At 44.3% G+C, this 144,179-nt stretch overlaps 2 protein-coding genes across 6 annotated transcripts in view; one reads left to right on the top strand and one right to left on the bottom strand.

Annotated features, from left to right (window-relative positions):
• The window catches only part of LOC114697777 (DNA repair protein RAD51 homolog 2), a 513,000-nt gene extending 459,247 nt beyond the window's left edge, over positions 1-53,753 (bottom strand). For 2 of the 3 annotated variants that reach the window (XM_037210676.1, XM_037210677.1), the window contains exons 1-3: positions 53,614-53,746; positions 42,361-42,480; positions 39,954-40,137 (exon numbers count right to left, since the gene is read on the bottom strand). In XM_037210676.1, coding sequence (XP_037066571.1) covers positions 39,954-40,137; positions 42,361-42,480; positions 53,614-53,708 — 399 coding nt within the window. In that variant the 5' untranslated portion in view covers positions 53,709-53,746. Of the gene's footprint in view, positions 1-39,953; positions 40,138-42,360; positions 42,481-53,613 lie in introns of all 3 variants that reach the window. The other variant, XM_028876125.2, reaches the window with a different exon arrangement.
• Positions 53,754-72,253: 18,500 nt separating this feature from the next.
• On the top strand, positions 72,254-138,131 carry Zfyve26 (zinc finger FYVE-type containing 26). Of its 3 annotated transcripts, none has more exons than XM_037210674.1 (42): positions 72,254-72,338; positions 72,817-73,093; positions 74,805-74,883; positions 78,840-78,929; positions 81,319-81,841; positions 82,374-82,504; positions 83,070-83,234; positions 83,369-83,457; positions 84,280-84,440; positions 85,041-85,247; positions 86,612-87,226; positions 87,425-87,511; positions 88,460-88,531; positions 88,900-89,051; positions 92,644-92,845; positions 93,855-94,118; positions 95,519-95,638; positions 95,749-95,913; positions 96,720-96,938; positions 97,948-98,050; positions 100,395-101,140; positions 102,978-103,174; positions 104,138-104,242; positions 105,769-105,891; positions 106,247-106,423; positions 108,209-108,455; positions 109,299-109,397; positions 112,164-112,327; positions 114,891-115,027; positions 116,904-116,935; positions 117,793-117,929; positions 119,625-119,845; positions 123,085-123,232; positions 123,473-123,682; positions 124,970-125,188; positions 128,747-128,944; positions 129,988-130,187; positions 131,045-131,186; positions 131,909-131,968; positions 132,765-132,947; positions 133,479-133,523; positions 136,173-138,131. In XM_037210674.1, the coding sequence occupies exons 2-42, from the start codon at positions 72,900-72,902 to the stop codon at positions 136,374-136,376; spliced, it is 7,632 nt and encodes a 2,543-aa protein (XP_037066569.1). In that variant the 5' UTR covers positions 72,254-72,338; positions 72,817-72,899; the 3' UTR covers positions 136,377-138,131. The 3 variants fall into 3 exon arrangements, with proteins under 3 accessions (XP_037066569.1, XP_037066570.1, XP_037066568.1); XM_037210675.1 differs by having other exon boundaries at positions 84,277-84,440; positions 85,047-85,247; XM_037210673.1 differs by having other exon boundaries at positions 84,277-84,440.
• Positions 138,132-144,179: the final 6,048 nt, after the last annotated feature.

Genomic DNA, 144,179 nt, shown 5'->3' with positions numbered 1-144,179 from the left:
AAATAGTCTGTGGAAGAGATGTGATGCGTGGGGCTGGGGCTGGGACTCAGTGGTAACATGCTCTTGACATGCATAATGTGCTGGCTTTAATCCCATGATTATATTGAGTCTATAAGATAATGAAGTGGGTATGTTAAGACGGCTCTATAATTTACATATTTAAATGAGTCATTTATGAACTGTTTCAATTAAGAACTTATTCTACTACTATTACACAAATACCCTTGCAATATTTCATGGTAATTTCCTTCGGAACAAGTCCTGGAAGTAAATAATTCACTTTATTACTTTATATTTCATTTACATTTTAAATCTATTATTAAATTTGATCTTACTCAGATTCTAAATGACAGTTGACTCTTTGAAAATAAAAAAAAATAGTCTACAAACTACAGAAGACAGTTAAAAGGATACATGAAGGGCTTAGACCCTCCCATCAAAAGAACAAGCATATAGAAAGTAAGTATAAAATATGCCCTGGTTGTTTTAAGGGGAAATAACATCCACTCGTATATATTACTTCTGGCCTCCAAAAAGATGCTCAGCTGCCATATTTTTCCATCACTGTAGCTTCTAACTATCACCACAGCAGCTTTCATTTCCTATGGAGATGTTCTTTGTCCTAGTCTTCAAGTTCTGGAGACTCCAGTCTTCCTTGGGAAGGGGGGAGGCTCTGAAACTTCACTGATGTACTCCTTATATTCACATAACCTCCACTTCAAGTTCAGCGCGTCTGCCCACATTGCCCAACCCATCCACTATTTCCAATACTACAAAGCAGCTTCCCAGAAAGCCCTATTAGGATCAAGCAGAACAATTTGGTGTCATCAGCAGATTTCACCATTTCCTCTGGGACTCGTGAAATAACACTCTAACCAAGCATGATCCTGGTGTCAACCCTTGCAGTTCCTACCATGAACCTCTCTCCCTTCAAATGAAGCCAGGCCATTCTCTTCCACCTAGTGATTCTCACCACAGAACTACAATGTGTTTATTTGCTAACATTTACATTTTGATGGCTATTTCTGAACTGAAAGTTGCAAAATGCATTACAAAAGTAAAGGGGGGAAATCCCCAGAGAAAGACCCCAAAGGTAGCACAAAGCAACAGCCCCCAGATGAGCCGTCTACCCAGTCACTCAGACTGCCTCTCAGACTTGTCTGCTTCTCAAACTTGAACACAATTTTGACCTTTCCTCTCCAATTAGTTATTTTTTTTATAGTTAGATGAGAGACCGCTAGTAAACACGCTTGAAAAATCTGTATGAATTATAACCAGCAGGTCCAATTACTTTAATTAGATTTTCTTCTCCTTACTGCATCAAAAGAAGGAAAAGCAAACAGCCCTGACATTGAAAGTAAAAGCCCAAACTGTGTTCCACCCAAACGTCTGTCCTACGGACAACACAGAAGAACAACACTGTTCTCTTTTATCCCAGTGCAAATTCATGGGGGGCTTTCTTCTCCTTCCCCAGAGTGCTTCTGCAGTCGCATTTCAGACGAGACATGGAAGTGAAAGAAAACTAGGCTGAGGCCAAAAAAGCAACACTGTCCTTCTGCAGGCTCACTTACTGTAAACACCCCTCCTCGCCTTTTCCATTCTAGCAGACCCCCACCCAGAAGAAGGTGGTACTGTACTACATCATATTGACCCCATCTCAAAGAACAACTTCTTGTGTGAGCTCATGAAAGGATAAAGTCGGCAGACACCACCATCACCCTCAGCCCTCACACATAGCCTGAGACAGTCTCTGGACCATGGTAGTTCCGGGATGCATGAACTGAGAGGCAGGATGGAATGAGTACTGGAGAGACCCAAAAGGTCTCCTAAGATGCAGTAGACTAGCAGACAGAGCAGCGGTGAGCAGAATTCCCTTGGCCTATCTTGCCCCATATAAAACCAAGTCCAAATCTTCTCCTGAAAGAGCCAAATTTGTCAAAGACTTGCAGACTTCATGTCTGGCAGCACACACACTGCATGGGAGGTGTCAGGTAACTTACAATCCCAGCCATCTTCTACTCAGACCACCAGTGAACCACACAACTGAAAAGTTCACCACCTCAAAACTCAAACTCTGCTGGGATCAGAAGGGTGCTCTCAAGGGGCGGCACTCAGATCTCATTATAACTCCATGTTATTTTAATACTGTTCCTTGGATTTTGCCCCACACACAATTCCCAAGTCCCAGAAAGACCATGAACAGTGTCCAGATGTATAAATGCAAAAATACTTTCCTCCTACTTGTGGACTCCAAGATAAACACCACAAGAAGCACGTGTGACTAAAGTCGGAGCTCGTTCCAAATTAAATACTGCATCATGTGCACAGTGTATGGCTTAAAAAACAAAACCCCACGAATATCCTACACGGTTCATGGGCCAGGCTTGGGCAAGCACATGACCACACTGAAGAAGGAAACATGAATCGGCGAGCAGGGGGTAAAGGGTGAGAACAGCCTCTGTCGGGACCTTTCCCAGAAAACTGTTGCTATTTTCAGGGAACATTTGTATAATATGGGACACAGATGAAAGAGGAAACAGTGTTGTTCTGTTTGGTTGCCCACCCCACCCCCCATGGATGACCCTTAATTCCAAAACTGCCTTTCAGTGGGGAAACCCTGCAAAGATTTCAAAAGCCCTAAGTAAGCAAAGCAGAAACATCATTAAATACAGATACGCATGCCCTCACTGAGGTAATGAATACTTAGATGTCTGGCCAGTGAGCCCAGACAGAACGCTGTGGACCTGGAAGCTGGGTCTGAGGACAGTGCATGGAAACTTGGGGGCAGAGACACAGGAGACAGACCACGTGAGAGATTTCTACATTACTGGTGTGTTTCCAGGATTAAAGGGAGAGCAACGACTTTCCTTTCCTTTGTCTCTCTCCACTTCCCACACTTAAGTTTCTGTTCAAACCTCTCCTCAGTAGACTGTACCTTTGCTTCAACAAAGTTACAGTAAAAAAGAAAAAAGTGAACGGCTCTGTAAAGGGGGAGACAGGAGACGACAGTTTGGCTAAGCCTGTGTCTTCAACATTTTCTCCTGCAACTTAACATGAGCAAAAGCTCTGGAAAAACTCAGACCGGAAAATGTCTAACTACCGAAATATCATGACTTTAAAAAAAAAAAAAAACTAAACATTTGATGAATTCAAAAGAACACACACACAGACACACAGACACACAGACACACAGACACACACACACACACACACACACACGCACGCACGCACGCACGCACGCACGCACGCACGCACGCACGCACGCGCACACACACACTGTGTGGGTTATGAAGCACAGCTATTAGAATACACGCCTATGAACCCGCCCACCAGTCTGAAAGGCTAAGAATGTCACTCAGTGGCAGGATATTTGCCTACCATGCCCAGGACCCTGGGTTCAGTCCTCGGCAATGAGAAAGGAGGACAGGAGCTGGGGGAAATTTCCAATCTGGTAATCTGCTATAGACTAAATTTTTACATCCCTCCCAAAAATGATCTTCTGAAGCCCTAATCCCTGATGTGATGGTGTGAGAGTCCATGAAGCTTTTGACAGGGGCCCGGTTAGGCCAGGCCTTGAAGCTGGAAGCATAAGCACAGGGAAGAAGGCGGCCTCCGCCCAGCACCTGACCTCACGGGACTCGGGTCTCACTCTCCGGGAACGGCATACTCCGAGGGAAGGCTGCTTCCTCCGCCCAGTCCACGGTGCTGCCGTGGCTCTAGCTGACAAGTCACAACGCAGCGGCAAAGCCATCTTCCCACAGGGCGGCCTCTCCACGATCATCGCTATTCTGAACTATGCATCTATGTCATTATTGCCTCTTATAAAAAAATGGTTTGGGGCCACAGCTTTTGGGGTTTCTTTTAAGGAATTTAGTATTCCTCTTACACTGTCAGTCTTGGGTCTGCTACAGTGCAGACACGCACATGGGCGCCTCCCTTTCTAAAGCTTATATCCCAGGGCAATGTGACACACAGCACATGTTGGGTACAGCTATGCGCCTAAAATAGGTCTGCTGCCACCCCTCCCCTGCTCCCCTTTGTGTCTATTTCACACTGGAAAGGGGATTTTAAGAGACAGCATGTGCAGCGCCTTTCTCCCAGCATGGTTAAGTACTGGCCTACACTGTCTCTCATCGTCTAAGGCCCGAGGACAAGGGATCACGGCTGACTTGGCTCTGAGTTCACAATAACTGGCTGAGTATGAAGTCAGCGTCTCTCAGCTCATCTCAGCCCAAGTGCCTTACAGGCTTCACAGGCAGAGCTGATCAACAACAAATACTGGTCCTTTGATGACTGCTTTCTCTTATCTAGCACGCCTCTTCCTACCCCCAGATCCTTGTTTACTGGTTACCTCCCCAGACTGTAATCAATACAGTGCTCATCTCATCACCTCAGCACCCATTGATAAAAAGCAGATGATTTCCTTAGTCACACACGGCTGACCTTTAGTCTGGGCAAGCACACAATCTCACGTGACTGTTTCATTTCATAGGCTCTGAACTATTCTTAATCATAGGTACCAATAGGACATGTGGTCCAAAAGGAAGCAAATCAATAAAAAGGCCTCCTTCTGAAGAACAGCATCCTCTATAAAGCAGACGATACACAGACTGGAGGAGACGTCCCTGCAACTTGGCAGCTGAGAGGTCCCTAGTCGTTTTAGCATCTTTACATTCTGTACTCGGCAGTCTCTTGGGGGCTGTGTTCTGAAGGCAGCCTACACCCTCAATTAGGTCAGCCTTATGCAACGTTCTCATGTTACGAACTTCTCAAAGGAGCAAGAGTGGCAGTTCACGCCATTTCAGACTCTAAATAAGGCTGCATGAGCCCCTCCCGAAGATCGTCGTCAGGGTAAGACCTTCTCTGACTCACCCTTTATTGTGCTCAAAGCACAAGACTGTCTAAGGCACTTTCTGGGTGTGGAGAGGAGTCAGCGCGGAAAGCGGCTGAAGGTTTAAACAAGTCATAAGACTCCAGTCAAAGGATATCTACCTCTCTTCTTCCCTCCCTCCCTCCCTCCCTGTTTTTTATCTTATTTGATTTTGAGGCAGGGGCTTGTGATGTAGCCCAGGCCGGTCTTGAATTCACAGTCTTCCTGCCTCAGCCTCTGGAGTGGCTGAGATTACAGGCACGCCGCCATATCTGCTGAAAGACTGCAAATATGTACATTGTAAAGAACACACAACAGGCTACTTCACAAAACCTGCATCTGTTCACATACACAACTGAAAAGCCAGAGTCAGAAGTTCACACTGACCACCTTGATGGGCAATTCAAGGGGAAAGCCGTGAGGAGAAAGAACAACTTTTTCTAAGGTCTGTTAACAATCAAACCGCTCAGGCAAAAGAGAGAAAACCACTCATCACGCCTCTAACTAGCTGCTCATGATCGATCCTTATCCACATCGTCACTGGGTTTGACGTCAGGCTGAAGGTCGGGGACGAGGACTCAGAACCACCGCCTGAAGTACTGGGGGAGAACGGCCAGGGGGGGACAAGGTACCCATCTCAGCAATCCACACTCCCCAAGGCCATCCAGCTCTCAATTACCAGTGGGGGACATCGGCACTCAGACCACGCCAGGGACACAGTCCACTTTTCCCACCTACCCCAGTCCACTGAAGTACGAACCACCGTCCGTTACTCTTCCGTACCTAACGGGAGAGGAGGACAGCAGCGGCCGTGTCCTGACCGCCTGTGAGGGAACACCTCGGAGGACGCTGGCCATCACTCCTGCTGGAACCAGGGCGCCCTTCAGAGTGGCTTTACTTCAGAGAGACATTTCTGACAGGACCTCTTGCTGTAACACAAAAGGAGAACAGAGCCGTTCTCTTCTTACTGCCCTAACCTCTGCATTTGGGATAGAGTGTGAGGTGCTAGAGGTGGCTATGCCTCACTAAGCAGTTTCCATTCCCTGTCTCCGTCTCATTGTTGCGCATCCTGCACAAGGGCACAGTGTCTCGGTAAAGGCAGCTGTTACCTCTCTGTACGACCTACTAATAGAACACTACGCTTCTAAAGCAAACACTTACTGTATCTACAGAAGACAGTGCTGCCTCAAATAATACTATCAAGAAAGAAGGCGGGGTTCAGTGAGAGTGGGTGAGATGAGAGGAGATGGGGTGAGTATGATCAAATTACACTATAAATGTAGGAAACTGTCCAAGAATTGCTTTTTAAAAATTTTAAAGAAAGTAGCTCTGGTGAGATGACTCGGTAGGACGGGGGCTGCTGCCGAGAACGGTGACCTGAGTTCAGTCCCAGCCGCCCATACAGTAAGGAGAGAATCCACTACGAAAAAGTGGTGCTCTGAGCTCCACTGCGCACATGGCATGCGTGAGTACATGCATGCATGTGTGTGCATGCTCGGGTGCACACACACTCAAAATAAATATCAATGTAAAAATACTTCCGTCAATAAAAAGCAAAATGACAGATAGGAGAAAGACAATTATTTTATAAGGGACTTGTATCTAATATATACTGTGCTCTTACTCAATAATAGAGATAACCCAATTATAAATGAACAAAATTTTAAAACATATTCTCAAAAAAAAAAAAAAAGATGTATAGACGGCCAGTAAGGACATGACTGCCAGTGTAACCAGGCACTAGGAAATGCAAAGAAAAATCCCAAGGAGATGACTACCTCATCCCCCCAATGAGATATGGCTGCTATTTTTTGGGAAGTAGTAAGTGCTAATGAAAATGTACAGCGATGGGACACTGATTCAGTCCTGGCAGTACTGTAAAGCCACTTTGGAAAATGGTTTGGCAGATCCTCAAATGTTGAATCCAGCCATTCTACTTCTGAGTATATAATCAAGAGAAATGAAACCACGTGATCGTGCAAAAAATTGAACATGGATGTTTATAACTCTGTAAGTCATAATATCCAAAATAACAAATGTCAATCAACTGATGAGTAGATAAATAAAATGAAGTCTGTTCATACAATGGCATATTGTTGTATAAAGAAAAAGAATAAAGTATTGATAGCATGCTACAATATAGACAAATTTTAAGTCAACGCGATGTTTAATGAAAGAAACTAGTCACAAGAGAGATGTTGTCTGAGTCCATTTTTTGTGAAATTTTCAGAATAGACAAATCTATAGAGACAAAAACTTGTGTGCAAAGGCTGAGGGGTAGGTAGAAACGGAGAGTAACTGCTGCTGAGTCCAGGGCCTCTTTTGGCGGTGACAGAAACTCGGGGAGTCGAGAGTAGTGGCAACTGCACAGTCTGAGATTACCCTTAACGATGGGATGGCACACCCAGAGAGGCAATACAGCACGTGAATTATATCTCAATAGACGACTCTAGGGGCGGGGACTTAGTTCCTGCCAAGCATGAATGAGGCCCTGGTTCCAATCCTCAGCACCGCATAAACTGGGCAGGTGGGGCAGAAATTGTAGCCCCAGCACTTGGGAGGGAGAGGTGGGAGGATCAGTACAGTGAGTTCAAGGCCAGCCTGGAATGGGAAAGAAACTAGAAAAATCACCACTAGCTATTTTTAAACTTTCTGTTCTATAAAGATTCCGAAATTTGTTCTTTAGAAAATAGCATGCATTAAAGGTCTGAACTGGTGTTCGTTTCTGTATTCTTGACTATAAAAACACTGGCACTCAATGAATGGGTATTTGGAGTTGTGGTTTGGTTTGGTTCAGACAGGGTTTCTGTTTGGAGCCTAAGCTGGTCTTGCACTTGCCACAGTCTTCCTGCCTCAGCCTCCTGAGGTGAGGATGAACAAATCCAATCCACAGACACTGGACTCCGATATAGTTGAGCTCAGCTACAGGGAAACTGCCCTCTGCTATCTTTTGCTTATCTTGTCTTTGTAATGAAGGCTTTAGCAGGCCTCATGAGTGTCATCAGCCCCTAGTTCAGAAACAAGAAAACCACACCTAGACTGTGTATCCATGAGGAAAGAACAGAACCCATATTAAAATGGAAACGAGATGTATTTATAGAATGGACACTGTACTCTGTCTTCTGGGTATCTCTAAAAATGAACTGCCTTAGACTTCAAGGCAACTGCCTATACATGAGCAGATATGTGGGATGTTAAAGGCAGGTTTTTCTGGCATGTCTCAAAACTGCCTTTCCGAAAGGATCCTATGAGAGCTATCTTACACCGGGGATACTGTAACTAGTCAGTTTCGCTTATTAACTCAACCAAAATGTATTGAGCACATACAGTCTTACAAACATGGTTATATAAATAATTCAAGTTACTAGTGGGCATTAGTGTAAAATAATTCACTGCTACAGAGAAACACAGAATGCCTTTTAGACACACATGCATGCACTACCTCCTTAGTAAGGGCTGGGCATCTGACTACATGCTCTAGAGTCTAAAACAATACCTGTCCTCCAAAAGCCAATATCCCACACATGTCAACAAGATTGCTTTTTAATATCATGGTTGTTTTTTTTTCTGGTAAGAGAATGGAATGGAGAATATGAAGCAACCCAAAACAAAGGAGTTTTCTCTTCTATATTATTTAACATAATCGATGAGAAAGGTCATCAACATTTTAAGTTCAGCTTTTTAAAACCCCTTAACCTGTAAAGTCTGAGAGGCTGAGAACAGCATCCTGTCCACCATGGTATCCTGTAAAGTCTGAGAGGCTGGGAACAGCATCCTGTCCACCACGGTATCTCAATAGAAACCCTGACTCTCACTACACAGGTGTCTAAGGTGCATCGATAAACTAAGAGCCAAGCCAGCTGCAGGCCACAGGTGGTACTGATACCACACTCCTGAGGGCGCTACTCCATGCCTTTACTTCCTGCACAACTGTTGGCTATTTTCTCTTCTTTTGCCCTCATACTGCTTTCCTCTCTTACTTGAAATCTTTCTTAGGTTTCAGGAACTGCCACCAGCTCTTGTCACTGGTGATAGCTTCGCTACTGAGCAGGTCACAATGTCTCAGTAGTAGCAGGGATGGAAGGCATAACATTTTCTAGTTAAAAAGCGCCCCCTAGTGGTGTAGCCCCTTCTATCCCTAAGGTGCAGGAACCTGAAAGCTGCTGCAGCAAGAATGGATTCCTGTCGGATTTTCCTTCTTACCAGTGGTTACTTTCTTCTCATCAACAGCCCAAGGATAGAGAGACCTTTTACTTAATAGAAACTTAAACCCTATGAAACAAAAACCTAAGCATGCTTTCCTCTACCTGCAGTAATGTCCCCTGCACTTGATCACAGTTCAAGAAGAGGCGAGGTTGCCGCTGTCCCCCTGCCTCAGCACAGTGACTAGGGCCCACGGGTGAGACAAGAAGCGGTGGGAGGATCCGACCAGCCAGGCTCCGATGCCTCCCACCGAGTCCGCTGTGAAGTTTTGGGCTCAGTGGGGGCATTCACCCGATTGGGAGGAAGCTGGGGAAGCTCACGGGGTGGTCCTGGCACTGTGAAGGAAATGGGCACTGCACGGACAGTGGGACAGATTCAGAGGTGAAGATGTCTACGGGAAGGAGCGGCCCGGTTCCAAGATGGCTGCTGCGGAGCCGCGGGGTGTGGAAGCACGGTAACACCCAGCGCAGTGTCTAGAAAGACTGCAAACGGCGGACAACTGACTGCTAGAAAAACCCAACGTCCAAAGCCCGACACAGCTCTGCCGAGTTCTGTCTGACGAGAGGCCCAGAGCCATTGGAGGACAGAGGGGGAGCTCAGTTTCAACGCTCCCACGTGGAGAAAAAAGTCCATTAAAAGGATGGGGGGGGTTGTCTAACACTCCTGTGACTTGGACATATCATTCGTTCTGTATCCTTTCTGACGCAGGAGAGGGGAGGGGAGAGGAGAAAAAGGATACCCAGGAGATGGAACTCATCCTGAGAGGCCCAAACTCCACCAGAGAGCCTTGTGGGAAGCCAAGGTTACTGTGCTCTGTATGAGTTCTCACTGATGCAAACCGTCGTGTATTTCAGCCAGTCTATTGAAAAGGCTTTGGCCACTTCCCCTATTCTTACTCAAACATCTAAATTACATATTCTCTTTAAATAAGAGCTAGAGAGGAAAAACGCTCCAGGCTCCAAAAGGAAATGTTCCTTAATATATTTTTCTTTTCCATATTGGCAAGCTTAGAAAGTAGGATAAAGAGTTTTTACATGCTGTAACTTTAGACAAATACTAACAAGAAGAACCAAACTCCTGTGGTACAAGTATGCAATCGGATACATGTTTTCTGTGTTATGTAAGAATGACACATTGCCCCCTGAGTCAAGAGGAAGGCCTTTTATGTGTCTTGGTAGGCAAGACAGAGCTGCAGGCACCAGGGCCCTCTGCTTGCTTTCCCTCACACTCACCCTTTCTTGACGTCACTTCCCTCCAGCAAGGATGACTGAAGCCCATAAAGCTAGAATAAGCAGTCCTGAAACAGTCAGCTACTGCCAAAGTCGGTGGAAAACAGGCAGAAAGGAATCCGCCCCCCCCCCCCAATCCTTCTGGACCTTTCCTTTCTCAGAAATACCACAATTTACCCATGTGCTAACTCAACTCAAGCCTACCCAATAAGCTTACCCAGATACTTCGGTAAACAGCTGCTCCTGACTGTCTGATACCTAATCTCCCTTCTGGGAATCAGACCCCATTTGGAAGTCTAACACCCCCAAACAACTCACAGACATGTGTTATTGGAGGGATGGCATCCCTGAAAATAAGAGGAGAGTGTCAAGTCCCCACTGACACAGCAGATACATGACACACACTAGTCTCCAACAAATCATCAGAAATTACAAAAGCGGGAAAGTCTAAAACACAGATTTGGGGTTTGCCCCTTTTTTCTAAGATAAAGCTCCAGAAACCCTTGGACTCTTCACAGTGATGAAAAAACCCTTAGTTTGATAAGAGGACTAATGGCTGGGAGCCCCAGATAGCTTCAAGATGGGAACTAAAGTATGCTAACTAACAGGAATGGGACTCACGCCTCTACCTCCAGAGAGGAGAAAGGGCCTGAAAGTTAGTGATTCCCCGTGGCCAGTGACATCATCAATCTGCCTACATAATGAAGTCTTCATCTAAAGAGATGGGTGCTGGGAGCCTCTGGCCAGCTCAACACTGGAGGCACTTGGAGGGCAGGGTACATGTCTGAAAATGACCAGAAAGTTCCAAGAATGTTAATTTGGTGATTATGAAGAGGCAAATTCACAACACTGAATCTGTAAACAATGAGGATCAACTATATATGCACACTTGCAGAAAACATGAGTATGACTCAAACCCAGCACAATAAAATACAGATGCATTTGATTACATATAAATAAGAAACCCGGAGCCAGTGAGATGTTTCTGTGGGTAAGGCCTCTGCCACCCAATGATGCAAGCCTAACCAACAAGTTCAATCCCCAGGACCCAGACAAAGGTGGAAGGCAAAAGCTGACTCAACAAGTTATCCTCTGACCTCCACATGTGTGCCATGGCATGCCTCCTCCCCTGTCCCTGCAATATCACACACAAAGTAATAAATCATTTTTTAAAGAAAGAGTTAAACAAAAAAAACCTTATGCATAGGGGAAAACTGGCAAAGAACAGGGAAACTGTTTACAAAACATCATAGATTAAAACAAAAAAAACACTGGCCGGGCGGTGGTGGCGCACGCCTTTAATCCCAGCACTCGGGAGGCAGAGCCAGGCGGATCTCTGTGAGTTCGAGGCCAGCCTGGGCTACCAAGTGAGCTCCAGGAAAGGCACAAAGCTACACAGAGAAACCCTGTCTCGAAAAACCAAAAAAAAAAAAAAAGAAAAAAAAAAAAAACAAAAAAACACTAGGGCTGGAGAGATGGCTCAGGGGTCAGGAGTATATATTGCTCCAGGGCAGGGCCTGAACTTGCTGCCTAGAAGCCACATCTGGCAATTCGCAACTGCCTGGATCTCCAGCTCCACAGGAACCAAGGCCTCTGGCCTCCAGGGGCACCAGCACCCCCATGTACATACCCACACAGGTGCATAAAACTGAAAATAAACCTTTCCAAAGGTACACCACAAGCAAAAATTAGAGGAAAGAACATTTAAAATCCAAAGGAAAATGTTGGAAAACGTTAGCAGTTTACACAAAAAGCACAGACCGGTCTTTGTAAGGGAAGCATGGCCGAGCGCAGAGTGCAAGCACCCAACTGGCCCTCCATGGGTGGAGAGAAGGTTCCGACTGTAGATACAGGAGAACAGCAGAGAAATGCCAGCGACCTCTGGAGAATTCCAAAGCAGTCTCGGCTACCTCTAGGGGCTCAGGGCAGAGAGGGGAGCAGACTGGTCAAGGTCAGGGCTATCTTGCAGGAGCAGGGGTATGTGTGGGAATCATCCCAACTTTAGAAGCATCTTAATGAGAGAAAGAAAATCTATTCTGTAAAAACTTGGGAAATCTAATATTACTACAGGAATTCTTATTTTAAACAAAGCACACTATTTTTCCTCTCAAAGATCTAAGTGAAATGTTATTTATTTGCTGAGACTCAAGAAAACTGAGTAGTCTTCAAATGTGTGCTTATGCTCTTAAATGTTACCATTGCCGCGTGTGCTATGAAGCTATAATGTTTACATCAGAATGATAAAAAAGAGTAAAACTCAGGAGACAGAGGCAGGGGAATAGGAGTTTAAAGGCCAGACTTGAATACAAGCCAAGTGTGGGGGCCATCTTGGGATCCATTAAACCCTGTCTCAAAAAACAAAAAAATTAAAAAGGGGGGGGGAGGGGGGATAGGGAGACCTAATGAAAGAATTTGGATCTAAAGGGGAGGAGGATGGGGCTGTGGCCATGGCTTGGTGGACAAAAGTGCTTACCTGAGGACCATACCTCGTATGTTTAAATCCATACCTCATATACCACACACTACACCACACACACCACATACCACAGCACACACACTACACACATGCATGACACATCACACCACACACCACATATACCACACACTACACACATATACCTTATACTCCCCAAACAATACTCAAACTACATACACCACAGCACACACACTACACACATATACCACACACCACACATACACCCCCACATACACCACACACTACACAATGCACCACATACTCCTCAAACACCACACACAGACCACATACACATACCACACACACACACACCACACACAGGCACACAACCACAAAGAAGAAAAAAGAAAAGGTGGTACTAAGAAAATTATGGTTTGCAAAGTACGTCCCTAAGCTTTTAGCAAGAACTTATATGGTTGTATGGTTGTAAACATTTAAATGTTTTATATTTGCTTATGTTTATTCGTGTGTGTGTGTGTGTGTGTGTGTGTGTGTGTGTGTGTGTGTGTGTGTGTATACAGGCATGAGCACACACGTGCGGATCACAGGACAACTTTCAGATGCTAGTTCTCTCCTCCCGCTGTGTGGGTTCCAGGGATCAAATCCAGGCTGCCCGGTTTGGAGGCAAGTGCCTTTAAAAGCTGAGCCATCTCACAAGCCCATGTTGTGCATATTTACTAGAAAATACTTAGCTGGCCCCTCAGTCATCTGTTGAGTGTTATTATTCTTTCAGTGATATGCTTTCCATTGAGCACTTACATGTTTTAATAAGATTTTATCAGATTCCATGAGGTAATTTTAAAATGCTTTTAAATATGAACTATTTAGCATATACATTAAAAAGTGAGGACAGGAAATTTCTATATGTGATAAACAGAATTCAAACTGGCTCATTTAATTGATTATGAGAGAGCAGATTTAGTGGGGGAGATATCTATGAGCTGGGGAAGTTATTTGCAGTTAAGCAAATAAATCAAAGTACAGAATAGCTACATACTGTAGGATTCCTCTTATAGAAAAGAGTTGTAAACGACAAATCGACAGAGACTGACTGGTGGAGCTGGGGGTGGAGAATGACTACTAAGGGGTACCAGGAGGAGTCCTGTTCAGAGTCAGGGCAACATTCTAGAATGAAACTGTGCTAGTGTTTGCACAAAAGTGAATGCTACAGTGTATGAACTATATAGCTCAACACAATTTTTAAAAGAGCATCCTTAGTATGCTGACTTTATAAGAAATAAGAGCAAGAATATAGAAAAGATGACCCAGAAACTTATGTAAGGGGGTGGACAGACAGACATGATGGACAGGCAGGACATGATATGCAGGTGAATGGAACAGATGGAACTAAGAGAAGGAGGGTATATGGCGCCCGAATGCACCCTGTTGCACAATTCTGACTTTTAGATTACATTAACATAAACACATAAAAGTGGGAGGCCAATCCTAACATGGGATGCTAATAGCACTACATTTCCAATGTATGACGGTTGCTCTGGGGAGAGGCAACCCAAGCAACTTTTAACCGTAGTCTTTGAAATACATTCCCTGGGGTCAAAGTTGTTTGTTTTTTAACTCCAAATAAATTGCACAATCTAAACAGTGGATTCTTCCCCCAGAGGAATAAATTCGCAATTCTGAAACTATTTTCTGTATAGTCTAAAATTGAAAAAATAAGTAAATACACTTTGAGCAGTGCGAGTGTGTCTCTTGGTCCCAGGGAAGGGAGTTACAGACATGGGGGCGGAGAGAACTAAATGGGCCGCGATACTAGATCAGAACTGGATGTGTCAGCACGAGGTCAGGACTATATAGGGAGATGTGGAAATGGGTAAAGATACAGACAGACAGGTGCAAAGGAATACATGGACACACACACAACACTGTCCCTGTCCCATCTCCATAGACGACCTAGAATCAGTGAGCTCAAGCACAGCTTTGGGCTCCTGAACATTACTGTCTCCTAAAAGGAACAAGGAGGCTCTAAGAACAGAGTTAAAAAAATATATATTTATTGCATTTATTTGAAACCAAATTGCTTTTAGATTTCAGCATTTTTTTTTTAAATTTGGGGATCTCTACAGATTATAATGAGATGTCTTGGGGATAAAACCCAATTCTAATATGAAATTCACTTGTTTCATTTACAACTTATAGCTGGAGGAAAATTTTATAAAATATTCCCAGTGTGGCCATTTCTAATGTCACTCCTCATGACATATTAGGCCAAAACTAGGATGTGTATCATAACCAACCTTGCCTTCAATACTCATCCATTGATGGTTTTTTTTCCCTAAATCACTACTTTTTTAGCATGTGAAAACTGATGGTCTGAAAACCTTCTATAGGTCTTCTAAATTTATCAGCTGGAATTTTCTGTAAATTCCTTACTACTTGATTTCCCTGAAATAATATAAGCTTTCCAGTTAATATTATAATCTGAGTAGATGCTTAATTTATTACTTGAATTTGCCATTCTTTCAGTAACTAATGACAGATTGTGTTTGGGGGGGGTTGTTTGTTTGTTTGGTGGCTTCTAACAAGTTAAATGTTTCAACTAGTTCTGTCCATTTTGCAGTTGTCTCTTGGTTTGAGACTCAAACTTCCTGATCTTGGCAGAAAAGAGTCAATCAATGCCTTCGAAGTTCAGTTTTAGTCATAATGAATCTGAAGTGTCTATGAGAGATCCGAGAAGACATACCTCAGGTAGGGTCAGAAACTGCAAAGAGACCCAAAAGAAGAAAACCAATAGAAATAAAATTCGTATTCCTAGGAAATCCTAACCATCTTATAGATAGATGTGCCTAGGAGAGCTTTTTGGTATAAATAAAATTGTGAAATCATCAAATTCATTGCTCATCTGGTCCACCTGTGCCTCGTTTTGTTTTTCCCATCCTTCTGTTTACAGTTGCCAGCTAGGACACAGCAGACGGCTACTGCACAAAATTCCTACCCTCAGTGAACTTGGTAAGCAGCATCCTAACTTTCCCTCCTCCGTGCCAGAGGTCAAAGGCAGATCAGGATAAAAATATCACAGAATGAAATTAATATTTTAAACTAGAAATAAAAAATTATATCCAGCTAGAGTAATTAGCATTGTGTCAAGATTTGGTATTTAATAAGAAGAATGCCATGGAATTAGAGGACAGAAATGGTATGTGATAGAGAGTCAAAATGGGGTGGGCGAGGGGCTAAGAAGAGCTGAAGAAAGGGAGAATGCAGAGTGATCTGGGTGGGAATGACAAAGTTAGACTATCTGTAAGACAAGCACTATCAGTCAGGCATTGTGGTAAATGCCTGTGGTCCTAGCACTCAGGAGCCTGAGACAAGAGAATCACAAGTTTGAGACCATCTCAAACCAAAACAAAGTACTCTGCATACTACCAGAGGAGAAAGGTAAGCACTAACCCAGATACAAACCCTTTTATTGACAATGATGACTTGCCACTAAGATATGCAGGTGCAATGTTGGCACAAAGCTTGTGGAAGTAACCAACCATCTCATAGGATTTCAAGCCCACTCCATGAGATGGAATCCATACCCAACACTGTTTAGGTGGCCGAGAACCTAAGACCAGATAGGTCAGGGACATATCTACTATTCTGCTAATGTGTGTGTGTGTGTGTGTGTGTGTGTGTGTGTGTGTATGTATGTATGTATGTATGTATATAAATAAAATAAGTAAGCCGGGCGGTGGTGGCACACACCTTTAATCCCAGCACTCGGGAGGCAGAGGCAGGTGGATCTCTGTTAGTTCAAGGCCAGCTTATGCTACAGAGCGAGTTCTAGGAAAGGCGCAAAGCTACACAGAGAAACCCTGTCTCAAAAAAACCAAAAGAATAAAATAAAATAAAATGACTTCTAATGACTTTCTGCTATCCTCATAGATCAGTATCTTGCTTGGCAACATCAGGAAATTTCCTCCTGTAGCAGATGGGAAGAAAAATAGAGATCTACAAGGAACGATGTATAGAGAGTGAGAACTGTAGATGATTTTTTCCTCTGTCCCGCCTGGTCCTGTAACTGCTCAGACCCAAGTAAACACACAGAGGCTTATATTAATTAAAACTTCTCAGCCATTAGCTCAGGCGTCCTACTGACTAGCTCTTACACTTAAACTCAGCTCATTTTTGTTAATCTACATGTCGCAATGTTTTCCATGGCTTTACCTGTGTGCCATTACATGCTGCTCCCTGGACATTGGGTTGTCTCCTTGACTCAGCCTTCCTCTTCCCAGAATTCTCCTTGTCTGTTTATCTCGCCTATACTTCCTGCCTGGATACTGGCCAATCAGCTTTTTATTTATCAACCAATCAGAATAACACATTTACAGCATACAGAACATCCTACAGCAGAGAACCTTGGAACACTTAGTCCAAAATGGGATGTCTCCATCAAATCCCTCCCCTCGGGGCTCAGGAGACCTACAGAAGAGGAGGCAGAAAAGTGTGTAAGAGCCAGAGGATGAAAGACACCAAGGAAACAAGATCTTCTAAACACAGGACCAATGCACATATGAACTGTGGCAGCATGCAAAGGCCTGCATGGGTCTAAGCCAGATGGTGTCCCAGTGCTGAGAGGGTTTTCCCAATCAAAAGCCCCCACCACCAATTCAGAAGCTATCTCCAATTAATAACCATTCACAAAGGAAAAATTAGTTTTCTTCAACAGTGTCTCACTGGGTATACAAATTATTCTTAAGGACAGATCCCATGTGTTGTGGAATACTAGTTAAAGATGTGTTACATTCTTTTATGCTGTGAAATATTTGTTTAATAATGAAAAGATGTGTTGCATTTTCTATGTTGCATTTGTTTAACTCTGTGAAGCTGTGCTACTGTGCCTGCCTATAACACCTGATTGGTCTAATAAAGAGCTGAATGGCCAATAGAAAGGCAGGAGAAAGGATAGGCAGGGCTGGCAGGCAGAAAGGATAAATAGAAGGAGAGACCAAGAAGGATGAAGAGCAAGAGAAAAGAGGATGCCAGGGGCCATCCACCCAGCCACACAGGTAGACATGGCCTAAGAAGGAAAGAAAGACATACAGAAATAGAAATAAGTAAAAGCCCAGAGGCAAAAGGTAGAGGAAATAATAATCAAGTAAAGCTGGCTAGAAATAAGCCAAGCTAAGGCCAGGCATTCATAAGTAAGAATAAATCTCCATGTGTGATTATTTGGGAGCTGGGTAGTGGGCCCCAAAAGAGTAAAAAAAAAAAAAAAAAAAACAACTACACCTATGCCCAGGAGTAGATGGCCAACACAAAATAAACTCCATGGCATTTTAGGGATTCCTTGTATCATAATGTTTTGTCTACTCATCATTTTTTTCCTTACAGGCTTTTTGCATGTATATTATGGTTTCCTGGGTTGGTTTTTAATGGGATTTCTGTGTGTATGAATGTGTCTCTGCATCAGTATGTGTTTCTTGTGCTTTTCCTTTGGCTTTTTGTCTGTTAGTTCATTTGCTTCATTTAGGTTTGTTTGTTTTTATTTCATCTTATTTCAATTTTATCTTATTATTTTTTAGATGCCTGTTTGTATTCTAATGAGAAAGAGAAAAAAGGGTGTGGATTTGGGTACATAGGGAGTTGTGAATGAGTTGGGGGAGGGGAAGCAGCTGTAATCAGAACATATTATATGAAAAGAATCTATTTCCAATAAAAAAATACAAGGGGCTGGAGAGGTGGCTCATCAGACAAAGAGCACTTACTGTTCTGACAGACATTCTGAGTTCTCAGTGCCCATGTAAGCAGATCAAAACCACCTGAAACTCCAGCTCCAAGGCATCCAAAGTCTTTTTCTGGCCTCCGTGGGCACCTGTACTCATGTGTACATGTGTACACACACACACACACACACACACACACACACACACACACACACACAAACATATTTATTAAAAAAAAAAAAACATAAGGCTGGAGAACTAGTTCACTTCTGTACAGGAGAGGCTATGGAGGGGAGGCAAGAAGAATTTAGAGCTACCTGGCCAGCCAGCCCAAAATACTCAGCAAGCTCCCAAGGAAACACTGTCTCAAGAACAAGGAAAGGTAATAGAGAAATGGCTCAGCTGCTAAGAGCACTGACCTCTCTTCCAGAGGACCTGAGTTCAATTCCCAGCACCTACATGGTAGCTAACCATCTGTAACTCCAGTTCCAAGGGATCTGATGCCTCTTTTTTGGCCCCTGGGGTCACTGCATGCATATGGGACAAAGACATGCATGTAGAAAAAAACACTCACACATGTATAATAAAAATAAATAAACCTTTTAAAAGAGAAAAACAAAGTGAATGCCTCCTAAGGAACAGCACCTAAAGCTGACCTCTTCCATGTGTGCACATAGACATACAAACATGTAACAGAGGATCACTATAAGAAAGTACTTTTCCACAATGCGGGTATGCTTTCCATGCTGTCCAGCATTACCCACAGGTGATGAGCTCCTGAAATGTGGCCACTGAGAACAGAATTGTCAGTTTTATTTAATGTATTTAATTTTAGGTGACAAGCTTCCTATGGCTAAGGACTATTTTAGACACTGTAGTGTTCGAATACAGATACAGTGAGGATAAGGATTTGTCTCTGCTGAATGAAAACATGAATGAACAAATGTGTTACGGAATGAGCGCTCAAATGAATATTATAAAGGGTGTACTTAGGCCAATATAAGATGCAATTTGCTGACTAGAAAGATGGCTCAGCAGTTAAGCCAGGGGACCCGGGTTCGATTCCTAGAATCCACATGGTGGCTCACATCTGTCCAGTTCCAGGGGATCTGATGCCCTCCTCAGGTGCCAGGCACGCTCATGGTGCACAGACATACATACATGCAGACAAAATACTCATGTACATAATAAAAATTAATGAAATATTTTTTTTTAAAAAAAGGAAATCTGGAGAAAGTATGTTAGGATCACATTACAGAAGGCCTTAAAAGCAACTTAAAAGTTGGAGCTTTATCTGATAAACACTAAAAATTGTCTTCATCCACCAAGACTGCTTCATACTTATAAAAATTACTAAGGTTCCCAAAGAACTTTCAGACATCTAGGCTACATACACACTGATATTTACCATATTTGAAATAAAGCAAATTCCAATTAAGTAGCTATGTACTTTTTTAAAGGCAGAGAGCCCTATATATTCCAGCCTGGTCTCAGACTTCCTGTACAGCTTCAAATGTCCTTGACTTTCAGATCTTCTTATCTCCACCTCCCAAGTGCTAGAATCATAAGCATGTGAACTATGCCCACCTGAAATCTTTATTATTTATACGATAATGCATTGTTTAATTATTCTAATTAAAGCCTCACTGCACGTTAATTTAATTAATACATCTAATAGATTTTTTTACCTTTATTAATGGGTATGTTTATCTCTGTCTGTGTATGAACATGTGCATGCAGGTGCCTTGGAGACCAGAAGGTATCAGATCCCTGGAACTGGACTTATAAGTCACATGACGTAGGTTGGGAACTTCCTCTGGAAGAACAGTCAACACTCTTCACCACTGAGCCATTTCTTCAGGCCCCAAAATACATTTTTAAAAGAAATGCCTGCAAATCACAATAGAAAACAACTATGCTCCCATGTTTACATCTGCAATCTGTTGCACTACCTTGCTTTGGCTGGTGTCTCGGAAGACAATACGGCTTTACCTACATAGTTGGAAAAAGAAGTGTTTTAATGGCTTTTTCATATAACTACAGAAATGTTTACTTGAAAACACAGCAACCCTCAACAAGTGCCAACTTTTAAAAGTGGTTGCCCTACCAACTCTGCAGAGAAATGAACTTATTTTAAAATCTATTGTTCTACACCTTGTACTCCAAAGAGATCTTTAACCAATGTTTTATAATCCACACACCAATCATGTGACAGATGTTATGAAGATCTTCCTAATGTTCACGTGTCAACCATTATCAGTCTCATCAGAAATGTTTTTCAGTGTTTTACAAATTACCACTTTTGTTTCAAAATTTAGATTTTATTATTAGCAATGAAAACTTCATTTTGGTTCTTTTTTTTAAAAAAATATCTCCAGACATCAAAATCTAAATAACCAGATTGCTTTTTTTTTTTTTCCAAATAAAAGCAGTGTTTCAAGAAAATAAGCATTAATACACAACCCGGACAGCAGCAAAGGCGTTCCTGACGATAATCAGACTTCAGAAGGCCCACATGCCCTGCAGCCCTGAGGAGCCAATGAGCTGGGCCGTGTAGTTCTAGGTTCCTGACAGGCTCTTCTGAGCTACTTCACTTTCCAGGCCTCCATTTGATCATGTCTAAGATGGCTGTAAAGCTTCATTTTCACAGCCTCTGCCGTAAAACCCAGCACACGGGAAAACTAGCACATTACAAGAATAAAATCAATCGCCATAGTCACACATTCTTTAAAAGTACTGCCTTCAGAGAAGCCTCAGTGACTTCTCACTGCAAAACATAACACAGACGGTTTGCCATCTACTAGTTACAGAATAACAGTCTAATCTCTGAAGAATTCCATGTATCCTACCTGATACTCTCAAGATCTCCAGACAGATATACAAGAAAAGCTGTAAAGGCGTTTTGCTTTTTTGAAATACGGCATCTATGTAAAGAGCAGAAGAAAAACTAAATACAATTTCTAGATTGCAGGTAGATTTCAAGCCTCCCTGCTCTTGGTCTTAATGGACACAGTCCCAGCAGGAATAAACCTCTGCAGCTGAAATGCACATGTCAGCAGTTTCCACGAGTTGGTCCCTGGAGATGTATGATTCTAGAATAGAAATGCAGTTCAGAACCCTGTCTAGCTGAAATAGGAACAGAGCTGGGAGACTGTGGAAAGGAGGAATCCTTAGGGAGGTAAAATGTGATTCTCCAAGCTGACTTGCAGCCAGCAGAGCTAAGCTCATAGCCCCTAACTTGCCAAAAACAACATTAAAATCCTTTTGACCACAGTTGTAAGGACTACAGTTTTATGTTTCAACCAAAAATAACTATTAAAAAGTTTTAAAGCTATATGTCATTCAAAGTAAGATGAAAGTATGTTTATACAATGATCCAATAATTGATGTTTCTATTAGAGTAGGAAATAGTGCCCTACCCTGCTTCTATGTGGTATGATGGGAAAGGTGGAGCCCCCTCAGAGGAAGAGAGTCTAGAATATTATAAGAGGATGTGTGATGGCTAGGTTTTTTTTTTTTTTTTCTTTTCTTTTTTAAGGTAGAGTCTCTCTGTGTAGCCTTGGCTGTCCTGGAACTTGCTATGTAGACCAGGCAAGCCTTGAACTCACAAATGCCTGTCTCCAAATGCTAGAATTAAAGGCTAGTGCCACTGTGCCCAGCTAGTTTTTAACCGTTGACTTTCTACAACCTAAAATCACCTGAGAGCCTCACCTGGAGAATATTCAAAGTTGGGTTGGCCAGTGGCATGTCTATGTTGAATTGTCTTGATTGTTGATTGATGTAAGAGGACCCAGCCTGAATGCTGAACTGGGTAAGAGTAAAGAGAGCTAGTTGAGCATAGGCAAGCCAGGAGGCAGGAAGGATATGTTTATCCTCTTTGTTCTTGACTGTGGATGTGATGTGACTAGCTGCTTGAGTTCCTTGCCTTGGCTTCCCTCCAAGGATGGATTATAACCTAGAATATAAGCCAAGTAAACCCTCTACTCCCTTGTGTTGCTTTTGGTCAGAGTATTTTATCACAGCAACAGAAATGAAAATAGAACAGGATGTTTCCAAGCTGCCAGTAAATAAAAGCCCAAGCTGAGGGGGCTTAAACAATGCCTCTGACGCTTTTATGCACATGGAATCAGCCAGAAACTCGGATTTAGTAGGACAAAGGGAGGGACTGAAATTCTAACAAGCCCTCAGAGGATGCTGTTGATAGTCTATGGACAGTAATTTCAATCCCAAGAACTTAGAGCACAAGAAAATACACAGGTTAACAAACATATGGGGGCTGGAGAGATGGCTCAGTGGTGAAGAGCACTGACCTCTCTCAGAGGGCCAGAGTTCAGATCCCGGCACCCACAACAGGCAGCTCACAAATGCCTGTAATTCCATCTCTAAAAGATCCAGTGTCCCCTTCAGCCCCCTATGGGCACCCGCATACACACATGTGCATACACACATACAAAAATTAAATATTTTAAACTTTCCTTTAAAAAACATAAATGCTAACCAGAAATAAGACTTTTCACTAATGTCATCATGGACTTAGTGGTCATATACCCTTGGACATGTCCTGGGAAAGAGAGTAGTATCCAACAGAATATCCCCAGAAGCTTAAAAGATTTTCTAACGGGGCCAGAGAGATGGCTCAGAGGTTAAGAACACTGGCTGCTCTCTCAGAGGTCCTGAGTTCAATTCCCAGCATTCACAGGGTGGCTCACAACCATCAATTATGAGATCTGGTGTCCTCTTCTGGTGTACAGGCATACATGCAGGCAGAACACTGTTCACATAATAAATAAACAAATAAAATCTTTTTAAAAAATAAGATAAATAAATATTTTTTAAAAGATTTTCTGACATCCCACTCGCCAGGATTGGATCATATGCTCATATGTGAAGTGCTGGTGGGTAAGAGAGTCAAAGTGATCTTTGGACAATCAGCCCACCATGAGGATGGGATCAGCTTTCCTGACACACGTGCACAGAAGGGAAGGGACCAAGAGGAGAAAAGTCCTGAGAGCACTAACAAGGAGAAAAGAACAGATGATTCACAGGCTAGAAACAGCAGCCAATGACACAGACTGTTTCGTCTCCCTTCCCTCATCCAGCAACGTTATCTTTTAGTTCTGAACTCACTGCATCAGCTTTCCCTACTCTTGAAATCCATTTCATTAGAACACCTTTAAGACGTGTACTGAACTCTCTAAGAAGTCTTTCATTCCTCCATCTATTCAAACTCATGCTACAGTATGCCGGAGCTGCATCTGAAGTGACAGATGCCTGACTACCACCTAAGTGAGTCCCTGGGATTCATCCACAGCAGTGCAAATAATGCCAACATGTATAGTACAACTGATAAAGTCATTTCAAAATACTCTGCCAGTACAAAATAGCAGAGAAAGCTGTATCTGTAGTCCTGTCTGCTTAGGAAGCTTATTTCAAAATATTTAAAACTATAACACAATAACGATAGCAAGAGCAACAAGATTATAGCTATCTAACAATAAAGGAAGAAATAAATGCCTGTTTTCAGAAGCACAAATAAATGATCAATAATATATGAGGTAGTCTTAAATCTATTGATTTTCCCACAGAAGCAAAATGGTCTCCTAAAATTGATTTGATGGTATGGGAAATTACAGCTCGGTAAGGCTGCTTTTTTTCAGACACAACATACGATTCCAGCATTTGGGAAGCACAGAAAAGAGGAACTCAAGATCAAAGCCATATCAAACTACAGAGTGGGCAGAAGGTCAACCTAAACTGCATAACATTATCCTGTCTCAAAAGGCAAGGGGGGATGTAGCTTAGAGACAGAACACTTATCTAGCATAAACAAGGCCATGAGTTCAATTCCCAGCACCACAAAATAAACAAAGATAGTTTTTAAAATTATTTTCCTCCAAGAATTGTATGGAGAACATCTTATAAAGAAAAAAAATACTTTAGACACGTATGCCGTCAATGCCAAATATCATCTGTTTGATTGAAACAGTTTCGGATAAACTACATCAGAGACCCCTTTGAAAGAAATACCAAATACATGACTGTGGGAATGAGTTTGCAACTCTGTCAGGGGAATGTTTGCCTAATTTACACCAAGTCCAGGATTTTTCTCCAGAACCACATAAGCCGCGATGGAGCACCCCTGCAATCCCAAAACTCAAGAAATGGAGGCAAGGCAGAGAGATGGAAAGAGGAAAAATGAATGAGTCATGCTCAAGAACGCTGCTCTACAGCACAGAGGCTCGGAGTGGAGCTTCTCAGTAAAAGGCAATTCTGTTCACTCACACAACATAAAGGCAAACATCCCAGGCATGATTAGCCCGCTGACCAGACACACTTCAAGAACTAGTAATTATAATGTAAAGGAGTGCAAGCAGATTGGGCTCACCATTCCCCGAGGATTCAGCACTACCATGGGAAAGGGAGAATTCTTATTTCAAAGAATGACACACAGTATACATTACTGTACAAGACTTTCTTCAGATGTGGGTCTATGCTTTTTGACCTGAATTTAACTGAAAACTAGTCCAGATCACTGCCCAAACATGGTACATAATCTAATGAGATGAAAATTTACAGATTATCAACCTTGACCATAAATGTTGAAAAGCTAGCGATGACAGAGAGTCAATCAGGACATTCGCTTTCTAATTGTTTTTAACGTACGATACACATCACCTCCCTGCAACATGGTGCTTCTTTAAATATCTCTAAGTAAAGCAGACCCTGAAACTTTAGTCAAACACGCAGCAACCATCGTTTCTGAAAGGGTTGTCACACAGTGTCTTTTAATGTTATATTCATATTCATAAAAGCAAAATGTCTACTGTGAATAACTTGGCCTACAATTTAAAAATGGGCCGAAGGCTGGAATGGTCGAGGGAAAAATAATTTTCTAAACATCATACTTATTGGTTGACCTGAGGTTTTACAAAAGAGGTACTTCTAAGCATAAACCTTAAACCAACGCATGCCAAACTGGTAATAGAGAAACCATATTATGCAAATGACCTCTTAAATGCAATGTGTGCATGGTTAACTCTCCATCAGCCCCATTTTTACTGCATACACACATTCCAAGGAATGAATGTAACACATTTAGTCAGGCTTTGCTGACAGACACTTCCATTCAAGTTTGTATCCATAAAACTGCAAAAGCATCCTCACTTATTACAAAGGAAGAATACATTACAGAGAGGTCCATTTTCACAGCCTAAAGTAAACTGTGCCATGCTGCCCTCCAGGAGGACAAGTGAGAGGTCACATACTCTCTAGCAGTCTCCACCTCTCAAACAATAACCGACACTGGATATTATCATCTTCTCCAGTCTTCAACATCTATAGACTCTGCCTCTCGCGCCCCTGTCACTTGTTACTCTAGTTGGAGTCCCTGTCTCTCACATCTGGGTTATTGTAGCAAACTTCTGGTTCTCCGGTGCTGGACCCTCCCACCTATCCTCTGGAGGAGCAGCAGCTCTCGGCCGCTTTAGCTCCACCTTCTACGTCCTTCAAAACTCACTGAGGAGTCTGCGGAGCTGTCGGTGTCTGTATCTACCAATATTTACGGTGTTAAAGCAAAAATACATCAAGATACAGGCAATGTGTTTTGAACAGGACTCCAAGAGTTCTGGAAATCATAACAGGAACTCACAATCAGGACTGCATTGAATCAAAAGACTCCTGCACAGGAAAAGAAACAACAGGATGAAGAAACAGCCTATGCAAAGTAAGAAAATCTTGGCCAGCTATTTAACAAGAGATTAAGACCCACAAAATATTAATTAAAAAAAAACTCAGAAATTACAGGTTAGACATCGGGGAAATGCAAATCAAAACTAGAGTGAAATTCCATTCAGAATGGGTGTCTGTAGCAGGCCTTCTTTTAGACCACCAGCCGGCTCCCAAATCATGACACAGAGACTTAATATTAGTTTGGAATGCTCAGCCTAGCTTAGCTCTTTTCTGGCTAGCTCTTTTCACTCTAGTTTCTCTTTAGCTACATTTTCCTTGGGGATTTTACCTTTCTTTGTGTCTGTCTGTCTTTCACTGCTTCTTGTGTCTGGCTGGCATGCCCCCCTCACTCGTTCTCTCCTCCCTCCCCCTCCCCCCTCTCTCCTAGTTTTCTCCTATTTATTCTCTCTGCCTGCCAGCCCCACCTATCCCCCTCCTGCCCAGCTACTGGCCATTCAGTTTATTAGACCAATCAGGTGCCTTAGGCAGGCAAGGGGAAACAGCAACACATCTTTACATAATTAAACAAATACAGCATAAACATATGCAACACATCTTCACATCATTAACAAAGGCAGCAAGAACAAACATCACACACCTTTACACAGTTAAAATAATATTCTGCAGTATAAACAAATGTAACACATCTTTGCCTAGTTAAAGTAATATTCCACAATAGGTATATCATTGAGAAAACAAAGAACAGCCAGGCAGTGGTGGCGCACACCTTTAATCACAGCACTTGGGAGGCAGAGGTAGGCAGATCTCCAGGTTCCAGGCCAGCTTGTTCTACAGAGTGAGTTCTAGAAAAGTCAGGGCTACACAGAGAAACCCTGTCTCAAAAAACTAAATATTAAAAAAAAAGAAGAAGAAAGGAAGGGGAAAAAAGAACAACAAAGATTGTACTGGATGAATGTTACTGTTTGGCTCACTTTATCCTTTTTATTCAGTCTGAGACCTCAGCGCATGGAAAGGTGTCATCTATATTTACTCAATCTAGAAACTTCCACAGACATGCCCAGTCATCTGTCTCCTGCCAACAGCCATTATTAACCATCAAGCAGGTTATTTCAATACAAAATGTCTTCAGTGGTGTGTAGCAGGAATCTTAAAAGTTCTTATTAATAAAATCAAACCCGAGGCCAGTTATTGGGGTCAATGCTGATAGATCAGCGAGACAGAACAAGCCACAGCTATCTCACCTTGCCAATTCCTCAGCTGGTCTTGTCTCCTCAGACTGGAAGCTTCTGTGTCCTCATCCCAATGGCTCTCAGCTGAACTGCTGCTCGAAAGCCTGAAGCTTAACCAGCCAAAATGCTTAACCAGGCCAAAATGCTTCTAGTTTCTGGTCCTCACGGCTTATATACCTTTCTGCTTTCTACCATCACTCCCTAGGATTAAAGGCTTGCTTCCTGGGATTAAAAGGCGTGAGTCACCATGCCTGGCTGTTTCCAATGTGGCCTTGAACTCACAGAGATCCAGAGGGATTTCTATCTCTGGAATGCTAGGATTAAAGGTGTGTGCAATCACTGCCTAACTAGTGACTTTTCTGTTCTCTGACCCCAGATAAGTTTATTAAGGTACACAATATTTTGGGGAACACAATATCACCACAGTGGTGTATGTTCTTAAAAATGCCAAGTTATAAAGGGAAATATTTGGACTACACTTAACTTTTAGGTCCTGGAAGGTGTGAGTTTCTGGATCCAGCACATTGTGGTGGCCAAGAAGGCCCTCGGCAGTTGCTAGAGACATGCTTTTGGAATTCCCAACCTCCTGAACCACAAGCTGAAAAAAAATCTTTATTCATTATGAACTACTTAGTCTGTGGCATTCAGTTATAGCAACAGAAAGCACATTGAAACAAAAGATTTTATCATCTGGAATGGCAATATTTCAAAATTTCTCTAAAACAATGTTGGTATAGTTAAAAAATCAAATATACTTTGAAGATTCCATGGTATACAGACAAATATCAGCTAACTCCAGAGTTAAAAGTTCTCCAAACGCTGACTGGAAATCCTGCCCAAAGCTGGCTTACACAAGCACTTGCCAGACATTTACAGAGATAAACACTGTTTCAGGCTAATTAACAACTGAAGAGTACTCTATAAACACAAATGCTAAATATTTATGTTTAAATAACCACACTGAGTTATTACTAGATGGCAATCTTATTCTTAGTAAAAAGAGAACTTCATTATAGCCCTCAAAAATGACACTAGGAACTACTACTTTTGATCATTCATAACCATTAGAAGTTGTTTTTAAAGAAATATTAATACTATTCACATAATATTTCAAAACTCTGAATAAAATGCATTAAATACATTCTCTAAGTTTAGGAAACTATAATCCATCAATCAAATAACTAAAGCTGAAAATAATCCATACAAATCTATTACTATAAAAAAATTAATAACCAAGGCAGAGTATAGTTTTAAAGAAAAAAAGTTGCTCCAAGTGGTTGCAACCATGGTGGTTCCTGAATCTAATCCTAGACCTCAGGAGGCAGGGGCAGGAAGACTGCCAGAATTCTGAAGACAGTTTGATGTACATGGTGAGTTCTAGGCCAGCCAGGGCTCAATAACAGACAGACAGACAGAAAGAGTTGGAGAGATGGCACAGCAGTTAAAGCGCTCATTGCTCTTACAAAGGACCTGAGTTCAGTTCCCAGAACCACATGGGGCAGCTCACAATCCCTGTGACCCCAGCTCCGAGGACCTAACACCCTCTTCTGGCCTACACAGGTACCTGTACATACCTGATGTGCATAAATCAATGAAAGAACACTCATATACACATAATATTTTTATTCTTTTAAAACAACTATATATAAACATGTCTTCTTGCAAAATTATATATGAAGTAATTTATAAATTGTAAAAAAATAAATTTAGTAATCTAGCAACATATTAAGTTCTTATTCATTTATTAATATTATTACTAATAATATTAGGCTTTGCAATAGAGGAATTTAATCCCTTCCTACATAACAGGACACCAAGTATCAGAAGAGAGAACTGATCATAGAGCAGGATCATACAGCCAGTTGTAACACATTTGTTACTGAAATGCTTATCTTTTAACCGAAAATTCTGGGTCTCTTCTACTGCATCATGCTGTTGCTATGAAATCCTTAACCATCAAAATGTGGTTCCCAAAGACTGGAAGAGGAACTTGGAAAGAAAGTTGTTCTGTTGGACAAAGATCTGTTACTTCCAAAACCACCAAGCAGTCCATCCCATGTTACCAGACATTCCAGTAGACTAAGCTAAAGATCATAAAGAGTAACAAAGGCAAATAATTATAATATGGTCTAAGAAATGAACTAACTTTCATGGCTTTAACTAGAAGAATAAAAAAACTTCATACGATAATAATTTCTTTAAAACAATATGCTTTTGGCTGGAGAGATAACTCCGTCCATATTTAGCCCAGCCTAATCAACAAGCTGCAGGCCAGTGAAAGAGCCTGCCTCAGAAAATAAGGTGGGTGGTTCCTGAGGATCAACACTGAAGGATGAACACACACACACTCTCTCTCTCTCTCTCTCTCTCTCTCTCTCTCTCTCTCTCTCTCTCTCTCTCTCTCTCTTTCTCTCCCTCTCCCTCTCTCTCACTCACACACACAAACACACACAACTCACACTCGTGCACAAACACACACACATGCGCATGCACACTCACATTGGTGCACCAACTCTCTGTCTCTCTCTGTGTCTCTCTATCTCTGTCTATCACACACATACACACACACACACAATACCATATTTTTATCCCTATACTATGGATATCACTTATCCAGCTCAAGTCATAACTACTCCTTCCTCACATACACAGTATTTATGTACAGGAAAAAGTCTTTGAGTCATGATGACTATAAAAATTACCTTATGTTTTAAGTCCCTAGAAGCTTTAAGATAAATTCCTAAGTAGGCCATTTCATTGGCTACAAACCATAAAAGTGAAACATCTTCTGCATACTAACAGCATATACTGGGTTTTCATGAAACCTCAAAACAGGATGTTAGGAGGCCATCTAGATCTCAGGTGTTCTCCAAGAGAGGCGTAAAGTCAAAGAATTTAGAAGTTATTTTAAGGTAACACATTTATCACAAGATTTAAGTTAGTACAAACATTTGCCATTTCTGTTTTAAGAATACCAAAACCCAATATAACATTTCCCAATAGACAGTGAAGCAACATTAAGAGAATCAAAATGAAAACAAGGAAATGTGAAATTGATAAGGTTATCTCTATCACTATCAAAGAAAAGCAGAGAGCAGGAGACAGGAATATAGCTCAGTAGTGAGATAATAATTTAGCACATACAGTATCCTGGGCTCAACTCCCAGCACCAGAAGTAAATAAATAAGTAAGTTAAGGATGGGGAGATGGCTTGGCAGATAAAAGCTGTTGTTGTGCAACATGATGCCCTGAGTTCAAATCCCTAGAACCCACATAAAACCAGGGTGTGGTCATACACTTGCCAGTAACCCCACTACATAGCAAGAGAGGGAATAGGAGAATTGCTGGGGCTTACTGGCCAGCCAACCTAGCTACAGGGTTAGTTAGCGACTGTCTCAAGGGAGTAAGGTAGAGAATGATAAAACAAGACAGCTCACATCCTCCTCTGAGCTCTGTGCACACATACCGCTGTGTGAACCATTATATACACACGGATGCATACACTGTACACTCACACATACACAACACAAATTTTAATAACAGAAGGCACAGGGGGGTAAATAAACTGTTCAAACAGGAACTATGTAACTTTTCATATGCTCTATTTTAAAGTGTCTAAGTAGTACTAGAAGAAAAACTTTTTTTATTTTTATTTTCTATACATTGGTGTTTTGCCTGCATGTATGTCTGTGTGAAGGTGCCAGATCTCCTGGAACTGGAGGTACAGACAGTTGTGAGCTGCCATGTGGGTGCTGGGAACTGAACTTGGGTCTTCTGGAAAAGCAGCCAGTGCTCTTAACCACTGAGCTATCTCTCCAGCCCCAGTAAGAAAGGTTTTAAATCACAGCTGTTATGTGTTTTCACTAAACTGTTTCCATAATTATTACACTCAATACATTTGTTAGTTCCAAAATTTCCCCCCACTATTTGCTGTGTATGTATATAAAAACAGAAGATTAACCAATTTTCAAGTATACAAGACAATGTTGTTAACTCAAACAATGTGTTATGTACGCACATCCAAGACTAACTCATTCTAATATCTGGAAGTTTGCACCTTTGACCAATACTTCCCTGTCGTCCAGTCCCCCTAGCCCTGACAATCACCTTTCTGTTTTTAGGAGTTGGACTATTTTAGATTCCACAAGTAAATGGGATCACGTAGTATGTATTCTACACTTGGCTAATTTAGCATAGCATCCTCCACATTCACCCATGTTATCACTAACTGTAGATTTTTTTTAAGGTTGAGTAATATTCCATCATGTGTATATACCAAATTTTCTTATCCGTTCACCTATGAATGAACATTTAGACTGCTTCCATGGCTTGGCTTTGGGGAAATGATGTTACAATGAACCTGGGAGCACAGATATTGCTTTGAGATCCTGATATTGCTGAGATGGCCTTAAACTCACAATCTTCCTGCTTTTAGCCGCCGAAGTGCTGGGATTACAGGCATGAGCCACCACACTGGGCTATGTCCGTCCTCTGAGGAAGATCTACTCAGTCCTAAAGCCAGTTTGTAATCAGTTTGTTTTTGCTGTTGCCCAGGCTTTGCTATTGAGTTGGAGGATTTCTTTATACATGGTGGATATTAGCTCTTTGTCAGATGCATGATTTCTAAATACTTCCCCATTCCATAGTCTGTTTCTCAGGTCATTGATGGCTATTTCATTTGCTGGGCAGAAGCTTTGAAGTCTGATACAGTCCCATTTTACTGTGTTTTGTTGCCCATGGTTTAGGAGTGAGGCATTATTGTAGCACTCTGTACAGAACACTGATGCTGAATTCTTACAGTTTTTGATATAAAATTGTAGCTAACGGCATCTCACAGGACTTTGAGCAGCTCAGAGCATTAGAGGAACAGAGTTTTCCAATCATCAGCCAACCTCTATGTTCAGTTGTAAAAAAGAAGTATGGAGACACCAAGCCCTAGTTTCCAGGTGATTTTGCACACTTTAGAAGCATTACTAGAGTGCTGTCCTTTCAAACAGCATAGGAATTAAATAAGCATTTAATTAAATATGCACTTCAGAAATTGTATAATTAAAAAATAAACTATCCTACAAATATGTATTGGATACCTACTTAACATGAGACACTTTTCAAGAGAGGTAGCTATGGCAAGTGTATAGTCCTGTTTTCAGGGGCTCAGACACAACCACACAAAAAGTTAATGACACTGTTAGGCATATACATCCTTTAAGTTTCAAAGAGAAGTTCACAATGTTTGTACTGCAATGGAAAGTGGAACTAGTTAGAAAGCAGAGGTAGACCAGCAGTCTACATGCACAGAAAAAGGCAAGACAGGAAGAATGTGCTGGAGCCAGAAAGAAGGGTCTTCCTGAGTGCCTTATCAGGAATGCAATCCATCAACAAATGTTCTGACCCAGTTATGAAGGATATACCGGACCAAAGGCGTGAAAGTTCTTGGTCCTTATTGTGCTTACAGTCTGGTACTTGAATTATACATAATACCACACAATGCTTCTGAGCAGAGGATGTGGTCAGAGATAGACTTGGAGAAAGTTACACTGCACTGATGTGTATCACACCATTATCTAAGCAGGAAACTCAGAAACAAACCAACTAGATACTGAATAAAAACCCATGCTACCAGTGGCAAATGACATGTACTCAATTATATAATGCAGTCTAGAGTAAGTCACCTCATTTCACTGTATCCCTGTTCTCACTGGAAAACTAAAGGTCGCCACTCAGCCACAGCTTAAGATCTTCCCCTGGAAAACACACAGCACACGGGGACTGGGTGATGCGTGCAGGGCAACCTTAGGACTGCAATTTACTCTCATTGTTGCCCTCTTCCTCAGTTTACCAAGTGCCGACCTCCAAAAGAGCACTCCTTTTCTGAATAAGGGAGAGACAGTACGGGTCAGGGTTAGTCTCGAGAAAGGCTTTCACAGGAAACTGAAGGTCCCCACTCTCCCGTTATTTTCTGTGTAATCTGTAGCCCCAATGACAGAATGGAGGTGCCACGCTTCTTACATATCAGTTAGAAACAGAAAAAGAGCAGTCAACAAGATCCTCATTCTATTCTCCGTTATACCAAAGAGAGCTATTTGTCTCTGCAGGTGACTTGTTTACAGAAGACTTAAGACAAAGACTATGTTTGTCTTCGTGACCTCACTGTGCCTCACACAGAGCTCTGGACACAATTACTAAGGATGAAATTAAAAAGGAAAAGAAGAAGAAAGTATGAAATATAAAGAAGTAGGAGATACGGGGTACAAGAGGTTTTGGGCAGTATTATATATTAGTATCTATCAACAAAACAGAGGAAGGGAACAATGAAAACTACAGCACAATTTGTCCTTATCATTTTAATACTGTACAAATATTAGGATAGAAAGTATACAAAGCATCTGAAATGAGGTAATTGCTAAAATTAATAATTAATGGCTGCCTTTCACAGAATGACCAAGTATTGGGTGAAGAACATTACAGACATCTCATTTAATCCCCACACCTTTACAAGTCAGATAGTTTTCCTGTTTGAAAAATGGGTATACTAAGAGTTAGAGCCAGCATACACACTTACTCAAGGTCTTAATATAAGCAAGAGTAGACTATCACTCAAACTAACATCTAAATCCAAAACTGTTGTGGGATAATCTTTTTGTATGCTCTAGAGATGTGTCTCTGCCTTCTGATTGGTCTAATAAAGAGTGGAATGGCAAATAGATAGGCAGGAGAGGATATGCAGGACTTCTGGGGAGAGAGAGAACTGTGGGAAGAAGAGAGGTGGAGAGACACCCGTGACCCTCTGAAGAAGTCAAACATAATGGTACAGAAGAGAGGTAACTGGGCCATGTGTTAGAACGTAGATTAATAAAGACGGGTTAATTTAAGTTATAAGAGCTAGTTGGGGGAAAGCCTAAGGTAAAGGCCAAGCTTTCAGAATAAATAAGTCTCCATGTCATTATCTGTGAGCTGGCAGCCCAAAGAAAAGTCAGACTACAAACAGCCAGTGCTATATTCTACCAGAACCCAGGGAGGTAGGACTGAGGTGGGGGAAGCAGGCAGACACTGAATTTATTATGGAAATGGAGCCAGGAGGATTTGCTGAAAGATAAAAAGGGTGTTAAAAATAAGGAGGTATCAGATAGTATCTATAGAAGCAGATGGTCAAAGGGAGGAGAGCCAGTACCTCAAATGCACGTCCCCTTCTCCAGACACAGCTAGTACAGTGTTTTTATGAGTTTGCAGGCCAGCTAAGGCAAAGAAAACCACCCACTTTACCTCCTTTTTAAAAACTGCCTATTTTGCAATCATTTTAGATGTACCATAAAGTTGCAAAGAGAATACAGAGTTCTCTTCTCCCAGCTCCTCCTACCATCTCACTCACTCACTTAGTACATCTCAGTACATCATCAAAGCTAGTGAATTAAGCTTGTTGGAACACTTTTAGCTACATCTTGCCCGTCTTAAACAGTTACCATTAAGCTATCATAACATCGCTTTGGATCCCATCAATAGATAAAATTAAAATTTTATAAAAATATCAATATACAATAATAAAAAGTTTTAAAAACATAAGCTCAGAGAAGATGTTACAGCTAAGGCTCCTTCTCTCTCCCCATCCTTTCTTTTCCCTTCCCTTGGCTATGACTTTTGAGAGACAGAGGGGTGGAATCAGCAAAGAAAAGCGAGACAAAGTGCAGGGAAACCAGGTAGAAGCTCCCAGTGTCCCCTCCCAGTGGCGCCACAGGATGTGCTTAACTGTCTCAACAACAGTGACGCAGGGCAACACGTGCAAAGTGGTTTTAATCAGGAAAGTTGGCTCAACCCTTAGTGTCCAGCATTTTTATTAGGGGTCAATCAGGAGGTATGCAGCACCCACTTAAATGACCTCAGCTAATTAGACTCCAGTCTCCAGAACAAAATCAATGCTTACTACAAACCACATTGCTTGCATAAACTGGTACCTGTGACCTCAACCCTCACACACACAAAAATACTTACTAGGTAGAATATCCCCAGGGCTTGAAGCTCATCTCCCAGGGCCCAGCCAAGGGCCAGGCCCCACGGGAAGACTTTTTTCTGGAAATGAGCTAGATTTGAGCAACCTGAGACAGTTGAGTTAGCCCTTCCTTCGCTGTGAGTGTATTCTTGGGCTACCTGGCTCATCCCACCACCGCATGGGGTGCCACCCTTCAGACCACCAATGCTACCTCGCCAATCACCTACTCATTAACCTGTACGCTGTTTCTAGCTTCTGACTTTAGCTGACAATAAAACCAAAGTTTCCCACATCAGGAAGAGCTACACAAAGGAAAGTGAAGATTTCCATGACTCCATTAGCTGATGGAGTAAAGGCTAATTACTACACAGTGAGTTTAAGGCCATGGACAGCAAATGGAAGGCTGAAATAGCATGGTCTTCAGTGTGAGCAAACAGAAGGTTCACAGAGCCCTCCTCATCTCCAAGTCCGAGGTGTTTGTTCTCAGTGACTCCTATGAACAGTCAGATTGAACCCCAAAGGCCTGATTTCCAGAAAAGTCACACAAAAAAGACACACGGTGTGAACTCTGACTCCAGTGTTTTAACACATCAGGGATTTATGATTTCTACCTCATAGAGCAATTTCATGAGACTCTCGAAAAATGTAAGCTCCAAACATTCATAAAAAGACTAAACAGCAAAATTGGGCATATAAATCTATGCCACAAGTCAGAAACACAATATGAGAATTTTGTAATTAACAAAAATCTTAATTATTTAATGAACTGCCCACTAATTTAATTTTTTAACATTTATTAGTTGTCAATGATAAGGTATGATCTTCAAGATTAAACCTACCTTGCATGATGAAACAGCTGAAGGTAAAAGAAAAGACCAATTCTGGCTCATATAAAGTTGGGTCAGATTAATTTGAGGGAAAAAAATCTATGCCTTTTTCAAATAATAAAATATTCAATCTCATTGTATTTTCTTCACTTAAAACAAAAAGTTTCTTCTTGTTGATGATCCTAAATCTAGATGCCTTTAAATAGCAAAATAAGAAATACACATATTTTCATTCATTTTTCTAAAGTTTTAAGCATAAAAACAGATATTATTATTTCAAAAGAAGCCTTGACAAGCAATAAGTTTGAGCTAGGCATATTCCCAAAAGCACAGAACCAAGAGCACAGAGGGCAACCATAGAAAACATGGCCACAGTCATGTCTTACAATAATCTGAATTTTAACACCTACAGGTGAAGAAAAAGCCACTCCTCCTAAAACAGAAAGGTGGGCTACTGTGAATGGTCTAATCATTACCTTTCACAAGAATGTCCTATTACCCTAACCTACGCAACCTACGCAACTCACGACGTGACATTACTGCTTTGCAGATGGTGGACAGAAGTAGCAGCGGACAGGTGGTACAACTACAGTCTCCACTGACTTTAGAAGGCAGCATCTAAATCCTTTCCTCATGTTATTTCCACAAAGCATCTATAAACACTTTCGGAATCTACTACTTCTTCCACTACCATCATGAACATGCTTTAAAAACGATGCTCCCCACAGCAGCATGCCTCTCAGTTCCCCAAAGCTTCAGAGAGAAAAATTCCACCAGACTTCTGTAACTGTGCTTCTCAAACCACAGTCTTCATGTATTCAAGTCTATAAAATTCTCTTGAGAATGTTTAATTTTATAACTCGAATCCTCCATAACATAATAATATGTGTGTTTCCAATAAAGTGGTGTCACTTAGAACCTCTTTGATGGTCGATGACTAGTGCAGACAAGAGCCATAACAGGATTAAAATATAAACACATGCATGTCCACATGAGGACCAAATGATGTCACCCTTCACAAACAAAAGGTTCTCTAGGAGCTAAAAAAATTGAGTCATCACATTAACTCATGGATGTTAAAATCAAAAGAAGCTATAACATAGGTTAATATATGCATATTATAAACATATAAACCTTTCAAGTTATCATCTATAACATTAGCATAATTATTTGTACAGCATTTTATTGATTACAAATGCAGCAGAGCTGATGATTTACTTCGTCAGTATCATTTGTTATGAAGTATTATTCATATTTCATCATATTCCTGTGGTAATAACACTCCAGTCAGCAACGGGGGTTCGAGAGAATGTCTGCGAGAGTAGGGTGCATGGCTTGAGTACGAGGAAACACCCATTCACCCAGCATTTGCTGTTGCCCTCAAAGGGGTGCAGAGGCCAACATGGGAGCAGTCAAAGGTTCTTGACCTTGACCATGAACAGCAAGCAGGCTGTAGAAGTCCTTCACAGTTGAGCGTCCAGCGTCTCCCCACTCAAAGGCCGACACTACAGGCACCCCAAGCAAATGAGGGTCCCCAGAAGGCAGTGGACAGTGCCACTGGGGCGCCACACGACTTAATTTAATCAGGGACCACAGAAACAAACAAACACAAAAACAGCCTCATGCTTTGTGGAAGAAAAATATCTAAACACTGAAATCGTTAATATTATGAAAAAGTTGCAAAATATAAAATAAATTTTAAAAGGAAAGGAAAGGAAACTTTGAACCTTTTGTACTGAGCAAATGTCAGGTCTAGCAAACAATGCTAGTCCTGGATTACTTGATTTTTAAAAAAAAAATGGTAAAATATAAAAACAAATTAATGTTTTATAGACTATAAAGAAGAATTTTCGGCAAAGTACAAAAATGTAAAGCATCCCTTTCTTTGAGCTTGTAATTCTTTAATATGGAATAACTCAGGCTGTCCATTCTGTTTTAAGTAACAGAACAGATAACTGAGCACAGAAACACAATTTGAATTATAAAATTCTTGCTCTAATAAAAATTCCTTAAATGGTGAAAAAGGGGGAGTCAGTGCCTTGAAGCAACACAAGAAAATACAAGAAACCATTAGATTTCTACGTTTCCTCCCCTCCACCCGCCCCTTTTTTTTGACAAGAGTCTCACTGTACAGCCTTGGCCGGCCTGGAATTCACTATGTAGGCAAGGCTGGCCTTGAACTCACAAGAGATCTGCCTGCCTCTGCCTTCTAGGATTAAAGGCATGCGCACCTCCTAACTCCATAGGATACTGGTTGTGCTTAGAGCAGCATCAGATCTGGAGTCCTGGGCCTAGGGAGAAGGATCTAGATTAGGGACTGACAAATAACGATCATACATCAGATCACAAGCATGTTCATGTTCTTTCAGAGTGCGGACACTGAGGAACTGCTGTTTCTGAGAGCTCTGCTAAAACAAAGAAAAGTAGTCCTTTTTCTTACTCAGAAAGGTGAATTATCTTAGTAAATTGCAAAGCATTCAGGCTATAATTGCTATTCAAAAAAAGAAAAGCAAGTTTTAAAGAGTGAATTTTTACATTTTACACGGGCTTAGGTCAAGCAATACTAAATTAATAAAATAAGTATGCAACTAATCTTAAATTTCCATTCAATTAAGTATCTCTTTGAAATATTCTTTATTTTTTTCTAGTCTACTTAAATAGCAACAACAGAAATGCAAATATATCATTTTAAGCAGCTGCAAATTTTTAAAAGAAAACACTTCTCAAGATAAACTTTGCAGTGGCTGATTTTAACCTAAATTATGAGTTTTAGAGGCATTAAAATATGTAGAATGTACATGTATGACATCTACTCCCTGACTTCCTGCTTGGCTTTGCATACAAAAGGCTGCATGGTGGCTCACATAATTTGTAATGTATTATTTTTGATACAAAGACCCAAAGTTTTAATCTCCCCCAAACAAATGACAATTACAAAGTCTCAAGCACATTTTAATCTCAGGTTAAAGAGTTGCCTTGTCTGGATGGGACGTGGCTGAAACTGAAAAGCCCTGCAGTGTGTGGACCCAACACCTGCAACCCCAGCACTAAGGGAAGGCAGGAAGGTCTGGGGAGGACAGCCAGGGATGGACAGCAAGACTGTCTAGAAAAAACAAAGGAAAGCCTAACAGTGCTCAGTGTTCCTGAGGCTGGGAAGCAGTTCAGCCCTCCCACATGCAGCAGCCGAGTGGGGTGGAACTTACTCTGCACTTGTGTACTGTCAACTGTGCACCACAAACCCAGACAACTCCCCCGCAGACGTCCTGATCACAATGCCCACAACAGAAAGCCATTCCAACAGCTCTTTCAAGGTTTTCTTTCCAGTCATGGCTGACCTCTGCCCACCAGAAGCAAACCAAAACAGCGCTAAACACAGTAACATCTGACCAAACCTACACGATGGAACTGACAAAATCTACGGGGTATCCTGCCACTGCAAAGAGAGTTCACAGAAACAGACCCGGGCAACTCTGGGAGCTGCACTGCTTAACAGTGACCTCAGCATGACAGATGTGATCCGAAGCATCCAGAATGAGGACACAATGAGAAGGAATGAAGAAAGTGGTCATGGAAACTGTCCAAAACACTTCAATGTGACCCAGCGTCACGTTATAAAAAGGGGAAATAATCTCAGCAGACAGAGTCACTTACGAAACCAGTTATCTGCTAGAGCAATCAAACTTGAAAAGGTCACCTGCTTGCTAGTCCTCTCTAAGTTTATTACTCGACCCTGTGAGGTCATGACCTTCAGAAAAAGAAGGAAAAGCGAACACTTACCGGGAGTGAAAATTCCTCAGCCAGGTACTTCAGTAAGGATGCTTCTTTGGCCAAGTACTTGTTCCTTTCCTGGATGTTGCCCTGAAGCTTCGAATCGAACTCCTTTCTGACCACAGAAGCAATGGAGTCAACAATCACAAGCTTAACTCCTTTGGAAATAATCTCCTCCTCCAAAGACTCAAGCCTAAGAAAGTAGAATTTATAAAATAGTGAACAAATTTAAGACATGATTTATTTACTGGTCTTTCTTTTTAGAAGGAAGATGGAAGAACACTGTACTAGGGTTTGAAAGAAAAGCTAACCACAGGATGGGCAAGCTATGAAACCTGGCAGCTTCTGGGAAGAGGGAGCTAGGGCAGAAGAGAGAACGTCATGCCCTTTGAGTCAGGGTCAGCGATGGAGGTCTACAGCATCTGTGAGGGCAAGGGAGGGTCAGAGAGAACACTAAGAACAAGCATGACTGGGTGTTTGTTGGTTGGTACCCAGGAAAGAGACAGAAAGTGGGGAAAGGGAAAGCCATGCTCTTGGATTAGAACTCAGAAAAGCAAGCAGGCTGAACATGGAAGATCTGTAAGCAACTGCCAAGACATCATTTTTACAGAGTCAACGGGCTGGAGAGATGGCTCAATGGTTAAGAATACTTGTTACAGAGGACCAGGTTTGGCTGCCAGCACCCACATGGTGGTTCCAGGGGAGTCCTACCCCCTCTTCCAAGGGCATCAGGCATGCAAAGGGTGTACATACAAACATGTAGGCAAATATGCATATATATAAAATATAAAATAAATAAATCTAAAACAACAACACTAAAACATTAAAAAGGTTAATGAGCTTTAAAACGATAAGGCAGGCCTGGTGACACAGATCTGTAGTCCTCACTACTCAAGAAGCTGAAGAAAGAAGTTTGCAAGTTCAAGGCTAAACTGGGCTACAGTGGGAGTACAAAGCCAAACTGGGTAATGTAAGCATGATCCTGTCTCAAAATAAAAAATTTAAAAAGGGCTGAGATGCAGCTCTTTGGTAAAGCACTTGCCTGATACACACTGGGCCCTAAGTTCAATCCTAGTAACTAGCGCGCGCGCGCGCACGCGCGCGCGCGCACACACACACACACACACACACGGTGGTATTGTGTTCCCCAAAATATTGTGCACCCTAATAAACTTATCTGGGGTCAGAGAACAGAGAGCCACTAGATACAGAGGCTAGAAAATGGTGGCACTCACGCCTTTAATCCTAGCATTCCAGAGGCAGAAATCCCTCTGGATCTCCGTGAGTTCAAGGCCACATTTGAAACAACCAGGCATGGTGACTCAAGCCTTTAATCCCAAGAAGTGAGCCTTTAACCCCAGGGAGTGGTGGCAGATAGCAGAAAGATATATAAGGCATGAAGACCAGAAACTAGAAGCATTTGGCTGGTTAAGCTTTTAGGCTTTTGAGCAGCAGTTCAGCTGAGATCCATTTGGATGAGGACTCAGAGGCTTCCAGTCTGAGGAAACAGGATCAGCTGAGGAACTGGCAAGGTGAGGAAGCTGTGGCTTGTTCTGCTTCTCTGATCTTCCAGCATTCACCCCAATAACTGATCTTAGGTTTGTTTTTATTAATAAGACTCTTTAAGATTCATGCTACACACACACACACACACACACACACACACACACACACCCCTAAGTTATAGTGGTGACATAAAATGCAGCACTCCTCTCATATTGCATTCTTATGGAAACAGAGAGAGTGTTTTCATGTTGTCCTACAATTCTATAAAAGCTGTAATTTTAAAGTAAAACTACTTGTCGTGGCCAGTCTCCAAAATGGCCTCCTCTCCTCTTGTTCCCATTTCCTGGCCTGTCACATCTCTGTGTGAATATACCCTCCCTGTGCGTACATGCCCTCCTACACGGTACAAGAGTTGGGCTGTGTGACCAAAGCTTTGACAACACAGTGGTACTCTTGTTCCAGACAGTAGGCACAAAGACCACAACTCCCACATGTAAGAAAGCAGGCCTTCCAACGTCCCAGGAGTGAGGCTGGAAACAGGTGCCAGGCCTGCTGAGCCATGAGACGGCTCCAGTCCTGGACAACTGCAGGGCAGGACACCCAGCTCAGCCACTCCCAGGTGCCCAGCCCCCAGAAAACACATATTTGTTATTTTAAGCTGCTACATTTTGAGGTAATTTGCTAACAAAACAACACATAATTAATAAACCACTTAGATTCTAAAATATTCATTTAAATGTTTTTTTTCCATTTTAAAGAAACATTTCAAAAAACTACAACAAATAAAGAGTACAGAATAAGTATTTCCTTAATTCTATTATATAAGAATTCTTTACTTAGAAGCTGAAAATATGAAGAAGAAAAAAACCTTCAAAGCATTACTAAAACATCAAAATCTGAAACTGCCTACCTCTGTAGAACTCCCTCACAGGTAAGTTCCCGGTGAAGACGGACTTTACTGCTCATCAGAAGCAGTTTTTCTTCAGTGTTAAAATAGAGTGGAAAACGGGATTCTGCGATCTCTACCAGTCTATGGAGGAAAAGGAAAAGAATGCAAGAGAAAACGGTGAATACTGAAGCCACACTGCTAAGTCTCCATTCTACACGAGAAATCCCTAAGCCTTTCCACCCGTCAGGTGTAGGCCAAAGGCTGCAAACTCAGGCTGGAATGCACGTGACCTCTGCACGCATCAGCAGAGGTCAGCTGTCAACAGAAGCTGACAAGGCCTCTGGGTCTCCCCAAACTTCCAACAAGCAACACGTCTCCAAGATTTCATTTTCGGGAAATAATATGTTTACAGGAACATTTTTGTCTAGCAGCTAAATTAACATATTTGAAATTAGAAAAAGCTTTCAGGGGTTGGGGATTTAGCTCAGTGGTAGAGCGCTTGCCTAGCAAGCACAAGGCCCTGGGTTCGGTCCTCAGCTCCAGAAAAAAAAAAGAAAAGAAAAAGAAAAAGCTTTCAGTTGCTTGAATGAACAAAGTCTATTTCAATAAATATAGTATATTATCTTAATGATAACTTTTATCTAAGTTGGCATGTCTCATTCCAGAAAAACATGTTTTCTCAATTAAAATTTAGTGCTATCTAGCAGTTCCTTGGAAAACAGAAAATTATTATTTAAACAAGTACATGTTATTCAGTTACTTCTCAGTAAACAAAAAGTTATTTTTTAAATACTGAATTCAGACCCCAGGGCTAAATATAATGTGGGGCAGGTCAAGTGAAGAGTGATAAATCAAAACAGAAATGATATCATGAGGCACATGAGGAATAAAAGCATTACTAGAAATTACAAATGTATAGGATTTAAAAGTCAAAAACAAAACTCTGGTTATAACTGTATCCCAGTTAAAATGACATTTGTCAGCCCTTCTTAGTCACCCAGGGGACCTGGAACAGAAACCGTAAACACTGGGCCATCCCATACTCAACGTTCAAGTCAGAAACACAGAAGTACAAAAGATCAGGGTCCAAACAGTTACAGGGTTCTGAGAAGAGGCTGAGAACTTCAAGTAGATAAACAAAACAAATCCCTTAAATATGCTACAATCAGAAGCAAGGGTGGGGGACCTAAAACAGGAAAAAGAAGAGAAAAATAAAGACCATCAATAACCTTTTAAGTGTATTTTCAGTAAACCGAAAGGAAAAATATACAATTTGGTTCAATAAGACAAGATTCCAAATGCTTCAAGAGAAAAACTACTGTTTAAAGAGGTTTTCAAGGGAGGAGTGCTTGGCAGAGGCAGAGGGGCGCAAGGAAGAAGGACAGGAAGTAAGGAAGGCAGAGAAACGATATGGCATTGGGCAAGTCGGGAAGGTTTGTTAGAAACATGTAGTAATTATCATTATTATTATTGTTATTGTTATTATTATTCAACTATGCAGTAAGCTCAGCACTCAGTGTGTGGACAGGAGTTACAGTTGTTCACATTTGCCATGCTGAATAACTATACTGAAGAGTCAGCAACATACCAATCAATGTTACAACTTCCTATAGGTTTCCCCAAATAATTTTTATTTTAGGAAACTTTTTAAAAAATAAAAATCAAAGCTAAATATAAATTAAGTTTTCTGCATGCCTGGTATTAATCCCACTAATCTCCCAGTGTCTGTGACAATCTTCACAAGACCTTATTTTTCAGGGGAGGCAAAAGAAAAATCTCTTTTCCTCCAACATAGACACGGAAAGTTTGGAAACAGTGCCACCTACTGGTGATCTTTTAATAACCGCATTCCTTTGAAAAGATTCATTTCTAATTCATTCAGTAAGTCAGGCTTCATGGTGCACGCTTTAATCCCAGCACTCGGGAGGTAGGGACAGGAGGATCTCTGTGAGTATGAGGCCAGCCTGGGCTACAGAGTAACTTCCATGACAGCCAGGACTACACACAGAAACCCTGTCTCAAAAAACCAAAAACTAATAAGAGAAAATACAATTCATTCATTCAAGATTGACTGAGGACCTACACCCTGTGCCAGGCACTACTGTAAAGTACTGAGCATATGGCATTACAACGTCTCAAAAGAGGAAATGAGGAACACAGGGAGAAAGGAAGAAGCTACATTCTCGGTGTGCTGGCTAGATTTATGTCAACTTGACACAAACTACAGTCATCTGAGAGGAGGGAACCTCGACTGAGAAAATGCCTCCAAATGACCGGGCTGTGGGCAAGCCTGCAGAGCATTTTCTTCATTAGTGATTGATAGGGGAGGGCCCAGCCTATTGTGAGTGGGGCCATCCCTGGACTAGAGGTCCTGGGTTCCATAAGAAAGCAGGCTGAGCAGCCATGAGGAGCAAGCCAGTAAGCAGCACCCCTCCATGGCCTCTGCATCAGCTCCTGCCTCCAGGTTCCTACCCTGTTTGAGTTCCTGTCCTGACTTCCTTTGATGATGACCAGCGTTGCAGAAGTGTCAGCCCATTAACCCTTTCCTCCCCAGCTTGCTTTTTGGTCATGTGTTTCATCTAACTAAGACACTCCGGAAGGAGAGAAAAGCAAATAAACAGGTCGGTGGCCAGCTACAGCGCTCTAAAGAGCACTGGAGTAAAATGAGGAAACAGAAGGTGAAAACAAGTGGCATTTCGTGCAGAGCTGTGCAGACATTTGAACAAAGATTAGAGAGGAGTAAGTGAAGCATGCACTGTCTGGAAGAACAGAGCTGCTGCAGATATGACCCCCTGCAGCACCGGCAGAGGAAGAGGTAAAGCAGTTGGAACACAGGAGCAGGGAAGGTTAAAAGAAAGCCAGAGAAGCAGCTAGAGACCAAGGTCCCCTCAGATCCTCAGATCTATGGTCATCTGTTTGGAGTTTATTAAGAAAAACGAAAAGTCTAGGAGCAGAACTGACATCATCAGGTTTACTTTTTTAACGGTCTGTTACGTTAACCATTCAGCCACCACATCCCAGTAGGTTTCTTCAAAAATTTTAAAAATACAAATAAAAAAAATAAAAAGACTGGTCTGGGGGAGTGGCTTAGTGCTAGAAAGCACTTGCTGCTCTCTCAGAAGATGAAATTCATTTCCCAATGCCCAGATGGTGGCTCAAAACCATCCTTAACTCCAGATCTGGGCTGGGGGCTGCCACCCTCTTCTGACCCCCACTGCATCAGGTACACACGTTGCTCCTACATGCATGCAGGCAAAACATTGATACACGTAAGATACAAAATAATAAATAAATCTCTCTTTGTTTTTAAGTGTGCTCTAGAGTCTGGGAGATGGCTCAGCAGGCAGGAATGCTTCTGTAGAAGCATGAGGCCCTGAGTTCAAATCCCCGCTATGGAGGCAGAGACTGGAGGATGGCTGAGGCTTGAGGGCTGCTAGCCTACCTCCAAGTTCAGGGAGAAACCCTGTCTCAAGGGAATCAGGGAAAGAATGGTACATCAGGACACCAACATCCTCCTCTGTCCTCCATAATCAGGCACAAGCACACACTCCTATACACACACACACACACACACACAAACACACACACAGAGTTTGCTCTAGATGTCAGAAGGAGAAAAGGCTATAGAAAGGGTAGGGGGAAAACAAAATAAACAAGTATTTCAGTCCACACAAGAAATGATGGTGACCTGACCTAGGGAAATAATACCTCAGATAATTAGAGTACCTGGATTGAAAGCATAATTCAAAGGGGGAGCAGGAAGAACTCGATTGATTGGATGAATATCTAGAAGAATGGGGATTCAGTCAGGAGTTTAGCTATTGGTGTTCTTCCTGTGTTCTATTTTTTTAGGGGGGAATCCAGAATTCATCTTCAGATATATCAAGTTATCCACATATGTAAACATAACTATAACATGCTATTAGGTCACGTGGCAAATATATATGAATCTGGGGTTGAGGGAAAGCTCAGAACATGAACCCATGACCCTTGTGCCAATCAAGAATCCTGTTAAAATCATGAGATTGGATACCAGGGACTGAGGACAGACAGAGGAGGAACAAGATCCCAAACCTGAGTTCTAGGGTTCCCCAAGGCTCAGAAGTTGAACACTGAGGAGGACGCAGCAACACACTAAAGAGGTAGTCCAAAGACAGGGATTGAATCAAGAGAGCCTGACCGCTTCTGAGAAGCCACCCAAAGGAACAACTGCTCAAGAGGAGAGAAATCAACAGGGCTACATGTGTACAAGACTACACACATGCTGGTTCCATGACGAACTAAAAAGTCCTACTTTCTAGTGATGTCACAGCCGACATGCTATCCATGGACAACACATTTTTCATGGGTTTATAGTAATATTGGTATAGACAGACTCACTATGTTATCAGCCATGCAAAAGCACAGTATGTACAATTATGCATAGTATCCAACACTTGGTAATGACAATGGACAGCTACGATTCTGGTTGTGTTTACCCCGCTAGCAATCATTACTATAGCATTTTTAAGTTCTGTAAAACACAGTGCAGCAGCTTCACATTATTTCTGCTCACCATGTCTCTTGACTGTATACAGAGGCCATATCATGACAAGCACACACTATGTACTGTACAGTGTACGGACACTGTAACAGAATCACAGGATGAATTGTCCAGTCATAGAGTTCTCAGACCATACCACCACCATTAAGCAACGCATGGCTGTGTTTTAAATACCACTGAGTTAAAGTTTTGAAAATCAATTTCACTCTAGGACTAGGAGATAAAGCCAGGATGGAATGAATTCAAAACAAAATAACAGGGAGATTTTTACTTCTGTGCACAAAAGATTAACTGGCTTGGGAATGGCCCTGATAGCCTCAACAACTGGAAAAGCAGACAAAATATCTGAAATCACAGTTTCACACACTGAACAATAGTTCAAAACTGACGCTCATGAGAAAGGAAACTAATAAAGGAACCTGAAGTGTGTCCCGGGCTCACACCAGAGGCACTTTCCATTCTACAAAACAAAAAAGGGAAGCCAAAGCAAGGCTGGTGGGACCTGAGTGAAGATGAGATCAGAGTTTGGGAAAGCCAAGCTGGTAAGACTCAAGGGCAGAAAAGAGGAGGTGTGAGGTCTGGCGGGGACTTGTGGATCGGTACACTCCAGAACTAATACACATAATGGATGGAAGGAAACTACTCAGGAGGGACCAGGAGACAACACAGAGACTAAACACTCCCCAGAACCCACACACAATGAGAACAGTGCAAGTTCCCACGTCAACAAGGAGTGCAGAGATCTCATTATAACCTAGGCAACCGGCGGAGCCCTCACAGGGCTTCACGGTACTGAGGCTCAATCATTCTCAAAGACCACTTGGGATCTGCTGGAACAAATGTGAAGGGCCAGCTTTAAAATAATCAAAATAATCTTAACTGTATATTAAAACAGAAACCTAACACTTTAAAGCTGTATATTTAAGTCCAGCATCTAACATAATATGTCTAACAACCAATTTAGCAATTATTAAGAAAGGGGCTGGAGAGGTGGCTCAGCAGTTAAGAGCACTGGCTGCTCTTCCCAAGGACTCGGTTTCAACCCAGCACCCACATGCGGGCTCACATTCATACACATAAAATACAAAATAACAAATCTCTTTTTTTAAGTCTGCTCTAGAGTTGAACCAAAGGACTCGGTTTCAACCCAGCACCCACATGAAAGCTCACAGCTTTCTGTAACTCCAGTTCCAGGGGATCCAATGCCCTCTTCTGGCCTCTGTGGGCACCAAGGACTGTTGCACAGATGTACACATGCAGGCAAGCATTTATACACAGAAAATTTTTAAATGTTTAATTACTAGGCATGTAAATCACTAACAAAAGACCAGAAATTCTACAGATGATGGCATTATTAAAGCCCTCAGAAACAGCTATTTGCAATCTCATAAATTTATTTAAATAAGTAAACAGAGGTTGTCAAACACTATGTACTGTTGACCCAAACCAGAAAAATAACCTGGTTTTGTTAATAAAGTCTTATTAGAACACCTATTTGTTCACTTCCTATTACAGCTGCTTTTGCACTATAACAGCAGAACTGAAGAGCTACAGCTTAAGACTAAGAGCTAGAGTGGCTCAAGGCCTTGATCCCAGCACTATAAAGGAAGGAGGAGACAACCTGAGCTATACAGCAAGACTGGGTCAAAAACAAAGAGAAGAGCTAGGACAGTAACTCAGTTGGTAAAGTGTTCGCACTGCAAGCGTGGGGTCCTGGGTTCAATCCTCAGAACTCATATGAAAAAGCCAGGAGTGATAGCACAGGCTTATAATCTCAGAGGTGGGGAGGCAGGGACAGGCAGGTCCATGGGGCTCCCTAGAGAGCCAGACTAGGCCAGTAAGAGACCTTATCTCAATGAAAAAAAAAAAAATGGGGGTGGTTCAGTGGTTAAGAGCACTTGCTGTTCTTCCAGAGGACCCAAGTTCTATTCCCAGCACCCACATGGCAGCTCACAGCCATCTGTAACTCTAGTTCCAGGGGATCCAGTGCTCTCTTCCGACCTCCTCGGGCACCAGGCACACAAGTGACAGACATACATACAGGCAAACACCCATAAGATAATTTTTTTAAAGGGGGTAGATAGCACCTAAGGAATGGTACCCAAGGTTATTTGTCATCTGGGGTCCACATGCAGATAAACACACACACACACACACACACACACACAAAAAAAAAAAAAAAACTAGCACAGGTACTCACATACAACTGCATGCACATACTCTTGACAGAATCAAGAACTAAAATAAATAACTAATAAATAACAAAATCAAAACAGCTATAACGGATGCCTACTGAGATAATACTGTTTCTGAGATACATCTCAAACAAGAACGTTCAAACCACTAATGAACCACGCTTAAGGCAAAGCATGTGTGACCTTCGGCTTTCACCTCATCAACCCTCCTCAGCCATGAACTTGAATAATGCACCAGCAACCACCCCACAATCCCACATACAAAATGAATTCCTTAAGATAAGAGAAATAAGCAAACCAACTCTTTCCTTTTACTTAGTTTTTAAACTGAGTTCATCTTTGGCCCTGGTTATAAATTACATCCTTTGAGCAATGTAACTCCACAAGCCACAAACCATACATACAGCTATTGTTAAGACACTTGGGGGTTTCTCCTCTCCCTCTCACGTCTAAAGAATGCAGTACCTCCTTGCCCTAATGAATCCCAACCCTGCTACCTGCTGACTCTGGGTGAAAGTCTTTCTGCAGCTTGAGTCAAATTCCAGCCACCGCCAGTGAAGGTCCCTCGAGGAGAACTCGTCAGGCTAAAGTCAGCTGCATTCTCAGCACTGCTACCAGTTCCGTCTTTTCCCACTCGTCGTCAATAAACATAACAGAATGCTTATTCAACTCATAAGTACGGGAATTCTCACAGCTGTCAGATTTCCATAGGCTGGGATACAGATCTGGGTCAGTGGATTATTTACTTACCCATATTGTCAAGATGTACCTAACCCTACGGTTGCATCTAAGACTATGCTGTGTTTGAAGCAGATGTCTAGTAGGGAAAACAAATAGAAACAGGCATTTTTCTGAATAATCCAGAGAATGGTGTCCACAACTCAGCGTCTCTGCACTTCCTCAAATTCCTTTTGAGCCTCCTCTTCCCTGATCCATCTCTTCTCTAAATCTGGAAAGAATCTAAGCTATGGTTAAACATTGCAACTTACCGGCCCAAGCCACTTCCAGCTCCTCATGCTCAGAGTCTCACTTTTATTCAAACAGTGGCACAAACAGGTCCTCACAACTCATCATGACTGCTAGATAATCTCTGCCCTCCATTTCTCATACTCCCACAGAAAAGTGGTCCAGTGAGAAACCTGAAGAATTACTAAGAAAACATCTGCAGATAAGAAGATGAGAAAAGCAGGTATCCTTTAAAGGGGGAGGGGGGCATGATGGTGCTCCTCTTTAATCCCAGCTCTCAGGAGGGTTCTAGGATATCCAGGGCTATGTGGAAACACTGTCTCAAAAGTAGATAGATAGATAGATAGATAGATAGATAGATAGATAGATAGATAGATAGATAGATAACCAAAATTTTTTAAAGGATATTTTACTGATGAAAGGTATGGCTAGGCCTTTCTCTTCTCACTAACTTTCCCATCACACAGAGACTGGACAATAAATGTTACAGACAGTTTTCTCAGTACTTGACCATTATCTCAATGTTCTCAGGATCCCCTAAAGATACTGTCATCCCCAGACAACAGGAAGTAATTTTAAGAACATGATGCTCACATTCCCAAGAGGTAGGGTGGGTAGGTTTTTTTTTTTTTGTCATTCAGTAGGTTATGGATATTTGTCATTGTTTAGGCAAGGTTACTTGCAAATTGTTATTGATCATGGTCAGGGGGAAAAAACTAAGCAAAGGAGGTTAAATTTAGGGATTTCTTTTTGAAAAGATAAAAAGGGGGATAAAGGAATGATAGGATAAAAGGGTAGATTATTGAATCTACTTTTAAACTAAAAAGCAACTACTAGCTCGAATATTTTACATTGGTATGGATTTTTGTATACTGACACAAATTTAAGGTTATTTTTGTTAGAACATACTATATACATGTTTCTACTCTTATTTAAGTATATTATTTAAGTACTCTTGTTTTTGTTCATTGATACAAATTTAAGATTACTTTTGTTTTAACATACTGTATATGTTTCTACTCTTGTTTAAGGTATTGTACCTATGCAGCTCACTTTAAAATGTAATGTTCTAGTCCTTAAAAGCTATTATTACAAACTATTTAGGATAATTAAGAAATGCAAGTTAGTTGTTAGTCATCTATAACAATCAAACTTGTAGTCACATTAGGTATGTTTTCAAGGTTACATAGATATATTTTAGATAGATAGGTGGTCTTCAAACACTTCAGAGATTTACAGAATATGGCATTTAAGATATTTTAATAACATAAGGCTTTTCATGACAGTGAGATAGGTCTGCTCCTGGAAGCACCAATCTGCTTTAAAAAAAAAAAAAAAAAAAATGAGGAGTATCAAAGAACCTCCATATAGAGTTTGCTTTCATATGTGGCAAAATTAGCCACTGGCCAAAAAACTGCCCTTGCCTGGATGGCTGACAGTATGCTGTCCAAATTGGACAGGCAGAACACAAAAGAGGGTAACTGCCAAACTTTGCCAAGACAAGGTAGGACAGTCCTTCAAAATTTCTGTTTCACACAAAAGTCTGTGGCCAGCAGGCCAAAGATGGATGCCCCAACATTGCAGAGGAACTTTGGGTGACTGTCCAGGTAGCCAGATGTCTCTACCATTTCTATAGTTTTAGAAGTTGTTTGATCTGCACTTCCTGTTTACTCAGGTAATATTTTATCCTTCTTAGGTCTCTGATGGGGTTGAAAACTAGATAGCTGTAAATGAATTTCTAAACAGTCTTATTAAATAAAAAACACAGAGCCAGATATAGAGGTGAAAGCCTTAGAGAGATCAGGGAAATAGGGAAAGCCACATTTAACCTTACCAACTCCACAGCTTCCAAATGCGAGTTACTTCCTGTCTACCCACACCTATATGCCTTGCTGTTCTGCCATCTGATTTGCTCACTGTGTCCAGCTACATCACTTCCTCCTCCTGCCCAGCTCTGTCGCTTTCTGTCTGTCTGTACAGAACTCCAGACCTCCATGGTTAACTAGTGTTGGAATTTAAGGCATGTGCCACCACACGTGGCTCTGTTTCCAGTGTGTGGCCTTGAACTCACAGAGATCCTGACAGATTCCTGCCTGCCAAGTGATAGGATTAAAGGCATGTGCTACCATTACCTGACTTCTTTGTTTACTTATAATGGCTGTTCCTATTTCTCTGATCTCCAGGCAAGCTTTATTTACTAAAGCACAAATAAAATATCACCACATTTCAGCACAAATAAAATATCACCAGAGATAGTTATACTATTTTCTTTGTTACCAAATTCAGAAAAGAAACTTCCAAAAAGAGATGTAAAATTTATAAAGGTTGGTAGACATAAAAGTTTAAGTTTTTTACCTAAAAAAATGTTTTAAGGTTTAAAAAGATATTTTAGGTTGGTAATAAAAGTTACAATAATTGTTCTTATTGTATATAATTTTAACATGTTAGAGTTAGAAACCTTTCCTTTTTTACTTAGATTTTTATTTACACTATGTGAAGATGTGTCACTGTGATTGGTTTAATAAAGAGCTAAGTATGGGACTTTTGGGGAGAGAGAGAAACTCGGGGTTAAAAATCTGGCACAGCAGGAGACACCAGTGAGACACTGAGAAAGTCAGACATACAGAATGGGAGAGGGTAAAAAGACATGTGGTAGAAAAAAAAAAAGTTAATTTATGTTGTAAGAGCTAGTTGGAAACAAACCTAAGCTAAGGCCAAGCTTTCATAATTAATAATAAAGTCTCCATGTCATTATTTGGGAGCCGATGGTCCCAACAAGAAAGTCTGACTACAGTCAGGAAGCCCAGAATGATAAACACTCACTCACAGGTAGCTTTCTCCTTTTTATTCAGTCCAGGACTCAGTTGGCCACACTCCTTTAAGGTAAATCTTCCCACCTCAATTAACCTAATCAAGTTAATCCTTCTCAAGCCTGACTAGAGAGGCTAACCTAACCTAGATAATCCCCCATGGGCATACATGGAAGCTTGTCTCCTAGGTAATTCCAGATCCTGTTAGGCTGAAGATCCATGTTAAATATCATCCCTCATCAGATCCATTTTGATCTACTAATATTTAGGGAGAAATAAAGAAGAGAATTGTTCATAATGATGTAATGACAAAGAGTCCAAAAACAATATGTACAGTGTATCTTGACTGAGAGATAAGAATTGATCTCTGTATGCATAACCTCTTATTTGATGAATGTCCATTCACCAAGACTTTACTTCCTTCTATAAATAACGTGTAAAGCAGCTTACCCTTTCCTCTTTAGTCTTCCCTCTTCCCCATTTTCTACTTAACATCCCCCCCCACTTCATCTTGTTTCTTCTCAACCTTCTACAAAACAGAGCTTACACAGGAAGCCCAATGAAACCAGTAAGAAGGGGATAGAAGAGGAAGAAAACGATCTGCTTCCTGTATCAATTTCAAAAGAAAAAAAAAAAACTTTAAAAACACTATCTAGCACCCTTTGTTCTTAAAAATTAAACGTTGACCTATTTGTCAATGTCCCATGGTGCACAGGAGCTATAAAAGCAAAGCATTAGAATGGAAAATACAACAACCTACCTTTCAGCAGTAAACGCAGACTCCGTGTCAATGTAGACAACAGCCCCTTCTAATCCTCCCATGCTGGTGGGTAAGGTAGCTAAAACACTCATCATTATACAAAACTGAGTTTTTCCACAACCTGGTGGACCTGTAATCTAAAAAACAAAGTGCATGTTATCTATAAAATTTGTATAAACACTGTAAGCTAGCCAAAGAAAATTATTTTAGGATTTGCTGAAAAAAAAAAAAACACACAATCCAATGAACCTGGGTTCCAGGAGAGAATTAAGTCCTACTTCCCTAAGACACTCACTGTATGTAACAAACTGACTTTTGCCTTATTGGTGTATCCTTGGGATATATGTCTTTGGGGGCAATGAGAAAATGCTCAATTAATCACCTTCTGTGCTTCGTTACCAGATGTGAAGCTACAATGGAGAAAGGCTAGAAGACGCACTCACTCACTGTACACACTGGTGTTGACAAATAACACCGGGAAAATACTACTGAAGACTGATTTCTTGGTGGGGTCTTTTAATCTTCTAGGCAGCAGATGGCACAGCTACTTGTCATTCCAAGAGAGTTGGCAGATATGACATAACACATAGCTTCTCTGTCCTTTCTCTCTTTTTATTTTTTTTTTTATCTTTATTTTATTTTTTGAAAGAGAGTCTCACTACATAGCCCTGACTGGCCCAGAACTTGCTATGTAGTCCAGGCTGGCCTAGAACTCACAGAAATCTGTCTGCCTCTGCCTGAGTGCTGAGATTAAACAAATGTGCCACCACTTCCAGCTGCTTATCATATATATGTGTGCGCGTGCGTGTGTGTGTGTGTGTGTGTGTGTGTGTGTGTGTGTGTATGTGTGTGTGTGTGTGTGTGTGTATAAGTTCTTCCTTCTGTCGGCTCAACAGCTCTGTCACTGTCTTTGCTATGAACTGTGCTTCAGTGGATTTCCACCACCAGTCCTCATCTCCTGACAGTAGACAGAGATTTAGGGTTTGTGTTTCACAGCCCGAGTGTTCTCCCCCAGGCTCGCGCCCTTAGAACTTTGTCCTCAGTTTGAGAAGGTGGAAACTTTAACAGGAAGGCTGATGGAAGACAACTGGGTCAGACAGGAGAGCAGGAGGGTCACTGTGCCTCTCATAGAATGTGTTAGTTCACAGGCCCGTTCTGCACACAGTCTTTTCCTCCTTGCTTCTCTGCCATATTGTGACACAGCCAGGCGAGTTTTACCAACAGGATATTGCCATGTTGTTTGGATCTTCTAGCCACCATATCATGAGCCAAATAAATCTCTTTACTATAAACAAGTATCCAACCTCCAATATTTTGCTATGGTAAATGGTATAGTAATAAACTCAAACAGATTTTATAAAATCTAGCAAAACTGGTATCATTTGAAATACTCTTTTGCCCATCTAAAATTAACTTCTGTGTTGTCAGCTGCCTAAGAATAAATGCTAAAATGCATTGTTTCACATGTCACAACAAGAGAAACTCCAGTCGGTAAAAGTTGCATGTGAATCCATACACCCACCCCCTCCCTCAACAATTACCATTTTACTGTGTAATATGATACTATGCTATCTTATGCCATATTAATCTGTCTGTCCATCTCTCCACCTGTTTACCAATACATTTTGGATTGCTTTCTTTTATATTTCAAAGTAAGCCAAAGACATCAACATGCTTTCTCCCAACAATTCTGCATACATAGTCTCTACAGTTTAATATGTATAGTGTTTTTCCTTTGGAATTTCTCATAATGAAAACTGCAAATACTTGATGACTACTAACAAACATACACATATGCCATCTATGAATTATTTGCTTATGGTACTGGAGATTGAGTTTAGGGGCAATGTGTGCTAATCAAGTATTCTAATGCTGAGCTATAACTCCAGCCCAATATATACAATCTAAATTCCTATCAAATTAAACATTACTACTCCCAGGAAGTGCCTTCACACATTATTTTCTAGTCAAGAAGTCTTAGCAGGTCTGATGGTAAGGACTTATAATCCTAGCTACTTGGGAAGCTGAGACAGAAAGAAGCAAGATATATCTGAACTACAGAGTGAGTTCAAGGCCAGCCTAGGCAACATTATATCTCAAAATGAGCAGTGTAAAAGGAAGGCAGTGGATGCAGCTCAGCAGTAAAGTGCTTGTCTAAGCACGTCCACTGCTGCAAAAACAAAACAAAGACCATCTATGTGCAGGAAGTCTTTCATTTTTGAGGATATACCTTCCAGGTCAACATTTTTTTATCTCAAGGACATATGTTCAAGAAAGTAGTTCTTAACAGATTTCATTTTTTGAAACAGAATTTAGCCAGATAATCTAGACCATACTAGAAAAACATTTATACTTTACAATCTTTATTATTTCTACCGTTATTAGTATTGTTATCATTATTATTATTATTACATATTGTACACAGCCCACATGTATTATTATTATTATTATTACATATTGTGCATAGCCCACATGAGGTCAAACAGGAAACTTAGCCAGTAGGTTCTCTCCTTCCACCAGATTTGAGGATTGAACTCAAGTTTTGGCTTGCGTGGCAAACACCTTACTCTCTCAACCATTTCAATAGGCCCCCTTTAAAGTCTTTTATTTTAAAGCACGGTCTCACTTAATAGTAGTCCTGGCTAGCCTAGAACTCACGATGTAGACCAGGCTGACCTTGAACTCACAAAAACCCAACTCCCTCTGTTTCCTAAGTACTGGCATTAAAAGCATGTGCCACACCTAGTCATAAATATTTTTTGAATATACTTTAAATGTATAGTGTTCTCCTTTTGATTGATCAAAACTGAACTATCCGTTTTGATCACTGAAACTTCACAAGTCTTTACCATTACCAAAGGCAACACAGATCAACTAGTTCATTATATGTCACAAGAGAAACTCCAGTTGGTAAAAGCTACACATGAATCTTGAAACCAAAGGAATGTGTGCATGTTAGAGTGTGAATGGATGGAAAAATGGAGGTTTGGATGTCTTCCTATGAGTGTTGTCTATTGCCAGGTCTTGGATATATTCTCTGATTTAATGAGATTAAAACTGCTAAATGCTTGGTGATTTTAGTGGAATGTAATTTAGATGACATATATGAAATTATTCAGTAAAGTATCAGGTACCATGAAAGTGTACAGTATTAATTTTACTATTCCTTCTTCTAAACTAGCTACCTAAAAAGCTGAAAAGTGAAGTGTCGTTTTCTCACACTAACTGCCTTCGTACAGTCTGGGGAAACACAACATCATATCTAGGTTTGTTTTGGCTTTTTCAAGTTTGAATTAAACTATAGTAACTATTTCTAATATATTCTTAGTATATTTTTCTTCTTGCTAGCTCTGTGTGTATGTGTGTGTGTGTGTGTGTGTGTGTGTGTGTGTGTGTGTGTGTGTACATCCATATACAATTTTATGGACTGCCAACAGTTAGATTTCATTATTTTTCAGGTTTACTTATTGGGGGAAAATATCTCAACATTAATAATTTTAGCTGTAGACAGTTTAGCCCTGAATTCCAGCATCCAAACCACAAGATTTCAAGCTGTGTTCAGTTTCCAGCTTCAACCCAATGGTGGTTAGAAAGAAAAAAACCTGCCAAGCCAGAACAGCCAAAAGTCATTTGCTTCTTGGAAACTCAGAGTGAATGAAACATTTGCACACAGAAACCCTGTAAGATACAACCAGTTGCACATAGTTAGGCTGACACCTTAGCACCTCTCCATGAGAAATGCAAACACGTCTGAAGGAAAACCCCTATGAAGACCATTCAAATATCAGCAAGACAGCAAAAACAGTGACTCGCTTAAGGAGGAAGCATGTTACTCCCAATAAAGAGAATCTAATTATCTTTTTTAAAAAAAGAAAGGAAGGAAAGAAAAGAAAAACAGAGAGAGAGACAGAAAGAAACCAACTCACTTCAACCTGAAGTTCACGGTGGAAGAGGATGTAAGGAATCTCCCATCTAACCAAGTTAACTCTGCACATTCAGGACTGGGGCAGCAAGATAGTGCAATCCGCCAAGCCACTACTTGGTAGAAGAAAACGAAGGTTTTTCCGGCCCTGACCTGAAACAAGACAGCTCCTGGGAACTTCTCTTTTTCTCTAGTGACCTAACATCTAGGAACATGTCTGTATTTGCTCAAGAATTATGCAAAAATATGATTAGGTCTTCAGACCTACATAACTCATTTTTTAACTACCTCTCCCAATCCTAAAACCAAAAATAAAGAGTCAGGAATCTCAGAAAGGCTGCTGCACTCTGCCTTGTGAAAGAAAACTGGATCTCAACTTACAGAACGCCAGCGTGTGGAAATTTATAGCCAAGACTCTCTCCACCATTAATTATTATATATTGATGGCTACTGTTTGTGTGTATGTGTGTGCATGTGTGCGTGCATGCACACACACAGACAGGAGAGGACCAGAGCAGGAAAAAGGAGGATATGGAAATGACAAACATTCCCAGTTGCACAATAAAAATCAAACAGCATGAAGACAAACAGCCATTCATTGAACAGCATTTCCCGAACACGCTATATGAACAATCTGAAGAAACCATTAGAAGTAAGTATATTTCTAAAATAAGAATGAGCAAAGAAATCAACAGTGCATGCTAAAGTCTTGTGGTGCCCGGAGCCCATCACAGAAGTCAGTCGGGCAAACAAATCATGAGTGTATCATCCATAAGAGATCCCTACCTGAAATCGCTCCCTACTTCTTCCACCACTACAGCCACAAGTGGGCCACCCGAACCCAACTGTGACTGAACAAGACAAAACCCATCTCCACAGACCTGGAGGTCCACAGCAAGAAAAATTAAGATCGGCTGCAGCTGTCAACAGCCAAAGTCATCTACTGACCATGTAAACCTTACCCTTTTCTATTGTAGGCCCTACAGGTATCTGGGTTTACAAACCTTGCTCTACTATCTGCTGGAACCATGTAGGGCACACTAATCTGTCAATGAGGGGGGGAAAACCCTGTAATATGACTTTTACCCAAGGGAAAATGGGGTGTCAAATCAGGACTCTGGTTCCTTTTGGGAACATTAGAAGAATCTATCCCAAATCAAACCTGCCCCACGGAAGGAATACACTGATCTCAAATCATGAACAAAAGCTTACAAAACCCAGGAAATACAAACAATGCAAATATTTAGCAGTGCTCACAGGCTGGTCTTCTGGAGGTACTCTTTGAGCCAAAATACAAAGATGTGACCATCTTTTGACTGAACAGAGCTTGGACCAGTTCCCTAGACTGTAATCTCTAAATTATAAAATGAAACTACCAAACTGGGCAGTGGTGGCACACACGCCTTTAATCCCAGCACTCAGGAGGCAGAGGCAGATGGATCTTTCTGAGTTTGAGACCAGCCTGGTCTACAAAGTGAGTTCCAGGACAGCCAGGGCTGCACAGAGAAATCCTGTCTCGAAAAACAAAACCCAAACAAATAAACAAACAAACAAATAAACCGAAACTCTATTTTGGTGATACTTTTTCAATTTCTTTTACGTTTATTTATTTATTGGGGGTACATCAAAGTGTGTGTGTGTAGAGCTCTGAGGACAACTTGCAGGAGTCAGCTCTCTCCTTCTACCATATGGGTCCTAGGGATGGAACTGGGGTCAGGAGACGTGGTGGCAAGCACCTTTACCCACTGAGCCATCCTGCAAGCCCCTGGCAACACCTTTAAAGACAACTCCAGTTCTACCTACTCACAATAGCACCTATCCTGTGGACTTTTAGCAGGGGTGATATTGACCTGGGGTGAGACTTGGGTTTTGAGAAAACAGTGGCTTATTCTTTTACATTAGCACAGATGGACACAAAGTACAAAAACAAATGCAGTGTGTCTACAGCATTTAAATTTCCATGGACAATGAAGATAGAAGAAGGTTAGAGAGGGAAAAAAAAAAACACTTAGAAGGCTCTTTAATGGATGACAATGCAAAAATGGTTGATAATCATTGACATAATACAAACTTCTGAAGCTTAGGCTTCAAACTTATCTTCACTGTTCCTTTTCCATTATAAGAGATCCAGAATTACTTGCCTATATATTCCACAAGCAAGGGATCCCTTTTCGGTCAGCAATAAGACAAAGCCCTTGGCTCACCCCTTTAGCAGTTCAGCAGGACTGCTGTCTCTGAGGCCCCCTCTGCATGAGAACGCCTCTGATTCCACTTCCTGTCCTGGTGCCTTAACAGATGATGTAACTAACCAGACCAGGATTCAGTGAGTTCGTGTAAGCTAAAGTTGATGGTAAGTACATTTTGGGACTGTAAATTTAAAGTTAAGAAAGGGCAACTACAAAAAGAAAAACAAAAGGAAAAAAATGGCGAGAGAATGTTTCCAGATTCACATTTACTCTCTCAATCATCTCCAGAATGAGAACCACAGATTGCACAATGCAAGCGGGGACCTCCGTCCATACCTGTACCACTTTTCCACTGCCATACCCAATCACCAGGGATTTGAAAAGCATGAAAAGACACCCGTTCATTATCTCAGAGTCTGGAGGTCAGAGTCCTGACAGGCTTGACAGAACTCTCTGCTCAGTATCTCACCAGGCTAAAATCAAGGTATCAGCTGCACTGCACTCCAGTCTGGAAAAATCAGTGTCAACTCCCAAGCTCAGTCGGGCTGTTGGCAAAATCTGTGCTGCCGCTCTGGTCTGAGGTTTCTTTCTCTCTGCCATCCAAGAGCTTGGGACATCCTTAGTGCTCCTGGTGGCCACATGCATTCCTTCGCGTGCACCCACTCCTCTCCAAGCCAGCAGCACCATCAGCCCTCCCCATGCTTTTATTCTGTCCTCTTCGTAGCAGTGAGAGAATGATCACTGCTTTGGAGAGTTCCCGGGACGAGAGTGAGGTGCTTTCCTATCTGAAAGCCACTGTGCCATCGAATATGCCTTAACCATGGCAATGACATCTCATCATACTCCCAGGACCAGGGCTGAGAATGCAATGTCATCGGGAGGTGTCTTAGTCACTGTTCTATTGCTGTGAAGAGACACCATGACCATGGCAACTCTTGTAAAAGAAAGCATTTAATTGGGGGCTGGTCACAGTTTCAGAGGCTTAGTCCATTATCATGGTAGGGAGCACGATGACAGCCAGGTGCGGTGCTGGAGGAGTATCTGAGAGCTACATCCTGACCCACAAGGAGAGAGAGAGAGAGAGAGAGATTGAGAGAGAGAGAGAGAGACAGAGACAGAGACAGAGACAGAGAGACAGAGAGAGAGACAGAGAGAGACGCTGGGCCTGGCACAGACTTTTGAAAATTCAAAGCCGACCCCAGTGACACATTTCCTCCAACAAGGCCACACCTTCTAATCCTTCTAAATTCTCAAGTAGTGCCACTCCCTGATGACTAAGCATTCAAATACATGAGCCTATGAGAGTCATTCTTATTCAAACCACCACAGGAAGTCACTTCAGAAATTTTGCCTGATATAATGTCTCTGAGAACAGAGACCTAGCATCTTAATAAATTAAGGGTTTTGCCAGGTGTGGTGGCACACGCTTTTAATGCCAGCACTTAGAAGGCAGAGGCAGATGGATCTTTGTGAGTTCGAGGCCAGCCTGGCCTACAGAGTGAGATCCAGGACAGGTACCAAAACTACACAGAGAAACCCTGTCTCGAGAAAAAAAAAAAAAAAAAAATGTAAGGAAAAACGCCTATAAGACTCACTAAATGTTCATCACAAAAATTTGGCCAGACGGTGGCGCACGCCTTTAATCCCAGCACTCAGGAGGCAGAGGCAGGTGGATCTCTGTGAGTTCGAGGCCAGCCTGGTCTACAAAGTGAGTCCAGGAAAGGCGCAAAGCTACACAGAGAAACCCTATCTTGAAAAAAAAAAATTAAGTGCACTATTGCAATAATTTTAAAACAAATTTACATAAATTATTATTAAATGTATATAAATAAATATTAAAAATAGACTATTATACTCTGGAATTGTAATAACATTTAAACCATCTAAAACTGGCCTGGAAAGATGGATTGGCAGTTAAGAGCACATACTGCTCTTGTAAAGGAACCAAGTTCAATTCCTGGCACACACATCCTCCTCTAACTCCAGTGCCACAGGATCCAACACCTCCAGCCTCTGAGGGTACCTGCACTCATGTGTACATTCCTACCTACACACACACACCTTTAAAGAATTTTTAAAAAATCTTTACAATAAAAAAAACCTCCTAAACCTTGCTAATTACAGGATCAAAGGGAAGGGTGTAGGATAGGCAACAGGAACCAAATCATCAGAGTAAACAAGAACTAGACAAGTGTTAAAAATAAAGAAAGAAGCCAAGCATGCTGGCACACACCTTTAATCCCATCACTCAGGAATCAGAGGCAGGCAGGTCTCTGCATTCAAGGCCAGCCTTGTCCACATAGCCAGCTCAGTTCCAAGCCAGCCAGAGATACATACACAAAGAAAACAGAGAAGTTAAGAAAGAAAACCAAACGCCTTCATTCAATGGGCATTTATTAAGTTCCATGTATGTGTGTTAATAATGTAACTGGACTAAGAAGAAACTAATAACACAATCACTGCCCCTTGACATTTACTGTGCAGTGGAAAGGATACACATTAACTAATCCCATGAGTAGTGAAAGTGTAATGGAGACAAGTGCTACACAGAAGAGCCATGTCCTTCATTTCTCCAGGAGTACATGGTAATTCTGAATGTCTTTAATTTAAAATGCTCAAAATATGTACAACAAAAAGAAACAAAATTTGTCTATCCAAAAATTAAATGGGCTAAATAACTCTCTCTGAAGAGGTAGTATGTCAACTTGGGAGGGATCAATAAAGATAAAGTAAAGTAGATTTAAATAACTTAAAATATTTATTATTATTATTTCCTTTTACATATATAGGTGTTTTGCCTGCATGGCTAAGGACTATGTATGTGTAGTACCCATGGAGGCCAGAAAAGGGTGTTGGATCCTGTGGAAATGGAGTTGCAAATGGTTGTGAGTGCCATGTGGGTACTGGTTATTGAACCCAAATCCTCTGGAAGAGCAGTCAATGCTCTTAACTGTTGGGCCATCTCTTCAGGCCTTGTAAATAACTTTTTAAGGACATGCATAATTTAATGATCATATACAGGGCAACCAATAGTTAGCAAACAATTATTCTGTCTAAGTACATATGGAACAACTACAAAAGCTAATCTGTATTCTGTATTTTTAGACTTTAAAAAGTCTCAGGGGCCAGGAACACAAACCTATAATCCAAGCATAGGAAGAACCCCAGATAGGAAGACTCCATTTTAAGAAAAAAGAGAGAGACACTGCAGCCGCCGCCATGACCAGCAGCAAGTGAAGATGCCGGTAAGCCACCAGCCACGTGGCAAGGTATAGATTTGTGGAAATGGTTAATTTAAGATAAAAGAACAGTTAGCAAGAAGCCTGCCACGGCCATACAGTTTGTAAGCAATATAAGTCTCTGTGTTTACTTGGTTGGGTCTGAGCGGCTGTGGGACTGGCGGGTGACAGAGATTTGTCCTGACTGTGGGCAAGGCAGGAAAACTCTAGCTACAAATGGCGCCCAACGTGTTGGCAAAAGTTTCTACCTAAAACCTGAGAAAAGATTCTAAAACGGAGCTAAAAACAGCTTCCTAATTGTCTCTCTCAAATGAGCAGCAGCTGCTGGTTTGAGTTCCTGGCGGGTTCCTGGCGTGTGCGCTCAATCTGCAGTATGGCGGGAATGAGGCCTCTGCAAGTGGCACATTAAGCTGCGTGGTGGATTTAGCCTTTGCTAGTACAAAACAAAAAGAGGTTTCTGGGCTACATGCTGCTTTGATAGAAGCATAGACCCACTATTTCTGAGAGTTGATGGCTCCCAGAGCTGGCAGAAAACTTACCACCGCCATGTTGGGAAGGTAAAGTGGGCGGAGCCAGCAGCCACAGTGCTAACAAGGCTGCAGTTTAAAGCAATAGGCTCAAGGTAATATAAAACATAAGCCACATAAAGATGGCTACCACACAGAGAATCTGGATTATGTTCTCTTTGATATTCATAACTGAAGAAAAACATTTGATTGCAAAAGCTGTTGAGTTATGCCAAAATGTATATTTTAAGGGTACCTTGACTTCAAAATTTGGCTATAAGGATATGTTGCTTTGGAAAAGAGGTTCTGCTTTTGTTTCTACAGAAAGCCAGAGGCTATGGATTTGTTCCAGATTAAGATACATCAGGTTTGACCAGCCAAGACCACCTGAAAGGTCTCCGATGACACCATGGCCCAGATGATCCAACATCCAGAATCGTTTCAGGGCAACTGGCTCGGATGATACAGTCTCACGGACTACTCCATGTGATCACTTCGAACTCAGGTTGATTTGTGGAGCACAGCTTGAAGCAGGCTGGAGAGATGGGTGAGAAATGGCCCCTAAAAGATATCCACACCAAATCCCTAGAGCCTGTCTGTGAATGTCACTATATTTAAAGGAGAAAGGCTCTCTACAGATGTGACTCACTTAAAGACGGTGTGACGAGGAGATAATCCTGGATTATGTGTGCGGACCACAAATGCCAACAAAAGTATTCTTCTAAGACAGAAGCAAAGGCAGCTTCAGTAGAAGACAATGATGTGAAGATGGAGCAGAGGTGGCCACAAGCCAAGGCATGCCAACATTCTTCAGCAACTGCAAGAGTTGAGGAAGGGATTCTCCCCTAGATACCCTGGAGAGGGTGCGGCTGTGCCTGAGCCAGACTATGAGACAACAACTTTCTCTTCTTAAATCCACCCATTTGTGGTAAATATAACCAATTACCCTATTTTTGTTTAATTTTTATTTTGTGTAGATGGGTGTTTCGCCTGCATGTATGTCTGTGTACCACATGCATGCCTGGCAAGTGAATAGGGTATTGGATCCCCTGGGACTGGAGTTATGGTGTGAGCTGCCATGTGGGAACTAGGAATTGAACCTGGGTCCTCTGGAAAAGTAGCCAGTGGCTGGGCAGTGGTGGCGGCGGCGGCGCATGCCTTTAATCCCAGCACTTGGGAGGCAGAGGCAGGCGGATCTCTGTGAGTTCGAGGCCAGCCTGGTCTACAAAGTGAGTTCCAGGAAAGGCACAAAACTAGACAGAGAAACCCTGTCTCGAAAAACCAAAAAAAAAAAAAAAAGAAAAGAAAGAAAAAAAAAGTAGCCAGTGTCCTTAATTGCTGAGTCATCTCTCCAACCCCACCAATTATCATGTTGAGGGAACACTAATGTTGGCTTAGAACAGAGCTTCTCAACCTGTGGGTCGCAACCCCTCTAAGACCACCAGGAAACACAGATATTTACATTACAATTCATAACAGTCGCAAAATCACAGTTATGTAGTAGCAATGGAAATATTTTATGGTTGGGGTCCCCACAACATGAGGAGCTGTATTAAAGGGTCACAGCATGAGGAAGGCTGGGAACCACTGGCTTAGAAGAACAGCTTGAAGATGGGTCACACTGGAAGCTGAGACACAGGCCAGGAAGCCATGACAACCATCCCAAAGGATGAAAATGTTACTCAGGGAGTCACAGAGGAGGGGATAAAACAGAGTACTCCTGAGTGCCGCACCACGAACCTGAAGGGTTTGTAACACGACACATTCTTTTTCTTTTTTTAATTTGCAAATCACCATCAGAAAGTAATGAGTGTAAGCACACCCGCGCACTCTTGGCTCACAACAGAACGAAAGAGCGAACAGAGGGAACTCACACTACACCGTGCTTCACAAACTGGCAACAGAGAAAGACGGTCTGAGGGAAGCAGAGGAGCTCGACCGGACTCCAGGGAGCCTCCAGATTCTTCACGTAAGGTCACCGCAGCCACGGCCATGGCGAAACACTGCTACCAAGTGACTCTCTGTACTCAACCGTCATCTACAAAGGTTCTTTTGTGTGCCAGGCAGCAGTTCCAAGTGTGGATCGATCCTCTGTGACCGTCAGAGCCACCTGATACATCTACCCCAACGGTTCAGTTTGAGCCATTAGACAATCAGATATACAAAGAGTCTGCGTGGCATGCAGACAGTTCCCCTTTGATTGTAGTCAATCCGGGTTGTCATGGGGAGTGGCAACCAGGAAGGGGTGAACTGGTGTTGTATTGGGGGACTAAACATTAGGGGGCATCTCTCTCCCTCTTTCTTTTCTTTCCTTTAGGTTTTACTCTTTCATTTTAAGTCTCTCATCTGTGAGACTGAGACTTTTTTCCTAATAATTCTCCCTTCTAAACTGCCCTCATAGTGACCAGCACTCCAGCCTCCTCTACGATACCACACGAATAGCCTGTTACCATTTCCAGAACAGAGTAACAGGTATTTTAGTAGACTCTGAATGTTTTCTTGCTTGTTTTCAATGTGTGTTCAAGACCTATCTTTTTCAAATGCGCCAACTGTCCCCTCTTATGATTTACCACTTTTGGAATAACAACGTCCCAAATCCGTAGCATGGTCTGCAAGACCCCACGCTGCCTCCTGCTTCTCTCACTGGCTGCATCTCTACAACTCTCTTCTTGACTATGATCCACTGGCACAGTCTAGGCTAATCACTGAACAAGTGCCCATTCCCAGAGCCTGTGCATTTGCAATCCCAGTGGCCAGACACTTCCCCACCCCGCCTCCATCCCCGGTGTCTTCGCCTGTCTCCCCTATTCATCCTTCCCATCTGAGCTAGAGTACTGCTTTCAGGAGGGGGCTGTCCACGTTACACACACCGTTTGCATCTGTGGGGCACAGGCCCTGCTGACCACACACAGAAGCTCGTGGACACCTCCATAACTCAGGCCAGTCACTCTCATAAGTTCCAGTGGGGAGAGACCTAAAAAGTCCTAAGAAGAGAAAAAGGAAAAGTAAATATTTAACATGCATGTGTAACAAAGATCTAAGAATTACAAAGAAATTTTCATCGTGTTTTTTTTTTTAATTTTAAAAGAAAAACGGATATAAAACAAAAAGAAACTTCCAGTTGCTGTTCATCTCTAGGCAGAGGTGAAATTTGTTGCAGACAGAAGATGTATGCTTCTTTTACATCCTACCACTGAGTTTCACCCTACGTATGCCTTAACTCAGGGATGTGAGGCATTCTTACACTCTTACACAGTCTAGGCAGCGTGTCTCAGAAGATACGCCAAGCAATGTGACACACAGAACCACCCAGTCCAAGTTCAGATGAGCACTGCACTTGAGTTTGGGTCCAAATGTATGCCCGAAAGAATCAGGTTTAAAAGTGTTGGCTTCCTAGGCTGAAAGTTAACTCAGAGAAAAGGATTTGACTACTGAGAGAATGGGGATGTTTAATGTTTAATTTAGAATACAGAATAAAATGTTCAATTCATACTTTTAAACCATTTAAAATATAGACATTACTATTAAATGTATTAACAGAATAAATAAAGATATCCCGAAAATAAACAATCCCCAAAAATTATATGTTGTGAAAATATGTTCACTAAAGACAAAAATACTAAAATAAAACTTTAACCCTAATTTACCCTCCTAAGAGGGACATTCTTCTTTACTGTACTTAAAAGATGTAGCATCTGAAAAAGAAAAAAAGAAAAAAAAGGCAACTTCTGTTGTATACATTTATCAAGCCAGTCCTAAAAATTTACTGCTGGCCGGGGGATAACTCAGCTGCAAACACTAAAACCTGGGGCTCAGTGCCTAACATCAGTAAATCATAATAACTCTAATATTAATGTCTCTCCTAGGAGAAATCATCCTCGCGGGAATCTCATTTAAGTCATATTTCTCAAGTAATAATAAAAATAATCATTTTAAGTGGGTGAAACTTCTCAGGAACCCCAAACTAATGACACAGGCATTCTTCCTCACGCCATGATCATTCTCTCCCAAAAATACAAAACCACTGGACTTCAGTGCATAAAATTCCAGCTGCAAATGCAACCTAAATCATGTACAGGGAGCACCATTATTTCCCTTGTTTTTGTACATCTACGTTTTTATTTTTGTGTTGTCTAGGCATGTGGAGGCGAGAAGTCAACACTGGATGCCTCCTTCAGTCACTCTTTAAGATCTGACCTCTGAGACACACGTGGAGGTCACAATTTGGCTACACTGGCTACCCGGCAAGCCATAGGGATCCTCCTGTCTCTGCCTCCTTGGAGTTGGGAGTTCAGGTGTGCACTGCCAGGCCTGGCCTTTTATGACCGGGTTGGGAATAAGAGCTCAGGTCCTCACGTTTTCGTGGCAAGAACTTTACTGACTCTGCCATCTCCCCAGCCCCTACAGTCCTAAGTCTTCATAACCCAAGTTTAACAGTTATTAATGCAAACTTAAAATTAATTTGTACATAAAATATATCTACAAATACATAAATTTTTACCTGACAATTAACGATCTGATGTCTGCTCAAACGGTCACACAGCTCTTGTGGTAAACCCACTCGTCTTAGTTTCTTGCTGCTCATCTTTCCAGATCTCCCAAAGAAGAATCTTGAAAAACATCAGAAAGTAATAAAAATGATAGTGGACAGACTATACAAAACACCCTATATAATAAAAAGTCCTTCAAACTTATCTATGTGCAAAACAAAACACGGAAAGATTGCTATTAAGAGTAGGAGAGACATTTGCTTATCGACCATGTACACAGAGAAAGAAAGCAACCTCAGAAAACACATTCCATCCAATTCTTTGGTATTACATGACTTTAACAGTACTTCATATTTACACTGAAGGCTAGTTTGCCTTCTGTGGCTGTGATAAAACGCCGACCAAAAGCAACTTGAAAAGAAAGGGTTTACTTGGCTAACAAACTATATTCCATTGTCAGTGGAAGCCAGGGCGGGAACTCAAGGCAAGAGCTTGAGGCAGAAACAGAAGCTGAGACCACAGAGGACGGCTGCTCACTGGCTTGATTCCCTGGCTTGCTCACCGGGCATTCTGGCTCAGGAGAAGGACCACTCAAAAGTGAGCTGAGCCCTCCTCTATCCAATACTGATCAAGAAAATGTCCCCACAGCTAATCTGATAGAGGCAATTCCTCAACTGAGGTTCCCTCTTCTCAGAGGTGTCAAGTGTCAAGCTGACTACCAAGATGATCCATCACCTGTAACAATCTTAAGACACTGAGCATTATTTACACATTTCATTTGGCTATGTAATCTTCAAGACGCATTTCCAAATAGCAACTCTGCATTGAACTGTGACAAGGACAAACAGACATCTGCTACATACCAACCATGCTCTCAACAAGAATAAATAGACATATTTCTTACTATTCTCAACAGATTATGATGACAGTAGGTGGTCTTTTTTACACATTAGAAAGCTACTCTGCAAATGTCAGCTATCCACTATCATCAGAAAAAAATAAACAGCGGATTTAGAACTCCATCCAGGCAGTCTGACCAATCTTCTTAACCACTGCTATTGTAAGACAACAAATCTTATTTAACCCTTGCTTTTTCTAAGAGTCAGAACAAATCTCAATCAAATGAGACTTTACTATTATAAGTGTTAGCAATAAAAGTAGCCTTTATTATACTAGCTGATTGCTGTCTCATGTGGAATTAAATTCTGGTCTTGTACCTTGCTAACTGAGACTCATGAAATACTTGTCTTGGGGGGAGTTAGAACTGTTGTAATCTCTGTAATAATGCATGCAAAGAAGGGGCTGTGTATCTCATTGATATGGCAAAGTGTCCTCCAGAAATACTAGAATAGGAACTCATTATTCTATGGAATGAAGTAATAACAATAACTATATGTCAAAGAACAAATCTATATACAAGAATTAAGATATCTACTACCAGCACTATAGCCCAATTCTGTTTAACACTTAAATTATCTGAATTACATGAAATCCCCTCCTCTCTCTTGCCTCCCTTCATCTCCTACTTTCCTCTCTTTTGTTTTCTCCACAGAAACAAAACATATTCCCTTTATTTCTCTCAATGGGAATTTCTTATGGCTGATTGTTTCCTTAGGAGAAAATTTACCAAGGAACATTTATCTGCTATTCGGTTACTTACTGCATTTCAGATAAGGCAGTTCTAGGCAATAACATCACTTAATGAGTAAGTTCAAGCCAAAAAAAAAAAAAAAAACCACAAGCCAAAATTACGAAGACCTTAGCAATAACCACTGATTTAATAGTACCACTCCCATCACTTGCCCTCACTGTTAATGGCTTCGAGTTATTTCCCTACTCTCCCAAATATAATATAAATTCTCTCAATATAATGTTCTCAATTTGTTTGTTTTGCTCGCCAATATTTCTTAAGCACATACTCTGCTGAGCCCAATGGTTTAAGAACCTTTAAACTCATTTCCTCTCTTTTTCATACTTACAACTGAAAGGTGGAGGGATACACACTCAAATAATTACAATTATGCCCCAGGTATAGTTGTAGTTGCTGAAGAAGCAGACAGGGAGAAGTCTCAAATTGGCCTGAAAAAAAAAAAAAGTAGGTTGAATGTCACAATCCTGCTAGAAGTAGCTTGCTTAAAAGTCAGTTCCATTGCCTAAACTGTCTCACGGAACCAATGGACCACATGACAATTCCAAACTTTTAGGATCACATTTAAAAGAAAAAAAAAAAAAACCTTGAAAAGGAGGGTCCCTTACTTAGCTCTCACTCAAATATCAGATTGCAAGGCTCAATCCGATTTGCCTTCCTGGCAAAGTTACTTCATTTCCTAGAGCACTGTTTTCCTCCTGTGTAAAATAAAGGCAATTCTAGTTTCTACTCCAGAGCTAGTGCATAATGCTCAAGGTAGGCAGTCGTCATAGACAAACATGTGGCACTTCTAACACGACCATCCACAAGGTTAGGTTAGCCTACCACTTCCACACACAAAGCCTTGACAATCGGTCCCTTCCTTTCCTGTGACACTTGTCACTTACATCTTCCTTAATCTTATCTGTGTGTTATTATAGCTTTTGCCTTTCTTTCTCCTCTCTCTCTCTCTCTCTCTCTCTCTCTCTCTCTCTCTCTCTCTCTCTCTCTGTCTTGAAAACAGAGGATATGGCAACTCAGACTGAGTTTATGTTAGGCGCTCAATAAAAATGGGGAAGTAACAAAAACAGCTGTTTTGGGGGGATTGAGGGGCTTAATTATTTGTTGGGCCCTTAATACGCGTTTTAAACTTTGGTTTAAAACTCTAGTTTTAAATGCTTCTGGTGTTTTTACTTCAGTTTACACATAAGGATACTCGGAGGCACTAAGCTGAAAACCGAGCAAACTAGCCAAGGATGGAGCCCGCATTCGGTCCAGACATCTGAGTTTAGATTCCAAAAGCGTGGCAGTCCCTAAACTTGCCTAGATCCCTAACTGCTCCGAAGCGGAGGGAGAGACATCAAGAGGTGGAAAACCTCATGCAGAACGCACTAATAAAACAGGGCAGCTTCCAAGCATCACCCACCCCTGAGAAAGTCGGAAGCCCAGGACCCAAGCCGAGGTTCCAGGGACGAGCCCTGACGGGAAGCAGAGGGCGTGCCCGGTACCCAGGACTCTCTGCCACCCGGTATCAACATCCACAGGCCCGGAGAGAAGGTACGAGATAATGAGCACACCCACTTCCCCACAACTGCCCCCCTCGGAAAACTCCAGTACCAGGTCAGCAGCATCGAACTTTCAAACTTTCCCCCACCCTCACACAATTACCCGCGAAAAGCGCGCACTTTTGGCAACAACTGGAGTGCTGGTTGGTCGGTACTCTGCCAACTCATCCAATCAGAAGCAGGCAAAAGTTCAGGTTGACCCCGCTGCGCTCTGGGAATTGTAGTTCATACTCTCAGCCTAGCCTCTTAATCCAATTAAATTTCTCCGTTGTAGTGATTATCAAAATCGAGGGGGAAGAACCTCTCAAGACGAGTGTGAAGCAGGGAAAACCTTGCCTGGAAATTCTTTTCCTTATTGAATCGAATTTTAAGTTACTTTCTGGGCCAAAGAAACGTCTTTTGGGGGCTGAGGAGTTGGAGAAAGGATGGGCTATCTGCTTATTTCAGTTTTGGAAAGAGAGCTTAGTGTTCGTTTTGCTTTGCACTTTGAAGCTAACTGAAGCTTCTCAAACTAAAATATACATTAAAAAACTACTGAGTGTAGTTGAAAAAGAAATAAAGGAAATCAAGTAGGTTTAATAGTAAAGCATTCGCGGTAAGAAAAACAAGAACTGTCTTGATTACTGAATTTGTGAAAAGCCTTTGCTCACGCTTTGCTTTCGATTGCAAAACTCTTCTGTGTCGACCTCGGTCTTCTGATTTATACATAATTGTATGTTATAATATATAATATATGCATGATAGTTATGTATAAATGAATATATATCCCAAGTAGATGGAATAATGATGCAGGAGGATCCAGGACTCCTGTAGACATCCCCAGCATCTGTCACTGGCTGGCACTGAGATAGTGGCGGGGCTGTGGAACACAGCTATTCCCGGCCTCAATTCCCCCGAAATGCGGAACTAAAGGTGTTGCCAGGAGAAGCAATCATGATTAGGAAGGTTCCTCAGCCCGGCAGCTAGCGGACTTAACTCTCACGTAGCTTCACCACAGCGACCCGGTGCTGTCACGTGACTCGAATAACTACGGTACTTTATTTGCATCTTCCTTCTCCTAAGCCAATAGGAGTGGCGCTCTCATTCGTCATCCCAGCCCCTTCCACCACTCTTCGCAATGGGACCTGTCACCTGACTGGGCTCAAACATGGCTGCCCTGGAAGCTAAAATGCTTTTGACTCCCGGAGCAGGTGAGTGTAAAGCGCAGGGAAGACGGCAAGGGTGCTGTCCACGACCCCGCTAGGGGGAGCATCCCTGTCCCCCAGCCTCCCGGCTCTCCCGTTCAGTCCCAGATTGATCTCCTGATCTTTAATCCTCTGCCTTAACAGAAGGCTCAAACCAAAGGAGTGCTCATCCTTACCGACAAAGCACCCACCTAGAAATTTGTCACCCGACTGGCAAAATGTTTAGGAGCGAATGCGGAAGTAAATTTATGTGTCTGCGCTCCAGGCTAACACAAATATTAAGATTATTATGTACTGGGTCCGCGTTAGGAGATGGGATCCACCCCTTTAGAGAAAGAGACGGATCTCAAGAGGAGTTAGTAACAGGTCAAATTAAACCCAAAACAATAATTAGAAAAGTAAGTTCTGCCTTTTTCTTTCGGGCTAGTAGCTGGTGGTTTATCCAAACAGTTTCGTTTCTTCTCAGCTGGTGTCTTGTTTCTAGGAGGTACTCCTCGCACGAGAAAATTAAAAATGTATTCCGCCTAAGGCCTCTCTTTCTACCTCCCTGCACTCTGTGCTGGGAAAATGAGTTACCCATTTGGAAAAGAGGAAACCGCTACCGAGGAGCAGCTTTTTGAATTTTTCTGTGAGTGTCTGCGGAGGGGCGACTGGGAGCTGGCACAGGCATGTGTACCTCAGCTACACAAGGGACAAGGGGACATCCCCAAAAAGGTGGAAGACATACTACAGGCGCTGGTGCAGTGTCCCGCTCTGCTAAGGTAAGCGACCTCCCTTCTTACCAGGATCTCAGAGAGGAAGACACAATGTTCAGTATTTGGACTCTGGTCTTTATGCCCCCAGTCAACTACTCAATTAAAAATTTAGCAAAACTAGCCAGGCGATAGTGGTGCATGCCTTTAATCCCAGCACTCGGGAGGCAGAGGCAGGCGGATCTCTGTGAGTTCGAGGCCAGCCTGGGCTACAGAGTGAGTTCCAGGAAAGGAGCAAAGATACACAGAGAAACCCTGTCTCAAAAAAAAAAAAAAAAGGAGAGAGAGAGACAGAAATTTAGCACAAGTAGACTAGTTTTATCTCTGTAATAATTTTACATTTAATACACTCCACTGGCCTTGGATTACCCTCTAGAGCTGAGTTTAAGTCTGGCTACGAAAAGGTTTCTGAAATCACTCCTTGTTTATTATCAACAGAAGATGCTGTAACCGCATGACAAAAGACAAACCTACCCTCTCCTCTTGCTTACAAGAGTGATGTGCTGTTGCTTTACCAAAGGACTGAAAGGGCATTAACTTAAAACTTTGTATTTTGAAATAAGTGTAGACCCACAAAAAGTTGAAAAATAATCGCGTTCAGGGTACCCCTTTTTCCAGCTTCCCCAGTTGTGACCTCTCATCCTGCTGTAGTAAAATATCAAAATCAGGAAATTGACCTCAGTTCATTAACTACAGTAAAGATCTTACTTGATTTTTTACCATTTTTAACTCTATATTTGCTTTTTACTTGTAATTCTGTGCAGTTTTACCCATATGAGGCTTGAGGTAACCCCACTGTAATATAAATACAGAAGTACTCACCACTACATATGAATTCTCTCACTCCTTGCTCTTATGCTCTCTATTTACACTACGGCCCCTCCTTGCCTCTTGGTAGCCACAGTTCTCCGTTCTAGATCTTTACATTCTTAGCAGCGCTGTGAACTGGTGTCATAGCAGCCAAATGTACTGTTATTTTGTTCCTTCCGTTATAAGCCTGTGGAATCATTGGATTAGCACATAAAAACCAGAGAAGCAGATCACTCTTCCGTTGTTTTTTCCCCTAAATTTGGGTCCCAGGCTGTTACTCCCCAACAACAGACTTCAAAGTAAGGCTTATGAATTCCTATAACTATATAGTTACAAATGAATTTCTATGAACTCCTTTTATCCTTTTGTATTTGGTTAATTTTTGGTATTCAGAAGTACACTTAGGGGCTGGGTATGGTAGTTTAACCCATGCATCCCAACTGAGGCAGGAGGATTGCTATGAGTTCAAGACCAGCCTGAGCTATGCAGTATGAGTCCCTGTCTCAAAACAGTGAGTGGCGGATGTATTTCAAATGGACTGTGACTTTCTCTGTAGGAGTATTCCTACAAATAAGACTGAGCCAGGTATTCTGAGACTGTGGTTGTAGGTCCGGACACTCTGGAGGCAGACACAGAGGAGAATCACCTGAGCCCGGAGTTCCAGCCCAAGAACACTCCAGCTGGGAAGATAAAATACAGTTGGATAAGGTGGTCCAGACATTAGTGGAAGCTGGAAGTTACAGGGTTCTGTTTTGTTGAACTGTTCCTTTCACTTGAGAATTTCTCATGAGGACTTGCCTGTTCAGGTTTAAAATAGACTGAACTGAAAACTGAAATAAAATCTCAAATCACAAAAGAGAAAGGGTCAGGTGAAACTCCTCTCTTACTAAATCTTTCTTTTCCTTTTCAGATGCGGGCCAGATATCAATCCTCAAAGATTAGCCTGGCTCTGGCTTCTCGTACTGGAAAAATGGTTGAACCAAGAAAAAGTACGTGGGTTTACATTTAAATTTTTCCCTGAGGCCAGGACAGAGAAGAACTTAGGAGTTAGGTTTTTCCTCCTGTTACTTCCTTTATTTCGTGGTTGATTGTGGTCTTTCTCAGTATCGACTGTGGAAATGATTTGCTTATTAATTTACCCTGGTACCTTAGCATGTAATATCATTAGGAGTAATAGTATTTTGTTAAATATCTCTAGAAGTCTTGCTCTTGAAGAGAATTTTGTGGAGTTCAGTGACTATGCCAAGACGGGTGGGGTGGGAGGCACACACACACACACACACACACACACACACACACACACACGGAATATTTGACTCAAGAAAATGACTCCAGCAGCAAAGCCAGAGATGAAACCAAGATCTGACCCTACCCCAAACCCTGTCCATTTTTCCACTTCAGCATTTTATTTAGCCTACATGGACTTCAAAGTAAGAAATTCAAATTTTAAATGTCCACCATTTTTTCCTTGTGTTTATTGCTTTCATTCATCAGAATTAACTTTTTGTTTAGTTCCAATTTTTGCACATTTATCCCTCCCATAACTCTACCAAAAATTCCTGATCTAAATGTATCTTTTGTTGTTGTTGTTTTTCAAGACGGGGTTTCTCTGTGCAGCCCTGGCGGTTCTGGAACTCACTCTGTAGACCAAGCTGGCCTCGAACTCACAGAGATCTGCCTGCCTCTGCCTCCCTGGTACTGGGATCAAAGGTGTGTGCCACCACTACTGTATCGTTTAGAAAGACATTTAGTTGGTTGTCTAGCAAAAAGAAATTACAGAAAGACTAGCAGAAAGAGCAAGTAAGAGAAGCAGAACTGTAAAATAATGAAACCTGGGATAAATAAGAGTCAGCACTAAAGAGAGAAAAAGGTAACAAAAATGAGGTAAAGCAGAAAAGAAAGAGAAAGAAGATTCACTAGCATCTTAGAAGGGAGGAGGACGGAGAGGCTTTGTTACTGAATAAGGATCTCCCTATTACAAACACAAATCCTTTTGAACTAACTGACCTTTCCTCTGGGGGGAGAGGTCTGCTGGCTTGCTTACTTGTGACCTCATTGGCTGCTTATTCTCTGGAAGGTTGCTCAACAACATCAGGTGGTGGATTTCACTTCCCTGGCTCCTTAGGCCAGACGGGGAGTTGTTCTTGTTTTGGCCAATATCAGACAGATTACATAGTCCTTAAAGCTCCAGTGATTCGCTTCTTTAAACAGTGCTAGGACTAGTTGTGTTGTTTGGCGAACCATAAACTGTTTTGTGAGGACCAGGACTTCGGGTGCACTTGGGAGTGTACTACAGAGCCAGTTGTGCGTCGTGCTCTGGACACACAGAGCTGCTTGCTCTCACAGGCTCCCACTGCCTGCCAAGGGCTGCCTTCTAGTTGTTAGGTGAAGCGGTCCTGCTCTTTTCCTTTCCTTCATTCACTTTTATCTTGTGTCTCTTTATCTTGCAGTGGTTTAGGCTTACATGTGTAAGCATGTGTATAAAGGTTTAGCTACAGAGATGTTTGCTGATAAGCCGCTGCTAAGAGAGGAAAGCTAGAAATCACCCTCATGTCCATGGTACACAGGCCTGGTTAATAAATGGAAGCATATCTATATGCCGCTGTTCAAAATTATGTGGAAAATGAATTTTTGTTTGTTTGGTTGGTTGGTTGGTTGGTTTTTTGAGATAGGGTTTCTCTGTGTAGTTTTGGTGCTTTGTCCTGGATGTGGCTCTGTAAACCAGGCTGGCCTCAAACTCACAGAGATCCGCCTGGCTCTGCCTCCCAAGTGCTGGGATTAAAGGTGTACACCACCACTGCCCAGCCTAGTGATATATTTTTAATCTAGAAAAATTAAAAAATATAACTATGTAAACTATAATATAAGTATAATATATAAAACTTAAAATCAACAAAGGAGAAGTATGACTAATGACACTGAAAATTTATTTACCAAGCCGGGCGGTGGTGGCACACGCCTTTAATCCCAGCACTTGGGAGGCAGAGCCAGGCGGATCTCTGTGAGTTCAAGGCCAGCCTGGTCTACAGAGTGAGTTCCAGACAGGTTCCAAAAAGCTATAGAGAAACCCTGTCTCAAAACAAAACAAAAAACCTAAAAAAAAAAAAAAAAAGAAAAAAATATCTCTTTTTAAAATTTTTATGTTTGGAACGATTATAAAATACTCTTTAATTATTTCACTTCCAGTAAGGATTATTGTTTAAAACATATGGCTTCAACCAGGCAGTGGTGGCACATGGGAGGCAGAGACAGGTGGATCTCTGTGAGTTTGGGGCCAGCCTGCTCTACAAAGTAAGTTCCAGGACAGCCAGAGCTGTTACACAGAGAAACCCTAGCTCCAAAAAAAACCAACCAAACAAACAAACCAAAACAAAAAAAAAAAACACATAGCTTCATGCCACTGGTTTCTTTGAACTGGAAATGAAATACAGCACCCTCTACCAGGCATGCATGCTAAATAGACATTGGATTCTTCCCTTTCGTTTTGTTTTGTTTTGTTTTTCAACAACTGGTATACAAAGGATAGTGAACACCAGAAGCACGGTTGGATTAAAGAGGATTATGAGGGCATGCCCTCCAAGGCTTTCCTGTAGCTGTTTTGCCCACAGCAACAAAAATTCTTGATGAAAAAAATGAGTGATTTTTCAAAAAGAGGGAGTCAGGTTATGGTGTCGGTCTCATCCCAGCAGGAGGAAAACAGGGCAAGAGGACCTAAGTACAGGACCAGCCTGGGCTACCAGGCAAGACCGTGTCTCCAAACAGAGAAAGAGGAAAAGAAAGGCCACATGAAATGAACAAAGCTTGGGGTTTAATCAGTGTGCGCGCGCGCGCGCGCGCACACACGCGCGCGCAGAGCACTCAGCTCACACAAAACAGTGGAAAATCAACATCAGGTTAATTAGGTCTCTTCCTGCCTCTCCTTGTTTGTTTGTTTGTTTGTTTGTTTTGGGTTTTGTTGTTGTTTGGTTGGTCGGTTTGGTTTTTTGGGGGGAGTTTGTTTTTTGAGACAAAGTCTTTCAGTGAACCCGACACTCATCAGTTTGGCTACACTGGCTGGCCAGAAAGCTCCCAGAACCCTCTTGTGCTGGGATTATACACATTTAACCCTAGATATTTATTGTTGTTCTTTGGTTTGTTATTGTGTTGTTGTGATGTTTCTGTTTATGTATATAGGTGTACATATGTCTGTGCATCTTAACAACTGAGCCATTTCTCCAGTCCAGGTATTGGGTTTTTGTTTTTTGTTTTGTTTTGTTTTGAGAGACAGGGTCTCACTATAGCTCTGCCTGACCTAGAACTCACTATGTAGACCATACTGGCCTTGAACTCACAGAGGTCTGCCTGCCTCTGCCTCCCAAGTACTGGGACTAAAGGCAGGTGCTGGGATTAATGGTATATACCACCACTCCCAGCCCCCCCCTTTTTTTTCAAATGTGGGTGCTAGGGATCTGAACTCAGGTCCTCATGCTTGTGGGGAAATCACTTTTCGAACTGAGCCATCTTTCCAAGCCCCTGCATGTTAATTTAAAGAATGTTCAAGTTTAGCCAACTTTATTTCCAAAGGAAAGCATCTAAAAACATGGCCAGGAGGACTGGAGAGATGACTCAGAGATTAAGAGCACTGGCTGCTCTTCCAGGGGACCTAGGTTCAATTCCCAGTACCCACATGGCAGCTCACAACCATCTGTATCTCCAGTCTCAGGGGATCTGATTGCTCTTCTGGCCTCTGCAGGCATCAGACTTGCACATGGTGCACAGACATACATAAATCACCCATATACATAAAAATAAAAATTAATCTTGTAAAAAAAAATTGTATCTAGGGGGTAATGACTAAAGGTACTTGATCCTAGAGAAATTGCAGAAATAAGAGCAACTAAAGAGGAACTGTATTTGTTAAGCAAAGCATGTACCTGACCTCTATAATTGCTTATTATTCCTCTAGAAATCACTTTCTGCTGTTTTTCGGAGAAAACTTGAGTTTCTTCTTTTGTCTGAAGACCTCCACGATGACATTCCAGAGAACATCCTCAAGGTAAGAGAGCCTGAGGGCCATCTGCAGTCACTGAACAAGGTCAACTTTCAGGGCCATAGAGGAGACAGGTCTCTTAAGACGCTGGCTGTCCTTTGTTTTCAGAGAAGCAATAGACAGGCCCCTCCAAGGGGAGTTTAGAGTGAGTATAACTTGCCTGGTTTTAGAATTCTGGAAGCAGATTGCCCATACTGATCATCACTCAATTGTTCTTTGCATTTCACCTAGACGGAACTCATTGCTTGGGTTTAAGATTTTTGAATTGTTGACCAGTAGATGATAGAGAGCTTGAGGGAAGAAAGGAACTAATATTTGATGGACTTGTCTTCTATAACAGACACACTAATGTTTTGTAGCTAATCATTACAACAACTTTCTAGGGGCAGATTCCAGCTAAATGTTGTCTTTGTCTAATTAAGCATGATTGTATATGCCAGTAATCAAGAATTTGAGGCGAGCCTGAGCTACATAGTAAAAACCTGTCCCTATTGCCACCACCAGAAAAAAGTTAGCAATCAATGGATAGATAATATATAAATATAGTTATCTATATCTGTAGATAGATATCTTTATCTATAGAGAGATATAGATAACTATATCATCTATCAGATTGCTAGCTTTTTTCTATAGAGAGATATAGATAACTATATCTATATAGAAATATAGATACACACACACACACATGTATCAGTTGCTTCTTAGGTGCTTAAGACTCAATACTTCATTTATTTATTTTAACTCTTGTTAGCATCAAACCCAGGGTCTTACACATTCTAGACAGTCACTCTGTCCTTGATCCACACCCCAGCCCATTATTTGTTTTCTTAAGACCCTGCTTCCAGATAAGACATATAGGACTCATCTAAGAACTGACTTGCATTAGTTCAAGGGCTCATAGACTAGCAATTAATAAAAAGCCATCCCTGAACAGCATCTACAGATGTGGGAAACAGTGCACATCCTCGTGCCCCTTTCTTCTTCAGTCTGCCCATACAAGCAGACTATAGAGAATCATGCTTTTAACAGTCTAGTTGAGGAGGTAGACTCCATACCTAATTGAGCTAATACATCGGAGACATATTTTTAATGAACCATACGGTACTCATTTAATTGTTCGAAGGTGTGTGGATTAAAAACATTAAGCGAGTGTCTCTGATGTCTGTTGCTAAAACTAAATTTGTACCACAGGCTGGGTAGTTTGTAAAACAGATGTGTTTAGTTCATGGTTTGGACACTGGGAAGAATAACATAGCACTGGTGTCTGCCCGGCATCTGGAAGAGCCTCCTTGCTGCACCATAACATGGCAGAGGGCATCACAAAGGGAGAGCGCACAGGTGTGCCAACCCGGGGGTCTCTCTTCTTACAAAGCTGCTCATGTCATGGGAATTGGCCTTGAGATTAGATGCCATCTCATCTTAACTCTCGTCCAAAGGCTCAGTCTCTAAATACTAACATGTGAAGTTGGGGATTAAGTTTCCAGCACATGAACTACTTTGTTGTTGTTTGTTTGAGACAGTGTCTTGTCACACAGCCCAGTCTGGCCACACAGTCTCAGCCTCTCAAGTGCTGGGATTCCAGGTATGTGCTACATGCCTGGCTACTGACATGTGAACTTTTAAGGTGCACAGTCACACCATAGCAGAAGGGTTTTATGAGAGGACAAAAAATGGACTATACCTTAAAACATGGACAGAATTCAGATCAGTAGTTAAAAGCTGATCTGTAGTATTCTTTCAAAAATAAATTGATTTGCCAGGTGGTGGTGGCGCACACCTTTAATCCCAGCACTCGGGAGGCAGAGGCAGGCAGATCTCTGTGAGTTCGAGGCCAGCCTGGTCTACAGAGTGAGTTCCAGGAAAGGTGCCAAAGCTGCATAGAGAAACCTTGTCTCGAAGAACCAAAAATAAATAGATAGATAGATAGGTAGGTAGGTAGATAGATAAGTTGATTTGCTTTTAAGTGTGCATAATGCCTACATAGAGAAACCCTGTCTCAAAAATAAATAAATAAATAAATAAATAAATAAATAAATAAATAAATAAATAAATTGATTTGCTTTTAGGTGTGCATAATGCCTCACCCACCTAGTCTATAAATGTATAGTCTTAATTTAGGTCACCAATATACACTTTGAGGAGAGTGGGGTGGGACTTGGGTAACTGAGCTAATCGTTTTTAACCTCAGTCTCATCAGTAAGATGGGAATAACTATAGTATCTTCCTCTGGAGATTATCATAATGGTTGATTTGGTTCTTCCGTGAAGAGCCTTGAACAGTGGCTAGCTATGCACATGCCTGTAGAAATGTTTGTTACTGCTGCCCGAGCCGTCAAGCACACAAGTCATAACCATGTTGATGGCCACTACAATCCCCGTCTTCATTCTCCTCCCAGGAGCTGTATGAAACCTTAGCCCAAAGCCCAGGAGGCAGTACACCTGACAGAAGCCAGAGGTGGGAGAGTGGGGCCCCTCAGCTCAGCCCTGAAGCCGTCTCCGTGCTCTGGAATCTTCTCAAGCAAGCCCCTCAGCTCGCCCAGGCCCTGCTGGAGCTCCTGCTTGAGGATCACCACAGCGCCAGCCTCTGTCCCAGTCCTCTGCAGAAGACACTGCTGGGCCTCATTCGAAAGGGACTGCAGACCCTCCGGGACCCCGCCCCTCAGCCGCCTGGGGTGGCCGACGCTGTCTGTGGAGCCCTGCGGGCTCTGTGTTGCACTCTTGAGCCCCCGGAGAGTGAATGGCGTGTCCTGTGTGAGGAACTGCTGGAGACCTGCAGGGCTGAGGGCAGTCCCCTGCAGGAGGAACGTCTGCTTGGTTGCCTGTTGCACAAGGCCGGACGGAGCCTACTGTCCCTCTACGGCCAAGCCTATGCAGAGAAGGTGGCGGAAAGGCCACCAAAGGCCACACTTCCAGGAAAAGGTGTGTTCCTTTGGCTGTTTCTCCTTGTGCTTCAGTAAATTCCAGTGTGCCCTCTGAAGTTCTGGACTAGTATTGTACCTGCTTATTGTCCAAGACAGGAGAGGCTAAGCAAAACCACATAGCCTGTTTTATTGTTAGTGTTGTTTGTTTGTTTGTTGTTTGTTTACATCAGAGCTTAAGAAAAGAACAGGAACAGAAAAAAGCTTTGCAGAAGCTACTAAGAGGAATGAAGCATCTTTAAGATAAAGTCCAAACAGTTGGGTTTAACTTTTACAAGAGTCTACTCTTGGGCTAGAAAGATAGCACCAGCCCAGTGATCTGAGTTCGAGCCCCGTAACCCACATAAAAGTGGAAGGAAAGAATGGACCCCATAATATGCACAGGCACACACACAATATAAAAATAACAATAATAAATTTTAAGCAAATAAATACAAGCGCCTAGTCTCAGATTGGTTGGTTTTCAGTGTGGACTGTAGCATGAGAAAAAGGAGCTCTTTGTTTCCTAGTAACCATCCTGATGGGCTGTTCAGTCTCCCCAGATCATCGGGATCCTGAGCGGGCAATGCTGGCCCTGTTCTCCACTCCCGACCCAGCCGATGCTTGGAAAATGGCCTTTTTCTACTGCCTGAGTAACAACAAACACTTCCTGGAGCAGATCCTGGTAAGTCAGGCTTGACTACTGTCCGTCATAGAAGAATCCAGAACCTCCCTGGGCTGTTTCGGTTTTCTGGTTTCTCTCCCACTCATGTATCTGGCGCCTGCCATCTAATCAGTGACAGATCAACTGGTTGTCATCCCCAAGTCCCTAGGGTGAGAGGGACGTGTGAGAACACCCAGTTCCAGTCATAACTGATGCTGCAGTCACCTCATGTGGAACCTTTGGTAGGAAGGAAATACACCGACTATGTGTCAGCTCTCTGGGGATGTAGAAAGCAGAGGCCACGGCAGCAGTACAAGGCCTAACTGGCAGGGAAATTTAATTACTCTAACTCTTGCCTTCCAAACTGCAACTGAACCTCATTTACTTCAAAAGATAGTTGTGAATCCCAACTTGTAGGTTGTGTGCTATGCTAAGAGACCGGATTACTACAGAAGTCAGTCCTTCACTTCAAAATGCTTAGAATGTTGTGCTTTGGTGAACATTTCTTTTTATGTAACCAACTACCCTAAGGAAACTGGAACTCATTCTTTCAAGTTCGGGTAATCAGGTGACCTTTGGCTTACAGGTAACAGCGCTAACCCTGTTGAAAGAGGAAGACTTCCCAAGCCTTGGACGCCTGCTTGATAGAGAATTCAGGCCTCTCAGTCACCTGCTCGTACTCCTGGGCTGGACACACTGCCAGAGCCTTGAATCAGCTAAACAATTACTCCAAACCCTCTACAGGACCCAGGTAACTCATTCAGCACCTCGGGGTGCTCCAGAACCGAATGCCAAGGGGCTTTGGGCCTAGAAGAGTTGAGAGTCTCACAGTCAGCTACAGTACCTGATGCCTGAGTCAGCTTTTGTTTCTTCTACACCGACTAGGACCAAGGCCATGACGAGCTTCTCAGGGATGCCTGTGAAGGATTGTGGGCTCATTTAGAGGTCCTGGAGTGGTGTGTACAGCAAAGCAGGTATGTCCCTGTCAAGTCGTTACCATACCTGGGGCACACTCAACCCTGTGCTCTATTTCAGAAAAAAAAAAAATTGATAATGTTGAAATGACTGTTCCATCCGTTAAACCAGGGATTGGAGGAAACATGAGTAATGATTAGCTTCCATCTGTGACCATCACGTCACAGCCAAAGGATAATTTGGCGTCTGAAAGAACAACAGCTCACCATCACTAGGCATGTACTATAGGCCAGGCCTTGTTCTAAGCCCCGTACAACATTCCGGTGAAGTAGATACAGACGCGATTCTTGCTTTGAATGTGGGATGCTAAGGGCCACTCATGGTGTCTCACACTTTTAATCTCAGCACCTGGGGGACAGAGGCAGGGGAGTTGACAGCCAGCCTGGTCTACAGAGCGAGTGCCAGGCCAGCCAAGGTTCCGTAGTGAGACCTTTCGTAGCCTAGATCTGAGTTTCCGTTTTGTTCCTTCTGCTTCTCACCAGTGCTTCAGAAAGTATCAGGAGGAGTGAGTAGAAAGCCTGTTTCAGAGCTACAGAGAGAATAGACTTTAGGATCTTGGAATCTTCGGACCCTTCGTAGACTCCACTGGTCAGAAAGGCCCTTCCTAGATCCTTTCTAGACAAGCAGCTAACTTGAGTTATATAATTCCTTCAAGGATAAATGTTACCTTTTATCCTAGACCTAGTAAAATATAGTTTGAGAAAGTGAAACTTGGAATATTATAGGCCAGAGAAGAAGGTCAAGAGGAAACAGTTGTCTCTCTGCAGGGCAGTAATAAAAACTGCCTTCCTGTCCATCCTTCCAACTTTCTGTTTCAGCAGCCTCATACCAAAGAGACAGCTCTTATGTCACTTACATGGCGGAGACAGTCACTCAGTGCTCTACTCTCTCCATCACCTGACCAACCTTCCAGCCCTCGGAGAGGAAGAAGTCCTCAAGCTCTTACAGAAGGTGCCAGCTAAGGACCTCCAGCGAGAACATGGTGAGTTGGCCATAGTGTCCTCACAGTGTGTCCCACAGGTCAGGGACCTTTCTCAGGTGAGAGCAGATGTTTCCAGTAGGGAGATGTTGTTTTGATTTGCTTTTCAAAAGGACAAGCCACAAACCGGTGTTTCCACATTCCTTTTTTTTTTTTTCCTTTTCTCCCTACCCCACCTCCAGAAAGATAGGCAACTTGTTTGGCAAATTTCCTAGAAGAACTAGAATTCTGATTCCCACCTACAAGTATCAAAGGCTTCCAATGATGTATTTGACATTTGGCCATGTAAATCCATTGAGATATACCTGGAGCTTGGGACTTGACTTTGAAAAAGGGCCATGTAACAGTAACAGGACCATGGCTGGGGTCCAAACCATATGGAGTGTAAGCTAGCGCCCAGGTAATGGAGGCCATGCATCATATAGAAGGAAGACCGGTGTAGAAAAGCAAAGAGGACAGCTGGTACTGACTAGGGGAGAGGCCTGGGAAGTTGCAGGTCAGACGCACAGGACGCTAAGAACTACAGATCAACCCCCTTTCCCTCAGCCGTGCTTGCTGCTCCTGCCTGAAAAGGTGACCTGTGACGTTCTGCCTGTTTCTCGGCTTCAGGTACCCAGGATGCCTCAGTCCCTGAGCACCTGAGCCAGTGTCAGAGCCTGACCCTCTACCAGGGCTTCTGTGCCATGAAGTATGCCGTCTACGCCCTCTGTGTGAACTCACATCAGCACGCTCAATGCCAGGACTGCAGAGACGGCGCCTCCGAGGACCTGGCCGTGGTGGAGCCAGGCAGTGATTGCCTCCCCTCCGCAGGTACAGAGCTTCCCTGTCCCTGGTTCATGCAGACACCTTCCCCCGTGACCGCTCTGTGTGGTCACCATTCCCTTCTAGGATGGAGCGCCCTTGATTTGAAAGCACACAGGAATGATCTTACCCTCTGCATCAAAGGGACCTGCTTACATCTTAACGGATCTTACTCTGATCATCTGGCATAGTATTTGCCAAATGTTTCCCTTTGTGTAGCTAGACACCACGGGAAGAATAGCATTCCGGGGGCTGGAGAGATATAGCACTAGCTCAGGAGGCAGAGGCAGCTGGATCTCTGAGATTGAGGCCAGCCTGGTCTACAGAGTGAGTTCCAGGACAGCCAGGGCTACACAGAGGGAAAAAAAAAGAGAGAGAGCCCTGTCTGCTCTTCCTGTCCTGAGTTCAACATCTAGCATCTACATGGCAGTTTATAGTCATCTGTAACTGGTCCCATGGAATCTGATGCCCTCTTCTGATGTCCAGATGTACATGCAGATAAAACACCCACATTCATGAAATACATAAGTTAATAGATTAATAAGTGTATTTATATATGTGATATATAAATTGAAGCTTTGTTTTAAGAAACAGTACTCCAAATAGAAAATACTTACGATTTTTTTTTTCCCTTTTCCCTTCCTTCCTTCCAAGTTGTACTGTGTCATACAAATAGAAATTGATGTAGCCTGGCTTGGCCTCAAACTCTTAAGCTTCCCAAACACTGGGATTACAGTCCTGAAATACCATGCTTAATTCTGCTTCCTCCTCCTCTTCCTGCTTCTCCTTCTCTTCTTTTAAATTTATTTTTTAGATTTTTTTTTAAATACACGTAGGTGTTTTGCCTGCATGTATGTCTGTGCACCATGCCCATGCCTGCTTTCCACGGAGGCCAGAACACAACATCAGATCTCCTTAAAACTGGAGTTGCAGAGGTTATGAGCCATCAAGTGAGCACTGGGAATCAAACCCAGGTCCTCTGGACGAGCAGCCATTGCTCTTAACCGCTAAGCCATCGCCCCAGCACCTTCTTTTTTATGGCAGAGTTTCATTCTGTAGCTCAGGCTGGCCTTAAACTTGTGGCAATCCTCCTGCCTCAGCCTCCTGAATACTGGGATCAGAATTGTGCTACCACACCCTTGTGGAATATCAAATGTTTAAGAGACCTAGGTAGCTTGAGGTTGTTGTTATAGTAACAGGAAGTGAAAACAGAATTGAGGGGTAAGGAGTCCATGTTACCTTCATTCCTAGAACTGAAATACGGAAAGGAATAATGTCACAACTGAACACAGGGTGTGTTCAGTGGGCTATGCTTTTTAATGTTTCCCTCTCTCTTCTCTTCCTCTGGCCTCTTCTCTATTCATCCTCCTTAGGTGCTTCCCATCTCTTCCCAACGTACCTGGCCAGATGCCGACAGTATTTACGCAGTATCCCCGACTCTCTGTGCCTGGAAATTCTCGAAAACATCTTCTCTTTGCTCCTCGTTACCTCTGCCGACCTTCACCCAGAGCCTCACCTGCCGGAGGACTATGCCGAGGAGGAGGACATCGAGGGGAAAGGCTCCTTGGGTTTGAGGTCTCCGTCAGAGAGTCCTCAGCACATAGCCCCTCCTGAGAGGAGGTCAGAGCGGGGTTCCCTGGGGGGGCCCAGGAGCCTTGCTCACACAATGCCAAGTTGTCCAAAGGCAGAGCCAAAAGACAGTTTGCCAGGGCCTCCTAAGCACAGCTTCTTGGACCTAAAGCACTTTACTAGTGGCCTGAGCGGATTCCTGGCTGACGAGTTTGCAATGGGAGCGTTCCTCGGCCTTATTCAGGAGCAGCTCGATGAGATCAGCAGCCATAGCACGCCCGAGGAGACGAAGCTGCTAGAAGGCCAGAGCTGTTCCGCCACAGGCAGGGATGGACTGCAGGGCCGCCTGCACCGGTTCTCGAAGGTTCTCTCTGAGGCCCAGTGGCGGTACAAGGTGGTAACAAGCAACCAGGGCTCAGGTGAGAGGAGGGAGACAGAACTAGAAAGTAGAAAAGGAGAAAAGTCCCGGCAACCTGGGCAAGGGGCAGGCACGTGGGAGCCACACCCTAATCCAGGGACTATGACCTCTCAGAGCTTAGTGAAGATTGCCCCTGCCCGTTTCCACAAGGTGCCACATCACAGCTGGTCACCTATTTGCTATTTGTTTGCTATTCCAGAAGAGCAGCCCTCCCGAAGATACCGGCCCATTGCCACAAGGCACTCTAGTCTCCGCCGAGGTCGTCGGACTAGAAGGACCCGGGCAGGTGATCCACAAAACTCTCTCTCCTCAAGTCTTGTCCTCACACACCTGGCAAAGAGGCATACTGGCGCTTGTCTAATGTTCCTCTAGGCAGAGCACACAGTCAACGTAACAAAAGTGGAAGGTCCTCCTAGTCCCACCCCTTCCCAAGTCAGGTCCTAACAGTTTCTTACCTAGCCATCCAGAAGTTTCCCACACAACACAACATGCATATCCCTTCACATATGCATAATAACACCACACACACACACACACACACACGCACGCACGCACGCACGCACGCACGCACGCACGCACGCACGCACGCATGCTATAAACACTCTGGGTAAGGTGAAGGACACCATGAGAGAAACCTGGGAAAACTACGTGAAGCCGCCCAGTTGATCGGTTTGGGACACGGGCCGAGTTTGCATCCACCTGAGTCATCCAGCCCCAGAACATGCATTCCATTTCCTTTTCCACAGAGCAGCCTCAGCAAGCGGGCCAAGGGGACTACTCCCTTGACGGGTGATACAGCCTCCACAAGGCCACGCTAAGGGACCTCCTGCCTCCATTGGCAAGTCTCAGCATTAGGAGAATGCTCAGCCGCTTCTCCTCCTGGGTGTAACCAGGGTGGCCTTTGTCACCCACCTATGTCAGAAAACGTCATGACTCCTCTTTGTGCCCTACTGTTTCCTAGTCATGATTGGTTGTGCTTTTATTTTACGAAGCCATTGCTAGTACTTAGCAGCTGGTGATCACTAGCTCTGAGGACTCTGAGCCCCCCCCACATGGTAAAAACCGCTGGTATAGACTGCTACCCAGAGAGCTCCGGGACTGCATCATACCTGCCGTCCATCCTTGCTGTGGTCACCCTTGATCCTCAGTCTACCCAGATCTCGGCGCGTAGGCCGGCTTTGCAGTTTACACACTACGAGGAGTCGGTGACCGAATTTCACTCTTGTACCTCTAGATGGCCGGGAAAGGGCCTCCAACCCACCGTCCCTGGAGAACACAAGCAGCGAACTGAGCACCAGCACTTCAGGTGTGTGGGTCCCACCCTGCCACTGACTGTAGGCAGCTCTGCCCCTGTCCAGACTCGCCGTCCCCTGAGGTGTAAACACCAGAACAGAACCTCTGTTCCAGGTTCATTCTGCAGACACCGGAGCGGATGTCAGCCGGGAAAAGAGTAAAGGCTTTTTCTCTCTCAGTTAACTTACCCAGCAGCAGAGAGAAACGGGTGGCTAGTCAAGGAAGGTAGTTGGTCCCTGTAATGGTAATAAATCTCTACCCTTCGTTTAAACAAAAACCGAGACCCATTTACAGATCTTTCAGAGGAAACATAGGCGAGAGGAGGGGGGTGACAGCCCCCTGTTTTCTCCTGACTGTGTCCAATGTTCTTACACCCGACAGAAGGCAGTCTGAGTGCTGTGTCCGGGCAGGTGGAGCTGGACAGCCGGTCGCAGCCCCAGCCTCCGAGTTCAATCATCCCCATGATGTTCTCCCCACCGGAGTCCCTGCTGGCGTCCTGTATCCTCAGGGGGAACCTGGCAGAAGCCCGTCAGGTAAAGGGAGACTTGTCATGGTAAAGCGTGCCAAGTCAGCCCCTGATGGGCTGGCATATTGGGCCTCCGGGAAAGCTAAACATGCATGGGACCCCAAAGGTACTTGAGAGGACTTGCTGGGGGTCACATTGAGCAGAAAAAAAAAAAAACATGTGCAGGCCCAGTGCTTGGTACTTCAGGTTTAGAGACATTGAGTTATTTGTGGGGTGTTTTTTTTGGTTTTTGGTTTTTTCCAAGACAGGGTTTCTTTGTGTAGTTTTGGTGCCTGTCCTGGATCTCACTCTGTAGACCCGGCTGGCCTCGAACTCACAGAGGCCTGGCTCTGCCTCCTGAGTGTTAGGATTAAAGGCGTGCGCCACCACCGCCCAGCGTTATTTGTGTTCTTAATACAAGCAGCATTTTAACAAAATAAAATAGCCACAATCTCACCACCTCCAAACAGGGAAACTTCTGTTTCTTTCTTCATACTCCTGTGAACATATCTGTGTTTCTATATAGTTAAAAATCATAATGCGATAGCTCTTGGTAGTACACAGAACGGCAGTTCAGTTCAGCATACAGCATCAGGGCTAGCAAACTGGAGTGCCGTAGGATGCAGGGGAAACAACCCTGGAATAGCGGTCAGAACGTTCAAGCTCTCTGAGCCTTGATCCTCTGTGGACAGTTGTAGCTCAGTATAATTCTTGCATCCCCCACTCATAGTAAGGTTAAGAAGATTATACAGGAGCCGTGAGAAATGCAGGAATCCTGTGTTGTTGAATCTCAATAGCATTAAGTACCACTCTTCTGTGCTTCAAACGCTCCAAGAGTTTTTTTGAAACCCTGAACATCTAGGTTAGAATTTTCTATGGCGCGACTCCAGGTATTAAGTAGACCTTGGGGAAATCTCCATGCTAAGATGGTCTTTCCTTAATTCCCCCTGTTCCCTTTAGAGTTCCTGCTTGCATGATTAGGATTCTCTGGACAAGGCAGGGGATCCTCCCACCACACACTTCCCTTTGATGTTGTTTCTGCAGTGCTGAGACCTGAACCAAGGCTCTCACACGTGCTGGGCTTTACAGTGAGTTAACTCCTGGGTCCAAAACGGATCCCGGTCCCACTGTTCCGTTGCTGCTGCTGCTGCTTCCCAGCCTTTCTTCAAGCTGAACAACTAGCAGTTTACATGGTCCTTTCTCCCCTAAATACCACGCATTTGTCTTCCTTTCCTTAAGCCTTGGTGTGGGTGTGGTGTGCGCGCTTTATTTTTTTAACCTAGTTACGAAACAAGTTCTACGTATTACAAACAGTATTAACAAGAAAATAAAATTAGTTTTAACGCTATCATATAGAAATAACCTGTGTAAGCCAGGTGGTGGTGACACATGCTTTTAATCCCAGCACTTAGGAGGGAGAGGCAGGCGGATCTCTGAGTTCAAGGCCAGCCTGGTCTACAGAGTGAGTTCCATCCAGGACAGCCAGAGCTGCACAGAGAAACCCCATCCTGAAAAACCAAAACGGAAAAAAAAAAAAAGAAGCAACCAATGTTAGAGATGTGTATTTTTGGCCAATATCTTTCCAATGATCATCATCACGTTTAAGTCATTTTCTTTCTGTCCAACACACAGATTATTTCCAGCATTATAATAATGCTCTGGAAGCATCATCACCCTTATGGGTAAAGCCTTTGGAATTATTTCCGTACGGAAAGTTCTCATAGCTGGGTATGGTGGCTCACACTGGTAAGCCCAGTACTGAAGCAGGAGGATTGCTGTGAATTTGAGGCCAACCTGGGCTATAGAATAAGAGCCTGCCTCAACAAAGGGGTGGAGTGGGAGGATGGTAGGGGAAGGAAAGGGGTCTCACCTAAATTACTAAATCAAAACACATTTTAGGGCAAGTAAAATGTCTCGGTGGGAACAGGCACTTGCCACCCAGCCTGAAAACCTGAATTTGACCCCTGGCACCCACATGGTTGGAGGAGAGAATTAACTCCTGCAAGTTCCTCTCTGACTTCCACATGCGTACTGTGGTACTCATGTACCCACACACATTCCATCCAAATAAATAAATAAACGTAATTATTTTTAAAATGTTTTTAAAAATACATTTTTAACATTTAAAAGATTCCCAAACTATCCCCAGCGGTGGTGGCATACCCCTGGAGGGTTTATTCTTACACTTTGTTAGTGTGTTAGGTATTAAATAGTATCTGTGCTGGTTTGTGTCAACTGGACACAAGTTAGAATCGTCAGAGACGAGGGAGCCTCAACTGAGAAAATGCCTCCATAGGATCGAGCTGTAGGCAAGCCTGTAGGGCTTTTAAATTAGTGATTGATGGGGGGGGGAAGGCCCAGCCCATTGTGGGTGGTGCCACCCCTGGACTAGTGGTCCTGGATTCTATAAGAGAGCAGGCTGAGCAAGCCAGTAGGCGGAACCCCTCCATGGCCTCTGCATCAGCTCCTGCCTCCAGGTTCCTGCCCTGTTTGAGTTCCTGCCCTGACTTCCTTCAGTGATGGACTACGATGTGGAAGTGAAGCCAAATCGACCCTTCCCTCCCCAAGCTGCTTTGGTCATGGTGTTTCATCACAACAACTAAAATAGTATCAGTTGCTTAAATTCCTGGTCAGGAAGAAAATGTTCTTGTTTGTGTATTTCCTATAGGTTTCTCCTCTGAAGTCACCGGCAACATTTGCTATTTCCTTCTGACCTTTGGTGATTTATTTATGGACTTTTATAAGCTGTTTTGTAGTTGGTCTCTTCTTGACATTCAGTGCTAGCTGGGTGTAGTGAGTGGCGCATTCCTTTAATCCCAGCACTTGGGAAGCAGAGGCAGGTGGATCCAGGCTGCCCTGGTCTACATAGTGTGTTCTAGGACAGCCAGTGCTGTAGCAGGAATCTTAAAAGTTCTTATTAATAAAATCAAACCCAAGGCGAGTTATTGGGGTCCATGCTGGTAGATCAGAGAGACAAAACAAGCCACAGCTATCTCACCTTGCCAATTCCTCAGCTGGTCCTGTTTCCTCAGACTGGAAGCTTCTGTGTCCTCATCCCAATGGCTCTCAGCTGAACTGTGCTGCTCAAAAGCCTGAATGCTTAACCAGCCACATCTTAACCAGCCAAAACCTAACCAGCCAAATGCTTAACCAGGCCAAAATGCTTCTAGTTTCTTGCCCTCACGCCTTATATATCTTCCTGCTTTCTACCACCACTCCCTGGGATTAAAGGCTGGCTTTCTGGGATTAAAGGCGTGTGTCACCATGCTTGGCTATTTCCAATGTGGCCTTGAACTCACAGAGATCCAGAGGGATTTCTATCTCTGGAATGCTAGGATTAAAGGTGTGAGTGCCACCATTTTCTAGCCTTTGTATCTAGTGGCTGTCTGTTCTCTGACCCCAGATAAATTTATTAGAGTACACAATATTTTGGGGAACACAATACCACCACACAGTGCTACACCGAAAAAACTGTGTCTCTAAAGGAAAAACTCCCTGATGCTCTAAAATGGCCATCTTGGGACCATGGTCTCCTGAATCGGCCTGGCATCCTATCGAGAGATGTTCCCAGACCATGTGGACCCACCACCGCCACCACACCCCTCCCTTTCTCGTGACAGGTGGTGTTCATGTTCAACCTCAAGTCCTCCCCGAGTGCCGGGGAGCTGATGTTTGTAGAGCGTTACCAAGAGGTGATCCAGGAGCTGGCCCGGGTCGAGCACAAGATTGAAAACCAGAATTCCGATGCGGGTAACAACGCCGTTCGGCGCACTGGCAGTGGGCGCTCCACTCTGCAAGCCATTGGCAGCGCCGCAGCGGCAGGTCGGTCTTCCACGCTGACGTCAGAGATGGAGAGGTGGCTGGGGTGGTGGCGGAAGGGGAGAAACCACCCAAATCATCATGGGAAGTCGCCAGAGACGGACAGCAGGACACCTGTCCCCAAAGCCAGCGATCCCGACACATTCCAAGCAGTCTCCTAGCTGTCCCCAGCCTCCCTGACTAGGTGGCCACAGGCCTGTCACTCAAGCCAATCCTGCTTATCCTCCCCAACTTAAGTTAAAGAGCAAGAGTGTTGGCCCAGTGCATTTTGGGGTCCCTCACTGGAGCATTAGAGGACTATTAGGAGTTGTTCCTTTCTCTTGCAGTTATTCCGTGGTAAAGCGTATTTACTACTTGGCCGTTCCTGAAGTGAAAAGCCGCTGGTTAATGTTTGTGGCCTGGGGACCACCTGTCAGTTCCCAGCTGCGGCAGCCCACTCCAGCAGCTGCCTCCTCTTCTTTCTCTGTGTGCGCCACGTTCTCACCCCTCCCGTTGCTCCCCAGACCCCATGTATCAGGTTACCATCATGCGTCACCCCTTACAAATGCTTCCAGAAACTTTCCAGGCCTACTTAAAATACATAGCCAGGTCCTCATGCTTGCTCAGCAGGGTCATTACCCACCGAGCTGACACTGGCCTCTCCCCGGCCCCTCTTTAAAACATACTCCGGCACGTCTTTTCAATGGCTTTGCTAGAAAGGGGCTCTTACAGCAGTAATGCTGTCTACTCTGCTTTCTTAGCAATGTGTTTAGAGATTATTTCCACTTGCTCTACCCTCTCCGCGTCTTTCTCGCCTGCATCAGATCCTGTTGGGAAGAAGCGCTCCTTCACTGCTACCTCCCGGGTTAATTGTGGCGTTTTTTTTCTTACCTTTGTCCCTAATGAAAGTGTTAGTGTGTGCAGAGATCCTGTGCACAAGAACCCCAGACAAACTACTCCTCACACTACGGTGGTAGCTAGACTTGACTCACCGTAACCCTTGCTTTCTGCTCTTCCCCGCTGCCACGTCCAGGAATGGTGTTTTACTCCATCTCTGACGTGACTGACAAGCTCCTCAGCCCCTCCGAAGACCCCATCCCCACACTCCAGGAAGACTTTTGGATGAATGCTGCTCTGACGGAGCCCACCACTCCTCTTAGAGAAGTCCTGGAAGACCTCAGTCCCCCTGCCATGGCTGCCTTTGACCTGGCTTGCTGCCAGTGCCAGCTCTGGAAGACCTGCAAACAGCTCCTAGAGACAGCCGAGCGGCGACTGAGCAGCAGCCTGGAGAGCCGGGGTAAGTGGGTGTCGTTCACCTCTCTCCATTCCCATCCATCCATCCATCCATCCATCCATTCATTCGTTCATTCATATCAGCTGTAGCGATGAGCTCAGCAAACCTGAAGAAGTTGTGGAGAGAGTAAGAGGAGAAAGAATTAAACATTATTGATGCCCTCATCCTAATGGCATAAATACAGACGTTGGGCGGCTCATATTCATAGACAGCAATCTGCAGTCACTCGAGGAAATGCTTTTCTAATTCATCATAAAATTGAAGGAAGAGACACACACTCAGCAGGGAGGTCCCAGGACAGCTAGGCTTGCAGGGAGGAAGGCTCCACAACAGGAGTCGAGAGAGGAGGAGCACTAGGAGAGAAGTACAATGGCTACAAAAAACCCACCAACTGGTTCTCTTTAAAAAGAGGGAAAGAGGGCAGGGTGGCGGTGGCGGTGGCGCACGCCTTTAATCCCAGCCCTCGGGAGGCAGAGCCAGGCTTCTCTGTGAGTTCGAGGCCAGCGTGGTCTACAGAGCGAGATCCAGGACAGGCACCAAAACTACACAGAGAAATCCTGTCTCTGAAAAGAAGGAGGAGGAGGAGGAGGAGGAGGAGGAGGAGGAGGAGGAGGAAAGAAACATGCTTTCAAGGATGCTACAAATGGGTGGGTGGGGGTGTAGCATGCTTGAGCCCTGGGTTCGATCTGTTAGCGTACAAAAACCAAGGGACAAGTGAATGAGTGCCATTATACTGCAGTCCCCTCCTGGGTGAAGGCCTTGGCCCTCGCCTGGGACTGCCATGACTCTGCAAACCAGGGTAAAGGGAATGTCCTAGGAGCTGAGGTTCTCAACCTGTGGGTCGCAACCCCTTTGAGATCGTACAGCCTTTTCACAGGGGTCACCTAAGACCATCAGAAAACACAGACATTCACATTATAATTCATAACAGTAGCAAAATTACAGTTATGACATAGCAATGAATTAGTTTTATGGTTAGAGGTCACCACAACATGAGGGGCTATGTTAAAGGGTTGCAGCGTGAGGAAGGTTGGGAACCACTGGCCTAGAGGAATCGGGTACGAAAGTATGATGATCTACCTGGGCGATTAGAACATAGAAATCTGATTCCAGCTCAGGTCCATGGCTGAAGACAGTCGGAAGGCAAATCCACAGCAAGTGTCCCTTGGCTTTGGTCAACAAGTGCCAGAGAAATGCCAGAGATTCTGAATCTGCCGTTGATGGCCGAGGCAGTCCTGGAAGCTCAGGCATGGCGTACACCAGCTCTGCCCGTTGTCACCCAAAGTGACAGTGTGTACCTCACACTTACTCTTAGAAAAAAAAGATCAAGTTACACGAGGAGCTGGGCATCCACCTCTGGAAATCCATTTCTTCCAGCATCCCTCTTCCTTCTTCAATTTCAGGTCGACGCCTAGACCAGGTTGTCCTCCATCCCGATGGTATTCGAGGTTTTTCTGTTGTCCTTCAGCAAATTAATAAGATTCTCAATTATCCACTTACCTTAACGGGACAAGTGAAACCTGGTGAGATGCTTTACTACACCACCTCGTCTTCCACTTTTGTTTTTCCTGGACTTGGAACAGTGCATCAGCAGACCTTTTTTTCCTCTTCCTTTCTTGCATGTTTTCCACAGAGACCCTAGAAGAAAAGGGAGGAGGCGCCCCACGATGCAGCATCTCCGAGCTGCTTCAGACATGCTGGCCCAGCCTCACCGAGGACTGTGTGGCCAGCCAGACCAGCCTTTCCCAGCAACTGGATCAGGCTCTCCAGTCACTGCGAGAGGCACTAGAGCTACCAGGTACAGGTCTGCCTGCACGGGGACAGATAAACCGAAGAACTGAGCGAGGGAGGTGAGACAGCCGAGGATGTATGAGCATTTTGGAGCAGAGACTCTGCACTCTGGCGCTGGGCTTGGTCAGCCCTTTCTAGCTAAACAAGACACATTCAGAAGCGCACTTCCCTCTTCCCCAACTCTCAGTTGAAAGGATACTTAACACTCTCGCTAGCAGGTACATTTTTTTCACTGCTGGTGAGAAACATACCCAGCTGGTAGTTAGTTGGTATTGGTCAACCCTCCCCAAAAGTGTTCTTCATAAAGCTGCTTCACCCCGAACAGGGTAAAACAACTGTATAGTCTGATGGCTTTAGACTCCAGGCTCTTCCTGGCTGAGATCGCTTGCCCACGTGGCTGAATTGTCTGTTTTGTTTTGTCTGTCCACCTTCTAAGTGGGGGGCTCACATAGTCACCTATGTCCCATAGAAATCCAGTGCACTCTGTAGGAAGCTCAGTTCCTACATTGGATCAAAAGCTGACCCAAAGCTGAGGGGCCGGAGAGATGGCTCAGTGGTTAAGACTACTTGCTGCTCTTCCAAAGACCCAAATTTAGTTCCCGGCACCCACATTGAGTGGCTCACAAACAACTCTAATTCTAGCTCCACGGGGTCCTGCATCTTCTGGCCTCTGCAGGAACCCCAAATCCACATACACATGCACCTATATAAGAATAAAAAATAAAATAAATATTTAATTTTAGAAATTAACCCAAAGCTAGAAGCAGAGTCTAAAGCCATGTCTCTTCCCCCACCCTCCCCCATTCCTCTCAGAGCCCAAGAGTACTCCACTCACTTCCCTAGTGGAGCAGGCGGCCCAGAAGGCCCCCGAGGCAGAGGCCCACCCTGTGCACATCCAAAGTCAGCTCCTCCAGAAGACCCTGGGGAAGCAGGTGCTGGCAGGCAGCGGGCAGGCTGACTATGTGGGAGCCTTCTTCAGCTACTGCAGCACCCTGGCTGCCGTCCTTCTTCGGAGTTTGAGCTCTGACCCTGGTAAGTAGTGAGAACAAATACGGAATCATCGGGCAGTCATTTAGGGAAAGGAAGAGGGGGCATGCTTCCTTAAGAAGCTCACTCTAGGCACACAATAACTAAGGGTGCCAGACTTGTAGCATTCTCTTACTCATCTGTCTGTATTTTGCATCTTTGTGTTAAGTAAAATTATACAGCACATGGAAGTCCTCAAGAACGTTTCACGGAATCGGTGCCTCAAAAATGTCCTTGAAGCCAGGTGTGGTGGTACACACGTATAATCCCCACACTCGGGGCAGAGGCAGAAGGATCAGGAGCCCCAGGCCAGCCTGGGCTGTGCAATACCCTGTAACAAAACAGAACAAAAATTCTGTCAGACCTGGGCTCCATCATAGATCTGAGAGTCCAGCAGAAAAATCAAACCTTTGACTTGAGTCTCAGATTCTTTGAGTTCTTAGCAAGTTCTAAGTAGATGGATAAAAAATCTGAAATCTTAAATTTTTCCAGATCCCAAACCTTTTTAACCACCAACCTGATGCCATAAATGATTTGACAGTTCGTAGTTAAAATACAGATGTATGAAAATACTGTCTAATCTTACCTTTGGGTGATGTATATAAGATGTAAATGAAACATCAGTGTTTAGACTTAGATCCTATCCCTCGATACCCTAATCTGTGCATGCAAACAGTCCAGGAGCCAAAACACGTCTAGTCCCAAGTGTTGCGGAGACAGGATGCTCAAGCTGTCAGCTTCAATTTCAGTCAGGTTGGAGTGAGCGCTGCATGCTGTCTGTAGTTGGACTGGCCACTGAAGTTTGCTGGGTTGGAAGTCTTTAGCACTGTAAGATGTAAATAAACTTGTATCCAGGGTCACGTTGAGAATACCTTTAACCTACTGTGAATCCACAGAAGGGATCTTCACGTTGTCATCATTGCCATTCACAGTGTGACTAATCTGTTCTCTGAGACGGAGCCCTGAGCGGTTGCAACCCAGCAGGACAAAAAAGATCCTTTCTTTACTTTCTCAGATAACGTGGAGGCCAAGGTTGGAAATCCCTTTGTTCTCCTGCAGCAGAGCTCTTCCCAACTGGTGTCCCATCTCCTGCTTGAGAGACAAGTTCCTCCAGACAGGTAGGTGTCACCTGTGGGGCTTTTACTCTTTTATAGTATATTAAAATTCAACATGCCCCGGGGCTGGAGAGATGGCTCAGAGGTTAAGAGCACTGGCTGCTCTTCCAGATGGTCCTGAGTTCAATTCCCAGCAACCACATGGTGGCTCACAACCATCTATAGTGAGATCTGATGCCCTCTTCTGGCCTGCAGGGATACATGCAGGCAGAACATTGTATATGTAATAAATAAATCTTAAAAAAAAAAAAAAATTCAGCATGCTCCAAAGTTACACAGCGAAACCCTGTCTCAAAAAACCAAAAGAAAAAAATTTCAACATGCTTCTTTCCTTTGACGCTCTTGCCACTGCTAGTGTGTGTTATAGGTAGGAGGCTAATGATGAATCTGCACTCACAGATGAGCAAAAGCCAGAGGTTCAGCAACAATGGCCATGTAGGCTATAGAAAAAGAACCATCCTCAGGCATTGCTGGTAAGGTATAAAAGTTGCTATAGGCCGGGCGGTGGTGGCGCACGCCTTTAATCCCAGCACTCGGGAGGCAGAGTCAGGCGGATCTCTGTGAGTTCGAGGCCAGCCTGGGCTACCAAGTGAGTTACACAGAGAAACCCTGTCTCGAAAAACCAAAAAAAAAAAAGTTGCTATAACTACCATGGCAGATCATCTTCTCAGATTACAAATTGATCACAAATGACCAATAAATATTTGTAAAAGTAGTCAACATCCTTCACCATCAGGGAATTGCAAATTAGAACGCCTTTAAGGGTCCATCTCACCCTAGTCTACTATCATATATCTGCTATATGACAGCAAATTCTGGTGAGCGTGTGGGAAGACAGGAGCCTATTCAGTCCTGGTGGGAGGATAAACCGGAACAGCCACTGTGGGAATCAGTTGTGGAAGTTCCTCCAAGAGCTAAAAATAGGACTGCCATATGACCTCACTACACCACTCCCGTGCATAGAGAATTCTCTATCCCACCACAGAGAGACTTAACACTGTGGTGTTTGTTGCTGACCTATTCACAGTTAACAGCGAAATGAAATCAGTTGAGGTATTCATCAAGAAGTGAATGGACCATGAAAATGTGCTACATGTGCACAATGGAAGCTAATTCTCTGTAAAGAAAAATGAAATTTGCAGGAAAATGGATGAATCTCAAATTATCATATTTAATAAGACAAAACAGATTCAGACAAATAAAACATATTCTCTCCATGTACAGATCCTAGCTTTTAAAATGTGTGTGTGTGTGTGTGTGTGTGTGTTATAGGTAATAGTATATATGTATGATCATAGATCATAAAACTAGAAAGGGGACAAGATGGGAAGAAGAGGTTTTGGGGACAGTTGTATCAGTGATAGTGCACTGTGATGGGCCCTTAATCCTAACACTCAGGAGGCAGAAGCAGGCAGATCTCTGAGTTCGAGGCCAACCTGGTCTTCAGAGTGAGTTCCAGGACAGCCAGGAATATACAGAGAAACCCTGTCTTGAAAAACCCAAAAGAAGAAGAGGAGGAGGAGAGAGAGAAGGAGGAGGGAGGGAACTACTAAAGTTGAAAGGGTTGGGAATCAGCAGATAGAGAAGACAAGTCAAAGAGGATGGTCTACAAGAGCTAACTATGAAAACACCATAATTAAATCTATTATTTTGTGTGGTATTTGTAGGCAGAGGTGGGGCACGCCTTTAATCCCAGGGCTTGGGAGGCAGAGGCAGGTGGGTCTCTGAGTTCTAGGCCAGCCTGGGCTACAGAGTGAGTTCTAGCATAGCCAGGGCTATACAGAGAAACCTTGTCTCAAAAAAAAAAAAAAAAAAATTAAACAAATTGATAGGTCTTTTAACCTAGCAATCCATGTCGGAAATTTATCCTGACTCTTGGTTATACAGATGAAAAGTGGTTACATGTGCAATAGACCAGAAGGCTCCATGATCTGCTGAGATGGGATAAATTATGTTATATAATACTTTATAGTTATAGAAAAATCACCTCCCTATAGAGGGTTGTGGACAGATCTCTCAGATTATGAAGTGATATGGAGCTGAGTAGTATGTCTGGTGAAATAACTGCCTGTTATATTATTATTCAGAGAGTATGATCAACTGCCTTTATTTCTCTTTGCTATGTGAGGACACCTGCCTGAAGCCCAGCACTTGGGAAGTAAAGGCAATAAGTTTGAGGCCAGCCAGGACTACCCAACACAACCTGGTCTAGAATGAATGAATGATGAGGCCGGCCAGGACTACACAACACGACCTGGTCTAGAATGAATGAATGAATGCATTTGTAAGATTGCCAATGATGCCGATGTGTTCAGGCCTCACGTGCCTTCTGCTTCTTTTCCTCCAGGTTGGCAGCCCTTCTTGCCCAGGAAGGTCTCAGCCTAAGTGTGCCCCAGGTCATTGTCAGCTGCTGCTGTGAGCCCCTTACTCTTTGCCCTTCTCGGCAAAGCCAGCAGGCCTCATCCCTTCTGACCCAGCTGGGCATGCTGGCTCAGGAGCACGCCTCTCACCTTCTGGACGGCCTGCCCTGCTCTGTGCTGGACTCCCCTAGACCAAGCAAGAATCCCTCATCAGAGAGAAAGTCTTGTTCCTCCCCAAAGGACTCATCACTCCCAGCCTTCACCTCCTCTGCCTTGGCCTTCCTTAAGTCTTGCTCAAAGATTCTGGCCACAGTGGCCTGCCTGCGGGCCTCCCGAGGGACAAAGGTCAGCAAGCCTAGCCTGTCTTGGAAGGAATTGCGTGGTCGCAGGGAGGCACCTCTGACTGCAGAGAAGGTAGTCCAGGAGTGTGAGCACCTTCTGGAACAGTTTCCTGTGTTTGCGGCTGCCCTCCTGGCTGCCTGGGAGCCTCTACACCAAGCCTCTGAGCCGGGACAGAGTCTAGCAGCCAGTCTCTGTGGACAGGCCAGTCTCTCCACTGTACTTCTGGGCCTGCACTCTCCTGTGGCCCTGGATGTACTAACCGAGGCCTTTGAGGCAGCTTTGGTGGCCAGAGATTGGCTACGGGCCCTTCAGCTTATTGAAGTGTATGGGCGAGACCTGGACGACCTGAGCCGTGTGAGGGACGCAGTGCTGAGCTGTGCTACAGCATTTGGTAAGCAGGGCGCTCCGCCTCCCTCACTGTGTCAGGAGCACATTTAGTCTTCACAGGAGCTCTAGGGAGAGTGACTCTGTCACCATAATCTCTCTTTCCTGGGACTAGACTAAAGATTGGAGGGGTTAGAAAATTTACCCGGGATCGTGAATCGAGTGGACTGTGTGACTTAGAATGGGTGTCTAGGACCAGTTCCAGCCTTTCCAATCCTGCGTATCAGAATGATTGTCAAATGTATAAATGACAACCCGCGTCCTGCTTTCAGAGGTCCAGGATGGAGTTCAATTAAGTGGTGACTGAAGAAGAGAAGTTAGCAGTCTTTTTCTGCAGAGTGCTTTATAGGTCACATGACCTTTGTTCCAGCTACGCCATGCTGCCAGGACAGCGTGAAGGTCTGCAGCATCCACATGCTAATGAACCGTGAGCTGGCCTGGTGGTCAGTGCTGATAGCCCAGCACTTGGGAAGCTGAGGCAGGAGGATAGGAAGTTGGAGGCCAACCTGTCTCAAAACAAAACAAGGGGCTAGGGAGATGCCAGGGTGGGCAAAGTGGTTGCTGCTGGAGCACGAGGACCTGAGTTTGGATCCCCAGCACCCACGGAAGAGCCAGCTGTGGTCCAGCACGCATTTGTAACCCCAGTACTTAGGAGACAGAGACAAGTAGATCCTGGGGACTAACTGGCCAGCTGCTTAAAGTGCATGCCACACAAGCCTGGTGATCTTAGTTTGATCCCCAGAACCGACAGAAAAGTAGGAGAGAGTCAACTCCCAAGGCTGACCTCCATCATGGCATGTGTGCAACTGTACTAACATACACACATATCACACACACACAATAATAAATGAGATTGTTTAAAAACTATGGCAGAGATCAGGGGTTGAGGATTTAGCTCAGTGGTAGAGCACTTGCCTAGCAAGCACAAGGCCCTGGGTTCAGGCCTCAGCTCTGAAAAAATAATAATAATAATAATAAAATAAAATAAATAAAAATAAAAACTATGGTGGAGATCAATAGAAGATACCCAACATCAACCTCTGACCTCCACATGTACACACACACACACACACACACACACACACACAAGATTTTCATGTATAATCAAAATAGAAAATCAATGAGCCATATTCCTCCACTAGAGAGAGCAATAGCCAGGTGTGTGTACAGGGTAGCTTTGTAGTAGAGGCAGAGACGCTCTTTGAAAGGAGAACACCCCCCACGAAGGTTAAGAAATCCAGTAGAAGAGCTGTATGATATTAATTGCTTGGGCTCTATCTTTTTGTGTCTCCAAGATCAGATTTATGAATGAGTGTGGGAGAGAGAGAGAGAGAGAGAGAGAGAGAGAGAGAGAGAGAGAGAGAGAGAGAGAGACCGACCTAGTGACAGGATATTTAGGGAATGAGGCTCATTTACTCCAGTAACTTTTATATAGGATGCAGTGTGGAAATTGCAGGGAACACTCACGCTTTACTGACAAGATGAATTTGCAAGGGTACCAATGTGCAGCAGGAAAAAAATGTGGGAAGCATCTCTCCTCTCTTCTCTTCCCCTCCCCTCCCCCCCCCTTCCTTTGTCCTTCCCTCCTTCTCTTCCTTCAGAAAGTACCGTGACTGTGATAGGTTTGCATAAAGAAGTACTAGGAGTAGAGGGTTTCTTCCTGTCATGTAATATTCCAGGTATCAGACCTAGTTATAGTCACAAGGATTGCCCCCTCTTCCCTCCTCCCCGGCCCCCCCCCTCTCAAGCTCCTGGGTCATAAGGTAGAACAAAGCCCTCTTAAGTAATTGGGGGTCTTTAAGCTCCTTCAAGGCGGGCTTGCTGAACATTGTTTTGTCTTATAGACAAGGAAGGTTGGCAATACCTGTTTCCTGTGAAGGATGCGTCTCTGAGAAGTCAGCTGGCCCTACGGTTTGTGGACAGGTGGCCCCTGGAGTCATGCCTGGAGATCCTGGCCTACTGTGTTTCAGACATGGCTGTCCAAGGAGAACTGAAATCTGAGCTGCAGAGGAAGCTGGCGGAGCTGCGGGTCTATCAGAAGGTACAGGCTGTGGCGACAGGAGTAGAAGACACGCCTCTTACCCGCCCTCCCCGCAGCCCATTCTCTTAGGATGGGGTATTGTAAGAAACAGAAAATGTAGGCTGGGCTTTTCCTCTGCATCAGGCTTCTGTCCTTAAATGAATGAAAGGAGACCTTTTATCTAGCTCTGCGTTATTACTCTCACTGTTTTAAATACATTTGCATCGAGGAAGGATAGCAATAAAATGAACGTTGGGATGCTGCTGCACAGTTCACAAAGGTATTTTCGCATGCATGGAAGAGCTCTGTGTAAATCCTACTTTCATCGTGTCTGTTCTTAGAGATTATCCTAAAGCTCAGCTAAATTTCCAGAGCCGTTTTGAGTCTTTCAACAGTGAAAGATTCTTGTGGGGTGTGTGCTGTGCAAGCTGATGAGGCTCAGGGAGACAGACTTGGGAGGTCTGGCTGCCTAACCAGTGTACAACATATGCGAACCTTCCCCTGTGGCCTGGAACAGAGCCTGTGGCTCACCAGGCAAGATGAACACAGTGGGGGGAAAGGTTTCCTTCCTGTGCCTCTTGAACAGTTTTCATACTAAGCTAAAATGCTGTGGGAAAGATGACTCACGGAACATTCAGGCTGGAAGAACCCCTTGGGTAGAGCGCTGAGGTGGAGAAACTTGGGACAGATGAGAGGGAACATAAGGAGGCTGGACAGGCTTTGAGCCTCAGAGAACTGTTTTCACCAGTGAGAACTTCTGTCCTAGCTGCCGGTCAGACTTTCCCCCATTTTTACTTCTGAAGAGGTTTATTGTCACCAAACAACCTTCACCCTTCTGCTTTCTTCCCCCACTTTCCTGGAACGTTCAGACAGCTTGACTCTGGGACAGAGCTCAAGGGATGGCGCTTCCGTGGATGTACGGATGACTGGTTCATGGAGGGAGAAGGTGCCAGATGGTTTATGGGTTTGCCTGTCTTTCCCTAGGTCTTAGGTTTGCAGGATCCCCCAGTGTGGTGTGACTGGCAGACCCTGAGGAGCTGCTGTACCGAAGACCCATTGTCTGTCATGAACATGATTCTGGAAGCACAGGTAACATTTTCCAGGATTGGTTTATCTTCCTTCCTGAACTGTATTAGCTCTTTAGCTGGTTGTGTGGATAGAGTCCTTTGCAGGTATCAATATCCACAGGTTTTTATAACTACAATATAATCTTTCCTTCTTTTAATTGTGAGATTTGCCAAAACACAGGGAGATAGGATAATGCCATCACCATGGCATTCTTGTGTGAGATTTTCTGCTGTGAGTGGAATGTTCCTACACATGGAATTGCTGTTCATCATGAGCATCCCTTTTTACTAGGATCAAGTCTCATCAAATCAGATGTCAGTTCTCACTCAATTTCCAATTTCTCCATGTCCTTGCCAACTCTTTATATTGTCCATTGTGTGTGTGTGTGTGTGTGTGTGTGTGTGTGTGTGCACAGCAGTAGGGTAGTTTCTTATGATCCAAGTTGCATTTCCATGACTGCTCATTAGTGAGAATCTCTTTCCTGTGTTTAGTGACCCTTTTGGCACTAATAGAAATGTATCTGCCTTTTAAGAAGCTGATGCATCATAATTCAAAATGTAGAGGCGTGCCGGGCGGTGGTGGCACACGCCTTTAATCCCAGCACGCGGGAGGCAGAGCCAGGAGGATCTCTGTGAGTTTGAGGCCAGCCTGGGCTACCAAGTGAGTCCCAGGAAAGGCGCAAAGCTACACAGAGAAACCCTGTCTCGAAAAACCAAAAAAAAAAAAAAAAAAGAGCTTTAAAAAAAAAAAAAAAATGTAGAGGCGCATTCGAACTGTCATTCAGGCAACATTTAGAATGTTGGTGGGCACTGTGCTAAGTGAGACAAAGATAATTAAGCTTAGTTGTTGCCCTTGAGTGCCTCACATTTTAGAGGGAAAGGCAATGTAAGGTGCATCTGAGGTGATTCTGATATAAAATATCAAGTGACAAAGCTTAGCCCAGAGTCAGACAGGGCACCTGACCCAGAAGGCAGACCAGGGCAGAGGCATAGAGAGGGATCCTAGACAATGTTATGACGCTGGGTATGGGGGCACACACCTTTAATCCCTTCACTCGGGAGACAGAGGCAGGTGGTTCTATTCCAGTTCAAGGCCAGCCTGGTCTACAGAGTGAATTCCAGGACAGCCAGAGCAACATAAGAGAGAGACCCTGTCTCAAAAAACAGGAACAGGAACAGGAACAAAAAAAATGTTAAGCTGGGCAGTAGTGGAACACACCTTTTGGATCTCTGTGAGTTCGAGGCCAGCTTGGTCTACAGAGCAAGTTCCATGACACAGGCTCCAAAGCTTCACAGAGAAACTCTATCTCAAAAAAAAATTTTTTAATTATTTTAAAGATTTATTTTTTTTATTTTATGTGCATTGATGTTTTACCTTCATGTACATCTGTCTGAGAGTACCTGGAATCTTGTGATCTGCCATGTAAGTGCTGGGAGTTGAACCTAAGTCCTCTGGAAGAGGAGCAGTGCTCTTATTGCTGAGCCAACTCTCAGCCCCGACCATTAATAACTGAAAGGAGTTGATTGACAGCGTGTGTTTCCTTCCAGGAGTATGAACTATGTGAGGAGTGGGGCCATCTGTACTCCATTCCAAGGGAACATCTGATCAGTCTGCACCACAAACATCTTCTCCACCTGCTGGAAAGAAGAGAACATGAAAAGGCTCTTCAAGTAAGCTCTGAGTCTACAGTTTTCATCAGGGGAGGGGCGAGGCTAGTCCTCTCTGGTGCCCTCTTTCCTCCTGAATCCTATGCAAAGTCTTGGCGATGGCAGACCTGCCCCTTCCATGCTGCAGGAACCACCTACACTCATTTTGAGCTAGGTACCTAGGTCTACCTTAGTGCCAGATGGAGCGTCTGGGTCCTGTCAAAGCCACAGCACATTGGATAAGTATGGGGTGGCAACAAATGAGTGGAGAAAGATAATTAGCCCCAAATAAAGGAACCTAAATGTTATCTTCTCCCACCAAACGAGGCTGGCCTGAGAGTTCTGCAGGGCTCACCTCTTTCCCTACCCTCTGCTGCAGCTCCTGCAACGCATCCCTGATCGCACCATGTGCCTTGAGGTCACAGAGAGGTCCCTTGACCAGCACCCTGGCCTAACCACTTCACACTTCTTGGCTAACTACCTCACCTCCCACTTCTACGGAGAGCTGACCACCAACCGACACCATGAAATCCAGGCGCTGTACATGGGATCTAAGGTGAGGACAGGGGTTGGAGACAATGATGATTGAAGCGGGGATCGCTGGCCTCACTTCCGCTTCAGAATCTGACCATGTATAGGCTCTTGGGCCAGGCGCCTGCCTGCCACCCTTGGCCTGTGCTGTATAAACACTTAACCTGGCAGCTCACCATGTCCTAAGTGAGTGTTCCAGGACTTGTCATAGTCTTTCTGCGCTTCCTCCAAGGAGAGATTTGCCCAGTCGTCTCAGGCTTTCTATGGCACATGCTGTATCACTGTGTCCTCAAGCCTGACCATGTATTAGGATCACTGGCCTTTTAAAAAGAAAAATATTAGTAATTGACATGCACACCAGACCAATTAAAAGTGGTCATGGGACAGGGACTAGTTCTCTTCCAAAATAATTTGGATGTAAGGATTTAAAACTATTTACTTGAGGGACTGGAGAGATGACTCAGTGGTTAAGAGCATTGGCTGCTCTTACAAAGGACCTGGGTTCAGTTCCCAGCATCCCTGTAAGGCTGCATACAACTACTGCGTACCCTCTTCTGGCCTCCACAGGCACTGCATGCATATGGTGCATGATAGACAAGCAGGTATACACACACACACACACACACATATACACACACATAAATTTTAAAATTAAAATTACTGCATGATAGTCTATACTCATAAAAGAGGATTATTTGTCTCAATAATTAAATGAGAAAATAGGTTAGAAACACCAATAGAAGACATTACAAACAAGACTCATTAATCCAGTGACCCAGGGTTTAGAGAGACAATGGGACCATCAACTCTTTTCTAATTCTTCTGACTTTTCATATATACTGCCCACAAAATGAACAAGTGCCAAGAGTGCCATGGCACAGCCCTCAGGAGATTGTTTTTCCTTTTTTTTTTCCTTTTTCTTGTGTGTGTGTATGTGTGTGTGTGTGTGTGTGTGTGTATGTGTGTGTGTGTGAGAGAGAGAGAGAGAGAGAGAGAGAGAGAGAGAGAGAGAGAGAGAGAGAGAGAGAGAGAGAGAACTTTGGGGTTGTTAGGTTTTGACTGTCTGTCCATTTGTTTTTGGTGGCCCAGTCACATGTAGCCCAGGCTGTTGCCGATCCTTCTGCCTCCACCTTCCATATGCTGGGGTGTCAGGCGCCATCCACCATGCTCAGCTCTTCATTTTTATTCACGTCACTTAATTAGTTGGGGGGAAATGGGGAAATGGTAGTGAGCAGAACAGAACCAGTGACCCTATCTCAGGCCTCATGACTGACCTCTAAAGGGCACTTAGATCCACCTTTCATGATTAGGACGCTGGAGCTGCCAGGATCGGGCAGCCTACTAGCATCACCTTGTATTGTTCGTTCTAACTAAAACCTCACATAGACTGATAGCATGGGTTAGGCAAAGCCCAACGATGCCTGGAGGGTCTAGGCCAAGGTTACCACCTGTAGGCCAGGTCTAGTCCTCAGCCTGCTTTTGTAAGTCAAGTTGTGTTGACACAGCACACATCTGTTCATATATCCATTTATGCTTGCTTCCATGCCGCATTGGCAGAGCTGAGTAGGTTTTAAGTCCTAAAGTCTAACATATTTACTCTCTTACCCCTTACAGAAAAAGATTAGCAACTGCTTGTCCAGGTAAAGGTCCTAGGACACGCCACCCAGAGGACTCAGAAGTTCAACCTTGCTTCCCAAATGACCGCTAGTGGGGCCGCAATAGGGCTCAGTCTCTGTAACCCTTTGACTTCCCTGCAAGCAGGCCTCCCCTGAAATTGTGTGCTATTTTCTTCTCTCCACCCTGCACACAGGTTCTCCTGACTCTGCCTGAGCAGCACCGAGCCAGCTGCGCCCACTTGTCCTCCAGCCCCCTGCTCATGCTGGAGCAGCTGCTGATGAACATGAAGGTGGACTGGGCCACCGTGGCCGTGCAGACTCTGCACCAGCTGCTGGCCGGACAGGAGATCAGCTTCACCCTGGACGAGGTTGACTCCTTGCTCTCCAGATATGCAGGGAAAGCCCTGGACCTCCCGTATCCTCTGAGGGAAAAGCGATCAGGTGACCGGCTGCGTGCTAGACAGCAGTTCTACACTTCAGAAGAAATGCTACGCTACCCTTGGGTTCAGTCTTCTCTCCTTATTGACTGAAAGGGAGCTACAGCTCTTTATTATTTAGGCAAGATCTGGATCTGAGGAGAAGGCTCAAACACTATGTGCATGATAACACAAAAGGGTGGAAAACCAGATGTTGCTGGAAAAATTGGTCTGGCTTTGACAGTGGGCTCCTAAATGCTATCGTTTTCATTAGTGGGGTATGCTTCATTTCCAGGGTCACGGCAGACATCATTTGTCTGGGAGCTGATTCAACTTCTTCTAGAACGAAGAAGAAAAAACTAGATGATGCTCCTGGCCACCTTCCTATCCTCCAGGGGCATCATTTATTTAAGTGTCTTCCATTCTCTGGGCATTTTTAAATTTATTGAAAAATCTGCTCCGTTGTCACGTGTGCCTCAAACTTAGCTTGATAGTTTTGTTTGCTTTTTGTGGAATTTAAAAAGCATACATCTTTGGCTTAGAAGGGTTTTTGTTTGTTCTTTTTTGGGCTTTGGTTTTGATTTTTTTAAGACAGGGTTTTTCTTTGTAGCCCTGACTATCCAGGATCTCGCTCTGTAGCCCAGGCTGGCCTCGAACTCACAGAGATCCGCCTGCCTCTGCCTCCCAAGTGCTGAGATTAAAGGCGTGCGCCACCAGCGCCCAGCCAGCTTAGAAGTTCTTTTACCAGACTGTTTATATTTAATATAATCCTGATGCCACAATCAACAAAGTCGAAAGAGACTTGCACTAAATGTGTAGCATGGGAATAAAGATGCTTGTGGTAGACCCGCTCTTTCTCTTTCCACAGATTCTGTGACTCACCTCCAGGAACTTGTCCACCAAACTTCAGATTCTGAGACCCTGTCTAGATCATCATCAGCTGAGTTCTCTGCTGCTGCTGCTCCTGGTAAGGACGTCTTATTCTGACCACCTCATTCTTTCGCTCTTTCTCCATTCCCACTTAAGAAATTCTTCTTTTTTTTTTTTTTTTCATAATTTACTCCACCTTTTAAATTTCCCAGTACATTCAGCATACAGCTGACTCATTATCTGTGACAATGTGTCTGTAAAAGTCTCTTTATCAGTGAGCTCTGAGCTGTTGCTCCAAGAGGAGGAAACTGTGTGCATATGAGCATGTACACACACACACACACACACACACACACACACACACACACACACCCCTTACATAGATTATCTTATTAAAATCTAACAAAGTAACTCATCCTAGTAGATTCTGCGTTCTTTGTCTCACAAAAGAGACTCAGAAGTGACTTGCCTCGTTAACAAGTACCCAGGTCGGAATTCAAAATCTGTCCATCTATATGGAACCGGAGTTGCTCGCCCAGCCCTACCCTGCCCCCCCCCTTAGTCAGCCTCTACTGAGAACCTGAATGTTGGGTGACTGAAAACTCTCTCCAGTCCAGACATGCCCACAAGTAGCTATCAACACTGAGGGAGTATTGATTTTGAGTTGTCTTCGTTTGCTTCTGAGACTACCATAAAATACTTACCAAAAGCAGCTTGAGAAGGAAGGAAGGGGTTTCCTTTGTCTTACACTTCCAGGTAGCAGGTCATCACTGAGGGAAGTTAGACCAGGAACTGAAGCAGAGACCATGGAGGAACACTGCTTACTGGCTTGCTTCCCATGGCCTACTCAGCTTGCTCTCTGATACAATCCGGGACCATATGCCCAAGGGTGACACAGTGGGCTGGACTGCATACACACACACACACACACACACACACACACACACACACACACACACACACACACACACACACCATTAATCCCGAAAAGACCCTACAGACATGCCCACAGGCAGTCTAATGGAGGCAGTTCTTCAATTGAGGGCCCCTCTTCCCATGTGACTCTAGTTTGCGCCGAGTTGACAGAACTAGCTAGCACAAGAGGATTGATTCTGAGGTGTCACATTTAGTGACCAGAAACATTATAAATATGGAATCTGTTACTGATGAGGATTAGGTGTAGTTAGCCCTCATGAAACTTCTGTTGTCTGCACAACAGCAAGGACAAGCTCCTTGGAGGCCTGCACTAGACTTTGTCACCTTCCCACAGCACCCTTCTTTCCCAGTCCCCAGCCTGCTGCATGATGACCCTTATTCAGAAAAGGCTCAGCAGCTGTTTTACCAAACAGTGAGGAGAACAGGACTCTGGGCCCTGCTAAGAAGCACTGTCTTCAGCTCTCTTCAGTTTCTACGGGTGCTGAAATTGTTCTTCTAGACAATAAGAAATCTCAGATACCGTAAAGCAAAAACCCTGCTGTTTCCTGGCCATGCTTCACAATAACCTGTAGGCCTGAAGGGAGGGCCCAGACTCTGGGTATCTAAACAGCTTTGTGCATCTGTGTGAGGCAACTGGAGCAGCTTCGGTGTGTGGGTGTGTGTGTGTGTGTGTGTGTGTGTGTGTGTGTTCGTTCTTGTTTCATCTGTGTGCCTATCCTTCTAATGGGTTGTTTTCAAATAGATCTCAGATATACATTATTTCACTTGTAAATACGCTGTTATAAATTCCCAAAAGGCAAATGCTTTTACAGTATAAACCATTGAGAGCTGGATAGATGGCTGAGCTGCTAAGAGCATGGGCTCCTGTTGCAGAAGACCCAAGCTCAGTTCCCAGAACCCACACTGGGTGACTCACAACTGGTGGTAACTCCAGCTGCAGGGGAGTTAGCACCCCCTTCTGGATTCTGTAGGCACCTGCACTCACATGTGTGTATACCCACACATAGACACACACATAATGTGAAATAAAATCTTTTAAAAAAATCAAACCACAATGCTATTATTGGACCTAAACTCAAATTAAAAATGATTGTTATCAAATATCTAGTCGACATTGAAATATCCTCAGTTGTCACATACTGTTGTTTGTTTGTTTACAGTTGTTTTTATTCTAAATCCAGTTCCAAATAACATCCACACATGGCATTTGGCTAAAGTATCTCACATCTGTTTAATTAATTAGTCAGCCCCACCTCTTTATGAAAGAAACTAGGCCATTTATCCCAAGTGCTGGATTTCTTTTTCTTTTTTTTCTGAGACAGGGTTTCTCTTTGTAGCCCTGGCTGCCCTGGAACTCACTCTGTAGACCAGGCTGGCCTCACACTCAGAGTTCAGTCTGCATCCGTCTCCTAAGTGCTGGGATCACAGGTGTGCGCCACCACCCCTGGCCCACATGCTAGACTTTGCTGACCTCCTTTTATGACAATAAGGGTCTGTGTCCCTAAGTTTCCAGTGCGCTGGTAGTTAGGTCTAAGGCTTGTCTCAATGTGGGCTTAGTATTTTGTAAGTTACATTTCTTTTCATTGTTAAATGATTAAATGACATGCCATAGCACTTGTCAGCTCCCTCTTTCTGCCTGTGTGGTTCCCAGGGATCAAACTCAGGCCATCAGGTTTGTCAGCAAGCACCTTTTACTGCCTGAACCGTCACTGCCCCCCCCCAAAGGCTTAATGGTTTTGATTAATCATATTTGATAGATTTTGTTGTACATTTCCAGTGGGGGACACACAATGACACCTGTCTCTCTTTTGTGACTCAAGCAGCCACTGATTATCACCTGGATCGATCACTCCAGGAGAGCCTTGTAACATCATAAAATTCAGTCTTTCCTTGCACTTAGATTTTTTTCTCTGACTTCTTACTCCAGGAAGTGCCTTAGTCCGTTCCCCCAGTCCCAAGGAGAGGACTTCCCCTCAGACTCAGCCGCTGCTGGAGTTTGTGCCCCCAGAAGCACCCCCTGCCAGGGATCAGTGGGTCCCAGACGAGACTGAGAGCACCTGTATGGTCTGCTGCAGAGAGCACTTCACAATGGTAAGCAGCGTCCCTCCTCAGCCGCACTCCAGGGAAAGAAAAGCAAAGTGCCAGGTTGTGAGCATGAGTTCACGGTCACCTGTCCCCAAGAGAACCGTGATGTTTTCAGATCACCAAACCTACGACTGGATCTACCTTTGACCTGACCTGAATGTGTTTTCAGGATCCACTCATGTGGTAGGCATCCTCAAATAGCCTTAATTATCAAACCGTTGACGTTCTCATTGGATAATAAAGACAGGCAGGAGGCACCAAGGCTTTGGAGATTTCATATTTGGTTCCTAGGTCTTTCACAATAAGACAGTGACCTGGTAGTGGGTTATATATACTAACTTGAAGAAAGAAGACTCAATTCCTGCTCTCAGCTCTGCTTCCTAATAGCAATGTGACTATGAACATTTTTATCTCATAAGCCTATTGTAAGCTACGAATGGCGTGTGAGTTGGCTCATGGAGCTGTTAAAACTACATAGGATTGCATACGATAGCACAGTTAATACCAGCACCTGTCTAGAGGATCAGTTCAGCACTGATGTCAGCAGTAGTGATGTCATCTCTGTATCTCTTCATCTATAGAAGAGTACAGAATGACTATCAACCTCCAAAAATTAAATGAAGCAATACTTCCTTAAAAACAAAAATACTTGGAGGGGCCTCTGTATGCAACTCGCTTGGTAGAGTGATGGCCTACCATGGACAAAGCCACAGGTTCAGTCCCAATACCACTTAAAATGGATGTGATGAGCCACATCTATAACTCCCATACTCAGGAGGTAGAGGCTGGAGGATCAGTAGTTCAAGGTCACCCTCAGTGATGTAGTGAGTTTGGGGCCAGCCTGAGCTACAAGAGACACTGGATAGATAGATGTATAGACAGACAGACAGACAGACAGACAGACAGACAGATGCTGGAGAGATGGCTCGGTGGTTAAGAATGCTTGCTGCTCTTACAGATTCGGCTCCTAGCACCTAAACCAGGCAGCTCACAACTTCTTGTAACTCCAGTTCTAGGGGATCTTGTGCCCTCTTCTAGCCTCTTTGGGCACCAATCTCACATGCACACCCCCCCACACACACACACAAAGACAAAGACAGAGACACATAAATAAAACTATAATAAAGCTTTAAACTTTTATTTTTATTTATTTTTTGTTTGTTTGGTTGGTTGGTTTTTCGAGACAGGGTTTCTCTGTGTAGCTTTGCGCCTTTCCTGGAACTCACTTGGTAGCCCAGGCTGGCCTCGAACTCACAGAGATCCGCCTGCCTCTGCCTCCCGAGTGCTGGGATTATAGGCGTGCGCCACCACCGCCCGGCTAAACTTTTAATGTCCTAAACCACTTGGTAAAGGCTGCCTCCTCACTTTACCGTCATCAGCTACAGAAGCATGGTCCTCACCGGCTAAGCAGAGCTCTACTTCCTTACTGAATTTTTAAATTTGTATTTGGCTTACTAAACTCGGAATCTGTTAATAATGAAGATTAGCTGTTTTCAGTGAAGATTCCGCTGTCCGCACAGACCGTGAGCTCCTAGGAGGCCTCATCTTTGATCACTGTTTCAGCACCCATTTCCCCAGTCTCCAGTCCCCTGCACTACGGCCACATCCAGAAGGGGCTCAGCAGTTATTTTGCTAAATGGTCAAGAGAGCAGGACTCCGGGGCCCCCTCCTGGGTTTTGCTGTAGTTCAGGATGGCTTAGAACTCACTGCGTAGCCCAGGGTGGCCTCAGACTCTCGGCAATCCTCCTGCCTCAGCCTCCCAGGTGGTGGGATTATAGATGTGAGCCACCATGCCCACCTTCCCTGTTGCTTTTTGGAATGTCTCCAAATGTTGCTTCCACACAGAAGCCACCCTTCTCAGGAGCTGTTGACGGCAGACTGCCCAGGACTTGGAACATTTGTCCCTCAGTTTGGGAGGCTTTTGTTTGTTTTGTTTTTCTTTTCTTGTGTGTGTATGGGGAAGGGTGTGGGGACCCACAGAGGCTCCCTAGTAAGGCCTTACTTAAGGTCAGAAAGTCTGAGCTTGCTTTGCCCAGCAGGGCTGTATAATGGGATGATTTGGCCAGGGTGTGGTTACCAGGTGTTTGGAAGAGTCTACACCTGGCTGTACGTTGTGCTTTGATCTTGAAAGGGTGTGGTCTTTTGCCTCTCCCCTTGGTAGTGTATAAAAAGCCCATTAGAATAAATCTCAAGAGGACTGGATATCAACCCCGGGCCCTCCCGAAGCTATCCTGTGTCTCTGTCTTTCTCGTCTCCATCTATAGTTCTGCCTACTACTTCCTCATTCCTCTCTCCTCCCCCCCCCCAAAGAACCCTTCACAGGTCAGAGCTGACCTCCAACAGAAGGAGGAGGCATTGAGGATCAAACCCAGGGCCTTGTGCACTAAGCTAAATCCCCGATGCCCTCAACGTGACCTTTCCTAGGACAAGGGCTAGTGTGCTCATTTTCAGTGAAAGCCCAAGTGCCTGGTATTCTTAATAAGCCATGGTTGACAAAAAACCAAGTATAAATGTCTGGGCCGTAATCTCACTTTCATCTCTCCCCCTTCCTTCCGGTGGCTGTCCTCAGTTTAACAGGCGTCATCACTGCCGCCGCTGCGGGCGTCTAGTGTGTGGTTCCTGCTCCACTAAGAAAATGGTGGTGGACGGCTGCAGAGAAAACCCTGCCCGCGTGTGTGACCAGTGCTACGGTTACTACAACAAAGAGTGAGTGTCCTGCAGCAGGGCTGACAAGTATAGACCACTGTCATCTCCCCAGCGCCCTTACACTCCTGGCACTCCCATTGAGCAGTGTATTGAACCTGTTACACTCACAGAGATGTTCTTTAACATGCACACTGGCAGCATTGTTAACGGTACTGTGAAATGCTTACAGAATGACCTTGTCAGAGAAGCTTCTAGATGGGAAGTAGGGATGAGAAGGAAGTGTTCCGAGTTCTTACAGGCTGGTTTTTCTGAAACCAAGACACTTTGGTCTTTGGCTGTTCAACACACTGAGGTCACGATCCCACTTGGCCACCTCTCCTGTTTCCTGGTTACTCCATTTGGCTCCAGTTGGACTCAGGACACGTCCACACCCACTGAATGTTTGGGCTCATTTGCTTCAGCTCTAAACTGAGTGATCGTCTTGGCTTGTGACTCATAGACAAGCCCTTGCATTTTCTTATATATGGTTAGCCTCCAGATACATTTCAGAAACTGTCCCTCCTTCTGGCAAGGCAGATGGATGAAGACAATGTTTTCTGACTTGGATTTTTTTACTACTTCTCAATGAGAGTGTGAAGTGTAAGGCTTCTAGGGCACCTGGGGGAAATCATCCATACAAAAAAGCAATATTGCTTTAGAGTCTTATGTTTTATTTCATTTAGCAGACTCAACTAGATTTCTTCTCATTAGCAATGTGGGCCATTATTTGCCATAATGAGTATTGATTGCGCAGGAAGGAAGACATGCCATACACATTGTACAGTTCCTGAAACCCTAACATACCACGCTGTGCCTTCCTCTGTCAGGTGTAGGAAAGGGATTACCCAAACACCGTCCCTACGGGGATGGAAGTGAGCAGTCAATATTGATGGGGATTCTTTGACCAGCGGTCACTCTGCAGTAGTTAACTACCCTAAAGGAGCCCCCGTTTTACTAGAGAGACAGCCAATAAACACAGTACAAAGTGGTTGGGTAAGTGCAGTGGTGACTGTACACACAGATTGGCCAGATAGGCAGGAGAGTTTCCTGGAGGGGACCCCAGGAAATGAGTCTTCGAGAATGAGGAGTTGGTAGGAAAGAAACCTGAAAAGGAACAGAACGGAAAAGAAACCTTCTGCCCAGAGGTCGGAGAGACACATCAAAGGCAGAGGGGGCCAGGAAGAAAGGAATTGACCATTTGAGGAGCTGTGAGCAGGGAGGGGGCAGGATGGGGTTCTGATCAGCGAACCCTATATTAAAGCTGGCAGCCGAATCCAGAAGACCTAAACACTGGCACAAGACGTGGGCTTGCTCCCTGGTGCCATCATGGACTGGGGTTGGCCAGCATGCTCCTTGTACTCATTTTAAACTTGATCCTTGGTGGCACCAGCAGAAGCTGACCAGAGCTGGTGGTGGAGCGAGGGGACCTTCACAGCTTGAGGACAGGTCATGGGTGAAAGGAGATCGCTGAAGAGGTAGTCAGGGCAGGTCTCAAGCAGGCACACTCCCTCAGCTGTGAATGTGGAGTCCTTTCAACCTGAGCAGCTTCTGAAGGATTCCTCAGCAGGAGCAGAATAGGACCAGATTTTGAATTCTTGAACTCTTGCTATAGCGGTAAGCAGAGGCTAGGTAGTCAAAGTCAGAGAGAGTTACTGGGAAAAAAAAAATGGTGAGGTCCCCCTCAGACACAGAGAGATGGGGACATTGAAATGGCTGTGTAAGAGATAAAGTGGACAGAGCAGGGCAAGAGATGCTTGGGACCAGTAGGGGAGAGAAAGAGTTAATGCATGATTGACCCCCTGATCAGTGACCGATAGAGCAAATGTCGCTGTCGTTCACTAAGCCAAAGGAGAGAAGCAGTGGTTGAGGCATTTCGTTTTTCTCTCTGTGTTTCTAGTGCACCAGAGGAGAGCCCGTGCCAGTCGGAAGGTAAGGCCCGATGGCATTCTCTGCGGCTCTGTGTATGGGCAGGGGTGGCTCCCTTGTCACTGCACCGGCCTCAGCTGACAGCCGTACGGCACCTCAGTCCACTTGGTGGCTTCTCTGTCGCTGTTTCCCTCAACATTCTTCACATTAACCTTAATTAAGGCCCATTAGCTCCCAGCACCAGGAAGGCCAAGGACCAATGAATTTGGTGCTTATCTTTGGTAAGCTACCCCATCTGCTGCACCCCCGCTCCCCTCCTCCATTGTCCTATCATCCAGTTCTTTGTCCTTACCCTCAGATGATCACTGTTAGCCGCTTGGCCAATATCTTTCCACAGCAGGTTAGTTTGTGGAGTAGCCAACGGCTGAGCCATGTCTTCCAGGGTTTCTTGGGTGAAGCGTCAGTCATGTCACAAATACTGTGACATTTATCCCAGACCTATGCCTGGGGAAGAGGACCTGAAGTATCTAATGGCATCTCCTAAAGAAAACAAAGGAGAAGTGGGGAGGGTGCTAGAAAAATGTCTTAGCAGTTAAGAACATTTACTGTTCTTGCAGAGGACCCAGGTTTGGTTCCCAGCACCCAAACTGAGTAACTCAACTGCCTGTAACTCTTAATTCCAGGAGATCTGATGCCCTCTTCTGGCTTCTGCGGGTACAAGCACACACATGGTACACATAAATTCCTGCAGGCGCACAAACAAACAAGTAAATAAATCTTTTAAAAGGGAAAGAAAAGGGACCAAGGAGAGAGAAAGGGACCCTCAGACAGCAGGGAGATATCTGCCTGTGACACACACCAGCTTGTCAAACTGCATGACCAACGAGTGACTGACATGTGATTGACAGCTCTCTTCTTAGTTTCAGACAGCTCTAAGAATGAAAGCCCTCCATATTCAGCTGTGGTGAGAGTCCCCAAAGCAGCTGAGGTGGAATGGATCTTGAGTCTGAATGAGGAAGAAAATGAGCTGGTTCGGAGTGAATTTTACTATGAGCAGGTAACAACGATAAAATGTGATGGTCACTTGAGTTTCTTTATGATGTCTGACAGTATAACAGGGAATACAGACGTTCTAACTACAGCCTGGTCCTTGCTTGCTTATTATACAATTATATGAGAGCTACAACAAGTAAACCAGCTAGGCAGAAGATGAGGAACATCTCGGGAAATGTACAGGAAGAAACCAGGAGGAGGGGTAAGAATGTGGAGAGCAGAAATTTGGAATTGCAAGGGGGTGAAGGTAGGCACAAACTGAGCTGTATGGGGAATGAGGAGATGGCCCAGTCAATGGTAAAGTGCTTCCCATGCAAGCATGAGAACCTGAGTTTGGATCCCCAGCATCCACATTAAAAAAACAAAACAAAACAAAAAACCCAAGTGCAACATCATGTGCCTATATAGTCCCAGCCCTGAGGAGGCAAAGACAGGCAGAACCCTGGGGCTTCCTGCCTAGCAAGTTCTAGCTGAATCAACAAGTTCCAGGTTCAGTGAGAGACCCTGACTCCAAAAAAAATCAGATGGAGAGCCATTCAGGAAGATACCCAATATCAACCTCTGGCCTTGACACACACATGCACACACAAGTGCATGCACACCTTCACACAAATGCATAACCACAACACAAACACATACACACAACAACAACAAAACTAAAATATCTGAGCCAAGGCACTGAGTCAAAAATCACAGGGCATGATTAGGACATCAGAAGACAGTATTGATGAAGTATTGGTAATATGGTAAGATTGAGAAAGACTATTTATATATAAAACTATGAATTCTAAGGTAAGAAATGACTATTTGATAGTCACCTAGGAAATTTTACAGATATGCTTTAGAGTTATTTATCTGGCAGCAGCATGTTCATGACTTGAAACGGTGACTTCAGCTAAGTGAGTGAGTGCTGTCATCTAAGCCACTGATAAGAATAAGAATGATTGCAGTCGGGCGTTGGTGGCGCACGCCTTTAATCCCAGCACTCGGGAGGCAGAGCCAGGCGGATCTCTGTGAGTTCGAGGCCAGCCTGGGCTACCAAGTGAGCTCCAGGAAAGGCGCAAAGCTACACAGAGAAACCCTGTCTCGAAAAAACCAAAAAAAAAAAAAAAAAAGAATGATTGCAATTGTGGGACAGGAGACCAGAAAAAAGAGGCCACCTGTGGATGTTGTCAGGAAGTAGGAAGTGAGTTCCTGGACAGCCATGGCTATGTAGAGAGACCATGTCTCAAAAAAAAAAAAAAAAAAAAAAGAAGTAGGGGCTGGAGAGATGGCTCAGAGGTTAAGAGCACTGACTGCTCTTCCAAAGGTCCTGAGTTCAATTCCCAGCAACCACATGGTGGCTCACAGCCATCTGTAATGAGATCTGGTGCCCTCTTCTGGCCTGCAGGGATATGTGCAGACAGAATAATATACATAATAAATAAATAAAATCTTTAAAAAAAAAAAAAAAAAGAAGAAGAAGAAGTAGGAATTGTAGGCATAGCTGTCGCCTTCCCACGGTGTGACAAAACCTAACAGCCAGAGCTCCGGCAATGAAACCTTGAGCATCTGAAACGTGGCTGGCCTCTGCTTCCGCTTTGCTGTGGACTGTGCGGCTTCCCCCTGCAGTGGTCTCCGGCCTTTTGAAGTGGGAATGGTGGTTTCTGCCTTTGAAGAGCGCTCTCACTGTCCTGTTCTCCCTTCCTGCCCTGAGCAGGCCCCCAGCGCCTCCCTGTGCATCGCCATCCTGCACCTGCACCGGGACAGCACTGCCTGCGGGCACCAGCTGATCGAGCACTGCTGCCAGCTGTCCAAGGGCCTCACCAACCCAGAGCTGGATGCCGGGCTGCTCATTGACATCATGAAGCAGCTGCTCTTCAGCGCCAAGATGATGTTTGTCAAGGCTGGCCAAAGCCAGGACCTGGCGCTTTGTGACAGGTACTTAAGACTGAGCCTCCTTTCTTTATTTCTTTCTTTCCTTTTCCAAGACAGGGTTTCTCTGTGTAGTTTTGGTGCCTGTCCTGGATCTCGCTCTTGATGTAGACCAGGCTGGCCTCGAACTCACAGAGATCCACCTGGCTCTGCCTCCCGAGTGCTGGGATTAAAGACAAGTGTCACTGCCGCCCAGTGAGCCTCCATTCTTTTACCTGGTGGCAGTTTTTATCTGGCTTCCTCTTCTGACCCTACTATGACTTTTCATCTTCCCATCCTCTCTAACAAGACATTTTGGTGTTAATGAAATATAAGTACCTGGTTGTCCTCGCCCTTTGTCAGCCTGTGTCCTTGCCTTTTTCAGAGCCCTCAAAAACAGATTGTGTTCACCTGCGTTCTATTACTATGACAAAACACCGTGACTAAAAGCAATTCTGGGAGGAAAGGGCTTATTCAGCATACGGTTCCACATCACAGTCCATCCCAGAAGGGAGTCAGGGCAGGAACCTGGAGGCAGGAACTGAAGCAGAGGCCATGGAGGAGTGCTGCTTACTGCACTGCACTGCACATCCTTTCTTATACCACCCAGGACTACCTGTCCAGGAGTGGCACCTCCCCCAGGGAGCTGGGCCCACCTACATCAGTCGTTAATCAAGAAAATACCCTACAGACTTGTCTAGGCCCATCTTCTGGAGGCATTTTCTCAATTGAGAGTCCCTCTTCCCAAATCAATCCAGCTTCTGTCCAGTTGACGTAAAACTAGCCAGCACATGGTTTCCCTGCACAAAGCAAGGAAGGACCTTAACTAGATAATTTGTCATTAAAGTCATTTAGGGAGGTAGCTTTTTTGTTTGTTTGTTTGTTTTGTTTTGTTTTGTTTTTTCGAGACAGGGTTTCTCTGTGTAGTTTTGGTGCCTGTCCTGGATCTCGCTCTGTAGACCAGGCTGGCCTGGAACTCACAGAGATTCTCCTGCCTCTGCCTCCCAAGTGCTGGGATTAAAGGCGTGCACCGCCACCACCGCCCGGCGGGAAGTAGCTTTTGTGTCTGGTTTTTAGTGATTAACCTTACACAGAACTCCACCCCAGTCTTGACTGTGACCTCTAGGACTTCTGGATCAAGAGTCTATAAAAACATTTTGGGGCCACCGCGCCTCACTCCCTGAAGCTGATCCCTGGGGCCCACACAGTGGAAGGAGAGCACCAGCTCCCACAAGCCCTGTGCCCTCCACACACATGCCAGAGTGCCAGCATGCTCTAACACGCACGCGAGAAGAAAGAAGTGTGTTGTTTTTTTTTTAACTGGGGAGGCAGTGGGCTCCTGATTCATGGTAGGATTGTGAGTCATCTGTGGAAATAGGGAAGATGTGACTAGTGCTCAGGCCGCTGTTCTCCCTCAGATTCCTGCGCAACCTGCTTTGACTCCATTCATTAACCTGACAATGAAAACTCCTAATTCCTCCTTATCCACCCAGAGACATGACTCATGAAGTGAGGCCGGCACCAGTTCCCAACCCGGGAGCCAGGGACAGAGAGTGCTTTGAAGCATGAATGTCCCCCTCAAGCTCAGAGCACAGACCCACTCCATCACCTCTTAACACTCTAACTTCAGACAAGGCTGCTAACCCCATGGGCCCCTATGGGTGGCGGAGATCGAGGAAGCCCTCACTCCAACAGAGTTCTCACCCCTGCAAGCAGTTGTGGGATTCCCGGACGATTTACAGCACTGACTTGAAATCATACCTTCTTTCTCCCTCACCCTACATGCACATGCTTTCGTATGATGACTTCATGTCATTTTATCCATGGGAGAGGACTCTCCTCTGCTGTCTATTACCCTACAAACCAAATTATTGTGTTTTTAACTATGCCCCCTTCTGATGGATAAACAGATAAAAATGAATATATTTCAAAACCAACAAACGAAAAACACATCATCTAGTTCAAATGTTTTCATTTTCCAAATGGAGAGTTAAAGTATGGGTTCGAATCTGATTTCACACACTGTCCTTTCTCCTACCCTGTCCCTACCAGGTTAAGTATCACTAAAGGTGTGGAATCCAAGAAAACTGCTAAGCAGACAAGTCAGGAGCCACAGGTTTTCTGCTGTAGTTCTGAGAGAGGGCCCAGGAACCGTGGGTGTGAGCTTGCCACATCAGGCGGAATGAATGGTGTAGCCCGCCAGGCTCTGTATCGATAAGGTTTTTCCAGGTATCAGGAGTAAGGTTGCCAAAGGGGTAAGGAGTAAGATTGTCAGTGGGATATAAGGAAGGCCACTCTTGGCATGGAGAGAGAATCTGAGTCCAGGAGCCCAGACTAGAAGGGGCCAAAGTACCTCTGCTGGTGCCGGCTCCACTGTCCAGACGAGGAATGTGGGTCACTGGGTGTTGTGTTTTGTTTCTGGAGAATTATTTTTATTTTATATGCATGAATGTTTGGTCTCTGTGTGTATGTGTACCACAAGTGTGTCAGGTGCGCACAGAATCCAGAAGATGGTGTTAGGTCCCCTGAAACTGAAGTTACAGGTAGCTGTGAGCCATCATGTGGGTGCTAAAAACCAAACCCAGGTCCTCTGGAAAAGCAGCCACTGTTTCTAACTGGTGAGCCATCTCTCCAGCCTGAGTCAATGATTCTTGTTCCATATCCTCTTGAAACCAAGCAAGTTTCCAAAGAGCCAAAAGCAAATGGGTAACTTGTGAGCTCCAGTGTTCAATATAGAGAGAGGCCTTGTCTCAGACAGAAACCCAGGACATCCCTACTCAAACATAAACTAACAAATGTGACTGCTACCCAAGTTTCAGACACTATCCGAAACTCTTCAGTTGACACATTTCATTTTATGCTTAAAAATTTCTGCTTTAGCTGGGCGGTGGTGGCGCACGCCTTTAATCCCAGCACTGGGAGGCAGAGCCAGGTGGATCTCTGTGAGTTCGAGGCCAGCCTGGGCTACCAAGTGAGTTCCAGGAGAGGCACAAAGCTACACAGAGAAACCCTGTCTCGAAAAACAAAACAAAACAACAACAAAAAAAAAATTCTGCTTTATATCCACTTAACAGATGAGTGAGTTGAGGTAGGTCTCAGAGCTATTAAGTTTGAAGTGGGGTTAAAAGAGTCTTGACTCTGGAACCTTCGGAGTACCTATTCTCATGATCACAGTTAACATTGAAGATGAAATAGAAAACCTTCAAGCAACGGTTGCTCCAGAACTCAGCCCGGCCTCATTTGCGGTGTCCTCTTTCTCCCTGCAGTTACATCAGCAAAGTAGACGTCCTGCATATCTTAGTCACTGCTGCCTATCGCCAGGTGCCGTCTCTAGACCAGATCTTGCAGCCAGCTGCAGTAACCAGACTGAGGAACCAGCTCCTGGAAGCTGAGTACTACCAACTGGGCGTTGAGGTGAGGCCAAGATAAAGCATCCTCCCCTACCCCACTGTCGCGAATGGCCTTTGCTCAGCCCTGGAAACGGGCCTCGCCATCTCTCCATTGTCCGGATCATGGATGCATCCAGGGCACAAGCAGCTTGCCAGTGTGGGAATTACAGCCCGTGGAGGGTGGCCCGGTGGTTGGGGCAAAGGAACAGAACGGCTTGGGAAGACTCTTAGACCCTTCTCACAGATGGAGCAATTTTTCCTCCAGGTCTCTACCAAGACCGGGCTCGATGCCACAGGGGCGTGGCATGCCTGGGGCATGGCCTGCCTCAAAGCGGGGAACCTCACTGCTGCACGGGAGAAGTTCAGTCGCTGCCTGAAGCCTCCCCTTGACCTCAATCAATTGAGTCATGGCTCCAGGCTAGTCCAGGATGTGGTTGAATACCTGGAGTCCACAGTGAGGCCCCTCGTGTCCTTGGTAAGAGCAAAGCAGGCACAGTGCCCTGTCCAGTAAGAGGTTAGGAACAGTAAGAATCCAGGCAGAGGACTGGCTTCAGTTCAGTTAATAGTGCAGGTCTGGGCTCAGAGGCTGCTAGGCTGGTGTGTGTGTGTGTGTGTGTGTGCGTGTGCTATGTGTAGTTAAATAAGTGACTATATGGTTAGATAAGTAACCCAAAGTCAACATTTTAAAAGAAACTATAGAGGTACAAAAAAGTCAAAATCACATACCCAGATTACTTAGTTTTAATATTCAATTTGGGTGGGCGGGGTGGCTGCTCATGTTTTCATTTTGTGCATTGAGTATATTGTAGTGTATTCGTGTGTGTGCATATGTACTCACCTATATGTGCATGTGTGGAGGCCAGAGGCTGCTGTTAGCAGCCTTCTTCTATCACTCTTTACATTTGTTTTGAGTGTGTGTATGTGTGTGAGCCCGTCCACTCATGGAGGTCAGAGGACAACTTGCAGAGTCAGTTCTTGCCTCCCACCAGTGAGCTCCCAGGATCAAGTTCAAAGGTCAGGCTGGTTTCAGATGCCTTTACGGGCAGACCCATCTTGCCGCACTCCACTTCCTTTTCTTCCCAAACAGGGTCTGTCCCTCAACCTGGCACTCACCGTTCCCAGTAGACTAACTCTCCGGTCAGCCCCTAGCCCCTAGAATCTGCCTATCTGAACACTGGATGGTAGATGCACACCAGCACGCCATCTTTGACACGGGTGCTGTGGTCCACAGCCACACAGCAGGCCCTCTGACCACTGAGCCATCTCCTGGTGCCTGGCTTTATTTTGTATTATCCAGAACAGCCTTGAACTCATGAATCCTAGATCTCAGCCTTGTGTACACTGCCAAGCCCATCGAGTAATCAGATTTGTTGAGAGGCAGGCCTACTGATGCACGCCTATAGTCCACAATGCTTGGAAGCTGGGGGGGCGAGAGGGGGTTGGAAGAGGGAGAACCGCTTCTTAACTTCTTAAGCCCTGGAGTTCAAAGCCAAATGGGGTAACAACAGGAAGACTGTCTCAATAAACAACAAAAATGGAAATAAATTTCTTGGGTTTATGCTTTTGAATGAAACTTGAGTTGTACCCTATTGTAGAGAATTTTGAGTCCTACCTGTTTTTCTACTCCTAAAACCGGAGTATTTTTCCTCCACCCTGTTAAATGTCCCTCAGGCTTCCCACAGAGGCACGTGGGCCTCACTTCTAGCGGCTGCGCAGACTCAGTGCTCTCCACCTTTTCTCTCACATCCTCTTTTCCTGCCAGCAAGATGACGATTACTTTGCCACCCTGAGGGAACTGGAAGCCACCCTTCGAACCCAGAGCCTCTCCCTCGAGGTAATTCCTGACGGAAAGATCATGAACAACACCTACTACCAAGAGTGTCTCTTCTACCTGCACAACTATGGCACCAACCTGGCCATCATCAGCTTCTACATGAGGCACAACTGCCTTCGGGAAGCCCTGCTGTTCCTGCTCAACAAGGTGAGTCGTCCGGGCGCGGTCCAAGGGCAGTGGCTGCCCGCCTTGACCACCCCCGGTAGACTTAACTCAGTGTCCAGCAGTGAGGTCATTTCCAGCAGAGTCAGGTCAAAAAGGCTCGGCCTATACAGTCATCCCATGAGGTCTGCAAGTCTTAAATTACATCCCAAGTTTCCCTCCTGACCAGCAATAGCAAATCCATCCCTTCTCCCACAGCGTAGAGCACAGTGAGACAATCAGCCTGGTCCCCGGAGTGAGGCACTCAGTGGGAGTCTCGCCGGATCTCAGGCACATTGCCGAACCTCTTGGTTTCCGCCTGGCCTAGGAGAGCGTGTACCTAGAGCCATTACAGAGATGAGCCCCCCACACGTGTACGTGAGGAAGCAGCATGGCCTCTCTTTGTTTTTCTCTCACTCCCCTGCCTCCTCCCACTGGAGGCAAGATCACCAAGAGCATTACTTGCTCGGTCATCCCCCTTTTGTTTACTTATCTAAAGGGAGGGGGAGAGAGAGAGTCTGTACACAGGGGCCATGGTGCATGTGGTGGTCAGAAGATAACTTCCAGAAGTCAGTTTCCACCTTTGAAGCGGGGAGTCTTGTCTCTGTACTGTTCTGCAATGCTAGCTGGCCCAGAAGCTTCTTTCAGTGTCTGCCTCCCATCTCTCCTTAGGGGTCCCGAGCTTACAGATACACGCGCCTGCTTATTGCATGGTTCCAAGGACCAAAGTCAGTGGTCAGGTTGCATTAACAAGACCTCTTACCCCCTGAGCCATCTCTCCAGCCCTGGAATTCCTTTTTTTTTTTTTTTTTTTTTGGTTTTTCGAGACAGGGTTTCTCTGTGTAGCTTTGCGCCTTTCCTGGAGCTCACTTGGTAGTCCAGGCTGGCCTCGAACTCACAGAGATCCGCCTGCCTCTGCCTCCCGAGTGCTGGGATTAAAGGCATGCGCCACCACGCCCGGCTTAAATGTGTAGCCCAGGCTGGCCTCGAACTCGTGATCCTCCTGCCTCCGCCTCCTTCAGCAAATCCTACCGGTGTGCGCCACCACCGCCAGCTGGAATTCCTTTTTTATCTCAACATTCCAATGGTAACTTTCTGACAAGGTGACTGATATTTACCAAATTCCATAGGAAACTGAAGGAGCTTACCAGACTAACGTTGTTCAGCCGTACTAAATCAGAAACAGCATCCAACAATAGTTTGCAAATAGACACTTCTTCTAGATGACTCCAAGAGAAATCCAGCATCATAATCAGACCCTTACAGGACAGTGAAGGGGAGACTGTTGCGTGGCTACTACTATGTCTCAGACTCAGTATTGAATGAGTCTGATTATTTGGAGTTTAATATTCCCTTTCCCTCCCTCTCCACGTGAGTTGAGAAGTAAAGATGTTTCTACCAGGCACAGACTGAGAGTGTAAAGCATCAGGTCCTGTTGCCTTGGATAAGTGCAGCCAGAGGTAAGCTGCTTATCTTGTTGCCCGAATGGAAGCTGACGGCAGCGCTGCCCTTGCTTTGCAGTTGACAAAGCCAGGAAGGAAGCCTCCTCTCTTGTCCCCGTCATCAGCTACCCTCGAACTTGTTCACGAGCCCCACCTCTGTCCTCATGCAAATAGGGGTGCAGAAAGAAGAATGCCCCGAAAATGACGCTTGAGCACCTACTGTGTGTAGCGTTTCTGTGTGTTCCTTTTCCTGTCACACTGTCCTCTGTGTGAACTTCCTACACATCACACCCTCTCCCCAAAGGGCCTTCGCAAATCATTAGGGTGAAAGCCAACTCCTTAGCATGCAGCTGGACCTCAAGATCCGTCTCCCATGTTTCTAATTTTTTTTTTCACCACAAATGCTATTGATACTCCATATTCCAAACTCACCAAAATGTCAACATTATTATCTTTATTAGTCTTCATGCACTGTTCCATCTATTCAGAATGCCCTGCCCCTCCTTGTTTTCTTGGGAGAAATTCTGTTCATCCTTTCAAGTATAACAGAGGTTAAACATCCATAGAACAGGAGTACACACTTGGGAGGCAGAGTCAGGCAGAGTTCTGTGAGTTCAAGGCCAGCCTGGTCTATATTTCAAGTTCCAGGACAGTCAGGACTGTGTAGAAAGGCCCTGTATCAAAAGAGGAAGAGGAGGAAGAGCATGAAAGAAGAGAGGGAGGCAGAAGAGGGCAGAGGCCTAAAGGTGGAGAGGAGACAGGGCAGCGGAGGAGGCAGACGAAGAGTAGGGTTATAAAATATTAGATGGGGTGCCCAGAGGAGGTGGCATCTGAGTAAAGGGCTGAAAGACACAAGAACAACTGGAGGAATTGTGCTCTAGGCAGAGGAAGTGGCAAATACAGAGGTCAGCGTGGCTGAAGCCAGCAGAGATGGGGACAGGGCAGTGCCAGGTACCATTGAGAGGACAATAGCTAAATCATGTAGTATATGTAGACACTGTGAGGACCTGGCCTGTATAGTTAATGAGAAACACGATCACTAGAGATCGTGAACAGAAGAGTGACTTCATCTGACTCAGGGGTCAACAAAATGCATTTGTTGACTTTCTGTGGAAGAGACAGAGTGGGAGATGGTAGAGCGTGGAGAGGGCTCTTTCGATAATCCAGGTGAGCGTGACGGTGGTGTGCGTCACCTTGTGGGTGTGAGACGTGGGCAGCTTCTGCGTGTGCTTCAATGGTAGACCTTGCTGATGTATTTTATATCAGAGTTTGAGGAGAAAAATGGTCCTGAGACTTTTGACCTGAGCTACTGGAAGGATGGCATCATGACTGAGAAAGGGGAGAGTGTGGGAGGAGCAGGTTTTGGAGAACAATCAAGAATGCAGTTTTTGTGTGTTGGATTTGTTGGCTTTGTAGGAAGTCATGTTGAGAGGCAACTGGGTCCCACAGGAGATGCAGTTTAGGAAGTCCAGGGAGATGAGCAGGCTGGAGATAAAGGTGTGGATATCATCACACACAGCATGGAAAGCCACGAGACTAGATAACATCACTAGGAAAGTAGAGGTAGAAAAAGCGTCCTACAGGGATGAGAGGAACCAGCTAAGGAAATTGAGTGGCCAGAGATGTTGAAAGAAAACCTAGAGAGGCTGGTTTCTAGTAAAGAAAATTTTTTCTCAATTAAAAATGAAAATTTTCAGCTTATAATTTTTCAAGGAGGAGGAAGTCCTTATTCTGTCAAAAGCTGCTAAGCCCACTAGGGACAGTAAGTCAGTCTTCTAGCATTTGAGAGGCTCTAGATTTGATCCTCAACACCACAAAGAACTGAAACTGATAGAATTAACAGTGTAGAGATTCCTTATTAGCTAGCGTGCAGTGCCAATTGCATTTGGGGGCAAAAATGATATTGGGATAAATCCTAGGAGAGGAAGAAGAGCAGTGAGTGTAGAGAGCCATTCAAGGGAGGAGTGGAGCATCACTGGAGGGGGTTCTCAGAGGAACCTGTGATGCAGAGGCGAGGACGCACTGCCCTAGGAGGATGCTGAGGTTCAGAGCAAGTCCTAGACTGCCAGGACCAGTCAGTCCCACACTTGTGTCTTTTTACCTTCCTTCTCTCCTGCTCCAGGAAAGCCCCCCAGAAGTCTTCATCGAAGGCATCTTCCAGCCGAGCTATAAAAGTGGGAAGTTACACACTTTGGAAAACCTACTAGAATCCATTGATCCAACCTTGGAGAGCTGGGGAACATACCTGATGGCTGCCTGCCAGCATCTGCAGAAGAAGAACTACTACCACATTCTGTATGAGCTGCAGCAGTTTATGAAGGTAAGTAATAATAGCCCATCCTCCCTTCCATTCCGTCACCGGTGCTTTGTCATGCAGGAGAGGCTGTGCAAGATGAGGGAACAGGACCGTCATTTGATCCCTGACCTTGGTATTTGACCCCAGAGAGCAAATAAATCCACCGAGCTCTTCAACATTGTTAAATATTTAGACTTTCATCCTGCACTTAGAGCCAACCTTTAATCTTGTCCTTAATAGCACTCTTCATAATTCAGAAAATATCGGGCTGGACAGATGCCTCGGTGGTTAAGTGAACTGCCTGCTCTTCCAGAGGATCCAGGTTCAATTCCCAGCCCCCACATGGTGACTCATAATCATCTATAACTCCAGTCCCTGAAGGTCTGATCCACTCTTCTGACCACCTCAGATGCCAGGCATGCATGTGGTACACAGACATACATGCAGGCAAAATACTCATACACATAAAATAAAATAATAAAATAAAATAAATAAAATAAAATAAAAATAATTTTTAAAAAAGAACTCAAGGTGAACAAGAATTAGAAGAGGAGGAAAAGAAAGAAAAAAGGAAGGAAGAAGATACAGAATCCACAATGAATGATGTTCTGGAAAGCTAAAATTAGAAGAAATGAATGAAAGGAGGAGGACCAAGTTTCCCCTCTCTGTAGATTCTCAGTACTGTAATCTCAAAGAAATGAGATCACCTGATGCCAAGTTAAGACTGAATTTGTACTTAATGGAGAATGGGAAGGATCTTCTTTGAGACCTCCACAGTGGTGAGATAATATCCCACCCAAGAGCTTGACAGGCAGTTAGTTCACTTTAGGGTCTCTGGGACCCCGTAATCACTGACGTAAAATGCTGCTCAGCTGGTGATAGGGTAGGCGCTGGTGCTTCCTCAGGGAGGAAGCGGGGCTCCAGGCATGAAGACCTCACAGGGCCAGAACCTGAAGGTCTGCTTTATCAGGGAGAATCAGATCAGGATGCTCATGACACCCACCCTACCACCCCACCCCCGACATCTCCGATCTCTCCTAAACCTAACATTCACTTTCCAATCCTAGGACCAAGTCCGGGCTGCCATGACCTGTATTCGGTTCTTCAGTCACAAAGCAAAGTCCTACACAGAGCTGGGAGAGAAGCTCTCGTGGTTGCTTAAGGCCAAGGACCACCTGAAGATCTACCTCCAAGAAACATCCCGCAGCTCCGGAAGGAAGAAAGCCACCTTCTTCCGGAAGAAGATGACTGCTGCTGATGTGTCCAGGTATGGCAAGGCTGGGGAGACGGTCCGTGCAGGGCAGGAAGGCTGGGGCCGAGTGTCACTGGGGATGAAAAGACATCAGCCTTGGATGATAGTGTCAGCTACAGCCTGGAAAGCTACTGCAGGGAGGGATTAGGATCCCATGCCGCAGCCAGACTGAACCCCACATTCCTTACAATGAGCAAAAAAGGTCCAGCGCAGTCTCTCTCTCTGATCTCTTTTCTTCCTTGGTACACGTCAGCCACTGGCCTCCAGCATCCTTAACCCAAGTGCTTTCTTCTTTTATGCTTGTCTGTTTAGAACGTACTGTCTAAAGTAAATGCTTAGCCAGGCATGGTAGTACATGCTGAAGCAGGAGGGTCGGGAATTTGAGGCCATCAGTGTAGCTAGATCTAGTCTCAAAATAATAATAATAATAATAATAATAATATAAACAAATCTTCCACCACTCTCCTTTGTTGCCCTCTTCGACTCGGTCACTAAACCTCCTCTGTGTCTGATTACTGCCCATCTCTCCTCAAGCCCATGAGCTGGGAGAGCAGGGCCCAAGCCTCCCTTCCCACTCCTGTACCTGCCACAAAGATGCTCCGTTAATATTTGTTGATTCAGTGTTCAGTGCCGGAACTTTGTCCAGTCCCACAATGTGCCCTAACTATTGTATGTCTGGGGGGGGGGGGGCTAGGTCTTTCCTTTCTGTCTACCCATAGCTGTTTGGAGGGAGGGTATTTCAAGCCTCTTCCCTTCATGCCATTTCTTTGGTCTTTCCGTTGCCATCTTCTTATGAACCAGTCACCCAGCCCCAGATACCCACTCCTCTGAGAGCCTGATGAGGCTAGACCATGCCCGTCCTGTCCCCGTAGGCATATGAATACGCTTCAGCTGCAGATGGAGGTGACCAGATTCTTACATCGGTGTGAAAGTGCCGGGACTTCTCAGATCACCGCTTTGCCTCTGCCAACACTCTTTGGAAATAACCCCATGAAAATGGAAGTGGCCTGCAAGGTACATGTAGTGTTTCTCTGACAGACTGCTCGCATCTTCCAGAATGCTCGCATCTTCCAGAATGCCTATCCCAGTTGTAATGATCTGATTCTTTCAGTTGTTTGTTTGGTGGCTTCCTCCCCACTGAAATGCGTGCCTCAGGTGAGAAATAGAGTCCATTGGGTCACTTGCATCTCTGGTGCCTGGATGCTCAGTAAAGTCTCAACATGTATTTAATAACTGAATAAATGCGTTGGCGTGTTGGCTCATATCTGTAATCCCAGCACTAGGGAAGCAGTGGATCTACATAGTGAGTTCTAAACCAGCCAGAGCTGTGTAGGGAGACCCTGTCTCCACAAAAACTTGATGATGGTGATGATGGTGGTGGTGGTGGTGGTGGTGATGATGATAGTGATAGTGATGATGATGACGATGATGATGATAAAGATAAATAGGGACCCTGATTTTTTTTATTGAGAAGTTATTTTAATAATTATGATTCCTGGGGCTGGAGAGATGGCTCAGAGGTTGAGAGCACTGGCTGCTCTTCCAGAGGTCCTGAGTTCAATTCCCAGCAACCACATGGTGGCTCCCAACCATCTGTAATGAGATCTGCTGCCTTCTTCTGGTGTGCAGGCATACATGCTGTATACATAATAAATAAACAAATAAATAAATAAATAAATAAATCTTCTTTTAAAAAAAATTATGATTCCTTTAAGCATATCTCCCTCTCTCTCCAGGTTATGCTGGGAGGGAAAAATGTGGAAGATGGATTTGGAATTGCGTTCCGTGTTCTGCAGGTATGGTGTATTATTTAAGAGTATGGCAAGGGAACCCACACCTGACGTTTCTGGGAAAGGCTGTTCTTTAGAAAATATTCTTGTCCCAGGAAGAGCAGATTTACATGTGCATTAAGGAGGAAATCAGAACTGGGTCAGATGCCAGAGTCTGTGCCACTGTGCCAAAAGCCAACCTTAGCATTTCAAAAGGTGTCAAGGAGCACACGTAAGACGGCTCCCCACAACTGGTTTACTGCAGAAATGTCACTCATCTGCTCACAGAACATGTCCAGAAGGAGTAGCCCGAGTCCTGTGGCATAAGGGCTAGCCAAGACTAGGTTTAAGGCATTTACCTGACAGGTTTCAGCAGTGAGTCTTGATGATCTGGTTCAACACTTGTACAGCTCTTAACAGACAAACACCAGCGCCATGCCCCATTTCTCAGAGAAAGTTGAGTCAAGGGAGAGAGACCTGGTCTTAGGAAGGAAGTAGAACATCTCTGAAAGTCCATGGAGCCAGGCATGGTGGCACACCTTGGAATCTCAGTGTTTGGGAAGTGGGGACAGGAAAATCAGGCACTGAAGTCCAGCCTTGACCCTGTCATGAAGGAAAGAAAGGCCCGTGGAAGCAAGTAGGATGCACCATTTCGCATACTGAGGAGGCGGATTTTATACTCACTTCTGAAGTGTTTGCCTGACTCCAGAGAGAGCCTTTCTTGCTTTTGCCTTTTTGTTATGTTTGCGTTCCCTGCTGTGACTGCAGTCACTTCCCACTGATGGGCGACGCCCTGAGCCCATCATCCCCCATGCTGTCCTAGGACTTCCAGCTGGATGCTGCCGCAACCTACTGCAGAGCCGCGAGGCAGCTGGTGGAGAGGGAGAAATATGGCGAGATCCGGCAGCTGCTCAAGTGTGTCAGCGAGTCGGGCATGGCAGCCAAAAGCGACGGCGACACCATCCTCCTCAACTGCCTGGAAGCCTTCAAGAGAATCCCGCCGCAGGTGCGCTCACTCCTGGACCTCTCGGGTCCACTGTCTGCTTCAGGATCATCCCATCCTCCTCCTCACTGCAAGATCCATTTCTCTCTCTCTGAATCTCTGCACTCATGGTCTCTTAACAACTCTCTCGTCGGTAGAGGTCCTGATTATGATGTCTGTCTCCAGAAGGCATCCCTCGGCAAGCTCTTGTCCAATAGTGTGTACTTGGAAATGTCTGCGTTCTGATGAGATAGATTAGGGTGGCCCTTGAAGCACGCTGCCTGCAAATCTGTTCCCTATGACATGCTTGTAGGGCGAACAGAGCCACATCCACTTGTGAAAGCTCAGCATGGGCCTCTTAGGATGTTGTTCCTTCTGCCCCAGTCCCAAGCATGGTATTGTCATTACCCTTCACTCCTTATTCTTATAGTGGGAATTGAGGTAGTGAGAAGGATCAAGCGGGCAACCCCGCCTTGGACCGGATAGAGCCCAGGCTCCCAGGTGGGAGGTTCTTCTGCCTTCCACAGCTGCTATCTATGTCTCTGTCGTACACAGGAGCTGGAGGGACTGATCCAGGCCATACACAGCGATGACAACAAGGTGAGCACAAGTGTCTCCTGGCCCCAAGTGTCTCCTAGCCCTGGTGATGTTACTGAATGGATGCACGGAGGCTTCCCTTGCCCCCCACAGTCTTGTGCTTCAGTTTCTTTGCTATCCAGGACCTAGAACGGTACTTTAAAAGCTCCAGAGGGATAGAGAGAGGCAGATGAACACTGACTGCCCAGGCCTTTGCCTTCCCAACTCTTTATCCCTGAGACTGTTTTTGAATCTCCGTGTTATTCTGAGGTCTCTCGTCAGATAGCCATAGGCAATCTCAGTTCCATCCTCAGGCTGTCTGACTGTATGAGGTTCCTGGTGGGGAGGGGGTCTCCTTATTCTGGAGGGGAAAAGAGTGCAATAAGAAAAACCCACTGTTTCTCGTTGCTGTGACCGTATACTTAACAAGAAACAATTTAAGGAAGGAAAGATGTCTTCCAACTTAGAGTTTAAGGGATAAAGTCCATTGTACTGGGGAAGGAAAAGTGGCAAGAGGTGGTGCCTGGCTGCTCACATTGCACCCAGAGGTAGAAAACAGAAAGGCTGGGTGGTCTTAGCACACACCTTTAGTCCCAGCACTCAGGAGGCACAGGTAGGTGGATCTCTGTGAGTTCAAGGCCTGCCTGGTCTATAGAGCGAGTTCCAGGACAGGCAAAGCTACACAGAGAAACCCTGTCTGTGTTTAAAAAAAGATAGAAAGCAGAGAGAGACCAGAAAGTGGGATCCTAAAATGGCAATACCCACCCCAAGTGACCATTTCCTCCAGCAAGGGTCCACCTTCCAAAGGTGCCACAACCTTCTAAATGGCACCACCAGTTACAAACCAATTGTTCCACCACATGACCCTGGGAGGTGTACTTCACATTCAGACCAAAACATCCACTCAGCCCTTTGGAGGACAGCGCTCCCTCGGGGCCCGAGAACTCTTCCCTGTTTGGGCAATGACTGGACCTTTTGTTCTACATTACCTCTGTGAGAAGTGTCAGCCAGTTTATCCTCATCAGTGTCACTGACTGTGGCTAATCGTGGGAGCCATCATCCTGCCATCTTCAGGAAGGCCTCCGGGCTAGAAGAGTCCTGAAAAACTAAAGCCAGACCAGCTGGCCATCAGGAGACAAATTTTCCAGCTGTGGAGTCCCTTGGGATGAAAACTAGTGTCAGGCAACGGCTTCTCCCACAACCACGGCGCTGCTCCAGTATAGCCTCGTCAGGCCCCAGGCAGAACCTGCTGACCGTTTTTTTCTAGTCTAGATCCCAAGGAGAGCATCTTCTAAACATTTCTTCACCATTTGTACAACATACCAGTGAGGTCCTTGGAAAGGATGAAATTCCCACATTCCAAAACAAGTTACTTTTGTACAATCTGAATGAGAACCCAGGAGTCAAGAGAGACAGTTGTTTCTCTAAGCAACTATTCTGAGGTACTTTCAGGACCTCAGAGCAGAGGTCTTGCCAAACACTGGTTTGATCCATTTTTTTATTCTAGATTCTAGCAATAGCATTCTCTTGAATGCTAGATGAGGGCTCACTCCCTAGGGTGACCTACCTGTCCCCCAACAGCAGTACCCAATTGCTTCAGTGAGCTCACAACACACCAGATATTTTCTGTACTGAGAAATTATCTGAAATCAATCCAGAGAGACTGGTTAGCAAGACCCACACACATCCCAAAAAGCTGAAGCATTTTATACACAGCAAAAAATGTCTCCGACTGAGAAATAACTGTTTCAGCAGAAGGGAAGCTGCCCATGAGAGGTCAGCTTTTGGAGACCTTGTTAGTGCTCGCCCAGAGTGATGAAGGCCTGGTGAAACCAGAGCCAAGGAGAAAGGGTTCTTGAGTTGTAAGATGGAGAGTGTGGAGATATAGTATCCCCCACACTGAGCTGCCTTGGCCCCAAACAAAAGGAGTCCATTCAAGTATCACTGGGGTGATATCTTAACTAGACCTTTTCCAATTGTGGGTATCCATTTTTCCCCCCATGTTATCTGTCAGTGGGCTTTCAGTTCCAGACTGGGAAGAGCTCAATGGTAGAGGGCTTGCCTAGCATGCATGGGGCCCAGGTGCGGTCCCCAGGACCACCCACCCAAAGGTTTCTTTGTTTTGTTTGTTTTGTTTTTGTTTTAATTCAGCATGTTCAAAACAGAAAGGGGGAATCTGTAACCCCTTTGCAAAAGGAAGGTATGATTATTTACTCATCCATTCACCCATGTGAGGCCCATTTATTGAACACTGACTACATGCAAGGCACAAAGAATATACTGTTCTTGCTCTCATAGACCTTGTTGTCTAGTCAAGAATATCAATTAATCAACAGACAACTATAAAATCACAACCTGTGGAGACTGGCAATGCCAGTTCTGATTCCAAAAAAGACACAGGAGGAATAGAGACCCGACTCTGCCTGTCCACCTTGGTTTTTCAATTCCTGTTCTATCTGTGGTAGCTCCTTACATCAGAACATAAAGCCATGCAATAGCTTGATGTCTAGAACATTTCAAGTTGTTGGGAAACAATAAAAAGCGAGGACCTAGCTATCAGTTTTTTTGAGGGAGAAGTATTGTTTATCTGCCAGTTCTTTCTGGTGCTTTCTATGTCTGTTGATCTTCCTTTGGGGATCATTTCTTTTCAACTGTCTCGTACTCAATCACTAGGTCCGAGCCTACCTGACATGTTGCAAACTGCGGTCTGCCTACCTGATCGCCGTGAAGCAAGAACACTCACAGGCCGCCGCCCTCGTCCAGCAGGTGCAGCAGGCTGCCAAAAGCAGTGGAGATTCTGTAGTGCAGGACATCTGTGCCCAGTGGCTTCTGACAAGCCACTCCCGTGGTGCCCATGGCCCAGGCTCCAGGAAGTGACCCTGGGCAGCAGAAGCCAGAGACCGCAGCCTGGGAGCTACGGCCACAGGCGCAATGCTACACAATGCCCTCCATCTCCGTCTTCCTGTGGAGTGGAACTTCTGGCCCTGCCCTAGGTTGGAGGGAGCAGGATGGACCCTACTTGCCTGTGTGGGCAAAAGCAGGTCCCTTCACACAAGTGCCGTGTAAAGTTGTAGAATCTGTGTTTGTCTGGAGATAGCCATCTTTCTACCTCAGAGTGACTGTGTGTGTGCGTGTGTGCACTCATGTTTACACCCAAGCATTTTCTGAACAAATGAGACTCCTCTGTTGAAGAGAGGCACTTTACTTTCTACTTTCCGCTGGTCTGAAAACCTTCCCTGCATCTTTGGTCCTTGGCCCGGGTCATTCTGTTTGTCCACAGTTCCTCCCTACTGTGCAGACACGCTTTAGCAGCCCCTCTTTACGGGAGGGCTTAACAGAGAATTACAAAGCAATGCCAAAAAGATTGCCTCTTCTCCCTTCCCACAATCCCGAGACAGCACTGGGAGTGTGCCCGTGGAGTGTGACAGCTTTCCCGACAGCACCTCTCACAAGCACAAGGTTTTCAGGTGCGGGCATCTGAAAGCTCACGTGACAGGCATCAATGGTCAGATCTGGGGACGCGGAGGCCAGGCCCCATCCCCTTCATCCAGAGGGGAGGAAAAGGCCGAGCTGGCTCTTATCAGTATCCCTGCTGCAGGATGGATGGGTAAGGACACGTGACTTTTTCTTTCAGAGTCTAGGGAAAGAGATGGTAGCCAGGATCCTGGGGATGAATGAGTGGACGGACTCTGCCTATTTGAGTTCCGTTCCTGTTTGTCCCTCTTGAATTAGTTAAGAAACCATTTCTCTGTCCCCTATGCTTCCCTTCAGTCTCCTGAGGACCATGGGCTGGAATATGCAAAGACCTGGCTCATTGAGGCAGCGGTACACTAAGAGAATGGGGTTCGCATCACAGTTAAGTCTGTAGATGAGTCAGAACAAGGGGGTAAGAAATAAGTCCCATCCAATGGTGGGGAACTAGATGAGGGTTTAATAAACATCTGCTTATCTTCCCACCTGAGATGAGTCAGTGCTCGAGAGGAAGGGTCTGCCATTCAGTGACTGATTTGCAAATGAGAGCCCCAAAGAAAGGCTTGGAGCCCCAAGTCTCCCATCAGGCAGACCTCAGCCTGTTGGTCTCCCCTTTACTGCCAAGGCAACAGGAACTGGAAACTGAACTCAGTGTCTCTGGTGCTTAGAAGCCCTCTTCATTTCTTCTGAACCAAGTTTTTCTTAATAAACAACTGTTCATGGACATCTGTCGGAGTCGAAGCTTTGGTCCTATTGGAGAAGAAAGGCTGAAGTATAATACTAGATCTCCTAAGGGTGCAGTCGGACAGTGGCTTTCCCTAACTTGAGTCATAGAGCACACCACCCAGCTCCTAAGAACCCCCGTTGCCTGGTGTCCGCTTACACTCAAGGCTGACCTTTTTGCACTGAGAATAAGCACTTTACATAACTGGGTTGTAAGTCACAGTCCCTGATTTAGGGTGTCACAACCAGAGTTCCCTGACTTTCCTAACTTGAACTGTAAAATAGGTAACCACTGACCAGGTTAACAGAAGACTGCAGACCTAAGACATCACACTGTGGTCTCCAGCAAAGCAACAGTAACATCCAAACAATTGTACACGTCGAGGAGTTGTGTGTTCCACTACAACCAAGCCACAATAAACTGTCTGTCCTACCTACTCCTCGGCTTCATGGCTTTATTTATATAAACACATAGTTTTAAAAGTTTTGTGTGAGTGCCTGTATGTATATATGTGTACCACACACATGCCTGGCACCTGTGGAGGCCAGAAGAGTCACAGGGGTCCCCTGGAACTGGAGTTACAGGTGGTTGTAAGCTGCCTGATAGGGTTGCTGGGAACTGAATCCAAGTCCTGTGTAAGAACAAGTGCTCTTAACCACCTAACCATGTCTCCAACCCATGACTTCTGTTTGTTTTGAGACAAGGTCTCATGTAGGCTAGGATGGCTTTGAACTTGCTGTATAGCTGAAAATGATCTAGAACTCCTGATCCTCTTGCCTCCATGCTCCTTGTTTCCGGACTCTTGCCTTTTGCTCATGTGTTTTGTGGGAAGAGAAGATGAGAGGGAACGAAAGTTCTGCTGAGTGACTTTCTCTTGAACAATTCCTGTAGTGACTAGTGACTTTTCATTCAGCTAGGATTTTCTCAAATTCCCTATGTATTAAAAAAAAAAAAAAAAAAAAAAAAAAATGACTAGTGGGCCACGGAGGTGTCTCAGTGGGTCAAGCGCTTGCCACACAGGCCTGACAACGTGAGTTTGGTCCCTGACACCCATGCAAAGGTGGAAAGAAAGAACTGACTCTTCGGATTGTCTTCTGACCTCCATATACACACCATGGCATGAGTGTGTGTACACACGTACACACACACACTAGCCACATAAATATCAGTAAATTTTAAAACCTTAGGAAGGGGCTGGGCATGGTGGTACATACCTTTAATCCCAGAACTTGGGAAGCAGAGATGGAAGGATCTCTGAGTTCAAGGCCAGCCTCATCTACATAGTTCCAGGAAAGCTGCATAGTGAGACCCTGCTCAAAAAAAAAGAGGAAAGCATGAATGCTTCTGCTCATCTCCCTTTGGGCCTGGAGAGATGGCTGATGGGTTAAGAGCATTGGCTGTTTTTCCAGAGAACATGGGTTCAATCCCAGCACCTACCTACAGACTCACAACCATCTGTAACTCCACGTGGAGTCCCCTTTTTTTTTCCCCTCCTGGTCCATTGGCCGCCAGTCTACAAGGACAGAGGGGCAGAAGCAACAAGAGAAAGCTTTGGCTGGCCTGTGAACATGGCGGAAATAACCTTCCACAAGACAGCTTCAGTGAGACCGCGCGCGCGCGCGCAGCTTTATTCCAGGGTGAGGAATAAAGAATGGGGACGGTGGCCGGAGCATCACCTAATTTGCACCAAACGGCAGGTTCCTATCATAAAACGCCTAGTACAAGTCTTAGTTATCACCCGTGGAAGCGCAGTCCTATCATAGTGCTCCCAGCATTGTGTAATTACCATACGGGCAGCAGGGGACAGCCTCTGCAGGGAACTGTCAAGGGTCACACTTACCTCCTCTGTAAGTCAGGCATCCGGGCCCAGAGACATTCTCCAAATACGGTCAGAAAGAGAGCAGGAAGCCCCCTCCAGGCAGAGGAAGTCCTCCATGTTGCTGAGATTGGAGGGAGCTGCCAGGCCATGGCAGACTGCAACCTCTAACCAGGAGGGCCTCCCAACAATTCCACATCCGGGGAATATGACACCCTCTTCTCTCCATCAAGGGCACCAGGCACAGACATATGGTGTACAGACATATATGCAGACAAAACCCCAAAATACATTTAAAAAAATTAATTATTTTTGTAAAGTATTGTTTTATTAATGTGCTACAAATGTGGTTCAATGTACAGCAGTTACCTGGCATGTGTAAAGTCCTGGGTTCAATCCCCAATTCCACCATAAAAAAATAAAACTAAATTTAGAATCTTCTCAGTGTACCCTTTACCACCAGAAAACTTAGTATGTTTCCTGTCTGCTTTAGGAGAAGTGGTGGAGATAGGTGATACAGTACGAGGAGAAACATGAAAAGTCCTTCCATCTCTGTCGCTCCCAGAGGTGACCAGTGTTACCCGTGTCTAGTGTTTAGTCCCAGGGCAAGGGTGCAGGGGTATTTTCCCACAACAAATTATGCTGCAATGAATGCTGCTGAGTCAGAGGATAGGTGCATTTGGTAAATAATGCCACCTTCCATAGCAGTTTACTCTCCCATCAATGGGGTGGAGAGTGTCTGCTCACCCTCCCACCCCCACCATTCTTATCCCCCAATAATTCACAAGCTTCGTGGATTTTTGTTGTTGTTTTTGAGACAGGGTCTCAAGTTCATAGATTCTTGCTCAGGTGATGGGAGACAGATGGCACCCTGAGACCTTCTTAAAAGCTAATTGCCATTTTTCAAACTTTGTGATTCCTAGCATGACAAAAAAAAAAAATAGCCAACTATGCTTTTACTATCAACTGATCTATGGATTTTTTTAAACTACCTGTATGGTATTTGAGAAGAGCAAAACTCAAGCTTAAAACTCCTCGTCTTTCCCCTTGGGTCGTATGTTTGCAGAATGATACCTGAGCTGAGGGTGTTCCCATCGCTGCTCTTATCATCTTTCCCCAGACATGTGAGCCCATCCGAGTTCTCCTTCCAAACAAAACGGAATCAAATACAGCAAACAAATGGTAAGGGTGGAAGGAGACCTGGAAGCATCTGCTGTGGCCGTGACACAAAGACATGTCACAACAAAGAATATTGGAACATCCCATCTGCATGTAAAACAGATGAGCACTATGTTTAGAAACCCGAGACAGGCTAAGTTGCCAGATGTCTTTGGCAGAGGCTTAGGCAAAGTAGATCATAGGCAATTAGACTCTTAATACCCAGGCAAGTAAATATCAATAGTCACGTTACCCTGGCAGAAACGGACTCTTCTTGGTCTAACCCTCTCTCCTATGTTGCGTTATTTTTCTTGGGGGAGATGTGGAAAAACATATATTCACCTGGCCTATGGTACTGATGGACAGAGCAAAGAAATAATTCCACTGAAGTGGAGCTAGGTGAATCAGTGAATGTACTGGGGTTACTAAGAGAAGCATAGGGAGATCTCTGGCAATCACATCCCTGAAGAGACCACTATGGCCTGGGCAATGACTCACAAAAATTCCCCCATCCCCTGGTAACCCCTCCACTGTACTCTCTGTCTCTGTGAAATTGACTATTTATATGTAGGTAGCTCATTTACCAAAACACCAAATATGGATGTAATTTTCTGAGATAGAAAAAGAATTATTTGTAAGAAAGTGAATAAAATGAAACCTGTTTAAATCAAAGCTAAAAGGATACTGAGATGAAAGCAAGAAATAAATTTTATAAAATAAGTTTATGATACCTTGTAAATCAGACAGGGCTGTAACGATTCGGCTGGACATTGCTGGTCCTCCTGTTCTCAAGCTTCCTTCTCCACACAGACCATCCAGTGGAGAACTCAAGGACTTGAGGAACAATGGAGCCACTGCCTTTTTTTTAAGATTGTATTTATTTTATGTATGTGTATAGGTGTTTCACCTGCATGTATGCCTCTGTATCACATGCACACCTGGTGCCCTCAGAGGGCATCAGACTCCCGGCAACTGAAGTTGTGAGCTTCCATGTGTGTCCTGGGAACTGACCCCAGGTCCTCTGCAAAAGCAGCAAGTGCTCTTAACTGCTGAGCCATCTCTCTAGACCCACTACTAATCTTTTAATGATTCTGTGACACAGGCCACTCTATCTCTCCTCTAAATTGTGACCTGAGCAAGAAATCAACTTTTACTGAAGTAAGCCACTGAAACTTAGCATTGGTTCTTTTTCCAGTTCCTCTTCTTCTATGTCTGGGCTCGTGGTTTCGGAGGGCTCAGTCCATGCTCACTTGCCCATGGGCTCGTGGGCAGGACGTCATGGTGGTGGAAAGGTGTAGCTAGAGTTTTCCTGCCTTGCTTACAGTCAGGACAAATCTTTGTCACCCGCCAGTCCCACAGCCACTCAGACCCAACCAAGTAAACACAGAGACTTATATTGCTTACAGACTGTATGGCCATGGCAGGCTTCTTGCTAACTGTTCTTTTATCTTAAATTAACCCATCTTTATAAATCTATACCTTGCCACGTGGCTGGTGGCTTACCGGTGTCTTTACATGCTGCTTGTCCTGGTGGTGGCTGCAGTGTCTCTCTGCCTCAGCCTTCTGTTTCCCAGAATTCTCCTCTCTCCTTGTCCCACCTACTTCCTGCCTGGCCACTGGCCAATCAGTGTTTTATTTATTGACCTATCAGAGCAAGCTCTCTTTTGGGAAGCTGAGACAGCAGGAGGAAGGGTGAGATTTTAGCTCTGAGCTCTGACCTCTTGGCTTTCTCTTTTACCTTGTTTCTGTGTTTCTTATTTAATAAGACGGTTGGTTACATCTACAGAAAGGTGTAACAGGAGATTTTTCACCTAGTAACACAGAGGAAGTGGACAGTGAGGAAGGAACTGGGAACCAGGCACAGCCTTCAAAGGCTTGCTCCCGGCCGGCCATGTGCTTCCTCCAAAAAGATTTCACTTCCTAAAGTCTCTAGAACCTTCCCCAAATAACCCTACAAACAGGGCGACAAGTCTGAGTCTGAAGGGAACATTTCACATTCAACCCATAACAGGTGGCAATTAGTAGGGCCTGCTGAGGTTACTCATTTTTAATTTCCAAGCAAGGTGTGAAAATATCCTGTTTTTTTAACATTGAAAAGTTATCTCCCATCAGTCCTCCCTAGGGACAATTGCTCTTAGGAGCTCATTAGAAAGATGGGAATTGGGCTGGAGAGATGGCTCAGCTATTAAAGGTTGGCTCACAACTAAACATCAAGGATGGGGTATAACTCAGTGAGCTTGCCTCTTGTCACTAAGGCCCTAATTCCAATTCCCAGTGCCAGAGCAGGGGGAGAAGGAGAAAACTAGAATTAATTGCACATTTTCTGAGTTTTCCTATACATTCTATGGATATGTAATTTTAAAATATAAATCTTATACACATTTATTATTCTGAAATCCATCTAACTATCCATGTGTGGTTTGTTTTTAAATAATATACTTGTTTTTGGAACAACAACTTCAAAAGTAAATAGCACTCCATATATATTTATACTGGATGTCTTAGTTAGGATTTTATATTGCTGTGAAGAAACACCATGACCATGGCAACTCTTAAAAAGGAAAACATTTAATTGGGCTGGCTTACTATTCAGAGGTTTAGTCCATTAGCAGAATGGTGGGAAGCATGGCGGCACACAGGCAGACATGGTGTTAGAGAGACAGCTGAGAGTTCTACATCTGGACCTGTAGGCAGCAGGAAGAGAGGGTGAGCCACTGGTCCTGGCTTGAGCTTCTGAAGCCTCAAAGCCCGCCCCCATGACACACTTCCTCCAACAAGGCCACACCTCCAATAATGCCACTCCCTATGAGTCTATGTGAGCCATTTTCATTCAATCCACCACACTGGGAATTAGCTTTTTTTTTTTTCCTCTAGTTGAGGGGCTTTGGGCTGCTTCATGCTAGTCTGGTGTCTCCTTACATACATATTCTAAGATCACCATAGATAATAAGAAGTAAAGAACAAAAGAGAGAAGGTCAGGAGGATGACCCAGAAAAGGAGCTTGGGAAAGAACAGGAAGATGGTTGGGTTACTCAGTTTTTTCATTGGTGTTTCAAATTCCTGTAGAAACAATTGCAGAGGGGGGAACCATTTGGGTCAGAGGTTTCAGTTCATGGTTGACAGGCTCCATTGTTTCTGGGACTGCGGTGGTACTAAGACCCAGCAGAGAAAAGCAAGTACTCTACCAACTTAGCCCTGTTCCCAGCACCCAGCCCTGCTTCCTCTTAAGTCATGGACCCTTAGGTCTGTATGGGGTGGTGGCTGGAGTTCCCTTCATGGTGTCCTCCAGCCAGAGCTTTTCTTCTCCTTGAGTTTGAGCAGAATGCTCCTTTTGTTGTTGTTTTTCTGAATCTGTTCAAAGTGTATATGTGTCTTATACTAGAAGAGGATAAATACACAAGGTCTGTCCTCTAGAGCTTGGAGTGATTGGTGGCATTGGATACAGAGTCAAGTTAGACCTGAGCCTGGTGGCAGCAAAGACCATCTGTGGCCATTGGCCATCATTTCTGCA

This window comes from Peromyscus leucopus, chromosome 14 (genome assembly GCF_004664715.2).
Source record: "Peromyscus leucopus breed LL Stock chromosome 14, UCI_PerLeu_2.1, whole genome shotgun sequence".
NCBI lineage: Eukaryota > Metazoa > Chordata > Mammalia > Rodentia > Cricetidae > Peromyscus > Peromyscus leucopus.
The sequence above is the reverse complement of the archived record's forward strand: the minus strand, read 5'-3'. Positions and strand labels throughout refer to the sequence as shown.

What these genes read in the sequence shown, in the direction of transcription:
- Zfyve26 (XM_037210673.1), top strand. Translation starts at nt 72,900, where the DNA reads ATGAGTTACCCATTTGGAAAAGAGGAAACCGCTACCGAGGAGCAGCTT. An exon ending in CAGTGTCCCGCTCTGCTAAG is followed by an intron (nt 73,094 to 74,804) that starts GTAAGCGACCTC and finishes TTTCCTTTTCAG; the next exon opens with ATGCGGGCCAGATATCAATC. An exon ending in GAGCTGTGCTACAGCATTTG is followed by an intron (nt 101,141 to 102,977) that starts GTAAGCAGGGCG and finishes TTTGTCTTATAG; the next exon opens with ACAAGGAAGGTTGGCAATAC.